Here is a 140705-nt window from a genome sequence, read left to right on the forward strand (position 1 = left end):
GATAAAAAAAAAAAAAACCTTTGAGTTGTGTAATATTAATTTGGCGTCATTATTCTTCAATATACCCATGGTCTTCAATTTGCACCCCAAAGGAGTCAGGATAACGTTTTTTGCGAGCCTTTTTTTGATGATAATTTCTGAAATCTTCTTTATGACCTTCTTGCAGTCACTCCAATTGTGGTAGAGGTTATAGAGAGACATATATGAAGTTAACTCAGGAAAAAGTATGCGGGCAATTTTTACCCATACTTCATCCGGTTCTTCTTGAAATTGTATGGCAAGCTCCACAATACACATGGGAAAAGGTCAGATGAATGGTTTGCTGTGTTATGCATCCAAAACAAAGAAATATTACCATTACACAACCCAGCCACTTGGAGGAGCTGTGTTTCCGACCACGTCTGCCCAATAAGCCTTCAATTCCAAAATAATTAAATCAAATTATAAAGTCAGACAACACAACACACATAAAACAACACAATCAAATGGTGGAGCCAAGCACCATCAGCAGACTCAGCCTTTAATACAAGTTAATCAAATTAATCTATGATTTCATATATACATTACATATCATGTTTTACTGCTCCTCTTATTGTGAAAACTGCCACGCAATAATTCTAATTCTGAGTGTGTTGATACATAACATAACATAACATAACATAACATAACATAACATAACATAACATAACATAACATAGCATAGCATAACATAACTTCTAAGTCTTAGGATGCTCTGGTCTTGGTCTTGACTCTCTGGTTAGGTAATCGTGACTACAATGCTAATAAAAACATTAAAAACGCCGTAAATGCGATCGTGACTATAACGTCCAAAATTAGTAAAACCACAAACATGTCAACAACATCTAAGACTGCTCAAACATTTAAGCCACGAATAGCTGAATTTACAAAATGTATGCCTTTTCTTAATTTTGAAAAATAAATAAATTGGTAAAAAACGCCTCTTTGGGTTGTGATTCTATTTGCAGTGTATTTTTTTCTAATAATACCACTGTAGTAACAATAGTTAAAGCTGTGAAAGTAGAAGGTTTTCTAAATTATTTATTTGGAGGAAGAAAAAAGAAGGGGCTGCATACATAGTGCATGACGAGGTTGAAGTCACAGAAGGCTCCTTTAATGTTAATGGTGGACTAAATCAGCTGTATTATCCTGCAACACACACACACACACACACACACACACACACACACACACACACACACACACACACACACACACACACACTGCATGCAGTGTGCTGGTGGTCGTCCAAGACCACTAACATGCAGAAAACCTCCCTTTAAACCGGTCTCCCGGCCCTTCCTCCCGGTTCATCCCTCAGCTCCTCTCGGTAAAAACGTGACACACATCAGTTGTGTGACAGGTCACGTGACGGCCGGGGAGCGAGGGGAGGGGACCGAGCGGGGGGTGGAGGGCGCAGAAACTGCATCAAGTTTTTTTCTGAATCAGACCGGAAGCTCTGCAAAAAGACTTCAAAATAAAACTCTGCAACGCTATTATAGTTTTCTTTCTTTTTTTTCTTCTTTTTTTAAAACTTACAGTAAGTAAATAACAATTGAGCCTTTCTGTGCAGAGTTTGCATGTTCTCCCTGTGTGTGCAAGATTTGTTTTTTTAACATATATATAAAAAAAGACCTTGTCAAGATTATATTGTTTTTAGATTATTACCACTCGTGGTTTTTTTCATATGCATCAGTATATCCCGTACTCTTTTGTTATAAAAATGAAAATTTCCTCATTTTGTGTCAAATAAAGAATTCTCATATCTTATGCTAAATGCATTTATACTTTTATAGTAGCTTTTCCATCGGTTGAGCATCCCCCCAAAGCTCTTTACACTGTTAATCACATTAACACATTCACACTTGCACTCACACATCAATAGAGGTTGCCATGCAAGTCGTTAGGTGTCTTGCTCAAGGACACTTCTATATGTGTGTAGGGAGGGGCTAAGATAAGACAAGACGAGACAAGACAAGACAAGACAAGACAAGACAAGACAAGACAAGATAAGGCTAATTCCACAGCAGCTCCGCATCGCACAAACATCACCAGAGAATAAAATATGTAAATACAAATAGATCACTTTATATATATAGAAATACAATAGATGGATAGTAGCAGCCATATTTACAGAATTGAGTGTTCTTATAATAGATGGGGGATTGATCCTTCAACCTTCTGATTGAGAGATCACTTTACGAGCCTCTCCTCTATGTCAGACCTCATTGATGGGGAGTGTTTCATAAAAGCCCTTCGGGCTTCTTTCCTCCTCCGACAGGTTTTACTTCTTACCGGTCCGTGTTTTTTTATTCTGAAACTCCCAACCGGAAGTGGTTGCCGGCGGTGTCCGCATTGACGGTGGCTCGGTCCTGCTCGCCTGCATTCCTCCTCTCCAAAGCCTGGCTGATAGAGACAGAAAGAAAGAGGAAGGGGGGGGGCGAAAAAACACAGATTATTATTCACAACCGTGTCGGGTTTTTTTTTTTTTTTTTTTACTTTTTAATTTTTATGAAGCTCGGAGCGGCCTCACCGCGGACACATCCGGCCGCAGCACGGACCGACCTCTCTTCCCCCTCCCACCCCCTCTCCAGTCCATCCAGCCCGCTCCACGGGACCCACAACACCGAGGAAAGAAAGGCGTGTTTTGCGCTTTAATTCCCCCACACTGACGCCGGGACTCTGCGCTGATGTGTGCGCGTAGGTCATCCATCGAAAAGCAGCTTTGGTGAGGCAGCCTGGGGGAATCTCTCCCCCTTTTTATTTTAATGAGGATTTGCAAGATGGCTGATGACAGCTACCCCTAACAAGGACAGAACCGCGACGGCCCCTTTAAGATGGTATATTTTTGTATTTTCTACTAGTTAAACGGACGAGCTGCTCTTTTTGCTTTTTCATAAAAAAAATTTTACATTTTTTTTTTTTTTTAAGTAATGAGTGGCGAAAGGATTTATTATATCTACACCTGTGTGGAAAATGGAGAGGTGACGTCTGATTTTATTTAATCGAGATAAGGAAGTGGATAAATATGTTGTTGGCTAAAGGCTGAAGGCCACACGAAGACCAAAGTTTTTTTGTTCTTTTTTTTTTCTTTTTAATGAGAATCTAAAGCTTGGGAGGAGAAAAAAAACCCATCCTTTTGTGTGTGTGTGTGTGTGTGGAGAGAGATATTTGATAGATGAGTCGGAGGTGGGGGGGAAGTAAAAGGCTCAGCCAGCAGCCAACATTCCTGCGGATCCCGAAAAGCCTTTGTTTTGTGCGCAGGAGCCGGACTCGACCATTAAAACGATTAACTATGCAGTAAACAGCCTCCCGATATGATGGCCCGGCGATGATTTGCCGTTTAATGAGATTATAAGGCCCTTTGTTGTCGACAGGGAGCCGGGGGGGGAGAGAAGCCGAGGCCTTGTGTACAGATATGCGGAGCTGCGTGCCACATCCGAGGCTTCGCGCACAAACGTCGCTTTTATGCGAAATCAGAGGGCCGGAGGTTCGCGTTCTGTCCGTCTGACCGGTAGAGGAAGAAAAAACGACGTTTCGTATTCCGCCTCCTCTCCGAACGAGCTGGTTTCGCCGCGTGTAATTAAAGCCGCCGGCTCGGATACGTATTTATGACCGAGCGGACAAAAGCGTCGCTGGGATTATTGTTTTTCTTTTCTTTCTTTCTTTCTTTTTTTTTTTTAAAGCGTCCTTGAGGTTCCTGATTAAAACAGATTCAGGTTGAGGTTTTTTTTTCTCCTCCTTTACCTCACAGCTTTCTCTCTTATTGCTGTGTGTGAATAGTAATCAGGGTGTGGACTCCAGGCTAGTCCCCTTTTTCCTCATGCTTTTCATGCTTGGTTTGTTGGTCTGAATTGGTTCACAGTCAATCATAATCCCAAGGCCACAAAACGGATCAAGTGTCTTTTGTTTTTTCCCCCTCTCTCTATATCTCTCTCCCTCTTCTCCTAATGTTCTCCACAGAGATTGATTCACCTCATAGATATTTAATTCTCTGTGCCTTGTTTGCATGTCATGGTTTACCTGTAGCGGACAGGCTTTTTGCTTCCTGTAGGCCTATAAACACACACACAAGCTGTGAAGGCAGGCCCAGTGCGTGAGTGTCATTGAGAGGAAAAGGAAAGCACCCTTTACTGTAATCTGGATAACGTCAGCCCCTGCTGTATGTGTTGAAATCCACCAAGGTGTTGTCATCTTCGCCTGAAGCCTTCTCTGGTCAGTTGTCTGGAATTTGCCTTCATGCTGCAGTAATCAAGCAATACTCATCGTCCGTCAGGGAGACGTGTCTGATCTGGTCACGAGGGGTTGATCAAAACCGGCGGATCTTTCTGGACGACATCGGGTCTGTTTTTATCTTCTTTTTTTATTAGATTTTTTTCTTAAAAAAAACCCTCTCTGAGAGTGTCAGGTTTCCCGCGAGAGACTCAAGAGAGAGCGAGGCCCGGACGACGCGGAGAACAGTTTAGTGTATGCCTGCCTGCACAATGATGGCCTCTGACATGGTTGAGACGTGGAGGAACTGTTTCGAGGAGGAGCTCATCTGCCCCATCTGCCTGCACGTGTTCTCCGACCCCATCCAGCTGCCCTGCAAGCACAACTTCTGCCGGGGCTGCATCAGCGAGGCCTGGGCCAAGGAGTCGTCGCTGGCCCGCTGCCCCGAGTGCAATCACGCTTACGCCCAGAAGCCCAGCCTGGAGAAGAACCACAAACTGTCCAACATCGTGGAGAAGTACAACGCGCTGACGGTGGAGAAGGCCAGCACGCCGGCGCTGCAGTGCATCCTGTGCCGCCGCGGCCCACCGCTGCCCGCCGTGAAGGTGTGCCTGCGCTGCAACGCGCCGTGCTGCCAGTCGCACGTCCAGACGCACCTGCAGCAGCCGTGCTCGGCGCTGGGGCACCTGCTGGTGGAGGCGGAGGCGGTGAAGGCCTGGACCTGCCCGCAGCACGACGAGTACCGCCTCTACCACTGCGAGGCCGAGCAGACGGCGGTGTGCCAGTACTGCTGCTTCGCCCGCTGCCACCCCAGCCACGGCCACGCCGTCACCGACGTGGAGCTGCGGCGCAACGACATCAGGGTAAGTGGCGTCCCGGCCGCACCGACACTCACTCGTCCACTCCTCGTTGGCGCTTAAAGTCGTTCCAACGCCGTGACAGATATTAAACTTCCTGCAGGCGGACGTGGAGTGCCAGTCAATTAATTTAAAAGGAAACTATTGATTCGGGCCGAGCGGGCGGAAAATCAATGTTTGTGAGCATTTTTCTCTTTTCCTTGGTCTTGCGTTACCAAGGAAGGTAGCAAAGCTAATGTCGTTGGGTTCGTCGATCAGAACGGGACGTTCACAGACACTCTGAAGTCACTCATTGTCCGTTGCAGCCCCACTTGAATGAATTTTTCCATTTAGCGGGGATCAATGCGCCGCGGATTAGCGTCTCCATAACTGCATTACAACAAGCCGGCGAGGTCGTCTCTCATCCACCTCGAGCAACCGTCAGCAGTGACGACGGCCACATTCCCACGTCCTTCATTGTCACCTTAAAGAATTCCAGATCGTCTAAATCAAAAGTCCTCCATTTGGGAAGTGGCGGCGACTCCGGGCGTTTCGGAGTTTATCTGGCGTTTCTTCTTGCGGTCGGCTCTCGCCTCCATTCTTATCTGTTGGAATGACAAACAATGCAGCGGAGGGTGGAACAATGAGGGGCCCTCAGTGGGCCTTATCTCCCCAGCACAGGTGCATCCGAGCTCGGGGATCGCCAGTGGTGAGGAGGAGGAGGAAGGGTTGGGGGGGGGGGGGGGGGACAAGGGGAAGCAGGATTAAAGTGATTTGTCACTCGATTCCTCGGTCTACTTGGCTTGTCGTCGTTGGGTTATATTTTAGTTGTTAACCTTGTCTCTTCCGTGGGGGGGGGGGGGTGGACTGCTGGTTGGAACAGCGGTGGGACTGGTTTTCTTCTCACTGCCTTGCAGGCTGGTGGTTCACGCTGTTTCGGTGTCACCCGTGAACTTCCTTCCGGTACGGCTGTGACTCAGCTTTATGTGTGGTTCATCAGTCAGTTCAGGTGCCGGAGACCTTGGCTGAATTCAAAAGCTGAGACGACAAAAAAAAAAAATAAGAACCTTGACGGTTTCAGCATTTTAGGATTGTAATCAGCTGGTGAATAAATAAGTAGACTAAATGAACCCATTCAAATGGTGAGCAGCTCTCATTGAACGATCTGAAAGAGGGAATATATCATAAGTGAGACGCTTTTGGGTTTATGTGATGACTTGAACTGAATCAATATGAGCTCAAATGTTTATTATCTGGATGTATGATACAGAAGCGTGTCAAATTAATTGTTGCCAGTTCATTTTTATTCACAAGCCCTAGTAAAAGAAAATAATTAACATACGATACATGTCACTTTTGCCCGTCTGTCACTTTATATTCATTTAAACTGGCGACGCGACGACAATGTCCTGTTAAGTTTCTATTTCAGTCCACACAAAACAATCTACTCATCAGTTTCACTTGTGTTTTGATTAAATACCACAAGCTCTTTACTGGTAACCATCTTTGAATCTGTGGGATCCATAAACAATATAAAGCTGCAGATAAAGCCCAAAACCACTGAATTAAGCAACAAGCTTCCCCGAATTTAGTTTCAATTGAAAATAGCAGACGGTCTTTCTTTTTCTTTTTTTCGGTATCTTTCCTGTTGGATCCGTGTGAGAAAATATCAGAAAATGAATCTAATAGCAGAGATTTGAGTCAGCCTCTCCGCTCACACCTGCAAATGTTTTTTTTTTTTTTTTTGGCATTCCTCCTCCTGGTAGTGGCTACCCACACATCCTCCATGTTGGCTGTGATTACAATGTGCAGGGTGGGTTTCCCCCCCACCACACACACACACACACTCAACATACCACTCTGCACTCCCCCGTCCTCCCTCCTCTTCCCTGCTGCTCTCCACCTCCATCAGCTCCCATTCACCTCCATCACACCATCACCACCACCACCAGCAGCAGCAGCCGCCGCCCCCGGCCGGTCCTGACCTTCCCTCCGGCCCCCCCACCCCCACCCCCCCGTGCGCCTGCTCGGGTAGCTCTGATGGAAAAGACAGTGTGCTGAAATGACAGCTAAAGACCGCCCCTCTCCCCTCCCCTTAAGGTGTCCCATACATTTAGCTTGTACTAACCCCCTACCCCCCCCCCCCCCACCTTGATGAAGCCTAGGCTCCTTCGACCCTACCCCCCACCCACCCCCACCTCCCACCCCCTCAGCGTCTGCTCCAAGCGAACTCGATCAGTCAGCACAACCAGGTCATCGTCCTGGATCTGTGTGTGTGTGTGTGTGTGTGTGTGTGTGTGTGTGTGTGTGTGTGTGTGTGTGTGTGTGTGTGTGTGTGTGTGTGTGTGTGTGTGTGTGTGTGTGTGTGTGTGTGTGTGTGTGTGTGTGTGTGTGTGTGTGTGTGTGTGTGTGTGTGTGTGTGTGTGTGTGTGTGTGTGTGTGTGTGTGTGTGTGTGTGTGTGTGTGTGTGAGCTATCTAGGGCAGTGATTCCCAGCCATGTGCCGCTGAGGCCCGACAGTATGCAGGTTTTCATTCCTATCAGGCTCCACAGCAGCTGATCACTAACGATAAAATCAGCTGCCGAGGATGAGAAGGGTGGTATGTGAACAAATCTTCAGCTTGAAGGGAGGAGGGGGGGGGTAAAAAAAAAAAAGAAATGTATTATGAACAGCCGGGTGGTCCAGAGAGAAAACGCCTGCGTATACATGTTGACGTTTCAACTCCACAGAGGCTGAATCCCCACGATGGGCTGATTTCTCCTCATGAACCAACCTGCGTTTTTTTTTTTTTTTGGGGTTTTTTTTTTGTTGCTGAATGAAAGGTTTCCACGGCTACCAGATGGGTTGCCAGATAGTTTTGTTTAGATGTTTGTCGGTTTTATGATGGAGAATTTAGCAGCAATCCCCTCGGTGTCCATCGTTCATGAATTTGAGGTCAAGTTCTTGGTAGTGAACCTCACTCTGGTTCGTTTCCCTTTTGAAATGGTAGCTCAATGAATAATGTGAGAGATCGACTTGCTGATTCGTCATTCGAGCCATTTTGGAAGTACAAACGAAACATTGTCGGGTTTTTTTCAACTGCGTGTAAAATTTGAACCGGGTATGATCTTGCTGTAATGCTCGAGGGGGAAGTCTCCCGCGCCACCTCAGATCTGTGGGATTTACTGACTCCAGATCCTGCGCATGAGCCTCTGATCCCACCCACTGGGCTATCCGCTCCAATCAGCTGTCAACGTCAACGTCTCCACAATTACAGCATCTGATAACAACGGAAAAACCAACCGACACAAATACCAAGGGGAATTCCCCCCAAACAATAGAAACCATTACACCTCATTATTAACAATCATGCTATGAGTTATTTAGCCAGTAGGGGACAATGAAAAATGTTTGAATTTACTTTTGGATAATCTTGGTTATTGTATTGGGTGAGGATTGTTGTTTTAATCACACTGAAAGCAGAGACAACCGGTCGGAACAGCGGCCATGTTGACGCAAAGTCTTATCAAGTGACGCGTTTCCGCAGTCCTCTTTCGCCACCTTGGAGGATCAATACAGCCGATCCCAGTCGCGTTTGGGTGAAGGCAGGTCGCGTCGTACCTGGAGGAAACCTGCACATAGAGAAAGAACATGCAAACCCCACCTGGGGACCTCCAGAGTGCCGGTCACTGCGAGCGGCCGACATTAATGGCCATAATCCTCCACAACCGGCAAGTTTTTGTCCTCGTTGGCGATAAAAAACGTTGGACCCTGATCGTCGGCTAGCGATCGGCACGCCATTAAATGTGATGCGCGAGGATTATTCCTATTTCACGTGAACTATTAATGACGAGAAGGATTAGCAGATCTGTGCCGGTGACGTTCCCGCGATCGGACTTGCAGTAAAGGATTGTCCGCGTCGTGTTGGAGGCTTTCATTATTTTTATTTTTTCCTCCTTCTTCTTCTTCTACCCCCTCCATCTTGCCCTCACGCTGAGCCGGATGTGGATCTCAGCGTGGCCTTGAGCCCCCATCCGCTGCTGTTCACATGCCATCATCATCATCATCACCATCATCTTCCTCATCATCTCCAGAAATAACAAGGGCTGTTGCCACAACATTGACACGGCTCATAGAACAGCTTCCTCTGTGTCAATTCTCCTTCCTTTTATTTTTTATTTTTTATTTTTTTGCTTTTTGGGTGGTTGGGCTCGAGCGCAGCACAGAGGAGAGGAGGCGCACTGTGGGGAGCTTTTTATTTCTCTCTGTCTCTCTCTCTCTGTCTCTGTCTCTCTCTCTCTCTGTCTGCCCATTTAGCTATCTCTGCTCGCTGCCCTCGGCTCCCCCAACATTAGTCCTCGCTCACTAATGCATACACAGAATTGCTGTGGGTTGCTATGACGGCGCTCCCTCCCTCCCTCCCTCCCTCCCTCCCTCCCTCCCTCCTCCTCCCCCACAGGGATTGTGTGTTGGATGGAGACTAAATTAGCCAGCTCTCATGTCAGTATGAATCTACCAATGCAGCTTTCTCAGACGTATGTCTGTGCACTATTGTTGATAAATAATAAAAACGACTTCCAATAACACACACACACACACACACAGTTAAATTGTGCTTATGTCCCTTTGAGCTCAGGCGTGTTGCCACCAGGTATGATCTCGGACAGAATGTCCAACGTAAAGCCTAAAGCGGCCTGTAAACATGTCAAACATGGATTATTTAACAAATCTCTTCGGAGTAACGGACACGACCACACTGCAGACTTCAAGCTGAGAAAATAGTGATGCTGCCGTGAAAGCTAGCTGGCTAGCTCGTAGCCACGCGGTCAGGGTGGCTGGGTAAAAACATGCATAAGGCAACAATAATAGGAGACGTTTTATGGGGGACATTTCACTGAATATTACACCATAAGGTTACATTAAAATTGTCTTTTTGTTGAGATTCTTGTCATTTCCAGGTTATAATTGTTTGGTTTTGTGAAAATATTCAGAATTTCTTCACGTATACTTTGCGCCAAAAAAAAAAAGCCATTAAAATATGCATTTAAAGGTTATCATGTCACCATTTCACCAGTCTCACCCGCTCGACATGAAATTGAGTTGAATATGAGCCCTGAACGAATGTGTTTGCTCAGAGAGATTTAATTTCTCTGTACTTGACACGCGCTCCTGCAGTTGCCAATACACAGTCGAATCACCGTTGGGCACAAGCCTTTTGCCCAATTTGCTTCGCTCTCGTCGTCGTTCGTCTCGAAGAATCTCCTCGTTCGACTTTGCTCCTCCGCAGTAAAGCTGCTTGCCGCTGAGCTGATTAGCTCCTCGACTGAGCGGTGGATGTCAAGCTTCATATATCAGGTGTAATTGTGTCGGAGCACAAGAACAAATAAGCACACAGATCCCACGCTGGCAGCCGTCTTCCAGCAACCCCTTACGTCCTTTTTGGACTTTTGTTTATTTAGCCCGTTCTCATTCCTCTCTCTCGCAGCAAAACCTGTTGAGGCAGCAGGAGCGCTTGGAGGAACGGGTGCAGGAGATCGAGGAGCAGCTCTGCAAACTCGACTCTGACAAGTGTGTCGTGGAGGTACGTGGTGTGTGTGTGTCCCGAAGCGTCGCGTGCCCTCGGGAGTGTGGCGCAGACTGACATGCAGCCCGGGTTTCATCACAGGACAGGGTGTGCGAGCTGAAGGAGGAGGTGCGCCTGCAGTACCAGCGGATGCACCAGCTCCTGGAGGAGGATCTGGGCCGGACGCTGGAGGCCCTGGACCGGGCCCAGGCCCGCTTCTGCCAGGAGAACGCGGCGCAGGTCCTGGCCCTGGGGGAGCAGCGGCACGAGGCGCAGAAGCTGCTGAGCTCCATCAACACGGCCTTCGGTAAAGCCGAGGAGCTGGGCTTCATGAAAAACACCAAGCCGGTCAAGATCCTCACCGACAGGTGAGGCGACTCGAAGCACCAGTGGCAAGTTTGTGACTTGCCCGCCGACGTTGTTCACCTCGGAGTTTGCTCGGTTCGCAGGTCCCAGGCGTGCGTCGGCAGCAGTCTCCCGCCGTACAAGGTCGGGAATCTGAACTCCAAACTGTTCCTCTCCGAGATCTCCAAAAGAGAGAAGAGCTTGAAGAGGACACTGGAAGGTGAGAGGTGACACTCGCCCGCAAGTCGCGGCCCGTCGGGATGTGCGTTTTGTTGAAATTAACATTAACGTTTTGTTGTCGCCCGCCAGCTCCCCTCACGCCCCCCTCCACCTTCCTGCAGTCCGTCCCCGCGTACCCCAGCGGTCAGAGCTCCGCCTCCGGAGCCGAGAAACGAAAACATTCCACCGCCTTCCCGGAGGGGAACGGGGCCGCGGGGAAAACCGCCGCTCCGGGCTTCAAAGACTCCTCGTCCTCCTCGTCCTCCTCGTCCTCCTCGTCGTTGGCCAAGCAGCCCTACCTGGGCGGCGGCTCGGCCCCCGGGGAGGGCCAGTCCACCAATCAGCAGCCCCTCGGCCCGTGCGGCCCGCCCCACATCAGCGAGGGCGGCGGCGCGGGCGGCGGGGGCGGCCCGCTCGCCAACCACCACTCGGGCTCCGTGTTCGGCTCCTCGCACTTCCCGCCCGGCGGCAGCGGCGCGTCGCACTCCGCCCAGCAGGCCGTGCTGCCGCAGTACGGCGGGCGCAAGATCCTGGTGTGCACGATGGATAACTGCTACTGCTCCGGGGTGCCCTCGGTGTCGGGCCACCGCGGCCACCCGCCGTACCCGCGCTCGGGCTCCTTCCCCTGGGTCAGCGCCCAGGACTACCCCCCTCCCCCCGGCCTGGCGTCCGGGGGTCCGTCCATGCAGGGCCTGGCAGTGAGGGACTGGATAGACGCCTCGCAGACGCACAGACACGCAGATTTCTACGGGCTGTACGGACAGCCCTCCACAAAGCACTACGTCACCAGTTAACAGAGCTGGCGCACGCGCACACACACACACACACACACACACACACACACACACACACACACACACACACACACACACACACACACACACACACACGCATAGACAGGCACTGAAATAGCACATCTTTACCGTCTTATTAACCGGAGAAACACGCAACGCAGTTATAATCCACATACCCGAAAATAAATGTTTATATCCGCACACACACAGATCTGATACATGCACACATTCGGGGGCAGGGTCAATCTCTTAGTGTTTTTCTTTCCACCCTTTCTTTGCTTTTTCGCTCAGTGTTTTCATGTAGTGTATTATACGTAAAACGCGTAGACGGCCACTGCGGCCCGGCTCGGCATTTCCACACAGGAGGAAATTAAAGCGAGGCCTGAATAGAAGATGGTGAGATGCATCTTTTTATTTATAGACTAGGAAGCAGACTGATAGAAAAATGACTTTTATTTTTCTTTTTTTTTTTTAAATAACAAAATGTCCTCATGCTTCTTCAAGGCTTTGCTCTCACTAAAAGGGAAAACTGGATAAAACGGAGAAGTGTTTCTCTGATATAATCGCACCCTTCAGTCGTACTGAGGTCAATTGCCTTATGTTTATTAGCGTCATCATTTCTTTCTCCGCATAGCTGACTGTGTCCGGTCCGTTGGAACGGGGGGCCCGCGGTCCCTCGGTGTCTCTCGTCATTGTTTCTTCATGGCCAATTCTTCCTTTCTTTGCTGAGTTCAGGGACGGATCATACAGCTTGAACACAAAACGCTCTTCCATGGAACTCCCACAATGCACTTGTGGACGCCTTGCTACGCCTGGACTACAGATGCTGACCCACAAAGGGACAATAGAGCTGTGTCCGAGGGGCCAGGTGATGTTTCTAAACCCCCCCCAACCTCTTCGTAGAGTTTGGTCCTTTTTTTTCCCCCCCACAGAGGGACAGAGAATCTCACACAGGCTGTTTCCATTTAGTTTAAGACTTTGTGCTGTTTGGTACATGTGACGCTTCCACGCTCGTCAGGAGAGACTCTTGATTGCTGGAGACTGGACAGACCAAACCAATCGAGCATCTGGCTGATGTGAGGATGCTGTAATTGTACTTCCTGCAGGGCAAAGATGTCACTTCCTCAATAAGCACACGAGCTTCTTGGCTTCCTGTTGGCAGCTTAAAAGCATGCAAGGAAGAGGGTGGGTTTTTGTTTTTTTTTTGTTTTGGGTTTTTTTTTCTAAAGCTACTCAAAAGATGAACAATGTTGTAGACGAAAACTGTTTGCTGTTTTGAAATGAGTTTATGAAAGAAAAGAGCGGGAGGAACTTTTTTCATGAACTTTTTCTAAAAAGACCGGACTGCTAGATGTAAGCAATGGTTCATCATCCTTAAAAAAAAACGGAGCTGTTACAACAGCCACCATAAAAAAAACTAAACAAAAACAAAATGACCAAAAAAAAAACAAAAGTATCTTTTTTTGTAAATATTTTGTGAAATGGAAAAATTACAGACATGAATTTGGAGAAGGGTTCCAAATAAACAATTTAAACCGGTCTCTGCTCTCAGCTTTGTGTGTGCATGTGTGCAAATGTCATCACGTATCTATTTTAACCTGCATGGAAATTAAGAAATGTGGCCTCAAGCATCCATGTCCTATATCGGTTCCATACGAGTTACAGTATCCCTGTGAGCTGATCTTAACTGAAAATGGACGAAAGGCAGAGAAACCAAGTTATCACGCGTGTCTTTGAGTTTGTAACGTGAGGCTAAAATTCCTGGATTAAACACCCCCTGAATCCAGACTGTGGTTATCAGGATGATTCTCCATCTCAGATTAAAAACATTTAAACCGGGCGGCAATTGGCAATTGTCAACAATTGGCCCTAAAATGCATGTTTTGGGACTGTGGGAGGAGAACGTGCAGACTCAAACCCAGGACGGTTCCGCGAGGCCCGCAAGTATTGTGTATCCCCTTCAAAATGTGTCTACAAATACAGCAGTTTGGCCTCAAAGTCTATTAAAACAATGCCAACTCACTATTGTAACTCCCCTGGAACAGTATGGACAGGATTGCTCTGATGAATGCAACATAATTCTTTAACTCTCATTTGCAGGCAGCCGATGAAAACATTTCCATAAGTTATTCCAACTTCAGCTCTTTTCACATTATTCACTCCTGTTTTTTTTTTTAATACTTTTTTTTTTCATAATCAAGTTTCATCATGTCTCTAAAAGTACTTCATCTTTAAAACAGCTGCTCCGTCCACTCCGCACCGTTCCAGAGCAGATGAATATGCAATAAGCGAACTCCGAGGCCGCTCGTGAAATGGGTCAGCTGCAAAACGTTTAGTTCCTCTAAACCAGGAATAAATTCAAATTCAAGCTGATCTCCACCAAATGAGGCTTCACCGTGGCGAAAAACAACGGCGGCAGACGGAGACGCCGGGGACTGCGAGTCCCAGTGGAGTGACCCGGGTCACGACGACAAACGGCAGATTAAGAGCGAGGCCGTTAGGAACGCTTCAAACCAGAAGTTTGCTCTTATCAATCCGCACTCAAGGAAAGAATGCAAAACTTCTTAAATGACACGTAAAGGGGAGGATCAAGCCGCCGAGACAAGGACTCGCACACAGTTTGAACAGGAGAGTGTGTGGGGGCGGCGGCCTGCAGAGAGAAAACAGGATGCGGAGTGCGAGTCTTGAGATGACTCGTCAGCCGGGGGAGACAAAGTGTGTGTTTGTGTGTGTGTGTGTGTGTTCCCCTCAGCCAGATTAAGCCGTTGCATTACTGCTTTCCCCGACCCAGCACTTTGAGCCTCAATCCCGTTGATCCACCAACCAGCGCGGTGGACAGGAGGGAGCTCGACTCCAGGTTTAACTCACCTGAGGGAACTTTGTCTTCGCTGGATTGTGGTTTATAATCCAGCTGGTAGTTTTACTAAACTGCTCTAAACACACCTTACACCTGGTTCCAGGTTTAGTAGTTATTAAAGCTCATTATTGTAATATTGTGTTAAGTCTCAAACATTAGTCTCAAAGGGTTAGGGTTGTTTTAACCAGGAGTGTGTGGGACCTGGGTTTGAGACAAGAAGGACACCCGGCATAAAGTGAAGCCAAGCTTCTTCTCACATTCGGTTTTTCAGTCCGTTTCATGACGAACGGACTCTCGTCTAACTGGCCTCCACGTCTTTCCTGGACTGTCTCTCTAAACGCCTTCACATCTCTGGTTGTGACTCTCGGCGCAAAAAAAAAAAAAAAAAAAAAAGATCACATTTTCCACAGCGCTTTGTTGGGGTTAAATGCGATGCGGAGTGGAGGACTCACGAGCGAGGGACGTTCTGTCCGTGTGAGAAGAGAAGGAGATCGAACAATGGAAATCTTTGTGAGACAAGAAGAAGAGGCCGTCTGCGAGCCTCCCAGGGCCTCTGAATCAGCCCCATAGAACACCGAGGAATATAAAGCACACGGCATTCTGTCCCTGCAGCAGGAACACAGTGGTTGACATGTAACACCACTAAACACACTCTTCTGCTTTTATTTATGATGAGAGTTGGACTCAGTGAGGGATAAGAAGAAGCCTGGACATGACAACCACACACACACAATATATTCAAATCACTGTACAAAACATACATTGTATCCTAAATTTAGAAGTACAGATTCTTCTGGCATTTAACTAATTTACTTCAGCAAAAGTTCATTAAGTAAAATACGCTGAAATGTACTTAATCTATCAAAGGTCACTCATGAAAATAAATCTTAATCCCAGAGGGATAAAATCATATTTTAAGACTTTAAAGTGAGAATAAACACCACTTTGTGTCATTTATATGGTGTAAGTCATTTAACATCCCTGAGTTGGTTGATATAGATAGATAGATAGATAGATAGATAGATAGATCACCACCTGCCTGTCAGAATAAACTTAATTTGATTTCAGATCCCATCCTTTATCCAGGAACAGGAAGATACAGATCTGTGCTCTGGCAGCGCTGATGGAAACCAGGCGGTCTGTAACTGACAGGAGCTCTGCAGATCTGTATTAATAAGCTGGATTCGCTGATTAACACCCACTGATTAAACATTTACAAAGTCCGGCTTGTCAGCTTTTTCCCCCCGCTGCATTTTGACATCTTCCACAGCTTATATAAGCCAACAGTGCTCCATTCATCATTTACAAGTGTTTTTTTTTCTTTTTTCTTGACAGTAGTTTTAGATTTTCTGGAGTTTTTGTAACCGATCAGGAGCAAAATTCTATTTGACAGGTATATTGATATCAAAAGTGACTACATCCCCTATAAGGCAATTCTTGAGTAATTTGTTAAAGAAATCAATATTTTCGTAGACATTTTCATCATTTGCTCGGTGGTTTGTGTGGCTGGATTGAGGCCTCTTGCGGGCTGGCTTTGGCTAACAGGCCTTATGTTTGAACCCCCCCCCCCCAGGCTTCATTGAATAGGGGCTTTGTTTAGGGGGGGATTTGATCTGTTAAGTGAAGTAACTTCTGCCACACTCACTTAGGATGTCCTATTTAAGGCTGTGATTTTACACACCGTAGTTTTTCCCAGCACATTATAGCACTGAATTAACCAGCCCTCCCCCCCCCTCCCTCCGTCCATCCTGTCCTCCCCCCTCCAGCTGCCGTGGAACACAAGAGGCTCATCTGCTGTCACGAGCAGCTGACTCCAGCTGGTTATGTGACCCCGAGAGCCTGGAAACATTTGTGATGGTGCATCGACTTCCTCAAACATTTTTTTATTTTTATTTTTTTCCCTTCTTCCTCCTCATCTCTCTTTTTATTCACATACAATATCTTCAGTTCTGGACAGATTACATTCAAGAATATCAAAAAGGAAACGCCAAAATAAAAGTGTGACTTCCCTCGCTAGCCCAGAGAGCACACGGAAATGCGCGGGGACGTACAGTACGTAAACCTCTGTTAAAAATCTGCCGGCATATATTAGATATGCAGACATTATAGACTACAAAGTACATGTGGCGGTAACAAATACTCTATAACATGTGCATAACTCAACATATGAACAACGGGGCCGAGCTATTTACAGTTGATCGATACATGGAGCCATTTGATCTTGCGTGATTTTCTTTACACGATCACACGTGTAGTGTTAACCTTTAGCGGGCAGTGCCGGAGCCATTGTCCAGCAACATCCTTGAAATCTCACACACGCACGCACACACACACACGCACACACAAGCAGTTTAAAAAGCACTTCTACGCTCTAGTTCACCACCATAAATAAAACAATTACAAAAATATACCTCACTTCAAACAGAGCCATAGCAGGAAAAGCGCTTACAGCCATCGTGGAATGGTTAAAGAGAGAGAGAGAAAAAAACCCCAAAAACAACACATGATAAAGAGTCAGGAGATGGAGATGGTAAATCAGAGGTTTGGTTTCCGGGGCCGAGCCTGGCGGACATGTTGGGACTCTGGTGGCGGCTGCAAGTTTGACGGGAAGGTTTGAGGTCGCGACGGGCTGCGGGGCCGAGGCTGTGACTGGGGCGAGGCGGCGATGCTGACGCGGGCGTGTGGTGGAGAAGGGTTGATTTCCTGGCATGGCTTCCCTTTGAAGGCGGACGACCTTTCCCTCTATCGAGGCCGACGGGGGCTGATGTGTTGATGTTAGTAAACATCACACAGAAGGAATGAAGGGGGTTAAAAAAAAAAAAATGACTCCAAGTCCACGTTGGATTAGTAGTGTTTACATTCACAGGCTCGTCCCATTGTACTAAGACTCAGGAGGTGTGTGTGTGTGTGTGTGTGTGTGTGTGTGTGTGTGTGTGTGTGTGTGTGTGTGTGTGCTACTGCTCCTCCTGAGATGCAGAAAACTAGAAGCGGAGCTACTTTTTCTTGGAGTTGACGCTCTTGCAGACCCAGTTCATTCCCTCCTGTCGTGGATTGAAGAGGAAGACGAAACACGGTGAGCGAGGGGGGAGGGGGGGGACAAAAGACCACGGAGTATAAGAGAGACGCCCCGGCTCGCCCGCTCACCTGGATCCCCTCGCCCGTGAGGGCGGAGCAGGACTGGATCTGCCACATGCGGTCCCGGATGGTGTGCAGGTTGAGGCCCTCGGCGATCTCGGAGGCCGGGGCGGCGGTCAGCAGGTCCTGTTTGTTTGCGAATATCAGCACGGGAACGCCGCTCAGCTTCTCCTCATCCAGCAGCTCGGCCAGCTCCTGCAACGCAAACACACATGGAAACACAGGAACAAAGAGACACTGCGAATACACAGCAATAATAACCCCAGAAGCTAAACAATCTTCTTTTAAATAGAGTAAATAAACACTATACGTTTTGACGCTGGCTGGACGTGTGGGAGGAAGCTACTGTATGTCAGTGACGTGGATCATCACGCCCCAGTTTGAACAAATATAAAAGCATTCAGTAAAGACGAGGAGGTGGAAGATGTTTTGTATTAATTGCGTGTCGTACATACCTGACCCGTTTCCTCAAACCTTTTTCTGTCGGCGCTGTCGATGACGTAAATCTGAAAACAAGATGCCAGTTTGATTTTTAATTATCTGCACAAACCTACCCGACAACCTCAGCTTTTAATCAATCGATTAAACAGGAAATCAAACATATCCACGTAAAGCATTGACTAATCACTTTGAGTGTTCAGACACTTTGGGGAAACACTATTTTCAAGACTTTAGAATACCAAACTGTGATTATGTGAGATATAAAACAATATTACATTCATTATGAGGAAAAAAGTCCAAAAGTGTATAAAACAAAGAGTTGATCCAGCACAAGCAGATTCAAGCAGAGTTCCGTTGCTGTGAATTAAACTCTACTCACCAGCACATCAGTGTTTTCAAAGTAGTTTCTCCAGTACGGCCGGATCTTCCTCTGACCTCCAATGTCCCAAACATTTAGTTTGAATCCCTGAGACTGGACACTCTTTATGTTGAAACCCTTCAAATGAATAGAAATCATCAAGACTGGTTAAGTAACGGGTGCAAATCCTGGTCCTGTGAACAAATACATATATTCTTGGTGAAGCGCTTTCATGTACAAGCTCCTCTAACAGTGAGGCTGTGCATATAACTTCATATAACCCTACGTTCTCATAATCTGTGTCGCCCTCGCTTTCATTTACTGTCCAGTTTTTGTGCGATGGATAATGATAATGATATGACGCCACATACATTTGGATATTTGATCGTTAAATTGGTGAGTGTTGGAACATGTAAAAGTGGCTGACTTACTATTGGTCATGTATTACATGTCTATATTTATTTATACGAGACTCTTCTCTTCACTTTGAAGGATTAAATCACTGCCAGCAAATAAATATATGTATACATATACATTGATAGTCTTATGTGTATATATTTTTTTACTGTATGTTGAATAGTTATTAACTATTTATCATACTTATAGCACACCTTAGTTTGCAATAAATGTCGGCTTCATTATCGTGTGTTTTGTGTTTGATCAGAGTGTCTCACCTGTGTGGGGGTGATGTGGCTGATGTCCTCAGAGGCCAACTGTTTGAGGAGGGTGGTCTTCCCTCCGTTATCCAGACCCAGCAGCAGTATCCTCACCTCCTGGTCCGGTGTGCTCTTTAGCTTACGTAGGATGGACAGCAATCCCTGGAAGGAGATGGGAGGAACATCCGTGTGTGTGTGTGTGTGTGTGTTATCTCCATCAGGGTAGAAAAAAACAAACAAACTCCAATCGCCCTCCACAGACTCCTCACTAACAGGCCGTGTGTGAGTGCCTCTCTACTCCCTCATTGTCGGGCTCTGATGGGGATGAAACAGCGCTTCCATCGCGGTACCAGGACACGAGGGCACATACAGGTACAGTGTTGTGAGCGTCGAGTCGCAGCATTTTGTTTGTTTTATTCTGACAGAGTTTTTTGGGGTTTTTCTCAGTTCCCGGGAGCTCGGCATTGCTAACGTGCTAAGCTAATCTCCCCGATGACTGAACGAAGCAACAAGGCAGCTTTTTGTGTTTTTTTTTATCAACAAGTTACGGCCAGCGGGAATTATGAAACTGTAGATGAATACGATCCGGGGTAGTGAATGCGGTTGCAATGTCGGTGTTTGTTAGTCTTTCTTAGTTATAAGCTAATTAGTGCGATAAATAAGACTCACCATCTTGTTGCCTTCTCTCCTGGAGACGCCGCCGAGGGTTACTAAGGGGGGTGACGTCAGACGCACAGTCACGCACAACGGTCCAACTCATGCTGCGTTCAGGTTCTCTCAACAAAATGGGAAAAGTTAACGTCATATTTATAAATATATTCATAGAACAAAAACAACAACAACAAAAAAACACACATGGAAATGTAGAACAATGACAGCCAGATGGACAGCAACCAAATAATTACTAAAACGACTACAATGAATATAAAACAACCACGTATATGTATATATCTATGTATAAAGATTGTAAAAACCAAAGACATCTACAAAACAGTGTAAATTAACAACAAAGGGAAATAAAACATGAAGTGTCTACAGTGTCCACAAGTTTCTCAAAAGTCATCACTAAGACAAGCAAACTATCTCTAAGGTATTCAAAATACCACAACAACAATTTGTGAAATGCAGAGATAAAATATTAGGGGGGGGGGAGAAACACCCCCAATTGATTAGTTATTGTTTACATATTTCCGATTTAAATTAGCTACCATGAACGCAACACGAAAACCAAATATGGAGGACTGGTTTGGTTTAGCAACATGCTAGATGTTGCGAAATGATTCGTTTTTCTGGACTACCGTTGGTAAAACACATCATTGCACTTCAATTATTCCAGCAAAAGACCCAGAATATACCGGTGAAACGACGAAGTGACCGACGTCTGGTTTGGTTCTCGCCGGTTTGCACGCAGGGAGCTGCCCCGGCCTGTGATTGGAGGAGGACATGCCACGTGCCCTTTTTTTTTTTTTTTTTTTTTTTTACTATGCCACATGAGCGCCTCTGGTCACCTGTCAGGTTGTCCCCGCGCAGCGCTCGGACAGTCTCTTTAAGGTACGTTTAACCGTGTCGGTCGTTGTAAGTCTCCGCATGTGAGAGTCTGCGTGTGTGTGTGCCGGTGCTGCGGTCCCTGCTCCGCCGCCGCGTTTCCTGGCTCTCAGCCCGGGAGTAACTCGACCGAGTTGCGGGGGTTGCATCAGTCGCTCCCGTGGGCTGACATGTTTGCATCCAGCGCGGAGGTCGGTGGTCTCCCAACAGGACGCTTCTGCAGCTCCACGTTCATCCGTGTGGGACCCTCACGTGCTCGTTTGAACACAATGGCTGCAGGATTACTGCACGTAACTTCATCCAGATGAATTGTTCTGCTGGAGGTGCTCTGGCTGGCAGATCCAGTTTGCCTGGGCTGTCAGTCACTGGAGGAACGTTGAGAGTACAACATGTCACAGTTTAGTGGAGTGAGCCTGGTTTACCTTTTGAAAACAAACCAGTTTCAGAATTTACCCCAGCTAGCATGGTCTTGTAATGCTCGTGTGCACCACTAGATGGTGTGTTGAGTGTTTTCCCACGAATAATAAACACAGTTATCACTGAGGATTTTAGCTATTGCTAGATTCATAATAACTGCAAATGGACCACAAAGGACTGATGAAATCTGCTTTATTTGACAAATTATTTTTGACTTTATTCATTCTAGTTCTTCCTCTTGCTCTTTGGTCATCAGAGATTTTAACAGTGACACTAGTTATACATGTATAGAGTATAGAATCTATGCGATAAGCATGTTCTTGTCATTTAATTACCGAACACTACCAATGAATTACCGCTTCACGACAAGCGCTAACATGTTCGACGTGAGACACTGGTGATCAAACTAATCTAAGTATCAATCCGCAGATGGGTTCAAGACCCTACGCCATCAGACACTGGCACATCTTAACTGTAATCGAGTTTTCAGTGTCATGACTTACATTTTACATAGTGAAACACAACAGGTTATTATTTCATACAGGCAGAGAAGCAGTTGATTTCAACGTCTTTAATGCGAGTGGAGAAGGAAAATTGCACGGTAGACAGTTATTGTACCAGAACCTGCCCGGCTTGTAGTTTAGTATGAAACCAACATGTCTCAACTTGAGGTATGATGACAAAAAATTTGCTTCTGGGCAAAGTTCTTTGAAATACTGATTTTAAAGGGGTTTTTAAAAAGAAGAGAAAGAAAAGGTTATTTTTTTTTTGTGCCTAATTTCCAGATGTTTTGGATCATGTTGTAGTCATGTTGGTTCAATGCATCTCAATGAAACAATAAATCTGTCAAACTATGAGAGGTGAATACTGTCAGTTTGTTTGTGATTACAATTTATCAATTGTGATCTTGGTTTTTTTATTTTATTGAGTTCCACATTTGAGAAGATCGCTCTGCCTTTGGGCAAATAGTTGTATTTCCCCACCATTAAAACTGACTTGAGCCATAATGGATGGGATATTAAAAAGGGCTGATTTATTTACGTATTGATCGGTGGATTTCATGCTTGTTGGGTGTAAAAAGACAAACTATGTGTAAAAGGCATCGTAAACTCCCATGACCAGACGACTCACTGGGCCTACAGAAAACAGTCTCGTGGCTTCTCCCATTATACAGATTGCATTATGTATGTAAGCATCAAAAATGTTTAGAACGACCTGCAGGAGTCAAAACAACCAGTTTCAGATGCACATTGGGACACAAAATGAGCATTTAGGCTTACATGTCAACATTGGGCGATAAATTGAAAACATAATCATTAAAAACGAGACTCTTGTTTCGGGGCAAAATTACAAGGATTTGTTGAAAAATGCATGTTTAAAGCATTCCTCACACTCGCTGCTGCAGGCCTTTAACCTACTTTCTGAACAAACAGCTTCAGAAATAATCCAGTTCCAACCAGGCCGGAGCCGTCGGGGACCGGCGATACGGAGGGCCTCGTCGACAGTTAACCTTCGCCTTCTGAAAACAAGAGTCAATAATTTGTAGCGTTGGAAGATGTTCAATGGGACAAATTGGGCTGCGGTCAGCATGTTGTGGCTGCTCTGGTTGGTTCATCAGACTCGGAGCGCCGCAGCTGCAAAAACCCAGAACGACCACCTGCGGAACCATTTACCAGGAGGTGGTCGATGATTTCTAGTGCAACTTTGGGCCTTGAGATGTATTTTTTTTTTTCTATTATTTTTGAGGTGAGGATTGAGAGCTTGTGTTTTTGTTTCCATCCAAGTGCCGTTTTGCAACCACCTGGTTTCACTCCAGCGAGCTGTCCGACCACAGCTGTGTGTTTATCTCGGCAAATATTCGCAATCAGTAAGAAAACGACCGGAGGATTTTCTTCAACATAAACTGTCAACTGATTGCATTTTTCAGTCAGTTCTGTCCGTCCGCCATTACAGCACAATCGACTGTGTGGAAAGGAGGAGTGTAGAGATAGTCTGGCCCCGTCTGACCCACAGAAATAAATGTCAATGTTATATCAGCTCAAACAAGAAGTCTGTCTATAAAGTCCTCGTCAATTATTAACCCGCTCAGTTTCTTTTTTTTTTTTTCCCTCAAAGCATAATTCTCATCTATTTCCTTCCAGGTTTCAGCCACAGCTGCTGAAGACTTTTTTTTTTTTTTTTTTTTTTTTAATGCATTAAGCCGATTCTACTGTTTTTAAAACGCCACGATGTCTCTGAAGTCATTCGACATCGACGCGCCCCGATGGGATCAGACGACGTTCGTGGGTCGGCTGAAGCACTTCTTCAACGTCACCGACTGGAGAACGGCGCTCCTCCCCGACTCGCGCCTCGACGAAGCCAAAGCCTTAGTGGACAGCTGCAGGTAAGAGAATCACCAGGGAGGACGGCGTCTTCAACCGTTTATTGTAATTCCCCAAACTATTAGTCACAAAAAAAGTGTCCCATAAAGAGAAAAAATTCTAAGTCGCTTTAATCAGAGGACACAAAAAAAAAATGGTGTCAGTGTTTTAATAAGTAGACAGCTGTTCTATGTGACAACATTTTCTAAGCCCAGAATAGAGGAAATACAGTATTTCACATCATATCCAGCTACACTTCAACCAATAGTTAACTGGGACCTTGGGATTTCTTTAAATCATTAAAAAGGCCCGGAGTTAGTGTCACATTAAAGAAAACATGCTGGCCTTGGGGACAGATGTTTACTGGCCTGAATAAACCTTGTAACATCAACATGTCTTGTTTTTTTCTGACTTCAATCATAAAATCTTTTTTTTTTCCTGCCAAATTCCTCACAAGTGTGAACGAATAAGTGAATGAATGCTTCATTTCGCAAATATTTGACATTCAGTTTAGAGTGCTTAAACGTTTCATTTTTACAATTTCTGTAACCGAAATGGGTATAGGCTGAAGTCGAGGCATATTTTTGCCTATTCGTTATTCCAGGACACCAGTGATACACTGATTTTTTTTTTGCCTATATTTGTGTGAGCTTAAACCCCAAATCTTTCAGCGTGTTCCTGCAGGTGTGTGATGGTATGAACCAGCCTCCCCTTGGCGCGTACGCTGAGTGTTTGCTTTGGCGTCCCGCAGGGCAGGCTCCATCCCTCCCGGCACCACAGAGGAGCAGCTCCACTTCGCCAAGAAGCTGTACGACTCGGCCTTCCACCCGGACACCGGCGACCGCATGAACATCATCGGGCGCATGTCGTTCCAGGTCCCCGGTGGCATGGCCATCACCGGCTGCATGCTGCAGTTCTACAGGTTAGCGGCAAAGCGACGAACAAAAGTTTCACCGGCAGGATGCTGTGGCGGGTTTTTTTTTTGTCGGGTTTTCAAGCCTGCTTGTCTGTAGGACAGTTCCTGCGGTGGTGTTCTGGCAGTGGGTCAATCAGTCCTTCAACGCTCTGGTCAACTACACCAACCGGAACGCGGCCTCTCCCATCACTCCCAAGTACGAGCTTACCAGTACATTTCAGTTCATGTATTAGTTTCAACCAATCAGGTAATAAACCGTTATTAGTTGCAGTTATCTGACGCTTGATGCCACTGTTCCGTCCTTCCAGGCAGATTGGCGTGGCCTACTTCACCGCCACCAGCACTGCGTTAGCCACAGCCGTCGGACTTAACCTTTACACAAAGGTACGCTTAGGAATTCATACAATCTGCCAGGGCAATGAACCAAACTTGGATCGACCACTTTTGAGATCCTTTTTTTTTTTTTGTTAATTTTTAAATGTACATCTTTGTTTGTTCCAGAAAGCTCCTCCGCTCGTGGCTCGCTGGGTCCCTTTTGCAGCCGTGGCGGCGGCGAACTGTGTGAACATTCCCATGATGAGGCAGCAGTGAGTCGTCCGCTATACGTTTCTGTCTGATTCCCTTACGTGTTCAGAAACAAGGAGGTTGTTCAGTGATGTCAGGTGAAGTGGAGTTTCCCCACAGGGACTGTTTTTAGGCCGATTTCAGCCTGCAGATCTTCACGCTTCAATTTAAATCTTTTTTTTTTTAAATTTACATCCAGCCCTTTGAATAGACCTCCTATTTTAATAGTATTCTTCCACCCTTGTTACTTTGACAGTGAGCTCAACATAGTTCAACATTTTCAGTTCTGCTTGATTTGTGTTTTCAGGGAAATTCTGAACGGCATCTCCGTCACCGATGAAAATGGCAACAAACTGGGACACTCGAAGGTCGGCTCACCGCCAACACGTTGTCATCAGGCATACTTTTCTCCCTTTTGTCGGATGAAAGTATATTCTTTTTTTTTGGTTCTTGAATCTCCAGAAAGCAGCAGCGAAAGGAATCACTCAGGTGGTCATTTCTCGGATCACCATGGCCGCACCAGGAATGAGTATGAAAAGAAGCGTTCATAAACCACTTTCTCTGCATATTTGATAAGATTTCCATGTAATGATCCTCTGCTACTCTTCCTCTTTCTCCGTATTTAGTTGTTCTCCCTATCATCATGCAAAGGCTGGAAAAATACAAGTTCATGCAGGTCAGACTTTTCTCTTCATTGACCCGCTGAACATGCAGGACTGGGAAATGTGTGCGTCCGTCCTCAAGTCTTCTCACGTCTCGTTGCAGAGAATCACGTTTCTCCACGGGCCGATTCAAGTCATGATGGTGGGAGTGTTGTAAGTACAGAGGGTCACAGGGTCGGGATGCATTTTAATATCCCCCCAGAGGATTTCATTGTTAACTTTTGTTCTTTTTTTTTTTAAATCTTTTCTTTTCACAGTTTGGTCTTCATGGTGCCTGCGGCCTGCTCCCTCTTTCCTCAGAGATGGTAATGAAACTTTTTGTTACATGCATCCAGATCAAATGAGCTCATTTTTATCAGTCTGATGGGGCTCAAGTGCAGATAGGAAAGCACAGTCGTAAGGTTTCAAAGTGAAGACTTTGCCTGACAAAATAATCATGTTGCAAAATAAGTTTTGCAACATGATTGTTTGAGTTCTTGAAATGTGATTTATTATGTGCAACTGTGTTGTTCATTGAAGTTACATTTAGAAGCCTGGGAAGAAAAAACAAGCAAAAACACTTCAAAGTTCTGGAATTTATCAATTGGGTTGGCAAAGGTTTTCATACTTTTTCACATTGAGTATTATCAAGGCTCCTGATAAGTAAAAAGAACTTGTCTATAATCAGGTATTTAAACAAGGCTGCACAAATGAAGCAGAAGTGCGTCGCCGCGGAAATACTGGGACGTTTCCCAGAGGCCCTGAGGCAGGGGTGTCAAACGTACGAGCCAGAAACCATGAGAGAGTCCAGTCCAGCACCTGGGAGGAGTTTGTAAAGGTTCAAAATGACAGCAACAAAACATACTGACTGGAATTTTCCAATTTAAAAACTGCTGTTACTTATCCACATACTAATGAATTTTGTGTTTTAGTCACGCACAGCATTTAAACAGAGATCAGTGAAATCTACCTTACTACTTATGAAGTGTCGCTTTATTAAATTGAACACACGGCACACAAGTAAAGTTAAATCACACTCAGAAAATGCTGCAACACAGTTGATTAAGGCCACGAAACTGTATATTCAGGGAAAGTTGTGTATGCTTTTAATGAATCCTGAACCAGTTGCTACATTTTCATCCATTCATCCTCTGTGAGGCTTTATCCAGCTGAGAGGCGCACAAGGTTTTGGAGCCGATCCCAGCTGACTGCACAAGCGCAAACACCGAGGGACAGACAGTGAAATGCACTCATTCACACTTACGGGAATTCGCGAAGGTCGATAATTAACCTCGCACACATGTTTGTTTGGACCGTGCGGAGGAAACCCCGGCGTGCACAGAGAAGGGCCTCTGAGCCAGGAGCGGGAGGTCCGTGGTGGTCCAACCGACATTTTCACTCCCGCTAATATTTTCCTTCGGTTGGAGCTCGGGACTGTTTGTTCGCCCCGAAGCGTTCTGCACGCGCACACAAGCTCGGCTCACCGTGTTCCTCTCCCTCCTTTTCTCCCGCAGCTCCATCGCGGTGTCCAAGCTGGAGCCGGAGCTCCGGGACTCCATCAGGTCTCAGTACGGAGACAAAGTGCAACAAGTCTACTTCAACAAAGGCCTCTGAGGCCCCCCCCCCCCCCCCCTCCCGGCCAGGCCTGATTCGTGTTTTCTACTCGACACTCAATCCCGAATACGGATGTTTTTTTCTTTCATGCAGCCTTTCTTAATCTTTTGATAGTCGCATTGATTCGTTTCATTTTGAAACTTTTAAATCTCACCGCAGGACGTCGGATCGATCATGTCAGTCTGGGAAAAACTCCCGACAGTAAAGTTGACGCGCTCTCTGTGCTCCTGTTGGGGAACCAAATGATTTCATCTCAGGAACATCATGTTGCTTTGCCAGATTAAATCTGTGAGTTCGTTTTTCTCCGTTTTTCTTGCCTCCTGTTGTTTTGTTTCTGTGTTTTGTGGGGGGGGGTTGGGGGATAAAAAGTGGCTTTCATTCTGCCAAACCTCCTCACAGTCTGTGCCTTTTTACAAAGCAGCAGGAACAGCGACTCTGCTGCACTTCGCACATCATTTTTCTCTCTTTCAACTGGTATGGCCTGAACTGTGAAACTTAAGTCTCTATGCATGAGAAGAATCTGAAACAGCGATCCAGTACAGTGGAGGCTACTGCCCTCTTCTGCTCAGATGGAGGTAAATGTATGATTTGACCTCCTCTGTATGAGATGGAATTAAAAAAAAAATCTGAATTTGATATACAGTTTTTTGTGGTGGTGTTTTCTTTTGTGATTTCAAAGCTCTTGTTTTGTCTGCTTTTGCTTTTATCACGTTTTTAGTTTTGCTTTTGTAAAAGTTTCACTAATAGCACTGACATTAATTAATATCTGTAGCATACAAACACATTTGGAGCAACTTGAATCATTTACAACTACAGAAAAAGCATGCTGCCTCCCAGAGAAAGCCATACTGTGACCAAATATCTTCTACAAGAAGGACATGGAAGAATGAGCACAAAATGAATGTATCAACGTTGATAAAGTTGATGCTCTCGCCTTAAATGTATTCCAATATTTAGAATTCCTATCGGGCGTAAATAATTGTTAAAGTGACCTTGTTGCTGGACGAGAGCGGTTGGAAACGATGTAGATGGATAAAACCAGCAGATGGCGGTAGTGAGACTTTATGAACGCAAACTGCCATTAAACCCAGAAAAAGAAGACATTTTTTGTAAAAAAAAAAAAAAAATTTCAGGGCCAAAACAAATAGGAATAACTGGTATATTTTCAACCTTTTTATACCAACATATAACCCACTGGTTGAAATGGACTGAACCACACAATAATTCCCAAGGATTATTTTAAGTACACAAATTGTGTGCAGACAGTTAAATTCATATTGGAATTTTGTGTGTTAAACTTAACCAAAGCTTTATTATTCCTTTGAAAAAGAATTGACTATATATTTTATATTTAGAGAAAATGATGTGTTTAATCTCAGTTTATCACAGATGCAAGGTGAGGAGCAACATCAGCTTATTCTTGTTTTGGGCCTTAGTAGCATGCGGTAATTAGAATGAGACAATGAGATTCAAACATCTTTTTCTTCTTTTAACCATACGTTGTAAAACAATGTTTTTTCGGTCCATTTTAAAGTTATAGAGCACATTTTTATTAGACATAAATTACATTTAGTTGTGTTGTTTTTGAAAGGCTGACTCCATAGAGTCAGCATTAAAATAAACTCCAGACTTTATCTTAATGGTTGCATTTTTATTCTAAGCAGAGAAAAATGACAAGACGTCTGTTGTCTTGACCGAAACAATGCTTTTTTGGAAATCTTGTGCCACATTTGTTAAGAACACGCATTTGTGGGATGAGCAGAAGAGTTGAATATTTGGGATCCACAGCTCTTCTTGCTTTTGGCTCCTGTTTTTGATATTCTGGTACACATGGCCTCCCAGTTGCCCTGACCTCAATTCCATTGAGCACCTGTGGCATGAGCCTGGGCGTACTGTTTGTTCTGCATTGACCCACGCAACCACGTGGCTGACTTACGACAAATGCCGTTTGAAGAATGGGATGTCATCCCGCAGCGTCCCACTCTGTGTGACGCGGCCGAACCACAATAAGGACGAGGTGGGAGGCTGCTGTGGCTGTTTATGGTTCTCCCTCACGCTACTGAGGCTTCTGTTTGTTCAATGAATAAACTGTTAAATTGCCTAAATGGCTCGTTTCTGCAGACTTCAATCATCCAATATAGCAAACAAGAGGAATCAGCAAAGAACAGCGGCCTGTGGCGGAGAACGTTTGGGAAGTTTAATTTAATGGGTGCAGTCCCACATCAGCTCAGCCCACTAATGCATGTGCCGTATAAATGTGGCTCCACTGGGAAAGAAAAACAAGCAGGCCTTTCAGCGGAATAAGAAACTTTAGCAAGAGTCATTGTTTCAACAAAGAAATAATCTGACAAACTCAAATTAAAATGTTTTTTTTCTAAGTTGACCGGAAATGAAATGAAATCTGACGATTTTATGATTGTTGTTGTTGCTGCTGGTTGGGTAGTATATAATACCTCTGGCATTTTGAATGTGTTTCTTAAATTGTTTTTTAAAATTTTTTATTAACATTTCATTCTATTATCACACTATCATATTTTAGTGATATTGGTCCTCATATTGGGATGTTCTCGTTAAACAATATTTGTCTATTAAGCACTAATTTAATATAAATTCTTGAAATGAAAATTCTTCTTCTTCTTCTTCTTCTTCTTTTCTTCTTCTTCTGCTTCTTCTTCTTCTTCTACGGGTAGCGTTTAGTACATCTGACATTTTTAATACGTTTCTTAGATTGTGTTTTTTATATGTAATTAGAGATATTTTGATTTCATTATCTCCGCCACATATTAATGATATGAATATACTTCATATTACGTTCATTTTAAGCAATATTTGCTTTTTACAAGTTTAACGGGATCCTACTCACTGGATCCTAACTTTACTTATATAGTCAATCTATTAATTTCCTTCTTTTGCCCCCTAAGTTAAAGTTTGACTCATATATCTGATTTTTGTTTTAAATGTCTCTATCTTCCATTTTTTTTTTCTTTCTTGAGTTCACTTATCTTCGTGAAAAAAAAATGTGTGGTGGGAGTGTTTATTTAAAATTCTTGCTTGATCACTTTCATCGGGTTTTTCATATCTGCGTATTAAAACGTGGAGATTTTTTGCCCGATATTAAGCCACATCTGTCCGGACAGATGCGACGCAGCGCTCCGGCTCTTTGCAGCCCGGGGGCCACAGCGCCCCCTGCCGGTCAACGTCAACACCGCCGGGGGGAGGAGTCGCTCCGGTCGCTTTATAAAACCGCCTCGACCCCCCGAAACAAAAACAGTGCGGACAGACGAGCAGACTGTCAGACAGACAGACAGACGGACGAGCGGACATCCAGCTGCTGACAGGGGACAGACGGCACGCCGACATCACCGCCTCAACTCACCGGGAACACCGGAGCTGTAGCGGCCGCTGCTCTTGACGCCCGTAGCGGTTTTAAAAAAGCTCCGTTACCCAGCGGAGAGGGGAGGGACGTGGACCTCCACCGCGACGCATCTGCGTAGCTCGCGGCCACCGAGAGGCAGATCAACAGAGAGAGAGAGAGAGAGAGCGAGAAAACAAAACAAACCCACACCGCGTCCACCAAAATGCCGTTTTCCGTTAACGGCGTCCTGTGCACGCTCGCGCTGCTGCTGCTGTGGCGAGCGGAGGAGCTCGCGGAGGCGTGCAGCTGCGCTCCGGTTCACCCGCAACAGGCTTTCTGCAACGCCGACGTAGGTGAGTACAGCTGCTGCTGCTGCTGTTGTTGTGTTTGTTGTTGTTTTGTTGTTGTTGTTGTTGTTGTTTACCCGTGCTGCACCAGCCTCCGGACAGCAGCCGCCCTGCACGCCTCAGACGCGGCTTGAATGGGCTGAGTTGAACCGCTGGAGCGGCTGGAGGAAGGAGGTGTTGCTCTTCAAGGCCATGGCCCAGACAGTTTGCAACGCACACGCAGGAGCCCCATGTCGTATATTTATTTATTTGTTTATATATTTTTTTTATTTTCGCCCTGTCACGTTGACAACGACGGAAGTCTTAAATGACCACAAATTGAATAGATTAATACAAACGGGGTTCCTGAGGACAAATAATCCAAAATTCTTACATAAAGTCCCCGTGAGATTAATTTTAATATTTCAATATGCAGCTGTCGTGAAGTCACTTGCTGCCTGATCGCATCCCAGCCAAGTGAATAAATGAAGGGATCTGAAAAAGTGTCTGTGACAGGATGTGGTGAGGTGAGCCAGGTGGGAGATTCTTGTCTTGTATGTTTCACACATCGATCTTCTGCATTGGTGCACTAATAGAGACATGTTGTTTTTTTTTGTTTTTTACCATTTTGCAAATTAATAATATTTGCTGTAGTAGTGTAAAGGCACTTTAGATTGATTGAGAGCCTGAGGTGGATGATGGACCCCCCCACAGTATTTGGGAATTGATTGGAAACCCTACTAAACTAAACGTGCCTTCCCAGCTCTCGGGCTGAGTTTGTGTGTAACCATCAGGCTCTCACCCTCGGTGGCTCCGGCTTTGGCAGGGCAACGTGGCAGCAGAGAGGGAAAAGAGACAAGGAGGGAGCGAGCTGAGAGGGGGTAGTGGTGGGGGACAAGGGATGGAGAAAGTGAGGAGAGGTTTCTGGGATGGAGGTGTGGTGGTGGTGGAGGAGGAAAGGGGGTTTGAATCTTAACCACAGAATATGTCACACCACGAGCTTTCCTCCACACATTTTTTTTTTTTTTCAAATGTCCATTCCTGTCCAGTTTCTTCCTGCGCGGGGTGGTGCTGGGAGGAATTACAGGAATGTTTCTGGGGTTTTCCCCAACTTTTCGCCGGTGCAGAGCAAGGACACACACACACACACACACACACACACACACACACACACACACACACACACACACACACACACACACACACACACACACACACTCTCGCAGGTCAAATAGACAGCTAACTGAAGGGCCGGCTGACACGCTTGGTTCGACGTGCACACACTGGCTACAGATGACATCTGGCTGACAGTTCAGGGTGTGTTTTGGGAGGGAAACGCAATAAAAATCACAGCACAAGTGAAACTATGCTTGGTATCCATGAGAATGCGTTGGCTGTCCTTTTATTTTTCCTCTCCTTGCGTTTGACAACCTTCACACACATCCCTAAATGCACAAGACGGAGATGATAACAGACATAAGAAACAAGATTTGAAGGGGGTTTCATGGGCGCACAAGGAGCAGAGAGAGACAATGGAGTCTCCTCGAATGTGGACGTGGGCGACAACAAAGGTGACCCTGTCGAGAGTTCTGTGGTCTGACAATGGATATTTGTTTGGCAGGGACAGAATCTTCACTCTGGACACTCAGCCGCCTGTTGATAAATATACTGTCCGGGTCTGAGCCAGCAGTGTGTGTGTGTCACCTTGTGTTTTTCATGTGGGGTGACGCTCCAGGTCAGACCACAAGCCATAAAAATGGCGCGGCGTCATGCGCCTTGCCGCACAATCTGCACACGCAATGCCCACGGACAAAGACAAACATCCTCTTTCCATATAAATCGGCTCACCCGCAAAAGGGGAACTTCCCCGTAGCCCTGCCCCGTCGGGCAGTTGGCGGTCTGGCACATCAGAGTCACCCTGCAGGAAGGCCGTAGAGTTGACAACAACACTTTATATATATATATATATATATATATATATATATATAATGTCTTCATTCATGGAAAGAAATGCATATTTGCTTCCCCTGGCACAATATTTGCTCGCATGAATCGGGCCCCATTTACGAGACTTAACTTTCTCAAGTGAAAACGGCAAAACGACGCGTTTTGACTTGAAACATCGAAACACTGCAGTGTAAACAGGGGCACCCCAAGCCTGTACGCCAGGTCTAATGAGGAATTAAAAGATTGAATAATAGACAGAGGGTCCAGAAGTTCACTAACTTCAAATCAAACTTTAAAAACTTCTTAGAGAATTCAAAATATTTTGCAGTGAAAAGGCACTGCTGTGACTCACCCTTGTGGAATTACTGAATTTTACATAGTGCACCTTAAGAGGCACATATTTTCTCCTATAGAGTTCGTGCACACAGAACTAGGAGGGGAACAAACGGCATGTATTGGATGAACTGATGTGTGTGTATATAAAGCTTTTTATCAGCTTTAAGTAAATGAGTTCAGCATTATCAGCAAGTTATCACATGGAAAAGTTATTTAAGGCCAAATTTGGTAAGTCCCGTAAGAGTTGGTTGATTCATTTGATTCCATTTTCATAAGCAGCAATCTGAAATTGCCAGATCAGTTGTGAGGCTGTTCTTTATTTCATTATTTATTTATTTTGCGTCTGTTTTCCTCTCTTTAGAGCCGTTGGTTGGATACAATTAAATATTCCAAAAAAATCTATATTAATATATTGACGAGAATTACTACTTTTTTAGTCGGCCACTTTAGTTAAATGTGATTGAAAAATGTCCTACAATAAGACTGATTAGCAGTAAGGAGGGGCTCTTAACATCAGATAATCATGCATATCATTCAAAAGCAACTAAAGCCATGATGTCATGTTAATGTAATTGCAATAATCAGATCTGATAACTTTAGAAATGTCATTGAGGGTGTTTTTTTGTTTTTTTTTGTATTATATTTTGCATAAAATTCTTCTCTTCGCCTCAGAAGTGCCGCTTCCTCGACTTTTTGCTGGTGCACGTCCCGTTTGTTGACGTTATCTTTAACTTTCACTACTTCTGCCTTCTTTTAACACGTGCAGCAATATTTACAGAAGACATTAAAATATTTGGGAAAACTCAATGTGTGATAAATCTGATTTATTATAAACTCATACCTCCTGAGATCCGCTGAAGCCTCGAGTGTTATTGTGTTTACATAATCGCTTGGTGATGCCACTTTATTGAAGTCTTCTTCATACAGATGTTGGCAGAAGTGACAGGTGGTGGTTGAATTGTGTCTGAGGGTGTTTGTTCTTTTTTGTTTGCTTGTTTTTGTTTGTTTATTGTCTCTCCGTTGAAATGGCGGGCTAAAAAGAAGAGGAGCCAACCACACCAAGAAAGTTGGGAATGATTTGGTGGTCACTGGAGAGTGAACAAAGAAATGGATCGTCATGCGGTGGAATGAATGGGGGGGGCACTTAGTGTGTGTGTGTGTGTGTGTGTGTGTGTGTGTGTGTGTGTGTGTGGGGTTTGCATGGAAAACATTGCGTAGTGCTACTGATATGCATGTATAAGTCATTAAGCGTCGTCCTGGCCGAGATGCTGGGGGAGCATTGGAAATGTGGGTCAGCTGGTGGTTTAAGGGGTGGTAGGGGGTGGGGGGTGCCTGTCTGCTGGCTGCTGATTGACTCCTGCTGATCCCACGACTTCAGGATCAACCTGCGGTGAGAAGCAGCCGCCTGCAGGCTCCCGGTGGCCGTGCTGCTTTGGCGTCACGCTGTGTTGTCTGCCGCCTTAGACTGCACAGGATGATTTGGTCTGGCTTTATTGCAGTGGGGGTGGGGGGGGGTCTGCATCGCCGAGGTACAGACGGATACGCTCCCGTAATGGCAATCTATTGTGAATAACAGGGTAATTTCCCCTCGGTGTTGTGTCCTGCTGCTGATTCTTAGCTCATTAGTCTGTGGCTCAGAATGAGGTCAGGAAATGAGAGCGGAAAAACTGTGAAGAATGCATTAGTGAGAGCCAGCCAGGTATACTGGGGTGTGTGTGTGTGTGTGTGCGTACACCAATGCACACTAATACACACTCTAGCTGGCTGCTGCTTCACATTTGCATAAGCGTCAGAGTTCAGTGAAAAGTACGGGCGTTTGGACGAAGCTCTGCCTCTGACGGACAGTGACGACCCTGCGAAGACATTTATTAACACTGATAAATTGTTTAAAAAGAAAACAAATATGATGTAAGGTATCGTCGTCTGAAAAGTGTAAACCGTGCTCTTAAATTGCGGCTCTTCATCAGTCTTGTAACTTAAATGTGTTTTGGGTTTTTTTGACTCCTTCCACCCTGACTTGATGTTCAAGCTGTGATGGGGACAAAATGGGACCTGCAACCAAGTGTTTTATTGCTGTTTAGAAACCCGAAGGTGAATCTGACAGTTGTGTTGACGTTGAGAGATGAAGACGATCATCACGGCCCTGGGGAAGCAGTTCTAAAGCTGCACTCGCTTGTTGAGCATCGATGAAAAAAAAGTTGTGCCCAGTGTGGGGAAAATAATCCCAAACTTTATTGCAGGATTGTCCTTTTTTTAATTAATTTTTTTATGGTCAGTGCTGCTCACTGGGTTGGTCATACTGAGTCGACAGTCTCCAAGACAATTACTATTTGGTAGACATTATGTCGACACCAAAATGCTTAAAAATGACATAAATATTCATGCAACAATGGGAGCAGGTTTATAATTATTATTAGTGTTTTATTTTATATCCCCACACACACTGTATTCAAGCAGGCAGAGCCGACAGAACTAAATGTGGGGCCGAAACGCAGGCCTGAAATAGTCGGGATGAAGCAAACCAATAAACGCTGGGTGAAAACGGAACCGCATGATGATAACTAAAAACACATGCTGAGCTAATAAAAATCAAGCAGACTTCAGCCCACAGGTCACTTTCACACCTGTGAGAGCCGAACCAGGGTGTGCATGTGCCGTGCACGACAATGGGGAATGTGATACATGGGATATTTATTTGGAGTGGGGAGCCCCCCCCCCCCCCCTCTCTCTCGCCTCGCAGCTGAAACATCCCCAGTTTGAGGCTGGTTTTCTTCTAAGGTTTTCTCTGGGCTTCCTGCCCGCAGGCCAAATGATGCGTTTGAGGGCAGTTCGTGACTCTTAATTGCCCGAAGGTGTGAATACAAGGGTCTGTCGATGGCCATCTTGGATCCACGCTGGCTTTCGCACAGTCTCTCCTCAACTGTCTGTCCTCTTCGTCTTGGTCACACATGAGCAATACATCATCGGCAGTATCGCTCCGTTTGCTACTTGCGCTCTAAAAATGTCACATGTATTGAAAACGGAAGGTGCCATCCTTTTTAAAAGTGGCAGCTGTGAAAACGCCTTATCTCCGCTACAGACCTATTATGACTTCGTCTGTTATACACGGCTGTGGCAGTCTGCAGAGAGACTCTGCTGACGACCACTAAAACGACAAACCGAGGCCCGGTTCACACAGGAACTATCTGTGAGTTAGTCCTTTTAGAACAAATGACATGTTCAGACGGCAACGATTCAACGGCTGCCAAACGCACAAGAACAAATGTTAAACATGCTGTAGAAAGAAGAGCATTATGTCATTGGAGATTGCAGTCATTGCAAGCAACGACCTTCTCGTGTTTATATGTCATGATTACTCATGTTTTAATGGAAACGCTTCCAGTGCAGTGATGCAAAACGTTCCAGATAAAAACTCAAAAAGCTCACATGCTTTTTCACACAAACCTCATTCATTTACACAAGTTTCTGTTATTGTAAACAAAATATATATTTTAAGCACATAGTCTAAGTGGTCCAACTGACATCTCTAACTGTCTCTATTCAATAATGATGGAAGAAGAAATTCCCTTATTCGTGACATGTGCACAGTGGTAGAGTCGCATTTCTATTCTGCATTTAACTCAGTAAGTAGGTGGGGATATTTACCGAACCTTTTAGAATCGGCTTCGCGCAGATGCTAAAGTAAAGTATCCATTTGAGAGCAGCGAGAGAAAAAGAGGGGGAACAAGAGCGATATCTCACTCCGGGAGCCGCCGTCTCTCATATCTGTGTCTGTTCCAAGCCGTGGACTGCGTCCAAGTGTGTTAAAGCAACAGCAGCCATGTTTATCTGCGTGTCTCCTCTTCCTGCTTATTTTATATCTTCTCCTCCACGGTTACTCATATTTTCCATTCAGAATAAATGCTGTAAGCGTAGCTCAAGCTTGAAGTCAGTCAGGCCATTAAAAGTCCTTCAACACACACACACACACACACGGTCAGAAACAAGCCTGCTCGCCAAGTCGGCTGAACGCTTCACCCTGTGAGGATTTTCTGGTTGTGGTTTGAACAAGAAAGTTTGTATCGTTTATGCGTTTGTATGTTTTGAAAACGGTTACAGAGAATTGCTGAAAATGATGTAACTTTCATGTTTGGCCACTAGTAGGTGCTGTTGTTTGTTTATAGTAAGGAAGGCACACACGCATGCAGCAGAGAACCGTACGCTATGACGGGGACGACTGAGTTGGACTGCTATTCCAAAAAAGTTGTGTTTTTCAGTGGCTCAAAGCGCCGTTGTCGTGTAAACTGACCCAACAAAACCTTTTATTTCTGAAAATCTTGAGCTTTGGCCTTCAGGGTTATCGTTGGAAGTGACTCCCGAGAAGACCTGCAGCCTTTTGCACCATCACGTCATTGTCTTCTACTTCGAGCCTTTAGAAATTCACGTCTGAAATGCTCTTTGAGATAGTTTCTGAAATCCTCCAAAGGTTTTGTGCGCTGAAGCTTTCACCTGGATCCCTCGGGAACATCAAAGTGATATTTTACAGCATGACACGAAAATGAGCAGAGCTAAATACTTTTAAAAGTAACGTCTGCAGCCTAATTCTATTTATTTGATCTGTTTCCGATATATCAAAGCATAAAACCTTGTGTTCCTCGGAAAGTTAAGCTATGTTGTTTGTCACCATTTAAATGGCCAAAAGCAGACTCGACAGTATTTTATTTATTTTTTTTTTTTTGGGGGGGGGGGAGGAGTGTTTTTGAACAATCACATTTTAAGATATTTAGTGTTTTTCAATCTTCTTTATATGAAATGTTCTATTATTTCAATGCTTTGTCAAGTTCCTCAGAAAACAGACGCGTGACCTGTTTTTGACCGTTTAAACCTGTGTCTGTCAATAGATTGAGAGATTAAAAAAAAATGTCTCTGTTTCTACCAGTGATTCGAGCGAAGGTGGTGGGAGAAAGAGAGGTGGATTCTGGGAATGATATCTATGGGAACCCCATCAAGAGGATCCAGTATGAGGTCAAACAGATCAAGGTGAGACTATTGACCCGTTTACGGTTTCAGTCAGTGGGGGGGTTTGAGGACGCGGACATTCACACATGGTTTCTGTTTGTTCCAGATGTTCAAGGGTCCTAATGAGGACATCGAGTCTGTCTTCACTGCTCCGGTATCGGCCGTCTGTGGCGTTACCCTGGACGTCACCGGCAAGAAGGAGTATTTGATCTCAGGTTTGTGTGAAACTTCTAATTAAAGCGGTCTTGGTCAGTTTTCAACCTTTTTTTTAACCTGCTGTTCTTGCCACTGACAGGAAATTACGTTTATCCTTCACTTTACCATAAGTCAGACTGTTTTATGGGATCGAGAAAATGCACATCTCATAAATAACAAAGGGTATACCACAGTATTGAAGCTGTAGTTTCATCCAGTTACTGTGGAAATGAAGGGGGGAAAAAAGTTCTTTTAGACACACTGGTGCTGTTTTGTTTTTTTGTTTTGTTTTACATGTGTCACATCTGTGAGTTCAGTTTTCAAGAAATGAACCGATGTATTGGGGGGGAAAAAAATGTGAAAGAAGATAAACACAGCAACTGAAACATCCAGGAAGAGTTAATCCGGTAGAGACGTGCAGGTATAAACACCGAGCCAGACGAACATTACATTGTAAAAACACCAGTGGGCAATTTTGCATCGTGGAGGAGGAACTGTTTATGTTATTATGTGTAATTATATGCTGATGACTAAACCCTGTGGAGACTGGGAGTGACCTTGTCTGTCTTTTTGATTCTGATAGGTTTTGTGCTTTAGTGGACTTAAAGTCAATGTAATAGTATCGTTTCTTTTGGAAATGTATACATTTATTGCCGCATCGCATCATATATTTTATAATAAAGAGGAATTAGTTTGAAGGCAACGTGGTTATTGTAACGTGTAGCGTCACAAAATGATCACTTCTCACCCTCGTTGAGTTGCAGAGTAACACAACTCAACCCTCTGTTTACCTGTCTGACCACCACTTTCCTGATTTCTAACTCACTGGGCTCAGTATTTCTTTTTCTTTTTCTTTTTTTTTCAGCTGCAGCAGGAAAAATACTTTTACCAAAACAAGCACCCTAAATGTTTTCACTTAAGTGAAACTTTCAGCTAATTCGAAATGGCTTAAAATACTGTTATTTAACTTTCTCGAAAACTAGAGATGGTATACTATTTTTAACATAATATCAATCCAGCTCTTCTGGAACCACCTCTGATTTTCTCCAGACCCTCACAAGTTACTCAAGACATTACCATCTCTCTTCCTGCTGCGACATGTTTTGAAATTCCTTTGTATAAATTTTGTTTTCTGGCTTTTTCTTTTTGGGCTCCATTGCGTCCCGTCAGTTAAATATGGCAGCGTAAGTGAAGACATCCCAGTGAGACGCGGCACAGCGAGGCTCATGATGTCATCCATGCTCTGGTTTCCCCATCACGGGCAAAGATGCACGCACAAGCACCCGCTGCCTAATTACATAGAGTTGTACGAGGAGGAACTGCTGAAGGCAGCGTTTCCTCTCCTGACCCCCCCCCCCCCCCCCCCCCCCCCCCCCAAACCTCCTCCCCTTCTTTCCTGGGCTGGAGCTGTGGGAAAGAGAGTTAACTTTCTGTTGAGCGGGGCATCTTTTTTGTATTTTTTTTTTTTTTTTACAATGATTCATCCTTTCTCCTCAGTTTGGAAGGGTTAAGTGCTGGAAGGGCCGCGTCGAGATGTGAGTCAGTCCCTCCTGCGACGACACGGTGTTGAAGGCTTGGACATGTCAAGAGCTGCTCCGCAGACAGATAGCGGAGCGTGCCGGGCGCAGCCTCAGCACATCTTGTACACTCAGCCTGACACATCGCCTTGTTTTGACTCGTGGCGCTCGTGCGTGAAACAGAAATACAAGTTGTAGTTTTGTTTTTTTTAAGGGCAGTTGATTTGTGTTGACGCCTGCAGGCACCAAGTCTGCAGCGTAAAAGATTCAATCGGTTCTACCTGTGACGTTCTTATCCGATGTACAGTTTGTCTCGACCTTTTGTCCAATGGGGGCGTCCATACCATCTCGTTTTGTCTGAGATTTTGCAGATTTTTTTTTCATTCTGAAGCCGTATATCGCTCTCGCTTCAGGCAAAGCCGAGGCCGGCGGGCAGATGCACGTGACCCTGTGCGATTACATCATGCCCTGGGACTCCTTGAGCGCCACCCAGAAGAAGAGCCTCAGCCAGCGCTACCAGATGGGCTGCGACTGCAAGGTAAGGCAGCAGTTTCACGGTGGTTTATCTCCAAACCCAGAGGGGGAAAAACAACAACATGTAAAAAAAGAAAGAAAGCAGCTGTTAGTCATTCGCTGCCGTTTGGACATAACAGATGAAACGAGATGGAACATGAACCACAACAAGAAACAACAGTGCAGCGACTTTAGAATGGTTTGAGTTATCAGTCCATCACTTGTACGTGTTTTATCCAACGTGCCACTGCAGGGAGCCTCTCTCAGTATTTTTCATTGTTCAGAAAGTCCTGAATGGACAACCGCTTTTTGATTTTCAATTAACAACACCAAGCCTTTGGATCGGGGGGGGGGTCAAACGACGACATGCAGCCGAATTTCATCTTGAGAGGGCCGGACCAGTAAAATAGAGCCATAATACCGTTTTACTTTGTGGCACAGAGTATATGTAATGAAAATATCTAGATTGTCACAAACTCTCGCCGACGTCTCACTCTTGAGCTTTTTCCGCTATACTGAAGAAAATTGTTTGTTTTCCTAAACCTTAACTATGAATACAAAACTCTTGAGGCGTTATCCCCAGTCAGGGGCTGAAGCGTGAGAAGGTTTCCAAACGAACGCTGACGACGTTTTTCAATATCAGAAAGTACACAAGCAACAGTCGATCAGTGGCGCAATCTCGAGATCGAAGTGAAGCTTTTCCAAACGAGGAAAGTTTTTTGTTTTTTTTCCCACTTCTTTAGAAAAATCCAAACCTTGACTGGTGTGTGTGTGTGTGTGTGTCCCTGCAGATCGTGCGCTGTCCCTCTCTGCCCTGCGACATCTCTGCTCCCGAGGAGTGCCTGTGGACGGACCTGATGATCGAGAAGCAGGTGCACGGGCGCCTGGCCAACCACTACGCCTGCGTGAAGCGGGCGGACGGCTCGTGCTCCTGGTACCGCGGCGTCGCGCCCCCCAAGAAGGAGTTCCTGGACACCGAGGACCCTTAGCCGCGTTGCACGTGCGACCCGCCCACTGCACAGCCTGACGGAGATAAATGTAAACAGTTTGTTAGAAATTCTTAGAAGGCATCATCAGGCAAAGAGGGGATTTTGATAATCACAAAAAAAAAAAAAAAGGTCAAAGTTAATATGACTGAAATTACCTGCAGGTCTGAAAACGGCCTTCAGCCTCTCGCCCTGTTCGTGATTCGTGAGCGCAGAGGTTGTTTTCAGACTCGGCGTCGCTATAAAAAAAAACAACCAACACATTAAATAGCGTCACGAGACATAGACTGGTCGAGTGATGATGTAACTTCCTCCTGAGGCTGGCGTCAGGAGGACATAGATCCTCAGTGAGACGGAGCTCGTCTCGCCCCACAAAGCTCTGCCCTTCCGCCAATCGCTCCCCAAAAACGCTCAAGACGATTATTCGCTGGCCCGCCGTGTTCCTACTTTTATTACCTCATTCTCCATTTGATTCCAAAGCCAAATTCCAGGTTGCCTTTTATTTTAGCTTATTTTCTCTTCTTCCTCGTTTTCCCCTCCGTTAAATGTCTTTCCCGTCTCCTCTGCTGGGAGCCGCTCAGCCACCGGTGTGACGTCGCACGCCCACAAACGTGTTTAACTGTATAAAAGAAAAAATAGACCGCGATTGATCTGGCGTGGCTGATGATCTGTCCTGATTTCACCGAGTGGGAGTCGTTTTGCCGATTAACCTCCCGGGAGCCCTGCGACCGTCGCAGGCCTCACTGGACCAGTCTATGCTGCGTGAAGACGATCGTTCTAAATTCAAAAACCTCGAACCCCACCAGATTCCTGCCTCCCCTCTTTCCTCTTCTAGAGCTTCACACCCCCCACTTTCTTTCTCGCTATGTAGCTGTACAGTACCTATGCATATACTTCTGTTGTTACTTGATTATTATTTACTGCGTTAGGACTAGATTTGCACTTTTTGAGGATGAGTTCCAGTTAAGACAAGAGCCCGAATACTCTGACGTGACAGTTGCTATCGACAGATCCACCTCAGGTGCAGATTTCGCCCATTTTCAGTGCTTTTGGTGATCCATATTCACAGACGCAAACAATTTTTTTTCTTTTTTTTGCTGTCATCACAGATAAAATAGTCCTTGCAGAGAGAGGGGAAAAAAAAACCCCAAAAAACAATGGACGTGAGAGGATTACAAAGGGATCGTTTTGCAGATTTTCTGTGCGGAAGCAACAAAAAAGAGCTCGTGGGACGTTATTTCCGCGTCTTTGTGTTATCTGTTGATCGTAAATGCAAACAGCAGTTTGATTTGCCGATATATTCTCGCAGACGGTTCACTTCTTGAGTAGAAAGGTCTTCACGCGCTTAATGTTAGCTTTTGACTCATCTTTACTGCTCCTTCCAGTTATTAATGAAAGCTTTATCGCTGTCCTAGAAAGCAAGTTACTCAAAGTTTACAGTGCTGTTTTATACACCTCAAGCTACATTAACAAAAAAATATATATATGATGGATTATTAAAAGCATAATTTAAAAGTAAACTCTTTCCAGTTTCCATTTACTTTGTATTTTTTCCAGTGTTATTATTATACCTGTCAAGATGTTTTGTGTGTTTTTCGCGGTCATTGTCTACGATGTCTTTAGCTGTAGTGTCGAGTTGAGAAGGTCCTCTTCTCCGCGCTGGAGTAACGTGAGAGTGAGAGTGATTTGATCCTTTTTCGGAGAGAGGTGTAGAAACGAGAAATGGGTATCTTTTTGTGTGAATAGAGGACTGTGCATGTGTTTGATGCTTTGTGTAAGTCCTGGCGAAGGACTAAATATTCAGTATTATCAATAAAAAAACACACAAAAAAAAACACCACAAGTTTGAAAGCTGGTTGCCTTTGTGTTGTCATTTCTCCTTTGTCTTTAAGTGTTTGTTTGTGTTGGAACTCTTGGATCTTTTTTTTTCTAATTCTGATGGCCATGCGTGTTTGGTGTCAAGTATTGGTTTGTTGATGCGTGTTGACGTATTTCAGAGGTTATTTTGTGCATGTTGATGTGGATTTGAATCCCGGTGTCACACCTTTTTTTTTTTTTTCCGCATTGACGTTCATATGACTTCCAGACAAGACGTCCATGCAATGTGCAGGAAGTTCATACACAAAACTTTAAAGGAGTCATATCACACAACTTTTCAACACTTTCACATGGATCCTATTTGTCCAAAAACATTGTCTTCAAAGTTTATTTTTGCCCCAAATCCAGCTTGTTCTTGATTTTCAGCCAGTTGAATATTCGATCATTTGAGCCGCGTTCAGAACCTGCTGGGTTTCGGGGAGCTGGACTGGCTCCGCTCCACATGCCCATCTTGGGAAGAGGAGGAAGTGCTTCCTCTCCTCATGCTATGTAGTATTGTTTACATTCTATCTGTCACTAGTTATGGAGAAACATTCAACCTAACCAATATGAACCAGGATGTGGCCCAGAAGGAGAAGCTCCTGAAGAAGTTGTGCCTCTGGTGCTGCAACAGGACATTTCAGAATGGTTAGTGAAACATAGTGTGTCTCAATATGTTGAATAGCCTGAATATTTTCTTTACAAAGAAATGTGCTGTTTGAACAGCAAATAAATAACTATTTGGACCAGCCTGAGTAACTATGACCATATCTAACTGTGCACGTCACACTGAGATCCTCTACTAATGATCATAATTAGTAGCAGATAGGAGAATATCCTGAGCCCCCATTTAATCATAGAAATAAATTTTAAAAAATCGCCTGGATTTTACATGGAAATATAGAGTATTTTGCATTGCTGCACAACTTTGAGAATAAAACTTGTGTAATACAGACGAGAAAGACGCCGACATGTGAAGTTGAGCCTCCTCAGAGACGTTGGGATGTGAGGCACTCGGATCGGCCCTCATCAAACTGCTGTGAATTGCCAGCGGAGGCTGTCGGTGTGCGAAGGATTCATTTAAGATTTAAGAAGTGCGTTTGGAGTCGTGCGGCTGCGCCCTGAGAAAGGCAGCTCCAAGCGGTGGTCGACTCGAGTAGGAAAATATTTGAGAAATGTGCAGGCAGAGCCCAGATTGGACGGTTTTGTCATCTCTGTTCATTCTCTCCACGGTCATTTCAAACAGGGTTGTAATAATCACTCAGCCTCTGGGGGGGAGGTTCGTGACTCTTTTCTGTCACTTCCCTTAAAATATAAATGTAATTTTCCACCGAAATCCTCTTTGGTAATGTGAAGTAGGAGGGAGGCATATTGCCGCAACCTCTGCTGATTGCTCAACGGTGATGGAGAGTCACAGGTTTGTGTGTTTTATCAGTGTGTCAAGGCACATTGTTGGTGTTTCTCATGAACATATAGGAAGAAATCATGACATCCATCAACTTTAAAACCAAGATAAACTGGGTCATGAACGATGATCTGAAGGTGTTTTTCATGAATTATGAGAAGTGGAAAAAGTGATGTGGGCAATAATTAAGAAACGTCGTAGCATTAATGGTCTAAAACAACCTTATTTCAGTAGCTTTGTTAGTTATTGATAACATTACTTTTAGGTTCACTCAGATTAGGGAAGGTTTCACTTCCTCGAGAAGAAAAATACATTTGAAAGTGGAATCTGAATGTAAGAATTTCCCACTGGCAAAATGGGAACTTCTTGAGTATTCCTAGAAGCTAAAGGAGTTAAGTCCCTAAATACATCGTAATTTGTGCACTTGCATGTGTTTCTTACATGTATAGCATAGATAGACAGCATTTCCCAATGATTATACTCCTTATGAGATCAATCTGACAGCTATTGAACAAGGAAAGTGGGAAGTTTCCAAGAATTGCCAATAATGTGAGTGCATCCAATACAATGGTATTTGTGTATTTACTTGAGTGATACATTTTTTGGATATGTTAGAGGCAAAGTGTACTGATAATATTGAGTTTCAATGCACCGTTACATGTATCGGAATTTCTTCCACTTCCAGGTGGGAAGCACTCGTGTGAATGCCATGGAACTGGGAACTTTCCCCTGTGAAGATGGGAAGTTCTGAGAGCTCCCGGTTGCTATAAATCATCAATGAGATGGCACACAATTGTATTTTTTATCAGATTATTAGAATGTATTTCACTGTAGCCACCAGAATCAGCAGAAGCAATGTATGAGGATAATATTGATTTACATGCGTCATTAAATGCACAGGTGATGCTGATATCTGTTACTTTGCAAGTAACTTAGTAATTAAGACAAACATCAGTGTTGTGGTTTTTTTTTTAGTAGATTTCTTTTGGGACAAAATCTGGGCTGAAAAGTATTCAAGACATCTGGAGAGGTAAAGCTCACATATATGAGGTAATATAGATGATGTTTTATTTTATTGTCATATATAATTGGCTTTGATCTGGATGTTTGCCTGGAGATCATTTTTGATATCAGTGTGACTTCATACACCTTTTCTGTGGTATTGTCAACAGCGTGTTTAAGAAAATGCACTTTGAGAGCAGCCATTTCTGCTTCATATTCCTCATTAAAATCATTAAACACATGCAGCACAGTGTATCCGCTGAACGATCGCAAAATCGGACTTCACATAAATGAAACTGAAGGCAAGTTTGGCTTCTCTAAGTCTTAAGAAACAATTATAATGCCATAAAGTGTTCAAATATCATTTCATTTTGAAGGTGCAGTCAGCTCCGAGGTGTTCCTGTAGCTGGGATGCCCCCCAGTGGCATGTAGAAGACATAGCAAGAAGATTAATTAATTTAACACTTACTTCATATTCAAATAAAAATAAAATATACAAAGCTAAGGAATAATACAAGCAGTGTTAATGTGAGGGTTAATGATATATTATTTTGTGACGAACAAAGCAAACCTATAGCAAAATAAAAAAATTATGTAAAAGTGACCATCAAATACTTTCCTTGTTATTTTCTTCTTGTAATGAACATAAGGAGCAGATATTACTTCAAGTGCAGTGGTTTAGTTGCATCATCCTGGATCCATGGAGCCAAACTGAGCAGTAAACTCACATTAATAAATCCACAGAGTGACTGTGGCTTTAAAAAAAAACAAAAAAAAAACCCCAAAAAGACATGTATTCTCACTATTTACCCCAAGATAACGAACAACGTCAGAGCTGTGAGATGCTACAATCGTGAATCATGACAGCAGCTGACAGTGAGAGGGAGGGGAAAAAAAACAACTACTTTGTGCAAATGTCAACAACTTGTGGTTGTGAGTTTGCAAGCATAGTGCAAGGTTGCATCAGAGCACCTCTGCTCAGTTATGGTCCATAACCGTTTGCTGGGGAACTCATATTGCTAGTAGGTTTCACCTGCATTCTTTTTTCTTTTTCTTTTTTCTTTTTTTTAAGTGATTTAACAAAAGAGCAGCCGCCTCCTAATCAAATATGGATTCATAAAAAGCATTCTAATCTCAACCTGAAGGAAAAAAGGGTTGCCAAGGAACGGAATTGCTTTTAAGATGTGCTTCAGCCACTGTAACATAATGAGGGTCAGCATGAGTGTGTGTGTGGGCACAATTCAAGAGGATTCAGTCTTCCTGCTCTTACAATCCCCTTTTCTTTTTTTTTATTTCTCTATTGTGTCTATGAAAGATGAAAGCAGCAGAACCTGCACAGAAAACACTCAGGGTGGTGGAAGAATTTCCACTCAGTGATGATCGCTTCGCTGTTTTGTTAAAGCAGGATTTTATTTTTTTTACCCACCATGCCGTTTGAATGCTGCATGTTTCATTTGAAGTCCAGGTGATCATCCAGTCTCTCACGCATATAAAGGTTTTACTGCACAACATTGCAAATGAGTCAAACACTCAAAAGTACAACAGGTTAAACAAGCTTTGACATTTACTTTCACTCTATTCTGAAATGAATAAAGGTCCCATGAGTAATATTTGTTTTTAAGTAAATCAATTTCACCTGTAATATTTAGCAAAATGAAACAAAGCAACAATCTAGAGGTCATTTTGAAGACACTTTTGTGATGCGCTGTCTAAATGTCAGTAAGTTTCCATGTGTTCATCCTGTTCAGTTCTGAAATACAAAGTTTAAAATAACATCGTGAGTGTTACATAGAGCCTCTTGTGTTTTTCTTGCTAAATTGAGAATTGTAGATACCCAGACAACAAAGTTGATATTGTTATGATTCATGCCATTACTGAAAAACAAACCCACAGAAACACAATAAAGGAAATTGGATGAATGTATTTTAAAACACAAGATGATTTTTTTTCGGCTTGATCGTGATAAAGACTGGAAGCACTGACATGCAAACACAACATTTGGATTTATAACTTTAAAAAGATTTCATTCACTCTTCATCTGCTGCAGAATATTTTGGTCCAGTTGTTTAATATAAAAATAATTTCTTGAAGTTACTCACCTTATATGAGTTACTACAACACATCTGTCAAACAGTTTCACTCATCTGTAGTTCTCATAGGAACCAAAAACAATAACCTCGTTGGCAGATAATCCTAAAATTACTCACAAAATGGAATATTTGAGCCAAAATACTTCATATTTTGCAGTGCAGTTGTATTTGTTCATATCATTATTGTTTTAAATATCAACATTTCTCAATCTAATTCAAATATGCTGTGTTATACTTCCTCTCAAATGCAATATTTAAAAGTGAGATTAATCTTTCACTTTAGCATATTTCTTGGTCCAAACAGAGCTGCACCCTAGTAATTAAGGTAATATTGAATGTTAAAGCATCATTTTGGTCTTATTTTTAAGTAACCATTCTAAACTGTCAGCAGTCTGTGGTTTTGTGTTTGATGAGCCAAGTAAAAGTTTATTCATAAGGCACATTCAAAAATTCTGCTCTTTGACCAAAGTGCAGCACATTTGTAATACAATAAAACTGATATATAAAAACTTCTAATAATAAAAAATTATGTATCAACAAAAAAATACATAAATAAATACAATAAACATGAAAAGGTTCAGAGCATGATAGGGGAGTGTTTTCCAAACATACCATGCAAGCTTTTAAAGACAACTCGTAAAATCCCAAACAGAATTCTATAAATTGACCGGGACCCAGTAGAGGAGGGTTCGTGACATGATACAGCCTGTAGGCGGCGATCTGAAGATTGATCCTGTCGTTACACAGGACGACCGGCATAGGGAAGGTTTTTATCTTTAAATGAAGTCTAGGCTGATAAAAAAAAAAAAAAATCCTTCACTATCTAGTTGATCTGTTTATTGCATTTACATGCTATTATGTTTTTTGTTTTGTTTTTTGTTGCACATCCTTGAGGCAGCGCAACAGAGCCTGAACAGAAGCATGATTTTATCCTTGCAGTGGGAAATATATCTGAAGGTCATCGGTAAAACAATGACAGGCGATGTTGTATTTGATGAATATAGATCCCAGCGGATGTATACAGTATAGTCAGATGGGGGGAAAAAAAAGAGAAGTGGCCCCAGGAGAGACCCTGAGGTCTCTGGATCTAAGAGCAAAGATCCCTAGAAGTCCACATCTGGAATGCTGAGCAGATCATAAATAATCTGAATTCATATGTAATAAGAAAACCATCCTATATGCAGCCTCATGCTGTTGGAATAAACTCTCCAACTTATTTCTTTTGACATTATTTGTTCTGTGAAATGTGTCCGGGGCCGTTTATATGACACCGAGTACTTTCTCTCTGCCGCTCAATGCCTCCTCTGACGCACTGACTTGCAAAGTAGAAACATAAATGTATGTATCCACGTCACGGTGTGAGTCTCGTAAAGGGCCGTGCGTTCTCTGTGAATGCAGAGAACAGGAACTGGAGCTCCGGGAGGAACGTGGATGAGCATATGAGGCATAGAAAGTTCAAGTGGGTGAGGTCAAGTGCTCCAGAAAGAGGGCAGCACTACAGAGAGACGAGCATGAAGAGGAGGTGCAAAAACCATTTACATAAATGACAGAGAAAGAGAAAGAGAGAGAGAGAGAGCGAGAGAGAGAAAAGCATCATGGAGTGACAAGCCAAGGTGTGAAAATCTACAAATTATACACAATCCTTTCGTGTGTCTGTAGAAATGGCTGATGTGGTTTATATTTAGCCAGTGTGAGCCCTGCTACAAAACCTGATGACATTTCTTCACACATTTTCATAATGACTTGTTAGTCTGACATATGTATGAAGTCAGTATAATTAGGTCTGCTGATGCTGCTGCTGCTTCTCCCACATCACTTCTCACATGCCTCCTGTTGGCATCAAGGCTGGCAAACTCCACCGCTGCTACGTTTCTGTTGATACTACAGGCAGATTCATGACTCCGCTGGATATTTATTCAACAGAAACGTCCCTTTTCTGCAAAAGCATCATCTTAGAAAAAGAAAAAAACAAAAATGAACATTGCCTTTAGGGGTACTATCAAGACACTGACAAAGCGTCTGAACATGGAAACACAATATGAAGGAAATGTTGGCGAAATGCATCATTCTGAACAATGAATACTTTGCTTCTTTTTTTTTATTGTGAGCTTCGATGTTGACAGATTGCAAACTGGGCCACAAGAACTCCACACATTGAAACATTTCTTAAAAACACAAGCACAAAAAAAACCCCAAAACTGCTTTCACTCATTCACTACTGATCTATTAATATGTGCCTCTGATATGCAATATGTACGTTTGCTCAGCTCTGACTAACCTAAACTGTGTGTGTGTGTGTGTGTGTGGGTGTAGAACAGGCTGATACGAGGGTGTGTGTGTGTGCGTTGCACATTTGTCATCACTTCCAAGAATACTTGCAACAACTGTTCAAAGTGACACAGCAGTGGGTGTGTGTTGGTGCGTCTATAAACAGGCTCCATATGTGAGCGCGTTAATGCACTTTAATCACTTGTATAAAATATTCAAAGATGCCTGATATAAAGTGTTAGGTGTTTTTTTTCCCCCCTCCTTGTGGAGCGTGTGAATCCAGGAGTGAGGTCAACCCTGAGAGGAGGGTGGAGCAAGGGAGAAAAAGGGAGAGGAGAGAGAGAGAGAGAGAGAGAGAGAGAGGTTTTTTTTTCTTCGTCAGTCTGGTGGATGCGAGGAGGAGAGCAAAAAAAAAAAAAAAAAGAGCTGAAGTCCAGCATATTGAAGGAGCTGAATCCACGGTTCGTTTCAGTGGAGTATGACGCCGACTTCAGAGGGAGTAGGGATGCTGGGGGGAGGATACAGATTTGTTGAAAACTCCTGAGTGCACAGAGCCGCGATGGGGACGGTGAGTGAGCTGTGTGCGTCCAGCTTCCAGGCGTTTCTCTGTCCGACAGTGCGGCCGGGGGCACCTGCTGCATCCACAGGTGAGTGCTTTCAATCCAACACACACACACATATATACATATTCTCCCCTTATACATCAGGAATGTATTGGAACATTATGGGGAAAAAAAACTAAATCTGAGTTCATGAAAGTGATTCAAGAATGAAATGTCATGAAAGTTATTATTCTGTGTGTTTTTGTTTTGGGTTTTTTTTTCTTCTTATAAATTGTGACTGTGATGGACAGTGTGACACATGGTCATGACTGCCGTCAGTGTTCAGTTGCTGTGGAGATTTTCAGGCAGGTTATCAAGACAGAGGGCGCTCTGTACTGTGTGTGTGTGTGTGTGTGTGTGTGTGTGTGTGTGTGTGTGTGTGTGTGTGTGTGTGTGTGTGTGTGTGTGTGTGTGTGTGTGTGTGTGTGTGTGTGTGTGTGTGTGTGTGTGTGTGTGTGTGTGTGTGTGAGTGATGGTGGGCTTGATTCGAGAACATGACGCACTCCCATCGCGGTCTGGTCCAGGATCCTCCTCTCCAGTGGGTGCTGGAGTGACATAATCTCCGTGGCTGCCCACTGCTCCTCCTCGGTGCAGGTGCCTTCACACTGTGTCACTCCGCTCATTCCAAAGCCATTATTACACAATCAGAGCAGCTCAGCGCACTCACACAGGTTACTTCCATTTCCTGAACACTTTTATTCTTCAATGCCCTTTCCTTAAGTGTGGACTTTCTGCTTTATTTCTTTATTTATAGCCGAGCGCTTTGGCCTTGAGGCCTCTCGAACCGACGCGATTTCACAGATAAACCATTTAACTGTGAAGCACATGTACTCAAGAGTTCTTCATTGTAGCTCCCTCTGACAAGTACTTCATATCACGCTGTCATAATTATTCGCCACGGCCAGATTGTTGTGCTGATTCCCATTATACATGGTGATTTAATTATTTCCTTGCCCAGATCCCAGTCCCTTCTCCTCCTCTTGGCAGTGACTTTTAACATTTGGATGAACTTTTTAAACAGAAACAAGTTCGTGTCATTTTACTAATTGATGTTTCTGTAACAGTAAACTTTGCACATTTGGGAAATATTGTCTAATACTAGATAAAACTGTTTGTGGTGTAATTTACAAGTATGTAATTTTGCTTGTACTTTTGCACACTTTTGGCTTTGTGTGTGTGTGGGTATAGGTCGATAGATCGATAGATAGATAGATAGATAGATAGATAGATAGATAGATAGATAGATAGATAGATAGATAGATAGATAGATAGATAGATAGATAGATAGATAGATAGATAGATAGATAGATAGATAGATAGATAGATGATCAATCAATCACTGTATTCATCCCCAAGGGGCAATATTAAATGCTTTTCTGTGTGTTAATTACTTGACACACACTAAAGAGGGAGCTGTTTGATTTAAGGAGGGTTTACAACACACCACCACCACCCTGTCTGTTCAAGTAGTTAAACTTTTACAAGCAGATGGAGGAGCTCCCTCCATCTGGGTATTTCAGTTTTATTATCAATAAGGAAACAACGTCTTCTTAAATCATGGCTTTCAACTTGTTGGGGTCTTTTGGTGGTTTTCTGGTTTGTCTAAAGCTTCAGTTTTCATTAAATTCTGCCTATATGGATCGTTTTGGGGTCCATTCATGACGAGACAGTCTCTTCCTCTGTTCAGAAATGACAATGTGGACAATCCACAGATCTCACAGACCTACTTTCTGATAAAAGAAGCAGCCCATCTCACAAGAAAGCGTGCGAGGAGCCTTTAAACTGTTAAACTGCGGCAGCCCTTCCTTAGCCCGTCTCAACATATCCTGTTTTCGGCGTGTCCTAACTCCGAATAAAGCACCGATTCAAGCGCACAGCTGCAATCCTCTGCCCTCCTTTCCTCTATCCTCCTCTACACCCTCTCCTCTCCCTTCCTTTTTTCGCCCATACAAGCCGTGCATATCTGTTATCAAACCTGCTTCCTCAGGTTTCTCACCCGTGTGGTTCAATAAGTGTGTCCTGTACAGCAGGTGGAGACTGTTTTTTTAAAATGTCTATTTAAGTGCTGCATCCTTTTCCTGTTTGAATGTGGAAAACATTAAGTCACTTCACAGCCTTTCAGCATGTTGTACCCACAGAAAACCTTATATCAGGTGGAACACTGAAAACTAAAAAGGATTTTTCTTGTTGTACAGATCCACCCACACATACACAGACATGCAGCTTTTGAGAAACGTAAGCGTCGACAAATAATCGGATGCTAAAACACATAAATAGCTCAATAAGTTCCCCAAAGTAAATGTAAAACGAGGCTCCACACGGTGCAGCAGTGGTTCAACCGTCCTCCCTTCCAGCAAGAAAATCCCCGGTACAAATCTGGAATTGGTTCTTTTCAGTGTTGCAAACTTGCAATTTGGCGTAAACTTCCAGCTTGTGTGAACCACACAGCATTTACTGCATCCATACGCTTCACAAAACAGTGTCCAAGTCCTCTAAACAAGTTGCTATAGTCACATAGTTAATGAGCATGAATGTTTGAAGTACCTAGTATAGTCCAAACATTTGCTGACGTTAAAAAAGATGTCACAAGAACTGCCAAATGAGTGACACACACACACACACACACACAATAACTCAAAACAATATGTCTTGACAGCTGCAGACGAGAGCTTCTCCTGGGGAAGCGCCAGAATCACACGGTGAAAAACTGTCGAGAGGCATTTCTGATGTGTGACTGGCCCGTCAGCTGGTGGATTAAACTGGTGGAAAAATGAAGCAGCAGAAACATCCGGGCGACTTCCCAGAGTGAGAAAACAAGTGTTGGAAGAGAATGTCAATAGTGAGCGAGAGGGCGTCATCAGTGAAGCTCGCCCCGAGACTCTCCCGACTCGCCTCGTCGTGAGAGTCTCTCTGGGATGAGTTCACGTTGGCTTCGGGGACCTTGCTGTGTGGCGTTTGCATGTTGTCCCTGAGTGTGTGTGTAGATTTTCTTCCTCCCACAGTCTAATGCAGTTGAGACTCTGAATTGCTGCTAGAGTGTGTGTGTGACTGTTTATCCCTGTGTGCTTGGCTCCAGCATCCGGCGACCCTAAGTTGAATAAAAGAGGGATGGATTGTGTCTTTAGAGGAGTCTTACCAGGGGCTTACTGATTTAAGAATATTAACGGGGCTCAGTGGCACAAACCCAGAAGCCTGAAGGTTCAGAGAGCCCCAGAATGAAAGAAATCAACCATCTGGAGAAAGAAATGGATGATTGAAAAACACAAAGACATGTTTTGAAACCAATGAAAGAAACAACTGTACGAATTGTAAAGCGCCGATCTACAAAGTGATGCTGAAGTACAACAAGAGATACAAAAGAAACCATATGAACGTAAAAACTAAGAGGCAAAAGGGAAAGACAAAACTATTAGAAAGAAACACAACAAGTACTGCAAACACACATGAAACAACCACAAAGGCAAATTGAACATTCAAAGGAAAAATAGATAATAACAGAGACACAAACCTTTAACAGACAGATAATTGTGACACAAAGGCTCATGAAAAAACTAATGTACATGTTTGTACCCATGAATTTGTTGTCAAAACCAACTGTAATATTAAAATCTTACGCCTGTTGTGTAATAGCGTAAGATAATCCTTTTATTTGTCTCACAATGGGGAAATATTATGCCTTTCTCTAGCAGCAGGTGGACAAGTCATAAAATCACAGCAAAAGAATGCAAACAATGAATAATAAGTCTGAAAAACAATAACAGTATATTGACGAGATAATAAGCGTGCCATAATTGACATCCTTGCACAGAATAAATGAATAAACAAATAAATTAATTAACAAAAAAGTACATTGGGGGAGTTACTGAGAACACCACTTTGGACTTTTGCTGGAGTCTTACTTTTACAACGTAAACAGCTTCACGTGTCTCATCGATTGATCGATTGGTCGATTGAGTGACGTCCGGATGTCGGTCTCTGATTGGCTGTTACAGTCTTAGTCCCGCCCCCTCCACGCCCCCTTCCATCAACCGGCCGCAGCGCCGCAGTCAGTCAGTTGTCATCGACTACCTTCTGCTCTAACGGTAACAGACCGACACAGACACGCTCACTTAAACCTCTAAAAGTCACATAAAAGTCGTCATTTCAGACCTTTTATTGTGCGAGGCGGTGTTGAGCAACGGCGCCGGGATGGTTTTGAAGTCGGAGGACGGAGTTGGTAAGTTTCCTCACTCGGTTTAAAAGGCTAACCAGGTTAGCTCGGAGACTAACTAGCAACACCAGGATGAGTCAATCGATAGTCGAGTGTGGACGTTTTAAAAGAGGTCGTATTGGCGTTTCTTTGGTGAATATAAGTTATTCAAGGCGACTTGTTTCCACTTTCCTTCCCACAAAGCGAGCGCAACAAGTGTGATTAGTTAAAGCTCTTTGGTGCTCTTTATTAACTAGCACAAGGGATCTATTATTGTTACTGTGGATTGAGGCCAGAATTCTTTTTTTTTTTTGGGGGGGGGGGGGGGGGGGGTTGTGCTTATTGTGCATCGCTGGTGTGTCTATAAATACAGTCAATGCACCCATTTACAGGCTGCAAATGAATGGATTGCCCTGAAAAAACACTTGGACCCTTACGTGTGGCCATAGAGCTGGACACTGGTAACCCAGGGGAGGAGGGAGTGACATGTCGTGATCATAACGTGGTTTTAACACACTAATCCACATCTGCACGGTTGTTTCTTCTGACCTTATGAGCCGTTTATACAGGATGGACTCTTTAAAGTATATGGCTGCATTTACACAACGAACCAAACAAAGTAAAAGATCACAAATTGGCTGCATTAATTTCTGATCTGGGCGCGCGTGAGTGTGAGTGTGAGTGTGAGTGTGAGTGTGAGTGTGAGTGTGAGTGTGAGTGTGTGTGTGTGTGTGCGTGTGTGTCCAATTGGCTCAAGTGAGCCTGAACTGGATTCAGTGATATGGAAAATGGATGGATCTGGATTTTTTTAGTGTGACTCTATCACGCAGGACTACTTTTTCCTGATTTGTGATCCTTTTCTTCATTATTTTAGCATGTTTATGTCTGTCACAATTACTGAAATACTCATAGAAATGATATATTTATATTGCCACAATTCTTATTGGCTTAAAATATATACCCCACTCTTACAATGCCCCCACTTTATACATCTTAATGTTTTTCTTTGATATTTGCTATTACTTCTTTACTTATTGCCGGCCCCAAGGCTATCCTTTTAAAAGATTTACTCCCATCACTCTGCTGGGCTGGTTATCCTCTCAGCCAAGGAAGCCTGAATGACAATCAGCTCCTTGTGAACACTGAAATAAACATTTATTGTCCCGTGAACACTGTCAGACACTGTAACTCAAAGCAGGGATTTTTTTTTTTTCTTTCCTCTTGTCATAACCAAAGGTCCTTGCCTCAGGTCCTGAGTCATGTTGTTCAACACATGTGATGAACTGAGACAGAATTATGCTCTTTTTTTTCTTTCTTTTTCTACAGAGCTGATGTTTACTGAAATGTGGTTTTGAGTGCATTTATGAGTTCCGACTAAAGTTTTTTCCAACCTCGTGTCTGCACCCTGCCTGATCTTTCACTGTGTATTGTTTTCAAGACAAATGGTAGAATACCCCCCCCACACACTTCCTACTCTCTGGGTCCACATGGGGGAGCCTGTGTTTGATGCCCCGCTTATTAATGGAGGGAGGGAGGAGTTAAGATGGACAGAAGGAATAGCGGAAGGAGGGGGTGGGAGTGGGAGTGGGTGGGGGGAGTTGGGGGGGGGGTGCTCAAGGGTTTCCCCCTCATACACACACACACACACACACACACACACACAAATACACACACTCAAGCACATTTGTCCTGATGGTCATTTAGCTGACGGACGGCTCGCCTCCTCTGCTCTCGCCGGGATAAATGCCTGAGGATTAGGGAGGCGGGGAGGCTGGACTCCAGGACCCGTGGATTGGGGATTGGGATTGTAAAAATCGGTCAAGGCTTCTTTATTTCTGTGCCGTTGGAAACTTAAAAGACTGGACTGCAAAGAAATGGGAGCAATTTGACAGCGTCTGGGACAGATCTGTGGGTTTCTGGAGCTGCAGTACAGTCGGAGTGAGAATCAAAACGCCGCCACTGGTTCTTACAGAGACCTCGGCAGACGGGAACTTTCTCTGGGTATGAATCTCAGCACTGTGACGAAAACGTGTAGGTGTGCAGTGCGTCATATCTTCTGCATCAGGACTTTTTTGTCTCAGTGTGCGTGTGTGTGTGTGTGTTGCCACATCTTCCTTTGAAACCCCATGAGAGCCAGGAACCAAAGTAGAACATGTGGTAACGGCAGGTTGATTTATATCGCCTTGTTTTGGGTATTTTTTTTTGCATTCATCGTTTCATCCTCAGAAGGAGGTTGAGTTGCACAGCTTGCAAAGTAATGAGTGGAAGTAGGTGTACGAAGAGAGAACTTTGGGCATGTTGATTGTCATTGCGGTTCGGAGGTGTCCCATTACTCACCAACACAAACACACACTGGATGACCTGCAGACAAGGTGGAGCAGCTGCTTTAAAAGAAGTGTGTTGATATTGATGTCAGAATACGTGTGTTTCTTCTTTGCTTCAGCAAAAAAAAAAAAAAATGAGACGAGATATTCAATAGGCGTTAATAACGTTTGCTCTTATTTCCTCTCTTAATGAGCCCGTCGAGAGAGGAAGTGAGTCCGGTGCCAGTTTCGCTGCTCACAATACTGCGTTATACTCGTTTATAATAACAGGCCATCTGTCCTACATACTCCTCTCTCTGGGTGAGGAACTGATGAGTCTGTGCATCGCTCTGTGGGTGTATGCACTATTTAAATTCTCAGGGTTCCCAAGGTGCCACCTTACAGAGTTGCTCCCATAAAAAAAAACAACAAAACAGTCAAATCAAAGGATCAAACAAAGGCTTTGGGATTCTTCAGCTTGGTACAGACGCCTACAAACCCTACTGCACCATCTTCTGTACCCCTTTATCCAACATTTGGTCTGGGTCTGTTTGTTCTAGCATAGTATTTTAATGATTCTCACCTGTTGCAAAACTTTGCACAAATTTTCACTTGACACCTCGTCACGTAAACGGGGCTTTCGTCACTCCCACTCTTTTATTATTGAGACTGACGAAACGGCAGCAGCACAGCCGGACTGCGTCCTTTCAAAACCGCTCATTTCTCGGCGTAAATTGCTCTCGTTCTTCCTCTTTTTTTTTTTTTTTTTTCCCTTCCAGTCAGAGCAACAACCCAAAAAAGAAATAATAATGGCAGAGCAGAAGCTTCATTATGTGGTGGCCAAAAGAGGAAATGCATTTTGAAATGAAGAGTTCAGAGGTGCGATGTCGTCAGTAAACATGATGTGTAGATAAGCTGCAGAAACAAACACACACAAAAAAAGGTTTTCTAAAGTAAAAGCGACGTCAGTTAACGCCCGATGAGCATTTTCCTTATCATTCCTCTACAGATAGCATGTGAATTTCTTTTCTATCAGAGGACACACATGGTGCTCTTGTACACTTGAAGAAGACACTTGACAAGTGGTCTGATAGGATTTACCAGTTTTTCTTTAGTGGACGTTTCCTTCCTGCAAATGCTGCTGTAGTACGAGACACTTTGCGCTGCGCAGGACTCTGGAAATGGTCATTTACAATCCCAGCGATATTGTTACTCTTCAATTTTCCGTTGACTCCACCAGTCCACATTCTCCTGGGACTTGGTCGTTTTGGCCATGAGAGTCACCTGTCGTAGCAATTCAACCTCGTCGTCTGTCCAAATGTCCTTGGGCTCGCCATCGTTTAGGTTTAGAGTTGTGTTTAAACAAAAGCGAAACGCTTTTTAGACGAAAACACAAAAACAATGCGTTTTCGCTTGACACGTTGTCGTGTAAATGAGGCTCGCGTCCTGTTAAATATAAAAACAATATATAAACTGTATGACAGCTGACTACATCGAGTTATGTCTCATTCCTCTCTCCAGAAGACTTTAGCCTCTCAGAATCGGGTTTTATTTATCATGAAGTTGACATTACTGACAGGGAAATGGAGACGGGTCACGAAAACTACAGCAGAGGAACAACAAAGCCTGTTTTGATTTGTACAAAATGAGTCTGATCTTATTTAACCTGTCAAATAAACCATTGTTCCTTCTCACTTAATTCTTGGTTGTTGCAGCCCGCCGTCCTCACGTTTCATACATCTGTTTAAGGCAACAGCTTTTGCGGGAGTCACTCGATGGATTAAAGATTGCGTTGCCATAGTGACCCGCTGCAGAGGGACTCTCAAGTCTCAAGGACTGTGTGTGACTTGTCTGCGTGCGCGTGCAGTGTTTCTGTTGCAGCAGGACATGCGATTTGATCTCTGCGTCCCGTCTGTCCTTCTGACCTCAGTGCCCGATGACCTCAGTCCGGAGGAGCGACAGGAGCTGGAGAGCATCCGCCGCAGAAAACAAGAGCTGCTGCAGGACATACAAGTGAGAACACACTAAACATCACGCCACTTTGAGCCATATCGCGGAAAAATGTGGAACCGAGGCGTGTATAACAGCCCACGTTACCACGAATAAACAAAAATGCCTCCCAAATTACATTTTCTCACATCGGTAGCTTTATACTTCACTCAGTCCATGACACTTTTTTTATGATACTTTCACTGAAATATCTCAATCCTTTTTCTGTTTTGTTTGATTCTTTATCATGTTAATAGTTAAAATAATAATAAAAAAAAAAAAATCTGGAATCCCAAAATATTAGAATATTTCATGATATGTGATAAGACATTCATATTTTTGTATTTGTCCTCCTCCTAAGTCCGCTGGTCACATCATTGTGAGCTTGAGCTCATTTCCACACATTCTTCTGCTCATTCGCTCTCCCACTTCACGTCTGTCTCGTCTTGTTTTCACTCCTCTCGAGGACAGAATCCACTTTGAGCCGGGCAGCTCTGGACGGGAGTCTTTTTCTGTCCTCACTGTGAACCATGTGGTTGTCTGGATTCCCCGGCATTACATTTTCTTTTCTTTTTTTTCTTTCTTCTTCTTTCTTCACCAACTTGTTTGGATTATTTCGGGCCAGAGACTAGCAAGAATTTGCTTTGATCTTTTTCCTCATTGTTTCAGCGCCACATTGTATTTCTTTCTCCCTTGAGACGACTTGGACCTTCACGTCTAGACCAGTGTGCCTCGGGATGTGTGCGTGCGTGGGGGGGGGGGGGGGGCAAATAACCACCGGAGCGTTACTGTACACGCATAAGACAGATGATCCTCTTTGTGTGCATTGTCCACTTTCATATATATGTGCGAGAGGCTTTGAACTCGCTGTCTGGATGCCTGGAGGGGACGGGTTAACCCCCAGTTCAGCCCCCCGCCCCCATACACCCTTAAATAAATTAGCAAGGTTGTCTGTGTCAACTATTTGGATGACTTTGTTTGGTTGGAGATGTGCTGGATCTGACCCATGATAGATTCATTAAAGAAAAAAAAAAGTCGGAGAATTTTCTGAAATCAAAGTATGAATTTTTTAAAATAGATTCATATGAGCTGTTCGTCAGCTGATTCCCCTGTTGGCTACGTGGTGGAAAGCCACAACAGTCCCACAAAAGGCTACGAGCACAACAGTTCTGGATACCGTTGTGTCGCTAAAGCACATCTGGGTTGGTGACGCAGTCGGTGTAAAGTACTGACGCATGTCTTCCAGTGTGCAACAACATCCACTAACCTAATACACGTCCTCGGGGTATCCACATTGAACAGACTCAAATTTCCGCAAATATTTACCTATGCAAATATTTACTAAGAATAGACTCTGAGAAGACGACGTATCTGGCTCTACTGCCACGGGCCTACCAGATCCTGTTGGGGGAAATTCTGTGTTTATTGATCAGTTACCAAAAGTTTTATCTTTAAGAATACAGGAGGGGTGTGTCAATTTACTGGGTGGGGCCAATACACAGTTACACAGAAACTCATAATGATATAGAACGAAACTGCATGAAATTAATCCGAAAAGAAAAAGAAATTGTGAATTTACAAAGATTGTGAGTTCAAAACTATTCCGGTTGGATTTCTCTCCTGACGAGACTATTTAATTTCTCTCGGTCTGGTGTGCTGGTGAAGTAACTTTAATCCCTTTTAAAGGAAGATGAATGCAGCAGTGGGACCAGGCCGAAGGTATTTCCCACCTCGATGCATCCATCACGTTAAAACTGAGAGCCTAAAATGGGATTATCTTGACGTCGTCAAGCGCTTTTGGTTGCTGTAACATGTGTTTGAACCCCGGTCTGTTGTCCTCCGGTCTGTGAAGTGGACGCGGACAACACAAAGCAACACGGGGCCTCCGGGCAGCGACGCCCCCGCTGATTGATGGAGTTTATTACCGAGGTCGACTCATTTCACCGTTTCTCCCCTCTAAGCCCGGCCCCGTCCTGCCCCCCAGGGGGCTGTCGGGTAATGAGCCATGAAATATTTCCAGTAATGGAGACAGAGGACGCGGTCGGTTTTAATGGAGGGCTGTAACCATGGAAACGCACGGAGGAATCTTTATTTACCTTCCTGTGGAGGTAGCTCCGTTTTCACACTGGTGCCCCCCCCCCCTCACAGAGTTGGAACGCCGCTCTAATCTGAGGCCTCGCCCGCTCGCGTCCCTCCTCTATAATTATCTCAGTGCATTATCTTTTCTGCCGGGCTCAGTGTTTCTCCATCTGTTTCCCCTCCGCGGTTCTTCCCTCCCATAACCTCTGCCACTCCGCTTAAGCCAGTCAGATTCTTTGATCCTGCAGGCTCCCGTCTCCCAAAACGGTGTGACACTTCAAGCAGGCCGGAGAGGAGGGGGGGGGGGGGGGGGGGAGCGGGCTGGTAAATCTGGGTCAGCATGGGGGGGGGGGGTGCAGTGGTGGGTTCAGACCCCGGAACAGGTGCTACGGGTCCCAGAGAGGATTTTCTGCGGAGGGCGGCTGTTGCCTGTAACTCCTGCAGTGAGAGTGGATCGTGTGCGCTCCGTCAGGGTTTTTAATGGGCCATCTCGCAGTGAGAAGGGTTTGTCCGGAGGTGGTGGTCAGCGAGGAGCGGCTGGAACCGAAAAAAGCAGGCGTGACTCATCTCGGACAGAGATCAAAGCATTTCCAGAGGGTTGTATGAAAGGTCACATATATCACACCAACACACTTCAACATCACATGCTTTACTCTTCGTTTGCAGCTTCTGTGCACAAAAGTAATGTTTTTTTTTCTTTTCTTTTCCCCTCTTTGTTTTTCCTCCATTGTCCCGCTCCTTCCTCATCTTATCGTCACAGCGGCTGAAGGATGAGATAGCGGAGGTGACCTGCGAGATTGAAAACCTGGGCCTTACTGAAGAGAGGTGAAGTATCTCTCAACTGCCATGTTTGTGTCTGTGCGTAGGCAGCGGCACTGAACTCGGTGTTTGTTTTTTTAGTGGAGCTGCGTTCCGCCAAACGAACAAGTCAGCCTGCTGGGATTGTTTGCATCACTGATTCAAATGTATTATATTTTTTGAACAATGACACAAAAGATATTCACTGGGGAAAGTTTTAGCAGACAAGGTCAACTCAGTGTGTCCTCGAAGATTATGTAACAAAAAAAAAACAGCGAAAGGCTGAAGTGAAAGTGTTTCAATGATGATTTAATGTTGTTGGTGTATTTGTGTTGTTTTACTTTTATTTTTCATTTGTCCAGGAAAAGTATGCAGCGGAATAAACAGATGGCCATGGGCCGAAAAAAGTTTAATATGGATCCTACGAAGGTAAATAAACACGCGTCGCAACGTAAGTCGCCTGTAAAATAAGACATGGATCCGAAAACGATCTACAACTGTGTTTACCTGGTCCGACTGTTGAGTTAGTACACCAGTGTTGTTGAGTGTGATGCTCAGCGTGGGTGATGCTTGCTGACTTCATCCTTCAGGGGATTCGCTTCCTGATCGACAGCTCGCTGCTGAAAAACACCAGCGACGACATCGCCCAGTTCCTCTACAAGGGAGAGGGGCTCAACAAGACGGCCATCGGAGACTACCTGGGGGAGAGGCAAGTGACACTTGTGAGGCCCCGCCCCCTCGGCTCTTTGTCGAAAAACAACGATCGCCCCACTGTAATGAAGATGTCCAAAAAAACAAAAAAGAAGAAGAAAAGTTTAGATACTGCCTTTAATTTCTAGATTTTCTAATGTGACCGTTTCCTTTTTGGACTGGCTGAAATGCTTGAGGAGCAATATTTACCTTTTTTTTTGGAAGAAGAAGAATTTGAATATTACATTGGTTTCAGGAGTTCAGGAGTCGTATTCTGCCTACATATAATCTGATTTTCCTTCTGTTCACTGCGTCGTGCAGAGACGACTTCAACATCGAGGTCCTCCACGCCTTCCTGGAGCTGCACGAGTTCACCGACCTGAACCTGGTCCAGGCCCTCAGGCAGTTCCTGTGGAGCTTCAGGCTGCCCGGCGAGGCTCAGAAGATCGACCGCATGATGGAGGCGTTCGCCCAGCGCTACTGCCACTGCAACCCAGGAGTGTTCCAGAGCACAGGTACACCGACCAGGGGTCCAAATGAAGCCGATAAACTGGCGGGCGAGGCCCGAGCGGACAGATGACTTTCAGTCCGTCGACTCTCTCCGTCTTCAGACACCTGCTACGTGCTGTCGTTTGCCGTGATAATGCTGAACACCAGCCTGCACAACCCCAACGTGAAGGACAAACCGTCCGTTCAGAGGTTCACGGCGATGAACCGGGGAATCAACGACGGGGGGGGACCTGCCGGAGGACCTGCTCAGGGTGAGAGGAGTTCACCCCGCTAGAATCACGTCGGAGCCAGATCAGTGTCATGAGCGACGACGACTCACACCACGTATTCCCAACCCCTGCAGAACCTGTACGACAGCATCAAGAACGAGCCCTTCAAAATCCCGGAGGATGACGGGAACGACCTCACACACACCTTCTTCAACCCCGACAGAGAAGGCTGGCTGCTCAAACTCGGTACGTGGGCTCGCGTGAGGGCGGCTGGTGGCTCGCGGGGGGTCGTGGGTAGACGGGTCGTCCACCAGACCATGAACATCGTCACATGTCAACAAGATAGCAAGTAAAGTTGCACCGTAAACACTGTATGTTGACTGTGATAGGTATTGTGGTTCAAGCTATTGTCCACCATTTGGAGCCTGACTGCCCCCTGGTGGACCGGCTCTGTAATAACACCTTCAACATGCTTTCTTCTGTTGTTGACTTTCTTTTTGTTTTTGTTTTTCATGTTTTTGACTCCAGGAGGTATGTACCCCTAAACTCCCCCCACCTGATTAACGCACTGCTTCTAAGCTGCCCCCCCCCACCCCCCCCAACTTTACCTCCGACCTGCCTCTGGCTGTGTCTGTTCAGTGCCGTTGAAAAAAAAAAAAAAAAAAAAAGCCACATCGTTCATGTTATATCTGAATTCACCCTCTGCTGTTCGCTGCTGTGTCCTGATGTGAAAAACATTCCCGTTTCACATCTGCTTCTAACCGCTGACCCGCCGCGTCTTAACCTCGGCTTCTGCAGACAGGTTCATTGAACCTGCCGATCTGTCTTGTGCTGATTTGTGGCCGTCCCGAGTCCCCCATTTTGACTTGCGTTTTCCCGAGGCGGCGGCGGAAGCTCACCTGTGATCTGTCCTCAGGGGGACGAGTGAAGACCTGGAAGAGGCGCTGGTTCATCCTCACAGATAACTGCCTCTACTACTTTGAATACACCACCGTAAGGAAGACACATCTGCTCAACGCTGCATGCACGCCCGGAGAAGTTATACTTAGAGGTCAGACGCTGTAATTTATTTCCTCCCTCTGCGCACAAGGACAAGGAGCCCAGAGGGATTATTCCACTGGAAAATCTGAGCATCCGAGAAGTGGAGGACTCGAAGAAACCGGTGAGCGGCTCATCTTTCTCTATTGGTCGTGTTCGAGAGAACAACAACAAACAGTCACAAATAGGATTTGTCTAATAGGCTACGTCTAATAATCTAATTTCTTAATCATTAATATCTACCTGTTTGTTTCCGCTTTAAATCAAATGGTCTCGGCTGCTGGACGATGCAGAGTTTAGTCAAAATATAAAATGTGAAGTTGAAAGGGTCGCGGTGGGGATGTTTAGTGTTCTCAGCACAACAAGCAGGTGTTTCCACCTGGAGATGTGACGGGGGTTTTACCAAATCAGGCTCACCACTGCCCCCTACTGGACAAAAGTGTCAATACATCAGCTGATAGGAAGTTTTTCTGTTGAAATATACTGATCAGATTCACACCAGTGGAAAAACGAACACATCTGAGACTAAAGATAAAAACTTGCATAAAGCCACAAACACAACTTTAATGTTTAAAAGTTTGGGAAGTGAATCAAAATGTCACTTTTGTTGCATAGCTTTTTGCTTAAAGCCAGTTTCCAATGCCTTCTTTGAATTGGTCGTCTGTTTTTTTAAAGCCACCTTTATTCACGTCGACCTTAAAAAGTGCCTCAATTGGTGCTTTTGGACGCTCGAACCCCCCGACTCATCCCTTCTTCCCCCCCCCCCCCCCCCCCGTCTTCCCAGAACTGCTTCGAGCTCTTCATCCCCAACCACAAAGATCAGGTGATCAAAGCCTGCAAGACGGAGGCGGACGGCCGCGTCGTCGAGGGCAACCACACGTTCTACAGGATCTCCGCCCCCACCGCGGAGGAGAAGGACGAGTGGATCAACAGCATGAAGTGAGTTGTCGGCGCACCCGTTTGGCGATTCGCACCACCGGGCCGAAATCTCACCTCCCGCGTCTCTCCTCCGACCCGCAGAGCGGCCATCAGCAAGGACCCGTTCTACGAGATGCTGGCGGCTCGAAAGAAGAAGGTCTCCTCCTTGCAGGGGCTGTAGGACGGGACCCGGAGGCGTGGAGCTCCGGTCTGCACGGAGGGACACTTGGACCGGCTTTTAAACTCACCCTTCAAAGTTTCTGCAGGTTTGACGTCAAGATTCTCTCGAGATCCGGTTTCTCAGTTCGACGTGTGAAGACGTCCACACAGGACGAGACGGGAGTTCTTGCTCGGCGTCAAACGGGAGGATTTCGGAGGCCGTGTTTCTGACGCCTTCACACTTTTCGGAATCGACCGGAACCAAGCAGGTCAAGATGTCTCCACGTCCTCCAGCGGCGTCTCCCGTGGAGGTTTTAAAACTTTAAAACAACGCCGTGCAAACAGTTTCAGGGTAAAGTGACAAAACATCTCATTGTGTGAAAAGATTTGACCCTCAACCATAAAATGCGAACTTGCTGTGCGAGTAATTCTAAATAATCCCTCGTAGTAATTGGCCGAACATTTTGCATGAGGAAAGTGTCTTTGCTGAAACTTTTGCTCAGTACTGTCCAGACACCGGTTTGTATGTGGCCCTTTTTTTTTTTCTTTTACAGCGTAAAAAATATCTGAACATCTTGCACTAAAACTCCATCCAGTTTGTTTTCAGGATTCACCTCCTCCAATGTTCAGTTCATTCTTGTATCGTTTTCTCCCGAGCCCGTTTTCTTTCAGCCGTTTTAAGAAAATGAAGGTATCTGCATAGTTAAATATTTATTTATCCAGATTTTCTGTAATTTATTGGTTTTGTCTCATTAAAAAGTTTGAAAGCTTCTTTTTTCTTTGGGTTTCGTCTGTCCGACGACACCGGGGAGTTTGGCTGGAGATGAATTTGTCGAGTCTTCCTTTTTTTTTTTTTTTTTAGAAAGAAACCCGTTATGAAGCTTAGCTGTTTGGAAACAGTTCAGAGACGTGTCGAGCTTTCAAAACCAAGAAAATGTAAACAGGTCTGATGATAAACCCGTTTTTTTTTTTTTACCGGGAGGTTTTAAGCGCCGGTTGTAAAATGTGTGTGTGTGTGAGGTTTTCACTGGGTGTTGCTATGAAAACAATGAGTCACTCTGGCACGGCGTTATCAAAGCCATCAAGTGAACCTGATCTTATCTACGCCCCATGTTTTCACACCACTTTCAGCCACATGACGTTTTGACCTGCTGGAGGCCGTCCCGACTTCACACTGGTCCGGATCAAACCGGGGGAAATGTGAACACGCCTTTAGTGTCGCGACAACAAAACCCCACCAGCTGGAAACGGCTTGACAACAACCGTGACACCTTTGGTTGGCATCATCGCTTTTCTCACAGCAGATTAAAATAAATCCCCCCCCCAAAAAAACAATCGAGAAACTCACTTCTTTAATTTACAAAGTCAACAACAACAACAACGGCCCGTGGAGCTGGAGACACACGTCCAGCCGATCCTCCGGGGGACTGTAAGCGCTTCTCTCCCGCTTCACGGCCTTCGGTCCATCCCAGACTCACGCATGCAAACACGTAGCAGTGGAGGTTATTCGTTTTTGAAGTGCTTGTAGTCGGTAATGCTACAAAACCAGAGGTCCAGTGTGATGAAACACGAAACAGTATGACGAGAAGAGGCTTTTTCCGGTTTTCACCGCGTACTTCCGCTTCCGCTCCCCCTTGAAGCCGGTGAGTCGGTCCTGGTGACGCCGGAGACGACGTAGAGTCCCGGCGCGCCGCTCGCACCCCGGCTGCAGCGAGGCGACCCCCCCCACCACCACCACCACCACCCCCCCCTCCTCTCTGAGACCTCAACCTGAGACGAGCGCCTCCTTCCTGCAAGGGGAGACACAGAGGAACACGGGGGGTTAAAATACGTCACTGCCCTGGGAAAGGGGGGGAATCGTCTGTCATTCCAGAGGCCCTTTGAAAATTCCACATCTTTGCTTTTTAAAAAAAACAACTTGTCAAGGTCTAATCTAAGTCTTCTCTCTAAGTAGGAATCAGCCTCGCCACTAGAGGGCGGCCATGTCCCAGGCGAGATGGTCGGCGTGCGCTGTCCTGTCTGACCTCCCTCAGTCTGTCCTCAAACAATAGTTGGTCCTGATAAGAGCTTTTCTTCTGCTCTGTAACTGGCAGAGCTTCTTGTTTTTTTTTTCCGGTCAGAGGACAGACGTGACGAGGTCAGCAGATCCTGGAAGGGCATGACAAACTGCCCCCGTCAGCTACGGGACAACATTTCAAACTGATTCACAGAAACTTTTGTTTTTTCCCCCCCCTCAGGTACTTCTACACTAATTTTTTTCTATGTAAATTCCGATTATATCCTCTAGTATGAAATATCTGATACTGTTATTGATTCTAATGGATTTTAAGCTTGAACTATTTCATTGTAGATCAAAGATATATGAATGTTTCTGCTATAAGTTATGAAATGCATTAACTTTCCCAGTACTCTCCATTTCTTTCATTTCAATAAACAAAACACATCTAAAGTAATTTGATTAATTTAACTTCATAATTGGCTCTTGCTTGATTTAACTGCAGTATGAAGGCTAAGCTTTGTTTGTACTGATAAGTGATGGTTGGAACATCTATTTAGACAATATTTCTTTTCAAGTGGCCTTAATGTGGTTTAATTGACATAATGGTGAGACATAATGACTGTAGGGTTAATTCTTACTCTTGTTGCTTTATTTCCTGGTTAATCACAGAGAAATCATTGAAAATAATAAGTTACACTACTTATTTCAGCACAATTATAAACTATTTAATAAAAAATATTCAAGAGAATTAGCACCTTTTGCCACCACTGCCCCAAATTCATGATCTCATTCTGTCTAGTTTTGTCAGGTTTTTCCCTCATTTTTAAATGAACCGATTAACCCTTCACTGTCCGCTCACTTGAATATTTCAAATTGACTGTTTTCACCCTTGAAGGATTTCGTGGCTTCATTGTTCTGTAAAATCCTGGACGTCAATATAAATCAAAACACCAACAAAAGCCACATTTATGAGGGTTTAAAAGATGACCCTTCCGGAGTTAAACGCCGTCCGTTAACATTCTGAAGTAACAGGAATCAGGCGCTTCTGCTCGAGTTCGACAGTTCAACTCTGCTGAACTCACATGTTTCCTTCTTCAATTTAATCTGATTATGTGACTTATGGTCTTGGTTTCACTCCGACTCCACTGCACAAAATGAAACTTTTACTTAAATAAAAACCTCTAAATGGCATTTAAAAAAAAAGCTTTCAAACTCCTGTTTCCTGATCCTGTCGCCACATCATGGGTCTCAAACGTGCAAGTGAATTATTGAATGATGGAATATTTGCACGCCTGTGAATTCTAGCTACAAATACAGAAACTTTCTATATCAATGTTTTATTTCATATCTGAAAACAAGCTTGTCCGTTCAACCGTTATGGATCTTAGCTGTGTAAATAAACATTATGACGCCGAGATGTCGCCCTGAGAAGATAAAAGGGTTGAAGCGCTTCACTGATGCAGAGAATCTGGAATCTCCCGATGTGTGATGGCTCCTTTTTGAAGAAGCAGGTTCATGTGAGGATCAATGCTCCGCTGGTTTTCACAGCAGTTGTCGCGGTTTTACAGATTTCTATCTCCACGCCAGCGTATCTGCGAGGACTGGGTGTCCGGCTCAGGCCCTACTTTCACCCAAAGTCTTGCCTTGCAGGCTGAGCATTTGTCATCGAGCCGGTAAGACGAGGATTTCCAGTTTGTTTGTTTTTTTTTTCCAACAATTTTCCCCAACAATGGAGCTAAATATGTTGAAGTCACTTTTCATGGTGCCTGGATATAGAACGGGTCCCTCGAGGGCAAAGGGACGCTCTATTGTCAGCCGCTTCTTTCTGGCAGCGGTTCACTCCCGGCGTTTCGGGCGGCGATAAGACGCCACCCACTTACCGTCATCAGCCTGTGACACTTCCTCTTCTCAGAAACTTCAGTTTTGTTTGCTTGTTTGTTTATTTTAAGAACACAAAAAGCAGCTCGGAGACGTTTGTCACGCGAGCATCTCCTCTCTGCAATGGGTTTTATTTTCACTTCAATCCCCCCCCCCCCCCCCCACCGCTCAGCAGGCCGGCGAGGCTGCGCCTGCACCTTCAGCAAGCCCAGACAGGATTCTCACCCCCACCCCCCCACGACCACAGCTTCAAACCATCACCATAACACGGCGCTGACTCACCCCCGACGGCAGTGAATCAGCCGACTCGCCGTCCCGGCTCTCGCTGGGCTGGCTGGGGGCTGCTGGGAAGACGAGAGCCGGGACCTGCGATTTGGGACTCGCCACAATGACTGCAGACATTTTCGCTGAAGCCACAGCCGGCTTCACCCTGGGCGAACGTGTGTGTGTTTGCACAAAATGTTCCAGGTTGGATTTTGTGAACTTGGCAAAAATTATTATTTTTTTAAATACTCAAGATGATAACCCGAATAAAAACCAAGTTTGCGGGGATGGCGTGGGATTCATCGTGGCTTCAGGAATGCACATCTTACCGAATTGTGAATTATTTTTCTTTATGAGTGACGCTTCAGCAGATCAATATCTCTCATGTGGGATCCAGTTTCTGCATTTCGAATATAAATAAAAACTAAATCTCGAAGAATAAAATCTAACATTTGCACATTTTTAGCTCCATTTTTGGTCTCCACCAGCTAATCCTTAAGGTTCGAATTATTCTAATAAAAAACTAATTTGAGGCTGTTTTTTGTAAGAAAAAAATAAAGAAATTCGATATTTAATGTTTATTTTTTAGCCTTTCATTGTGATCAACCCGCTGATTTAAACCGTCGATTTGGATAAAACAGCATCTTTAAATCTAATGCTAAATCGCGAAATCTAACGTTTCCAGCAAACGCTGGTCAACAGTGTTCACTAAGTTCAGATATTTTAAAGAACAAACGACTGCAAATGATTTAGAAAGCCTAAAGTAGAATATGCTACTTCAGCGAAGGCGCTCAAAATCAAACCAATCAAAGTTGGGAGATAACTTTTTAACTCATTTCAGTCAAGTATTGACTTTTCTTTCGAAATGCGTCTTGTTCGTTCAGTGTGTGTGTGTGTGTGTGTGTGTGTGTGTGTGTGTGTGTGTGTGTGTGTGTGTGTGTGTGTGTACCTGGATGCACCTCAGAAGAAGTTCTTGATGAGCGGGGTGACGAGTTTGACCCACAGCTTGACGTGGCGGTCGGGCCGCTCGAACGTGGAGCCGGACACTTCAGTGGAGCGCCGGTACAGCATCTCCTGCTCCTGCGGTTTAACATCACAGGTGCGTTTAGTTGAAACGGTCGGCCAACACCGTCGCCTCGGCGGCGTGGAAAAAAAGCTTGAAAAGGAAAAGTGGGCGGGACCTCCTGCAGCTGGCTCTGCAGCTCCTCGTTCTCGGTGACGATGGCGATCTGGGCCTCCAGGTCGCGGTGAACTGAGCGGTAACCGAAGTTAGGGGAGCCAATGAGAGTGAGGCACGGCCGGTCCTGCCCGTGGAGGTAATACCACAGACCTGCAGGGGAGGAAAAGTGGCGTGAGCCTAGCGGCGAGGTGATGCGGAGACTTCTGTTGATCCAAAACCACAACTAAAACGTAGCATGTGCAGAAATCCCCCAGCGTGGATCCAAAACCACCCAAACATGGAGCATCAGTGAGTGAGTGAGTGAGTGAGTGAGTGAGTGAGTGAGTGAGTGAGTGAGTGAGTGAGTGAGTGAGTGAGTGAGCATCCTCATCCCGAGGCTACGGCGCAGTGACTGTACGCGCCGCCGTCTCTCACGCTACATACCGCCGCGACCACAAGAGCAACAGCAGAGAGCAGGCCGACAGCGAGAGCGATGTTTTGAAGGATTTTCACTCGCTCCAGTGAAACTTGTCTGGACGGAGAGTCCTGGCTTTCATCAAAAAGACGTCACGTAAGCGTTTTTGTTTTTTTTTTTTAACTGGAGGAAAAGTTCTAGTTGGAGCGAAACCATGAAACCCTGAAAAAAAATCTGTCAAAACGTTCCTTCAGGACTTCAACATTTCACTGACTTTATGTCAACATGTTAGTTTTATACTGCAACCACTACCAAACCACACAGACGGAACCCATTTTATGATTTTCAAGCCTCGATTAAGTCTTTTTCTCATCACCTCAACGTTTGTTTTTTTGTTCTAATAACGTTAAGCTTCCAGTTACTCTACACTCACCCCACAAAGGAAATGGTCCAGTAGGAAGAACCGAAATTGTCAGAGCTGAACTGTTATGTTGATGTAGATGTTAACCAGGACAGAGAGGTTTTAAGCAGGATTTTTTTTTTTAACGTTATTTTATTGCTATTTTCTCCTATTTTAGCCAGGAGTTGAGTCCTTCTGAAAATGAATTGTGCGGTCCCGGCTTTGCCCACCTTTGGCGTGGAAGGTCCACTGAGGCCGGTGGTACTCGTGCAGGTGGACCCGCTCCTGCTGGCCCAGCCGGCACACCTGGCTGTAGAACTGCCGGGCGATGTGGACGTAGGCCGCCGGGATGGCTCCGGCGACGCCCTTGGCGCCGAAGAAGCCGTTGACCTCCGGGGAGGCGGTGAGGATGCGGTAGCTGGCGCCGGCACCCAGCACCAGCCCCATGTAGGCCCGCGTCAGGTTGAAGTAGCCGGAGGTGAGGAAGACGGTGGAGTCCGGCCCGGCGTCCGTCAGCAGGCGCTGCAGAACCCATGAACCCATCTTTCATATCAGACGCTGCTTTTAGTCCCGCGTACATTTTCATACAGAGAAGCTGTGAAAAAAACTTGGTTTTTACACTGTATTGTGTCTTGTTATGTTGTATTATTAAGCACATTATTAAGTCCTTCATCCCCACTGCTGTTAGACTGTACAACAAGACTGTAAAGTAACATGCAATACTATGTGCAATAACCCCTGCAGCTATGCCACTTTATATAAGTCACCTTGTCTACGTCACTTAATTGACCACTTGTACTAGGACTGAACCTGCACTGCCAACACTGGTATTATATTTTACTATAGTATGTTTATTGTACTTTTATTCTACATTTTGCCCCCCCCCCCCCCAACACACACACATCATAGTTTAATTTCCTTGTATTTTATCTTACTGTATACTTTGCTCCCCTTAGAACTTATTATACTTTATTATAGTCTGTGATTTATATCTTATAAAAAATTTATATTTTTGGCCCTTATAGTTCTTGATAGTCATTGTATATAAGATACCTCTATTCTTATCTAACTGTTTGCACATTTCTTGTCTTTCCTACTCATGAGTGTCCTAAAGAGCAGAATGTAACAAGTACATTTCTCCATTGTGAGATCAATAAAGGCTTATCTTATCTTATCTTTGTGGTTTTTATCTGTGAAATGTGCTAAATAAATAAAAATCTATTACTATTGACTGTAATCTGACCAAATTTGGGAAAAGATTTAGAATAATAATCCTCACTCCTTTCTAGCTTTCTTGTTCGGTCTAAAAAATCGAATCTAAAATTGGTTATGAATCTGGTATATAACAATCTTCAGCTTGTATTTGTTGTTTTCTCATCATATCACATATAATTTAGCACAAGACTAAGACGGCACGACCCCGAAAATGTTCAGAATATTAAAGGTCAAAACCTCCAATGCGGTGGGATCCAGCTCACCTGTGTGACCTCCTCGTCCACCCGGATGCCCAGAGGCTTCATCTGCACCAGGGGGAACACCCACGTGTCCTCCTCCCCCTCGCTCAGGCCCTCGTCCTCGGAGTCCTCCATCCGGTTCAGCAGCTGCTGCCTGGCCTGCGCCGTGTTCACCACCTCCATGATCCTCTCCCTCGCCGCCGCCGAATAGTCCTGCCGGTTGCCTGGCGGCGGTGGAGACGGGTCAGACTGACCTCTTGGGTCGGAACCAGATGATCTCGCGACATAAAACATTATGATAAGATCGGGAGAAGTTAAAATACTGTTGGACAAAACGTCCGTACTGTTAATAATGTTGCTCAAGTCACTATTTACGACGGGTGATCCTGATTTTTTTTTTTTTTTTGTATTAGACGAGGAAAATAACTCCTGCATTTAATAACAACAGACATATTAGCTGCGCCGTCAACGTTGTGTGAGTCAGTCTAACGGGAGATCAACCGCTTACGTCCTGCTCAAGTGAGTTTTTCCCTGTAACGTTAGTCATTACTGAAGTCTGGTATTTTCATGTGCAGCCACACCAACGCATGTGCACGACTCATTTTGAACCATTTCAATGTTCAGGGTGACTGAATCATGTTCTCCAGTAAACAGGAGATGAGTGAAAGAGTAACGTTTCAGGAAAAAATTAATGCTTCAGCTCATGCCAACAGCAGTTTTAAAACTGTTTCCAGGTGTGAGAAAAGCAAATAGCAAATCCCATCCACTTTGAATGGGAAATAGTTTGCAGTTTTTTTGTGGTTTTCCTCAGAAACGGTTTGCCAGATCCTTAACGGAAGTCGTAGAACACCAGTTATGAATGTTTCCATATATTTTGAGGTCCATTGTCCCAAAATCCGGTAAAAAGAAAAAGGGCAGGTGCCCAGGATAGTTATATTTACGCCTTGGTTCTGAAAGAGGCAGGCAAACAGAACACACAATTATAGGAGAGTAATCTATTACTACACTGGTACTGAGAGTAAAAGTGAAACAAATCAACCCAAGTGTTTGTGGAGATGAGTTCTGTCTTTGTTGCTTTTTGTCACAAAACTTCATATACGTTGTTTTTAAAAGGTCATAAATGAATTGCGAATGACGTAATAACCATGACTGAAAATAGAATATTGATTATTTAGTCATACAATTCTATTGCTGCGACTGCTTAAACTACTTCAAAACCACTGAAATCTTTGAACATGCAGTGAGATTTAGATTGAGGTTGTGAGAGTGTTCGGAAATGTCATCGTTAGAAATGAGCTTGAGGGTTGCCAAGTTTAGGAAATATTAAAAAAAAAAAATTCTTGTGTTGAATTTCAACCACGAGAAGAACTGACAAACTGACAAACGAGGATTACAGGAATAGCTCACTCTGAATAGACAAAGCAAATTCATTTGTGACAGTTACTGTGACACATTTCACCTTACAAGTCAAGTGTCAAGTGTACCGATTATACTAATTTAGCGTTTGGGAATGTATTGTGTATTTTAATAGACGCGAACGTTTCACAATAATTATCAATCATCACCTCCTGCCTGCAGAGAAACTTCTATATCTTCTTCGTCGTCATGAGGAATAATTGACGAAACTCATTCATCCTGAATTTCGTGTGTGTGTGTGTGTGTGTGTGTGTGTGTGTGTGTGTGTGTGTGTGTGTGTGTGTGTGTGTGTGTGTGTGTGTGTGTGTGTGTGTGTGTGTGTGTGTGTGTGTGTGTGTGTGTGTGTGTGTGTGTGTGTGTGTGTGTGTGTGTGTGTGTGTGTGTGTGTGTGTGTGTGTGTGTGTGTGTGTGTGTCAGTTCCCACCACATATCTCCTTCCAGCAACACTGTGACATCATAACTCTATTCCTGGTGTTGGTTTCCACGGCGATCCGCTCCGGCAGACATGATGTCATTCATCCCTCAAACTAACATCCTGGCAGCCTGCGCCCTGGTTACGGACACCCAGCTGTGTGTGTGTGTGTGTGTGTGTGTGTGTGTGTGTGTGTGTGTGTGTGTGTGTGTGTGTGTGTGTGTGTGTGTGTGTGTGTGTGTGTGTGTGTGTGTGTGTGTGTGTGTGTGTGTGTGTGTGTGTGTGTAGATGAAACCCTGTCAAGTTCACATCCGGCTGCATGGCGTTGCTGACCACAAGAGTTCTCTGCCTCGCTCTCTCTCTCTCTCTCCCTCTCCCTCTCTCCCTCTCTGCTCAGCAGCGATGTGCCATTCTAAGCTTTCAAGCCCCATTAAAGAAATCCATCGCATCGCTGGGAACCCGGGCGCCGTGAGCGGGCGGGCGTGCGTGCGGTGTCGCCAACGCTGTCACAACACGGCGCTCTGTGTGCCCACAGCGGCGGCTCGGGTTGCTCACCTCTGTAGGGGTGCACCATGCCCTCCAGCATGCTGACCGAGTCGTCGGGCTGCAGCTGCAGCGACACGTCGCCCACGGCCTCCACCAGGTCGGAGAAGAAGTCGGCCACCTCGCCGCAGTTCTCCAGCAGCACGTAGCGGTCCTGTCTGTTGGTGAAGTACGAGTCGCTCAGGTTGGCCCTGCGGGAACGACAACACGGTGACCATTCAAGTAAACGTTTTTTTTTTTTTTTTAAGTGTGGTTGTAGGTTCCTTCTGGTTTGGGTACATCTAGAAGAGAGTAAAGCAACCAATGTAAGCAAAAAGCAGGAAATAAGATTTTTTAATGCACATCAGCTGCGAGAAATCCTACCCAATAATAACCTTCAAAGCCTCGTAATAAATGATCTTCGTGTGATTTCTTATATTCTGTTATGAGGAGGTACAAAGAGGAAAGAGGCAGGTGAAGCAGGTGAGGTCCATACATCAGTGGTGAATACTTATATTATTACTTCATTTGTTGTATTTCGTCTCATAAACAGCTTTATCAGGAGACGATCCGGAGAAAACAAATCAGTTTTACATGGAGACGGATGTTTAGTTGCCGTCTGTTTTAAAAAGAAAGAAGTTTTTTTTTTTCTCCATACAACCCCGGCGCCCAACTTTAACGATGCTGTTCACATAGTACATGTGTGTTTGGTATCACATGTCGTGTTCCAGAAAAACACGACGAAACAGGTGAGCCAGGTAAGACATTGATTTCTTGCCAGGTGAGGTGAACACGTGAAAAGTGGTGAAGCCACACCGTGCCAACAGGTACCTCTCGGTGTGGCAGCGCGCCGAGCAACAGATGACGTCTCATTCGTCGACGGCCACATCTGCAAAATCATTCTGACTCGTAAGATACGCAAAAGAAGACAAAAGCCTGTTCACATTTCAGGCAAAAGCGAAAGTCGCACGGTGAGTCACGATGACACAGCAACGTAGTGACAACTAATTATTTATGTCTCGGGAGATTCCTGTTCTTCCTCTCTACCGGAGGGAACACTGTGACAGAAACCTCCGCCGCAAAGGCTTCTGGGAGTCACCTCAGCTAATTTAACGAAAAAGACTTAATTAAATTTTTTTTAAAGTTTTTTAGTTTAGCCATTTTGGGTAAAATAGCTGAATTTAGTGCTGTACGTGCGAGCAGTCGTAAGGACATGATTCTAAAGTCTTGTTATGGAAGTGTTAAAAAAAACTAGAACTACACTCGGTAGAGCGCGCACCTTCGCCTTGCATTAGTTTGCAGAAGCGTTCTTTTATTTTATTAATTTTATTCTGAAACGTTTCGCCGTTAACGTCCCAAAATGTAATCGAATGTGTAGTTTTTGCAAAAAAGTTGGTAAAATACACACATATATACATACAAACCAATAAATAAATAAATAAATAAAATAAAATACACGCAAGCGAAAAACACAACATACATTCTCAGCCAAATTCATTGGTCGCCCAACTTTCACTGGCAAAACTAATGATGTTAAAATATATTGTTTTACTCACATTTGGAGGCGATTGAGTTACAAATGGCCTGTTTAGGTGGACTATACTGTTTGTATATTAAAATTAATCGAAGGAAGAGGGACTTGAAGTAATCTAATCTGGAGAATATGAATGCGTGAAGGACTTTTACTCGTTTAAAAAAAATTGTTTTACATACATCAAGATTGCATTTTGACATTCAAACAGCCCCAAAAAATCCATTCTAAAAGGGGAAATTAACACGACTGGAGTTGCACACCGGCTTTGTGTTTTAACATCCCAACAAACTGTCGGCAGATTAATAATAAAGCGGCTCCATCGGCCCGGTAACCTGCGAGCTTGTGCAATGGGTTGCTGCTGCCAACGTGGGGAAATAAAATGAGACCGGAGCGTGTTGGGATGTCTTCTGGTTTCAGGAACGTTGGCTTTGGAGCGTCGCCTGATTTCTGCGTGTTTTTCCTTGCCAAGGTCAAAATGTGTGTAGAGAACATTTCCGAGCAGCGGTGGCTAACGGCGAGGCCTTTCGAAGCTGGAAGAGCTTTGTGAAAAAGAAAAAAATAATAATAAAAAAATGCACCGAGATGACATAATGGAGTCAGAAGACGAGAGTAGGGAGGATTTCAACCCTTTGACCAAGTTGTTTAACAACAACAACAACAAAAAACCACCACCGAGTTCATTCCCAGCTTAAAAACATCAAATTCATGCATGTGGATAAAGATTTAAGTGCGTCACCAAACAAACAGGTGTCATCACTCCAAGTCTTCACCAGTGAGGATGACATTCCTGTGACCCTGCTGACCCGTCCAGTCTGTGCCCGACCTTCACTCAGTCAGCCTGGACGCGCTCCAGCCCCTCGAAACATTAAATTAAAGAAAGTGGTGTGGAAGACAAATGGACGAAGCACTTTGTTATTTCCCACCTCAGCAAACACAAACAAAGGAGCTCAAAAGGATTAAATTGCAGCTCTTGAAGCCTCTTTTTTCTCTCTTTGGACTGGAAACATCAGAGGGGAAACCTGGGGATTTCTATCCCGGACCGCAGATGTGTTTACTAGTCCCTATTGTTTGCTTCACGTGGGTTTTTTTTTCTCTCTCTCTCTCTCTCTTTGTTCACTCTTTCCACAAGCCATCGATTAAGGTCGTTGTGACATTGTGTGTGCCGGAGTGAAATGGAGTGGAAACCACAGCGGCTCGGTGCCTGCTGGCTCCGCGGCGCAGCCACTCATCACTACTTATCCCCGTGTGCCGTATGCAAAATGTGCAACATTTCCCAGCAAACACTTTGCTTTGGAAAGCATTACGCAAACCGAGGGGAGGAGGGGAGGAGGGGAGGAGGGGAGGAGGGGAGGAGGGGGGGAGGAGGAGGGGAGTCTCGTTGGACTTCAGCTTGAACCCAAGCGAAGCCGCCTGGGCGTCGACGTACCCGCTGATGATGACGCTGTCGTCGAACAGGTAGACCTTGATGTGCTGCACGCCGATGGTCTCGTTGAAGCGCTGCGGCACCAGCAGCCGCAGGAGGCCCCTCAGGTCGGGCGTGTGGTACAGAGACACCCGCATCTGAGACGCGTAGCGCCGCAGCAGGGGCAGCAGCATGGTCCTGGAGTTCACCTGCCCTGCACCGACAAAGACAAAAAACAAAAAAAACACAAACACGGTCAAGTGAGGTCGAGGAGCGGCTCGCCCCGGCAAAGGAGACGTCGCCCACCTCTCGATCCGCGGGTGTAGTCCAGCAGCACGGAGACCTTCAGGTCAGGGGAGCAGCTGCTTTCCTGTGAGCGCTGGAGAGCTTCCTCCATACAGTCCACCTTAACACAACAACAACAACAAAAACTATTTGTGCAGAACTTCAGAAACTTTGTGATAGAATTGTAGGCTGATGTGATACAACACTAGTTAAAACAGCCTTTCGGTGCAGTATTTAATCGGATTTTACAAACGTCCTCGTTTTAACGTCAATGACGACGATTCAGAGCTGGCTTAAGGTTTTAAATGGGTGTAAATGGGTTAATACTTATGAGATATTTTAATCTCTGACTAAAACCTATTCTGAGAAGGTGAATCATGACCTGTCTGTCACTTATGAAGTGTGTATCCACTAAAATATGATTTAAGAAGCCCTAAAAATGGCTTAAAATGTGTATCGAGCGTTTTTCATTTTGTACTTGAGTGCATTTCAGAGGAAACAAGTTCGATCTAGTACTTTGGATCTGTACAGAATTTAAATAAAACCTCTATGTTTTGACATCTCAGCATGATTATGTTTATAACTTTAATCATGTCCTAAAGGGTTTTTCCCACAAACATCTCTTCTCAAAAATAAGCAGCATTCATCGCTAATGAACAAACAACAACAATGTGAGAAAGAGAGGATTCCCTTTGTCAACTTTATTAATGTAATCGAATATCTTTGGAGGGTTTTTGGCTGTTAAAGGAAAAAAAATAAAAAAAATAAAAAAAATATTAGGTTGTGTTGAATCCAAATTCAGCATTTTATTTCCTTTGGTCTAAAAGCCAAAATGAGTCACTCAGATAATATTGCAACACACTTTTGTTTTTTTTTTGTTTTTTAATTCCTTGAAGCTCCTTCGATGGAAACATTTGCAGCTTTCTCTTGTTTCCTCTCCCGGGAAACCCAAATGGCGCCAAGTTTTGGCCCGCTGCTCAGACAAAACAAGCCGTTTGGGGAATTCACCTCGAGTTCAGGGAACATCCGATTGGGCAACACGAGACTTGCGACCGTTTACTGTCATTTTCGAAAGCAAATAGAAGTCGGACAATATTTGACGGATTAGGCAACAATGAAAACAGTCGGCTGTCCTCATTTAATCCCTCTCATATCGATGCGACCGTATTGAGAAACCTGGCGGACAAGTCGACGCGTCCAGGTGACGGACTGATTAATGCTGCTTGGTCTTCGTTTCCTCGACGCTTCTTCTTCTTCTTCTTCTCCTGCTGTTGTTTGTACCCATTTGAGTAAAAGAGCATCAGTGCAGACTGTGGTTTGCTTTGGGTTAACGTTGTTATGCAAGGCTTTCCAAGCACGAAAGAACACACGCCAGCACTGGCCTCTCTCTAACCGTAAACCCCGGCATGTCGGGGTCACTCCTCGGAGCTGGCCCTGCTGGTGCATTTGCACTTTTTTTTTTTTTTTTTTTTGCCCAGACCACACTGCGGCCGTCTCGGAGGAGAACTCTGACTCATAGTTTCTGGCATCTCTGACCAGTTGTTTGGCACGCGCCCCATCGCCGGGACGCCATTGTTCTCACCTGCTCCAGAGCTGCGAGAGAGAGAGAGAGAGAGAGAGAGAGAGAGAGAGAGAGACAGAGAGAGAGAGAGAGAATCTGCAACCGAGCCACACACAAACATGACTTTTCTCACCAGCTCCTGCTCCAGCTGACCCGTTCCCAGATACAGCGAGGCCATCACCACTCGCCTCTGTGCCGTCTTGATGCGTGCCTGAGAAGAAAGGAGGAAAAAACAAACAAACAAACAAACTAAAAAAAGATTCACAAGAAGGAATGCTGTGTAGAAAAATGTAGGTGGGTGTTTGGCACAGATGGAAGCAGATTCCTAACTATGACAAGATAAGAGATTCATAGAAGTCACTCTTTGAGACATGAGTCACATGAACAAGGAACAAAAACTGATGTTCTAATGGCGCTTTTCCAGTAGTTCCGACTCGGCAGCAGCTGATTTTCAAATGTGACAAACTACCAATGCTGTACTCTTGAATGGGAATGCGGTTAAACAGCAGCTCATTTCCCTTCATCGAGTTCCCGCTGAATCCTCCGGTCGGCCACCAGACAAAGGAACGTCCGTGAGCGTTCTTGTTGTGATCGGGGCTTTTAAAAAAGGCTTTCAAAAGGTTTTAATGCTAGAACTCGTAGAAATCAAGAAGTTGAATCTGATAATGACATGGATTCCTTATCAAAGTGGTGTTGTCGTGTCGTTAAAACGTCTTGAAACCTCGTCGTCCCATGTCGATTAGAGACGATGCAAGTTGATTTATGGAGCACCATTCAGACTTGAGGTGCACGAAATCCAGTATTTATTCTCCTTTTCATGCCTTTCGTCTTTACTTTTTCAAGTAAAAGCTTTGTTGAAATAAATTAAATAAGTAAGAGCTATTGAAAAAAACTAACAAATAATGTTCTCAGGGATCATTTTAAAGAAGCGACATCTATAGCTGGCAACCCGGCCCTCTTTATGCATCTTCCTTATTAATAATATTACAAAAAAATTAAATTGTTTTTGCCACCTGTTAAATAACCATGAATATTAACTTTCTGTTTTGGCAGCTTCACCAGTCACTCATGTTGACTAACAAAAGCATCCAAAAGAAAAAACTTGGCAAACAAACACATTCAAACCGACAACACACGCAGAGCAATACAATTAAAAGGGCAATTACATAACACACACCAGTAAACACGAGAACCCGGAAACCAATTTAATAAAAGTGATTAGAAATAGGGAACTAAAACACACATAAGTATTTCATCCGGTTAAGTCTTGACCGACTGTGTGAAGTGGGGGACAATGGCTCAAATCAGAGTTGAGTCAGAAAAAGCATCAAACATAAAAATAGACCAATTGTAGATTATTGATTACCAATACAAAAAAAACCCAAAACTGTCACGTTAACTACTTCTCACGTTGCTGCCGCACCTACAAATGTATTGAGAGGATCCAAACACATTCACAAACACACAACGTAGCCTGGTAGTAACTTGAATAAGAGCCTGAACAACAGAGTCTCAGCCGGCTGGAACTGAAAAACAAAAAGCATTCAGGTGAAGCCTTGTTGTCTCGCGGCGTTACGAGAAGTGAAAATTAAACCGTGACCCACGCCCGTTCCTCCCATTTCTTGTAACTGCCTGAACAATACAACATTCTTTTATTTTAGTTTTATTACCCCTCAGTTAGATCAGTGTTTCTGACCACCATGCAATCAAATCAGCAGGTTTAACAAAGGTTATAAAATATAAACTAAGAGCAGGTAGTTCACAGTTTCAAGTGGGGTTTTTTTTGTCTGTTTGAGAGAAGCTCATTGCAGCAGCAGCATCCCTTATGAAATGCAGCAGATTCCTGGTTCTTTGTCAGAGGAAATACAAAAGGATTCCAACTGCAGGTGTGTAAATGTGTGCGAAGTTGACCGTTTTAACTCAAACTGCTAAAAGTGTTAAATGGCGCCTGAACAAGGACCTCTGGATGCTGCAGTGAAACATCCATGTAAACCGGGATAAGCTGCCTGTTTCAATAAGATCGTCTGCTGCCGCGTGCCGCCCGAAACTCACGTGTCGCAGAGTACACAGAGTTTTCTAAGAAAATACTCGTCAGGTACTGTCACTGGATTTGCTGACTCATCGCTGAAACGCCGCTCGTCTTTACAGCCGCAGCGATAATCTTCAATTAAGTTCCACCTGCTCATGTCAGCTTTGTGCCGCCGATGGCGTCGCATAATATACATGCAAACCTCGAATTCACATCCTGAGCCGCGGCTTTAGGTGGCTGCAGCAGTATTTCTTTTTAATCTGATAAGCATCCTGTTCACACAAAGTTTTCACAGAGCAAAACCGCAATTTTTTCCCTCCCTGTCGGGTCTGAAATAAAAAACAAAAAAACAACTGAAATGCTTATGTCACAACTCCACCTCTTCCTTTTTTTTCTTCTTGTTTTTTTAATTCATTTTTTTTTCCTGCTTTGTTATTCCCACCATGTTGGAAACAAACTTTGTTTATATTCGTTCATAACCTACATGCAGGAACCGCTCCAACCCACAACAGAACAAACGACAGGGGTGTGCACACGCAGAAGCGACTGAGCTGGCGACTTTCACAACCATTTTTCACATTCTCTTCTAATTTGTCGGCTATAAAATACCAAAATAGTAGAACTTTATCGTCTGTCGAGACAAACGTTCCAACTTTATGAATATTTTTCGTGCCTTTATCCGTTTTATTCAGCGCCATCAGAAACACACGGCGATACCGAGATGACTGCTCATTAAATATTATTGAAAGTTGAAGGGTATTTAAGTGAGAGTTGCAGAATTCATTCATTGCATGCCGCATGCAGGTGTGTGTGTGTGTGTGGGTGTGTGTGTGTGTCTCTCTCTTCTTAATGTCACGTTGTATGTAACTGTTGATTGACGAGGACGACCTGTGACATTCAAGGAGACTATAGACTGGATATCAATATCACAAGATCAAGGAGGCAGACTTTAATGCCGTTTTAATGTTTTGGCTTCTGTGAAAAACATTCTTTGGATAACTTAAGTTTAAAATACCTTTTACATTTTGCACTCATGCATGTTTTCTACTAAAATCACTAAGGAATCGGTTGGTTTTCTTTTTCGATCTATTGTTGAGTCACTTTGATTTTACTTCTCTCTTTTCTTAATGCAAAGTGAAGCTTTGTTTTGTTGAACAATTTTCATTCCTTTGGCAGAACCGCTCCATGCATTTCCTCTCTATTTTCTGAACCTTCTGTATTTGTTGTTTTTAAAAAAGACACATTTGTCCCCACTTTACCTCCTCTTCACATGACTGACTTGCACCATTCCACGATTATTTTTAACAAGAGTATGCAACACCGGCTATATAAATCTTGAGGCCACATGAGCTGGAGCCCAGCCGGAAAACTTGTGCTGCTTTTTCTTTAATGTGCTTTCCTGGGTTGTAAACGGTGTTTTTGGACACCTTGTGTTTGTAAAGTCTGATATTTTTGGGGGGGGTTCAAGTCATCACATTAATAAGATTTCACACTACGATGTCATATATTTGATTGATTAATACGGGGAAATGCTTGAAAATAAGAAAATACAGCTAAAGGAGGTTCATCCTAAGAAATAAACTCCCTAAAACAACAGTGTCACGGACCTTCATGGTCTGGTAGAACTGGTCCGGTGAGGTCAGAATGTGGACGTGGGTCCCCGGCACTCTGAAGGCCGGGACGTGATCGGCCATCCATCGGAAGTTGGTGCAGAGGCCGTCTGCGCCCTGGGCCCCGGCGGACCCCGTGGGCCTGGAGACACGACGGGGGGCCGGGTCGGTTTCGGCCAGCAGGGGCGCCAACAGCAGCACGGAGGAGCTGTGGGTGAGACGGGAAGAGCGTTCCACGTTAAAACACAGACATCTTCCTGTGGCACGTCAGAAGGAAGGAAAAACGGCCGAACAACTTAAAAAGAAATTAAATGAAGCTATAAACTGATGACAACCCAGAAAGCAACCACAGCAAATGGGGCCGAAAAACACAGGACTCGTCTCGTGCTTCAGATCTGATGCACGGAGACAACCATCAACGAGAAGAAAACAAGTGAGGACTTCCCCGTTTGTGAGCCAAGTCTTACCATAAACGCACAACTTTAGTCCCAGTGGCCATAAAAAGGCTCCACGGAATCACCGCTTATCTGTTATCAGAGTCCAATTGACGAAAGTTATCAGATGAACACGTCCAGTCCGGTGGATGAGCTTGCAGAACGCAGTTCAACTGACCCCCCCCCCCAAGTCGTCACGGTTCTCCGTCAGTCATGAAAAGATAAGGCCGAACACTTCTGAAGAAATGTGATGGCTGTTCATTTCAGGACTGAATTGTGTCATCATAGATAACCAACCGGCCAGAGTTACTGAAAACTGTAATTTATCAGCAATTGCCGTTACAAGTTATGTCTTTGGGCTGAATTTTGTAACTTTTAACTGTCTGTAAATAAAGATATCCCGTTATCAGGTCCTGTAAAGTAATTCTGAGATTCAACAGACAGGCAAGTGCTCATAAAAGGGAAGATACTGTTTATCTTAACCGACAATGTAGCACGGGGAGAGTGGACACATGGATGGAGACAAAAACAGACTGAAAAACTGTATTTAAACGTAGAACATAAACAAGCACCTATTCATTTCCATTCTGACGTTTGAAAAAAATTATTAATAAAAAAATTATTAATAAAACATTTAATTAACGGGGTTGATTTAGGCCCAAATATGCTTCTTTTATGAATTGGTTGGTATACATCCTATATGATGGCGTGGTTGTTCATTAAAACTGCACGTTGTGGTTTCAGCAAGTACATTTATAATATATCGCCTTCTTTGGTTTTTTCACTGGTCGTACATGAACTATACAACTCTGCCGCCACAGGCCATGTATCTTCCAGCGTGGGTTTTTAACCGGGTGCAGAAGGGATCAGCTGAAACAAACTCTCACTTGAATAATGACTTATTACACGACTACTATAACGGCGTAGCTATGTTTGCTGTGTGAGGCTCAACCTTATAAATACAACGAATAAAAGAAGACATTTACGTCTATGTGACTCATCGATATTTCAAGCACACGACGACCCAAAAAAAACAACATTCCTTTGTCTGAGAGATGAAAGGCGCTGAACTGAATGCTGCTGTACTAAAATAATTGCAATTATTTCTATGAATGGCTCTGACGATGATTCACAAAGCAAACAGGGTGACAGGCTTTTTTTTTTCTAAATTGTATTCAATTGAACAAACTAATCTCACTCTAAAGCAGCTTTAATATCAACATCAATTATCGCGTAAATGACAAAAGTTTGCAAAAGTAGAGATAAACTGAATGTGACGCCCGGCAATTACTTCTAATTAATTTACAATCATCAGGGGCTCCGTTTCAACGCTGCCGTCAACATTTCTGAACCCGAGCCGGTGGGATCGGTGCCAGTTCAGTCACAATAGCCTCCGAGTGGTCCGACAGCGTTGCTGGTTGACGCTAGGTTTGGCGTCCTCTTCCAGGAGATTGGGACCATCAGGTCAGGCCAGTTCTTCCAGGAGAAATTTAAAAAAAATATTGTGATATCTTTAACACGGTGTCATGTACAAACACGTACGTGAGTAAAACAACTGTCTGCACCCTGAGATAAAAGGAAGAAAAAAAAAAAACACCACAGCCGGAAATATCTTGACTAAAAAGGCCAAGAGTGGATGAAAGTGTTCAGACAAAGGGTTTCCAGTTAACTGCAGCTCTTCTATTCCAGTAGTTCCTCCTCATCAAAAAGACAAAAAAAAAATCAAGATTATTCTTTCATTTCAATAGCTTTCTTATGATTCATGGCAACATGAAGAGAAAATGACTATTAACAGAAGCTTCCACATACAGTTGAGGAAGTGCTCAGAGGCATAAAAAAAAATCTGTACTTTTAATCAGAAAACAAGAAATTCAACACCATGATCTGAATTAAGAAACGCGTCACCTGAAAATGACGACTCTGGGACTTTTCTCCCAGTTGTCATTGATATTGACTCCGAAGAGAACTTTTGAAACAACATTGGACTCATTTCAACGTTCTTGATGAAGGACTTTACCGGGCAGCTCCGTCGTCTTCCATGGATTGGGAAAGTCTGATCACAATAAGTAGGGCCACAATCATTTCATTGTTTCTACCATTAGGGACCATGACGTAAATGACTTTATTTACCAGATGCTACAGTTTGATTTATAATTTGACTGCACGACACGTACAAGAATAGCATGGTCATGCTGGTATGGCATCAGAAGATGAAGAAAGGAGGTGGACTGAATAGCGACATTCTTTTATGCACAAAAGACAACTGAGAATGTGTCTTTACTTTCATCTTCAGGGGAACTATCAAACGGGTTTGGGAGATGCTCAAGCATTGCACTGATGGTCGAGTTGTTCTCTGCTGTTTTTCTGCCGGTTGGTAAGCAGCTGCGAGACGCAGCGAGGCGGCTGTTCTTCAATTTCCGACACAGCGGGAAGATCAACACAGGCTATCTTTGGTTTTTGCGAGACTGTGACGACAGCCGTCTGTGAAGCTCTCACGAACTGCGACATGAGCGCACCGCTTTTAAGACGTTAATGAAAAGTACGGACCATTTGCTCATGTTTCACGTGGGACGGCCCAAAAATCACAGTGTGCACTCAACCTAATGGCTTAAAGTGCTTTGAAACTGCTTTAATAAAAAAAAAAAAAAAAAAAAAAAAAGTGATGAAGACATGCTGAGTAAGTCAATTCACAATTTGCATGTCAATTCAGAGGATTGACAAACTGAGCCAAGAAAAAGTGGACTTTTATTTCAGGGTGGGGACGTCCAACATCCCACAAGCAAAAACCAGCCCCAAGGTGAATCAATACGAAGGAAACGCTAACTAATAGCAGTGATTATTGTTTTTAATCTGTTCACTGGGAATCTTATTGTTTTCGTGTGACGAGCAGACATAACTCGACAACTCCGACTGAGCTGAGAAATTATTGAACAGTGAGAGTTTGCAAAGCAGCATAGCGTCCCTATTGGTCCGAGGAGATCATCAGCTTTGCCAAATGAACCTCAAAGTGAACCCCACAAAATTCAAAGCCAAAGTATGTAGGAGCTGCAAATGGAAGACATGGTTTTTGGACATTTCACTGTCATTGGAAATCCACTTTTTTTTCTTTTCTTTTTTTTTAAACAGAAAGAAGATTCATTGTACAGTTTTTATTCTGATTCCCCTAAATGTACTTCTTTAAAACATTAAACTAAAGCAAATAGAGACATTTCAAACTATAGCAATTAATCATTTCTTTCCATCAGCGACATATCAAACAGGAAGTTGATGCCTGGATATACCAGGAAATTCATAGGTGACAGTTTGTTTGTTTTTTGGGGATCAGTTTCACAGAGAATGTATTAACATTAATTGCCAAGGTTCACACAAGACAGGTCACTGAAACCAGTTCTTTTATTATCACATTTTCCTGTTATGACAAATCACAAATGTGGCAGTGAAGAGGTCCATTGTCTGGCCCTGATGAGGACGACAGTGATGTAATGATGCACATTCTACATAGAGACAGCTTGGCAGAGGATCAGCCGCGAAGAACGTCAGCATGAAAGTGATGCTACGTACAGTGGAACATGAAAACTCACCAGTATAAGTAAATGTATGTGAATATTGTCTCTTCCACCCCGAGTATCACAAAAATGAAATCAAATGTTTGCTGTTCTCGGCTCATAACATACAAAGATAATGGATCCCAGAAAAAAAAAACAATGCATATGATTTAATGAAATATTCCTATATTTTGGATGCTGTGTATCTTATTTTAATGAAATAACGCAAAGAACAAAAGAAAATAGACTTGAAATGTAGTACATTTAAAATGTATTTTTTCCCCCAATTGAACATAATTACATCGTTTAGGATATATCTAGATAAAACTGCCTTTTCAGCCACTTATTCAACTATAGATGTGTGTCCATGCTCGGGCTTAAATGCAACAAAAGCAGCAAAATAAATAATTGTGTCAAAAGAATATTACCAAAGTCCACGTGACTAAGACCGGAAGTAAAATATGAAGACGCACAATACAAACAACTCAAAACAGTACTCATGTAAATGTGCTCAGTTGCATTGCTCCGGTTGCTGATTTGCAAGAAAAGTGCGTCTGATGGGTGTCGAGTTTCCGCCCCAGTAAAGTGATAAACAGCGTCACAGCAGAGACAGAGAGCTTGATGGACAGTCAGTCTTCCACTCTGGGAAACTTTCCTTCAAGGTTAGCTGAAGTTGAGTTGTTGACGTTGGAAGCAGCACCGAGCCAAAGTTTACTCAATCTAAGGGTGGACTGCCTGAACCGAGACTGTGAATTAGTAAACTTAAACCTGACAGGCTACACTTTGGTGTTTCGGTTAAAGATTTCGGGCCGATGTTTAAATAATCGGCATCAAAACACGCCTGTCCGATTATGGAAGCAGGGTTAGCATAGTACAGGCGGAGCAGACAGAAGCTCCAGAGACGGAGGTCTTAATCCCGATGTCAGCGTCTGAACCGGGCATCCACAGCTCTTACCCTCCGGTCCTCTCCCGTGCACGGAACAGCCGGTCTGATATGCGGGTGAAAACCCCGGCGATGGCCGGTGAGTACATGGAGTGCACCAGCCTCCTCCAGGACATGGGAGCCGCCATTGCTGCAGCGCTGCGCGTTTGAAAAAAACTTTATTGACAGAAAGCGTCCATTCAGGGACACAATGTACTTTGTGCAGTGAGGTGAGTCAGACGGGGACAGCAAGGACTGCAAGATGTCAGGAGGTAATTATTACTAACAAACAACAAATAGTATTAGTATCGACGTTTGTTGACTGTATTTTACTTGTTATGATTTTTCTTTTAATTCAGTTAAATATGTAAAATGCCCCCTACTGACCAAATATGCAAACTGCTTTAAAAGTTCTGTCTGCTCCTAAAAAAAGTCTTCCTTATTGTATTTCTCTTTGTCCAGTTTAGGGATGTTGTCGTGGTAAGCAGTCCTGGCTCAAAGCGAGAACATTCCTGTTTTGTTTTTTGTTTTCTTGTTTTTTTGTTTTATCCTGTGTGTGCATTGGGTATTGTCCGGATTCTTAAGTTTTCGTAAACAGTTCCAGCACATGTGTTTGAAGTTCAGTGGTGACTCCAAATTGTCTGTAGGTGCCACTATGAGTCATGGGCTGGTGACTTGCCTTCACCCATAGCCAGCTGTGATCAACTCCAGCCTCCTGCAACCCTAGATTGGACATAGTGGTTTAAAAAATATACGAGGGTTGACGCCAATCCCAGCTGGCGGGGTAAGTAAAATTTGATTCACCAAAATGCAACCTAAAGTGTGTTTGCTTGTTTCACTCATGACTTGACAATAGAATAATCATTTTGTCAACCTGTTTATTGTTTTTGTTTGGCTCATGTTGTTGAAATCATTAGAGTCATTACCACAAACTAAAAAAATATATAAAGAAGTGAAAAACATATTTCCTCTCCAAATAATTATCGAATGGCACTGATATAGTTGATATGTTATGTAAACTCAATTTACCATACAAGCTTCTCACAAACCAATGCCTCACCATGAAATAATCATGTTATATGCACATGCATCTCAAAGAAATGTAAATTGGAATGTAAACATTCTATATAGTTTTTTATAGATGTGTCACAGTGGCATTCACATACAGTATCATTCTTGAACTTTGGCTACCAGATTACTGGTCATGTTTGTTTTGGTTTTGCACTTAATGTTGAATTTGTGAGGTGTGACTCCAGCTGTCAACCAGATAACAGATATTAGGTCATGCAGCACATAAGTGTGTGCTTGCGCCAGAAAGTGACTTTGATTAGAACGAGATTCTTATCCATTGTAGCCACACCTTGAGGATGATTATCAACACGGTTGGCGGTATGAGATGCACATTAATCAGTTATAAGTGGGTGTGATTATAATAACACTATGCACTGATACTCTGTTCCATCTTTGTTCACCAGCTTCCATGTATAGGCTCTGTTTTAAAAGGAGGAATACCAGCAATCTTGTAGATCATGTAGAGGCTCTGCAGGCTGAACCAGGATCAGATGGCATTCCTGTAAATGGTGTGTATATGTTGATACATAGTATACTGTGCTGGTCAATGATTATAATTACAACAGGCATGTAGTAAAGTTCAAAGAATGATAATAAGCTTATGTAGATACTTGTTACATGATAATTGTAGAGCTGGTATAACATGTTTTTAGTTACTTGCTGCACTTTCTTGCATTAATTCATCATAACAGACTCCCTCGGTCAGGCCTGGTTTACGAATGTGCACATACGTAGCTGTGCTTTTGTTGCCGGACTTTTGAATGGAAAAGAGCAATTCAGGTCAGGCTCAGCAGCAGAGCGACAGGGCTGTTTGTTGCTCAAGAGCACTTACAGTAACTCAGAGGCTTCCTGACACAACCTGATGGCCCGAGGGACCTTATCTTTAAACATTAGCTGGCTTGTAGTACTGCAAGTTAGATGTTAATCATAATCTGTCATACGGAGGAAGGGAGTGGAGACTCGATCGAAAGGGCCGGGCTTGTGATGCCAAAATACTTAAACAGTTTTAAGGTACGGACTTTGGCAGGGATGTGGACTAACTAGCTGAAGAAGCCAAAAAGGAAATGAGCAACATTACACTCGCACGCAGGTAAAATACTAAAAGTAGAGATCTTATCTAAAACAATGCATATGCAAATTAAATGTATTACTGTAGTTTTTGCACTATGGATGAAATAACATCTGAACTGGAACACATTTTGCAGAAATTTCGAATTTTCACAGCATCTAAAATGTGTTTCTGTTATTTATCGATTTAAATAAAAAGCAAATAAAAACTTATTAAACAACTAATGTATTATAAAATCTGATGCATCTGTTTTGACCCAGTTCACTGTGATAACTTTCCTGTAAAAAGTCAAGAAGAATCTGAAAATCTTCTCTCCTCTGTGTAGATTCATTTTCCATAAGTTTGAATCAGTTAAAGAACATGTTAACATCCCATAAATGCAATACCTATATATTACTCAGAAAACTGCATTGCACTCCAAAAGAGCTTCCTTTTTCATCTAACTCCAACTTTTTTGTAGCTTTTTTTGAAACTAGTCGATGGAGTATTATGGTTTGATAATAATCTAATACATTTTCATTTAACCATCACAATTTATTTAATAACTTATCAATAAAGCTGGATGATAGGCTTACAAAGGGCATTATAAAGGGGGGAAAGTATGAAAAGTAGACCACAGAAGAGCAAGAAAAAGGACAGAATTTGCCTCTAAATGCTGTGTCATAAATATGAATCGGTCACAGAATGAGATTTTCTCCCCTCGTCGTGCCAGATGTGCAGCTCTTAACTTCTTCACCTTGTCGAGAAGGGAACCCAGCAGTACCAGGAAACATCCCGGAAAAAGGTCACGCTGGAAATTATTGGCAATCTGCCAACGCGCGAGCGCGCGCACGACCCGCGTCTCGGTTCTTTTTCGGAGCCGGGCGCGTGCGATGCGCCGCGCGCGTGCGCGCGTGTGTTTACTGGAAGGCGAAGTGAACGGAGGGGGGGCGGAGCTTTACACGAACACGACGGGCTTTTTTACTCACAACCTCCAGTAACCTTCCTCCGCTCATTGACGGACGGGATCTCGCCGCCAGCATTCCTCCGCTCCGGGAAGGAACCCCCCTCTCCTCCTCCTCCTCCTCCCAAACACACGTTTTTTGGATATCTCTATTTCGGTTTTTGGATTTTAATGCCTGAGTTAATCATCCATCTAGCACTACTTTCGGGTAGTTTGCATATATTTTCCCTTGGCGACGAGCGCCTGCGGTGCGGGGCTGAGCATATCCGCAAGGTAAGTTCAGCCCGGGGGAGGGAAAAAAAAGCGGCGGCTGCTGCTGCTGCTGCTGCTGCTGCTGCGGGCGCACGGTGCGCCGGTGGACACCGGGTGCACGGCGGGGTGTTCCAGGCTGCCGGGCGGACTGGCTCCGCGGTGTTCTCGGGCAGCACTTCTAGGAATAGTAGCGGTTGTGGACTGTTATGGCGCCTCCTCCTCTCCCCCCAGCCCTCGTCCCCGCGCTGTCCGGTAAAAGCCCGACTTTAATTCCCGTTCAGGAGCAGAGCCGAGCCACATACGGACGGGACACCTTTATTTTCTTCTGCCCCCCCCCCCCCCCACCACCCCTCTCTCTCTCCACGTGAAACCGGAGACCGGGGCCTCCGGTGAGGGAATAAAGAGTTATTTTGTGAACGGAAAAAAAGAAAAAAAAGAGGGGGAACGGGAGGAGAACGCGCGCCGGACTCGTTCACAGTGACCCCGATTCAGAAATCCCGTGTTGCGGTGCGCCCGATCGAAGACAATTGAAACCAATCAGGATCCAGTTTCTGTCTGGCTGCACGGTGCAGCAGCTGCAGCCTCGGTACACATGCAGTTAAACTATATATATATATATTTAAAACGCGCCTCGTCTTGCCATATGCATGTGTTATACAGTCGCCATAACTGCGTTTTATGGGGGCGGACTGAGCGCTCCAGGGTGGCAAAGTGGTCATTCATTTGTGTTGCTGCTGCTTTTTTTTTTTTTTTTTTTTTTTCCATTTCATCAGTCCACATATTATAAATAGTCATTCCTAATCCGTGTCCCTTGTTCCTCTTGCAGCTGTGTTTAGGTGCCCTTTACCAGCCCCTCTCTGGATGCATCAGACTCCTCTACCCCGGGGCCCTGGACCCGGTGTGTGACCCCGCCGCCCTCACCCTGTTCCCCTTCTCCTCTCCCGTCTCCGTTTGGCCCAGACAACCCCCCTCCGCCTGCCCCTCCCAGCGCACCGGGCCTGGGCCCCCTGCCTCTCCACCAGCAGGCAGAGGCGGGGGGCCATGGCGCCATGGTAGCCTTTGGCGGACGCAGCCCCGTCGCCATGAGCGCCGTGCCCCCTCCTCCAGAGGGCCGGGTTCAGGGGTCCAGTTATACCCCGCATCACTACAAGCCCTTCAGCTCGCATGAACACTACCAGCAGGTCAGTCGGCCCGAGCGTTCACAGAAAGAGCTTTGTCCCGGCGCGGGGTGAAAAGGTAAACACGCCGTAACGTCCCGTTTCCTGTCTTGTTTCAGGTGATGCGTGCGCTGCGCAAGCTCCAGGAGAGTGGCTTCTACTGGGGGGCCGTTGGGGGCAGAGAGGCCAGCTCCCACTTGCGCTCGGAACCTCCGGGCACTTTCTTGATCCGCGATTCCTCGGACCACCATTACTTCTTCACCCTGTCGGTCCAGACGGTGCGAGGGACCAAGAACCTGCGCATCCACAGCGAGGGGGGGGGCTTCTTCCTGCAGCCGGACCCCCAAAACACCCAGGAGCCCCCGCAGTTCGACTGCGTGCTGAAACTCATCGCCCACTACATGGGGAAAGGGCCCGCGGACGCGGGCAGGACCAGGGAGGGGGCGAGCGGGAGCGGTCCGGGAGAGGCCAAAATGAAGGGGCGCAACGTTTATCTGATCCACACCAGCGGAGAGAAGATCCCCCTGGAGCTGCGGAGACCCCTGTTGACGTCGCTCTCGTCCCTGCAGCACATGTGCAGGCGGACGCTGAACAGCCGCGGCCTGGTCGGGTCGGAGCGGACCGAGCAGCTGCCGCACACGCTCAGAGACTTCCTGGAGGAGTACGACGCTCCGATATGACTGACGGGCTCCCAGCGTAAGGTTCAGCGGCGTGTGGGGGGGCCCCGGGTGTGTGTGTGTGTGTGTGTGTGTTGCGAGAGGAACCGTGCCACCCGAGACCTGACGCGGGCCGAGTCGCAGGGGGTGGTCAGCTTCTCGAATCAGAATCGCCTGGAGTCGTATATGGGTGACCAACCAGTACCTCGTCCGTCCGTCCTGCCCCGCGGAAAAACTGACCACTAGGGCGAGTGGCAGATGAAGCCAGAGGTCAAAGGTCAAGGTGTCCCGCGACCGACTCCCGACGCAGAGCAGTGCCTCGTAGAAGATTAACCCACACCGGTGTTGATCGACGACCCCCTCCCCCCGGCCGGTGAGCTCGGCGGGGGGGTTTAATGTGCTTAAGGAGAGAAACCTTCTCAGTCAGCATGACATTTACGACACTTTGGAAACCCGGGACAGAGAAAAAAAGAGCTGAAAAGGCCGAGAGGGAGAGAGAGAGAAGGAGGAGTTATGGTCTGAATGCAAAGTCCAATTGAGGGGCCCGATGCTGAGGATGCACACTGTTTGTTTGTGTGTGTGTTGTGGTGGTGCACACATTTCCATTTGCTGCTTCCCGCAAATGTTGCCTCATGGGGGTGGGGGGGGGGGGGTAGGCACGCTAGCTCGCTGCACACACACACACACACACATGCAGGTATAGGCCCACATGAAGGTTTTTCTCTGCGCGGGACAGAAAGTACATTACGGAGCGTTTTCTCCTCCTCCTTGTTTGTTTCTTGTTTCGCCTCCGTCGTTTCAGAGAGAGACGCATGTGTGCTCCGACTGTGACAGAAAACAGACTGCTGTTGCCTAGACAAAAGCTTGTTACTGAGACAAAAGCCTTGGCGAGGGACCAAACAAAACAGCAGAACTTATTTTTATCCCGACTGGCTGGAAAAATGTCAGCGACACTGTAAAGCTCCTTGGGGGGGGGGGGGGGGGGGACGATGATGATCCCAGTGTGAGGAGGGAGGTAGGAAGAAGAGCGGGAAATGGGATTAGGAAAAGGGAAACTGAAGAGAAGGGGAGGAGGAGGAGGAGGAGGAGGGTGGGGGGGGGGGGGTGATGCTGAGGGGAGACGAGAAAGGGGAGGAGACATACCGGTATACAGCTAAACAAAAACATTGATTTGATTGACTTGGAGGAAATGATGGAGCTCAACAGGATGCTGCTGCAGCAAATATACCAGCCTGTGCAAAAAAAAAGAAAAAGAAAGTTCAAACTTCGTCTTAATTCTGCTTTTTAGAGCATCATCTCCCATCTTTTTGCTTGAGTGTGAGTTTGAGTGTGTGTCTTTCAGCCCTCCCTCCCGCTTTTCTCACGCCACCATCCATGAAGGAGATAAAAGATGAAACGAGCTGTTATGTGTTGGCGAATTCAGTGCCTGTGACGTTAGAAAAAGGTTTTTTTGTCGTGCCTCGCCACCTTCCACCGTCACCTCTGGATCGGGAGCAGACTTCTAAGCTTTCTCCCTCTCTTGTCTCTGAATGTCGAGGGAAACACGAGACGTCCCTTCAGTGATGCTCAGAAAGGAGAAAAAAGAAAAAAAAAGCCTTTTGTAAAAAAAAAAACGAGACTTGGATTTGGTCGAAAACTTCTCTGTGTTGGAGCTCATGATTACCTGTGATCCATATTGGAGCGGTGGTCTTTTTCGCCTCGCAGGTTGTCAGTGAGCTCGAGTGGCCACGTGAGACGAAGCCCACCAAACGACTGTCTGTTTTTTTGCTTTTGTGTTTTTTTTGTTTTTTTTTTCCTTTGTTCAAATCTGGGTCTTCCTTTTTCTCCTCACATCAACACCAAGTCTTTACATGTGCCGCACCAGTGGACCACGTGTATGTGAATTATTTGTCTTTTATAAAGACTCTCCTGCAAAAGGCTGGCCACTAGTCTGGCAAAAATACAAGCTGTAGTATCTGAAATGACAAAGCATTACAAAAAAAAAAAAAGAAGAAGAAAAAAAAAAGATAATAAATGGAACGGAACGTTGCACATATTTATATTTCTAAAATATTTCAATAATTTATATTAAAGAGCACTATTTTTACAAAAGTCAAAGCATTTGCCCTGTGTGTCACTTCACTGTGTCTTTGACTCCATCACTCCTCTCTCTCTCTCGCTCTCACTCTCTCTCTCTCTCTCTCAACTTGAGTCAATATTGACTCAATAAACGCTTAACTTACCGTCATGTATTGTAAAACAGTCTCTATTCCAGCGATTCCTGGCATTGTAATGTCATTATTTACCTACAAATAGGATTTCCTAATTAAACAAAGCCGTGTTTATACAGTCGGCTGGCTTTTGAAGGAGCCGCTGCCCGGCTGCGACGAGCAAGCGGGCGTGAGGACGGCGAGCAGTCGTCACAGAACCTACTGCAATCCTCACTTCTCATTTTCTGCACCGGAGCATTGTGGGTAAATTCCATAGGCATCAGAGAATGTGTAGGAAAGGGTGGGGGTGTGTGTGTGTGTGGGGGGGGGGGGGGGGGCAGTGCTGATGTACACGCCACACAGAAACAAAGGGATTCCCAGAAACACAGTGTTTGGGTCAACACGCACGCATGCACACACACTGATACACACACTTTGACACAGCAGTTACTGTGTAGAAAGCTCACTTTGGGCTGGACTTAACTGGAAAGGAATGCATCTGGGTTTTATACATCCTGCCTGAGGGGCTGAGAGAGGATGGTGCCCTCTTGGGAGTGTATGTGTGTGTGTATGTAGGTGTGTGTGTGTGTGTGTGTGAGGTCAAATAGGTGAAAGGGTCCACGTGGAGGAGATTTACGACGGTCTGTGGTTCCAGTGTGCACGGCGTGTGTGCGTGTAAGTGGTTGGTCAGGCTTGATTGCTGTTGGTAAATTTAAGCAGGAGCTGTTGTTTCTTCATTTCTACATCACACGTGCACACGCACGCTCACACACACACACACACACACGGTTCCCATTCCCTGCATACCTTGTGCTGTGTCTGAGGCTGGCTTCCAGGAAAGAGGCACTTTAATTGAGTTGAGTTTTTACGGCTTGCCTGGTGTTAGTGTGTGTATGAGAAGGAGCGAATGAGGTGTCTGTGTGAGTGTGTGTGTGTGTGTGTGTCTGTGGAAGTGTGTGTTTGTGTTTGTACCATAGACAGGTCTTGGAGAGGAAAAGATTAAATAGTAAGCAAAACGATGCTGAAGGAGCACTGAGTTCAGGTTAAAATAAAAACATGAGCGGAGGTGGCAAAAATAAACACAGGTACAAATGCTTGTGGGGTGAAGAAAGAAAAAAAAAAGTACTGATTCAGCTTCTGTAGTCAAGTAAAAAGTCAGCAGCCATCCGCTCTGAAATGTACTTGGGACACACTTAGAGGCACTTTAAAATGTGTTTCTGTGCTTTAAAGTGAAACTTTTCTCTTGAATAAATGTCATATGCTTAACTTTCTGTCACTTTCAGTCCTTGTTACGTAGGAGGCGTCACCGTTACTCTGAGGTCACGTCACAAAACACACCGAAACACACGCCAAAGTGTCGTTAAACCCATTTTGAAAATTCCTCTCAGATACCAATCCACCTTGTTTAATAGGGATGGAAAATGTGATATTGCTGTTAAACTATCAAAATGAGTGGAGTAACGACACTTATAGTCAATAACCGAGGATTTGTGGTTCCCCCCCGCTGAACATCAGGGTTGTGTTAAGGTGTAGAAATCACATATATTGTACAAATACTGCAGAAAGATGGATTCTGCAGACACTTAGAATCTAGTCAACGAAGCATTTTTTTTCCCCAGTCCGACTGTGAACCGCCGAATTGTGTTGTGAAACTTCGTTGCTAACAATACACACATACGTAGCCTATTACCTCAATTACGACACAAACGCACACCCACTCATTTGAAACGCTAACTTGAGCAACCTATTTTCAAGACGTGAGTAAAATAAACACAGTTTTATGAAGGTCATGGATCAAACGGTCAAGTAAAGTGCAAGATACTTAAAAGAAAGCCTTGTTTAGTTCAGTAACTAAACATCGGTAAGTCCCGCCTCTGAAGATCTGAGTTGTGTTGTGAAACTTTGTCGCTGACAATACACACATACATAGCTCATGATCTTTATTACCACACAGACAGACACATCTCTGGAGGCGGGCCAACCCAAGAAACTTCTGTGGGAACAAGAGGATCACTTTTAATAACAGTTTTTAGAGCTTACCTCAATTCAGGTAATTACTGTGATTCCAAAAACTGGGTTCCATGGTTTCTTATTTTGCGATGACACTTGCAGGAAAAATGTGTGCACGCTTGTGTGTGTGTGTGTGTCTGAAGGACACTATTTGTTTATGGGAGGGAAAACTGAGTGGGCACCGGCAGACAAAAATGACGTCGGTCGAGAGACAAACAGAAATGAGTTAGCCCGTTTCCCAAAATTCAACCAGAAAGATCCAGTTTTGCACACAAACACATTGTCTAAATAAGCCAGCTCAGCTCGCTGTGACTCATTTTATGTTCCCCCGTAGTTGCCTAGTGAGCGGGGCTGGAATATCTTGCCCGTGTCCTTCGCTCGGCTCATGAATCTCACACACTCACAGAAAGTCTTTCCACCGTGATTCATTTTTGTCGGGTTATGACTTGCTGTGTCCAGCTCAACGGTTGTCAACAGCGTCCCGGCCAAGCACAACGGAGTTTGTTTTGACAATGAAAACATTGACACTATCGAAACATAAATATTCCTCTTCGGCATGGGTTTTCTACAAGGAGTGCATGAGGATATTTTACAAGTGAGAATAATGATGTTCCAGCAGTCTGAAATATAAGTGCTTTTGTACTTAATTTATTTCATCTTTGGACTCTGGCCAATGTCAGCCGTGTCAAGGATACAAGGTGGAAAAAATATTAAAGGGTTAGGAATATGCCCTGCAACAAGCAGTCTGCAGTGGTCTTCCAGGAAGGGCCTCCGGTTTGATGATTATTTCTTCCAGGAAGGCTTTTTGTTGGCTGATCGGTGCTTATAGGAAAGATGTTTGGTTGGCCCATCAGCACAAGTATTGTCACAGCCGCTTCTGATAAAGCCAGACCAGCTTCCAGGAAACCAGAGATTTACCCTCCAGCATTCCATCATTCCTTCAACATCAGCCCGCACAGACAGAGACGGAGAGAAAGAGAGGCAGCAGAAGGGGTATAACAGGGACGCGGATCGATAAAAACCATATGGGGGAAGCGTCCACGCAAGTGAACGCGTTCAAAAAGCCGTGGCTGCATGCATGTGTCTGAGTGTTTGCACACGCCCGTGAAGACCTGACTCTTGTTCACGGACGAGCTCATTGTGACAAACCGAGACACACACACACACACTCACACACATAAAACCGCAATATTGTCCTGGGCTGAGTATCCACCCCTCAGCCCTTTATACACACACACACTCTCCCCCTCTGCGCAGCCTTTGAACCTGATTGTGACTAACTTTATTTTCACGTAAATGGTCGGTGGGAATGTTTTACCGTAACACCTGGACAGATTAGCACATGGGCGTGCCGGTGCGGTTACTGGCCGCGGAGAACAAATAAAAACCGACAGGGGTGACCTGAACAGAGCACAAAGCTGTTTGCTGGAAGGCATGTTGTAATACAGTTGCATTGTTTAATTTGGGAGGATTTTCAGCATGTGTGTGTGTGTGTGTGTGTGTGTGTGTGTGTGTGTGTGTGTGTGTGTGTGTGTGTGTGTGTGTGTGTGTGTGTGTGTGTGTGTGTGTGTGTGTGTGTGTGTGTGTGTGTGCGTGTGTGTGCTAATTCGGATGCCAAATGGCTTACTGTAACAGCGTGAACTCAGACCAAACCCACCGACAATCTCAGGTGTCACCGTGTCCCTCCTGCCAGCAGACAGGACTGCATAATATTTAAACATGAGGCCGGTAACAGACACACATACACACACACACACACACACACACAAAAATACACACACACACACACACACACACACGAGTTCAACCACTACCACATGCACATACATATGTGGTGAGTAAGGGGCTCTTAGTCATGAATGGATAGCAACGCCTGTGCGCTACCAATACCCTGCAGGAAACACTTGTTGAGCTTGAAATGCATACATTTTAACTTTTAAGATTTGTTCATGGGGGGGGGGACAGAAAAGACGGATGAGGGAGAAAGATAGTAATTAGAAAAACCAAGAACATCTATAACACACACAAGGACCTCCAGGGTAAAACATACAAATGATATGATCCAGAGTGGAAAACCCAAAATGAAAAAAAAGAAATACATTCACTTTCATACAATTTAGACAAGTGATGCTAAAAACAAAAAACTTTATTGAAAGTCCCCATTTGTATCTTGATCTCCAATTTGGAGAGGTTCGGGTCTTCAGTCTATCACAGTGTAAACACAGAAACAGTCAATTCAGATTCATCAATTAACCTCAAATGAGCTTTTGGGCTGTGACAGGAATCCTGAGTGCCCCAAGAAAACCCACAACACAAAGGGAGAGCACGCAAACTTGGAAACTCAGACAAAGCCCAACCCCTACGCCTTTGTAAGGCCGACATTATTATTCATCCTGGAAGGTTTCCTTACAGCGTTTTTTTCACTGCCAACTGACACACAGGATGCCCTGAACAGACGATGGCAACCAGCCATAAGAACACAGTTTTGAAATGAGAATGACTAAAACTATGTCAAATGGAAAATAATTACGGTAAGATTGATTGAATTTGAACTTGTTCTGGAGAGGAGGAGCCTCCTGCAGACACAGGCGAGGCGCCGTCACAATGTGCAGTTTAATAGACAATCAGAAATCAAAACTCACAACAGAAGTAGAATCAACTCAGAGTCCTGAGAAATCGAAGTTAACAACCACAGCAGGAGCTAGGAACCACATGCAAAGAATAGAAATAAACTACTAAACTTACACGCGGGTACTAACACAGCGTTCCAGATGGGTAACATAGATGGACTGACAAACACACAAAGGGCAGTCGTAGACTTATATTTCCACAAGGACGGGGGCAAAATGAGACACGAGTGTGACATGACGGGCGTGGCGTCGAGCAAGGGGAGGAGCTTAAGTCCCACAGACACACGCCAGAAGGAGGCTGAATGTACACAGGTGTGACAGATGTTCACTTGAAGCTATGTGGAGAGTCGCTGAGACAAATGGAAGTCAGTAAAAAAGGAAACACGGTGTAGAGGACAAAACATGTCCCGGCAAGCGGCGGCAAAAAAAAGTATCCGCCACTAATGAAGAGGGGCATTCACCGCAACTAAACAGGTGTTTACTGGAAGCCTTCCCTTGAGTACGGTAAGTTCGTGCACGCCCACATTGTGTTGTAATACCATTCGGGGACGTTGTACTGTCTCACATTTTGCTTCCAGCATATGTACTCCCGGCTAAGCTGTAATAACTACTTACATAATCCTTATCCTGAGCCTGTCCTTAGCTTAACCCAGAGCTTAGTGTAACTTTGAAACAAACATCATTTCCTCTAAATAATGACATACTTTCCTTACAATAAGCTAATATTTGTGAATTTTGTCCCCACAATGGTAAACAGTTGAGAGTCTGTCAACAGGCTTTTGTGCCAACAACACTATAAAGTGCACGTACGCACACACACACACACACACACACACACAGGGCCCATTTATGTCAACATTGCAATTGAATGAACTGACATCTGTAGGAAATGTTAGTGGGAGAAAGTTGGACCCTGTCCTCACTCAGTTGTATAATAAAAAAAAAAGAAGTGAGAAACACCAAAAGTCTCTGCAGCTTTCACTCTTTCTTTATCATTTCTCTCTCCATTTTGGTTTCCACGATTGCGGAGGAAATCATTAAAGGTCTATTCCCCTCCGCGAAGCTGCACTCCCGGTGCCAGCTGGAATATCACCGTGAGAGGAAATCTTGGGTTCTTGGGATGAGTTAAGACCAAAACAACTTTCTGGGGTTTGTTTCAAATTATAGCCTAGATTTTATAGGGTTTTCACTGCAAATTACACTCGGCAGGAGCCTTCAATCCAAACAGGGGATTCTGAATATGGACGGTGGCACTTTCCTGCCAATGGTTGACAGGCTCTTCTGTTTTGTCTTTTTTTTATTGGATTTAACAGATCCTGACTCTGAGCCCCGTGAATTGAGACCATTCAGGCCTTGGCCCGACCACAGCACGCATCTCACCCAACTGAAAACACTGCTCAGGCGTTTGTGTGTATGGGCCTGCACTTGATTTCACCTTGTGAGAAAAACTCACACATCAAAGCCCAATAACCATCGCTTTAATTTGAATAGCCCTTTTTAAATGCAGAAGAGACGTGCAAACACAAACACACACATAAATACTCTCTCCAAACACCCCCCCCCCTCCCCCCTCCATAATGTGAAGGACCACATTTGTTCCTGAAAGAGGGGAATGTGGGGGTCTGTGTGTGTGTGTGTGTGTGTGTGTGTGTGTGTGTGTGTGTGTGTGTGTGTGTGTGTGTGAACGCAGGAGCCAATCGCAGCGCAGCGTAGCCGCTGAGCCCCCCAAGTACTGCTGGTTTATAGGGCTCAGCTTCAGAGAAGTCACATGACTTCCCAGAGCGAACGAGCGAGGGAGAGAAGGGAGAGAGGGAACGGTGGGAAGGGAGGATGAAGAAACAGAGGAGAAGTGAAAAGAGGGTCAGGAGGGTGGCGGGCTCGCTGTGAGGGGTGAAGTGTGGGTCTGGGCTGAAGGAGCTGTTCTCGGAAGTGGAATTGCACAGGCTGGTCGGGGTCTATAATTACAGCTGAATGAACAGAATGAGAAATGACTGAGGGAGATGAATGAAGGACAAGATGAATGGGTGCACACAGGCGATAGCGGTTGCCGTTGATTGCTGCAGTGGGTGATCTTGATGGTCTGGTTAACCCTGCCTCGTACTGTCACACAACAGCCATCTTTGCCACAATGCAGAAAAGCTAAATATCTTCCCCGGCGAGTGACGTCAAACTGGCAGATAACATGTGCACCGAGGATTCCCTGAATGTAAAACCATAATGGTTTTAGATTTTAGAGGGAGTACTCAAGGGATTTAAAAAATCCTCCGTATGATTTTTTTTTTTTTTTTTTTTTTTGTCAAAGCCTGTTTATTGGTTACTATAATCCCCCAGACTTCACTGTAAATGGGTTTTCTTTGGGACTATTTGGGTGTAGAAAGGGCTTCCAATAAAAACTGCTCGCTGCAAGTTCCGTGGAAACACGCGGTGAAGTTTGAGTCTTTTCAAATGTCATTTTTCAACCACAAACTGAATTCCTCCCCTCCTCCGTACAATAGAGGTGGAGCCGGGGGGGACTTCTCAGCGCTTAGCAAATACAACCAGAGAATAAACAATACAGCCAAAAGCATGTGGGCGCCCTTTAGCATTGTTTGCCATTGAGCAGACATTTCTTTTGCTTCAGCGTGCAATAATATTGTCCACGCAGCTTTGTGGCAACAGTCTTGAGGGAGGTTTCAACACAGCCCTCCCCACTTCATCTTGTCGGAGATTCCTCCCAGACTAGATCTGTTCTTGTTCCTGTTCTACACACTTGGGATTCACTGTAAGCCGGATTATGGCGTGGCGTCAACAATTCAGCCAAAATCCTCAATATGAAGAAAGTTGTGTTGATCAGCACGTGTGCCAGAGTTACCATGTGGGTCAAAGGTCAGGTAACGTGTACGCAAATGGGACGCGCCATAACTGACTACCGGTACGTCTACAAACTTCGTCACAACGATTGATCCGCCTCTGCTGAGGCTCAGCGTGAGCCACTGGCAAACTTCTACATGTTGCTGTACATTTAGCGCCGGCAACCCAAATAAAGAACTTTTTAGACTTGCGGTACAGAGTCATAGCCTATTGTAATGTGTGAGAAAACTGAATTAACTTCAGTGCTAATTGAATCAAAGTGTGATATGATAATAAGCCCTTTTTCTTCTCTCATAGCAAGAAGATGATGGTTAAAATCAAAACTGAGGACTTTCAGGGTGGAGTTTGCATGTTTTGTCTGCGTTTGGGAACAAGAATTCCTCGGGAAAACCCCCCCCCCCCCCCCCCCCCCCCCCCCTCCGGCAGACTTGTTACTACTGGTATCTCTTAATTGGCTGTAGGCGTGAATGTGATTGTGACTCTCTCTGTGGTGAGCTGCCCACGATGTAACCTGCCTTTCACCCGATATGCTGGGAATGTCCCTGGTCTATGTCCCAAACAAGAACAGCAGATAAAATTGGATCAGCATCCGTCGTTCAAGATGTATGTTTAACCATCTCATATTAAACCATAGGGCTTTTTCCCCACTAAAAGTTTGAAAAGTTGTTGCTAAGTGGGAGGAAAGAAAGAGTGAACTGACCCTTTATGGAGCTGAAAAACAAGCACGGAGGCCTTCCCCCGTTTGGTTTCGAAAAACGAGAGGAATCTACACCATCATGCCTCCTGAGGTCTCTCACACCAGCCGATCTGTGTGCGAATCGCTCGTGTTGTGGGTACATGAATTTGTTTACAGAGCCACACTGTGGGTACTCCCCCCTCGTTTGAGCCCGGGGGGGCGGAATAAACGTAACACAGAATTACGAGGGTGAAGATTCGGTTAAAGTTACGGTAATGGTGACGTGTTGGAAGGTTACTCGAGTGCTGGATTTGAGTCTCTAGGAAAAGAGTGAAAACCACCGCGGTGTCCTCTGAAGTGATGGAAACACATCTGAGTGTGTGAGAGACAGAAGTAAAGCGGCTCCACATGGCCCATGACATATGAAATGTGAAACAGATGTCGCTCTTATTTCACAGGCGCTGATGTCGACACCTTTACATTGCAGCGTGGGTGCGTGCGTGTGTGTGTGCGTGTGTGTGTGTGTGTGTGTGTGTGTGTGTGTGTGTGGGTGTGCGTGTGTGTGTGTGTGTGTGTGTGTGTGTGTGTGTGTGTGTGTGTGTGTGTGTGTGTGTGTGTGTGTGTGTGTGTGTGCGTGTGTGTGCGTGTGTGTGTGCGTGTGTGTGTGTGAACCAGCCTGACTCAAGAGAAGGTTTCCCATAAACACCTGCTTTGTTCCGGTTAATATCTTGTCACTGGTGAAGAAATGGTGGCCTCAGTGAAAGAGGAGAGAGAAAGAGGGAAAGAGGATGGGTGGTGAGGAGGGGGGGGGGGTGTCACCTCCATTCCCCTCTGCCCGTGAAAGAGAAGAGCTCGTGTGGGATGAACACATTCGTTTATTCATTCGGCCCGTCTATTTTCAGCCCAGTGGGTTTATGGTTATTGGAAAGGCGTTGCCGTCTCGCTCCTTCCCAGAAGGAGTCAATATTTCTCCCTCTCCTTCATTTCTCCCTCTCTGCCTGTTTTTTTTCTTTTTTCTTTTTTTTTTTTTTCTCTAATTCAATATTTTCTCCAAAACATCACTCCAACCTCGGCGCACGGGCAAGGAATGCAGGAAGGCATGCGGGAGAAACAAAACACACGCAAAGACACGGAGCGCACACACTCACACACATTCAAAAATGTGAGGTTCGAGCAGTGCCAGCAGTGATCCGGTAAAGCCCCCCCCCCCCAACTCAACTCAGGACGTCTGTCTCCCACGTTCCTCATCTCATCACACTCCTCCATTGCTCCTCTGCATCTGCATCTCTGTGTGTTCAGGGCTCTTGTGGGGCTCTCGAGACTAACTGTGGCCTCTTTATGATGCCGATGTTTGCTAATGACTTTTAATGAAGACTTGTTATGGATCATAAAAGCGGCTCTATTACCGGCAAACCTTAACTACAGCCCGGTGCGGTCCTGATAACACACACTGGGACTTTTATCGAGTTATTAACATCGGGGAAGACGGCGGGCACGCGAGTGGGAAGTGTGCGTGGAGGGAGGGCGGGCAAACGGCGCATCTCGCGCAGATCCAGCCTTGGCATTTTGTAGGGTAAGCAGCTAAAGTGGGTGTGAGGGTGAGGAGGGAGTTGTTTTCTCATGAGTGCACCTCCCTCATAGTCGAGCTCAGGCCATGTGGAGAAATTCCCACAAGGCCTCACCTCCAAATATTGACTTGCTCTCGGGGACATGCGTTATCACCCACAAAGAGAGAGAACAATCCTTGTGATTGTGTGTGTGTGTGCTCATGGTGGCTTTCGCCACCTTTAAAGGTCTCTACAATATATGATGTATGATGAGTGTCAAGTTAGATTTAGCTCGGTGGCTCAGGGATCAGGGTCAGGCTAAAAAAATAAAAAAAGAAGCCAGTCAGTGACCCTTGAAGAATCTAGAGGTGTCATCGTTATTTCACACCATTCGTATCTACAAAACAAAGTACACACACTCTGCACACTGAAATAGACACACACTTTGCTTCAGATTGCCTCGCCATGAGTCCTGCAAAGATGATATTTATTCTTATTCTTATTCTTATTCTTATTCTTATTCTTATTCTTATTCTTATTCTTATTCTTATTCTTATTCTTATTCTTATTCTTATTCTTATTCTTATTCTCAAGATGCAACTATTCCAAATATGTTCTGATTTGAAATAACTGCCGAATGTTGAGGGAAATGATTAGTCTATAGACATAATAAAATAACATCTCAACCACTACAATACATTGTCGGCATTTCTTAATCTTAAGTTTTCATTGTTCCATTTTTGTTTGGACTATGTTGAAAAGAAAAAGTGTACGTATATTTTCCCAAATGCAATTCAGACCTTTAATTTTAAAGTCTTTATTGGGAACATCTCATCGATTACTCCCTGGATTTCAGGATCAGAATCATTATCGTATTCACAGATTACAACGACTTGTTGTTTTATTACAGTGGCAATTCAGGAACGCTGACAGTGACGATCTTTACAGAGATCCCCAACTTGGCAATACCTCATTTCAGAAAGAAAGGTGGGTGGAATGTAGTAAAAAAAAAAAAAAAAAAAAAAAAAATAATAATATATATATATATATATATATATATATATATATATATATATATATATATATATATATATATATATATATAATATATATATAAACTCAGACACAGTAAATCAGATAGATAGATAGATAGAGAGATCGAGGTCCATGCTTGTTTGAACGGTGACTTTCTTTAGCAGGTGGCGCCACCTTCAGGTCGGACTCGCTCACTGCACGCCGGCGCACCGACATGCACCGTAATCCATTCCTTCCTCTCTCCGTGAACGAGTACCGGTCCAAAGTTCAAATTCCCCGGAGCAGATGACAAACAGGCTTCCACCATGTCCCTGAGCGCGGCTCCGTGCAGGACTCTCTCCACGTTCCTCGGCTTGAGGAAGACGATCCGCCTGCGACATGCTGCAGCGGCGGCGCGCGACTCCGGCACGAGAGGCTACTACGGGCAGTCCCGACCGGGAGAGGCGACCCGCGGCCGGGTGGTGGACCTCCGCAGCGACACGGTGACCAAGCCCAGCCTGGAGATGCGCAGAGCCATGTTGGAGTGTGAGGTGGGGGATGATGTGATGGGGGAAGACCCGACGGTGAACGGTGAGAACCAGCGATGGCAGGGGAAAAAAAAAAAAAAAAAAAAAAAATAGTAATAATGACTTTAAATGATCGGTTTTTTTTAAATCAAATGTATAATGTGACTGAGCACACAGTCTTCAGGACATGCCACTTCATAACAATAACTATATGCCATCAAGCAGAGGCTATAGTTCCCTCGTCACATTATGCATTGTATATATATATATATATATATATATACATCTGTATTTCTTTTGTAACTTTAGTCACAGATTGGGGGGGAATAGGGACCCGGGATTGACTTTTGAGTGATTGCGGTGCATCACACACTCACATTGACACTTTGAGGCAATTTCAGAATCATCAGTAAACCACAAATGAATAGTTTGGGATTGTGTGAGAAAATTAATGCAGACACTAGCCCACCACGACACCAGCATGAGGCTGTTCTCCTCTTTTATCGAAGGACAGTATCATCCTACCATCTGCAAAACATCCCTTTTTAGCCCATGAGTTTATGAGCAACGTGCTTTATGTTCACTTCACAATCTTTACAACAAAATGATGTCCTCTGCCCTTTGACCCCAGAGAGATACACCTTTTTCTCATAACGTGCTTCCATTGATTTCCACAGAATTGCAGACGCTCGCTGCGGATATCTTTGGAATGGAGGCGGCCCTGTTTGTTCCCACTGGAACCATGAGCAATCTCATTGCAGGTGAGCGATACGTTGATCGCACAGAGCCGGGATCAGGTTGTACGGGTCCGGGGTTGGTTTTTAAACGTGCAGAACATTTCGCCGTGCAGTGATGGTGCACTGCCGGGAGCGAGGCGACGAGATGATCGTGGGTGACATGTGTCACATACACATCTACGAGCAGGGAGGCAGCGCCCAGGTGAGCAGGCCGCAATGGAAAAACGTGACGCTCGGCCCTTCCTACATTTTCACGTTGGGAGAAATTTACATTTATTGTGTTGACACAGCTGGCTGGGGTCCATTCCACCACAGTGACAACCCTTCCCGATGGGACATTTGACTTGGAGCAGCTGGAGTCGAAGATTCGCCATGGTTACCCGGACGCCCACTACCCGCGGACACGCCTCATATGTGTGGAAAACACACACAATGTACAGGGAGGCCGTGTGCTGCCTCTGAGCTTCCTGCAGGAGGTGTGAACGCATAGTGACATTGGATATTCATTATATTAATTTAAAGGCAAACTGTCCAGACAAAGTTTCAAAATAACTTGACAAGAAAAAAACATACTGTAATACAGCACATACTGTATCGACATCTATCACATAATGCACCTCTCATGAAAAGAGCAATAAAAACAAAGGACCCAGCATTCTCGCATAAAAGCAATGTATTTGTGTCTCTCAGGTCCGCGCTCTGGCGGATCGATATGGTCTGGCTGTTCACATGGACGGAGCCAGGGTGATGAACGCTGCCGTGGCCCTCGGGGTGCCCCCCTCCACCATCCTGCAGCACACACACACCGTCAGTGTGTGCCTCTCTAAGGTGGGTCTAATAAACGTAAAACTCTCTCAGAAGACCTAAAGAAGAACATACTAACAAACTGACAGTGTGTAAAATGATTGATTTTTGGTCTTCATCAGGGCTTGGGTTCCCCTGTCGGTACCATGCTGGCTGGGCCTCGGGACTTCATAGCCCAGGCGGTCCGGTGTCGTAAAGCTCTGGGTGGAGGGATGCGACAAGTTGGGATACTGGCAGCAGCTGGAAAAATATCATTACAGGAAATGGTAGGGAGGCTGGAAAAAGATCATCAAAATGCCAAAACCTTTGCTCAAGGTCAGTCGCTCATTCCTCAGTTTACGGAGATGCAGTCACTGGTTATTATAGTTAATCTTCCTGAAATGTTCTTTTCTCTCAGCTGTGAAAGACTGCGACCCTTCTCTGTTTGCGCTGGACATTGCTGCTGTGGAGACAAACATCCTACGTTTTCGTCTGCGGGATCCCAGTCTGACTCCCGCCGAGTTCTGCGCCCGCATGGGTCAGGTTGATGAGGAGGAGGAAGCCACCCTGGGGCAGGGTGTCAGTGTTCTTATGTACCCCCATTTTGGAAACTCGGTCAGGGCTGTGTGGCATCTTGATATATCTCCTGAAGACACCCAGCTAGCAATAGGAAAACTGAAGTATGTAGCTTCTAAGCACATGAAAGAAAGAAATGTCAAAGCTCAGTGAAAAGGTGTGGTTCAATAGTGAATGATCAGTAGTTATACAACATGATCTAAAACAGAGGAAAGCCTCAATGAACAAAACACAGTTTTTGTGTTGCCAGATTTGTACTTTTAGTTTAGTTCAGATCATTTTTATTGAAATTCACATTTAATAAAACTAATTACTAAAACTCTGTCTCTTGTCAAATGTATTCCAGGATTTTGGAGTCTATTGTTATTATCCTTGTTATTATTGAGAGCGAGTAAATAGTGCAGTAAACATCACAGTTTACCAATGTTCCGCTCTTCTTTATTTAAAGGGATTTTAGATTTGACAAGAACTGTTTTGTTTTGAGGATGTTCACCTATTTGGCCACAAGATGGCACTATTCCATCGCAAATTGTACGTGTACCCCATTAGGCATAATACGGAGAACAGTATTTTGTTTTTTCCGTAAAGTGTGAAATCCTTACAGGACAGTTCTTGGTTGCCAAAAGGCAAAGAAAATATAAAGCTGGCAGCGGTGGGATTCGAACCCACGCCATCGAAATGACTGGAGCCTAAATCCAGCGCCTTAGACCACTCGGCCACGCTACCGTGCATCCACCACGTGATGGACGTCGTGATTTATAGGCCTAGTTGTATATTTTTTTCTTTGTTTTGTTGATATATATTTTTGGCAGTGAACAAAGAATGACTTGATCGCGAGGAGGCGACAATACCATTGCGGCATCAACAACAGCGAGCTTCCCTGTTTAGCATACCTGGCTAACCGGACGTGGTTGGTTCTGTTTCCATGGTTACCGTGCAACGTGTTGACGTGTCATCCACTAAACTCGAGATGACGCTAGCTCAATCAAGCGGTTATAACGTGTTGTTTACATGTGATACAGCAATAATCCCCTTTGTTTACTGTTGTTTTTTGATATTAATGATTATTTTTCGCATTCTTTTACCACTCTTTTACTACTGCCCTTATCTCATATTATTTTATCATATACATAATATATTATTATACAGCATTATTAAAATAGAGATTAAAACCGGCTGACAAATAGTGAAATCATGAACAATGACACGAACAGTCAGTGAAGTAAGTAAAACGAGGTTTACGAATACAATTCATAACTATAAAACTAAAAAAGCATTTGTTTTTAAATAATGCAAAGCTGATTTCACTTAAAGGTTAATTATATTTACATTTAAAACAATGTAATAAACGTTACATTACGGGGTAAGCGACAAACTATGAACTTACAAGTTGGAGGCCTCAGCCCTGCTCATGTTCGTTATATCCACCGTTGAAAACAGTAACAAACACCAAAAGCCTCTTAATTCCTTCAGAATAACCCGTTGTTAATATTTACTTTAAAATTTTTAGGGGAAAAAAAGCACACGAAAAAAAAAAAATCCTCAGACTAAAAAGAAAGAGAGGGTTGCTCTGGACCCCTCTCAGCATGTCTGACCACCAAACAACTACCAATGTATATGAGCCCCTGCTGCCCACGCACCACTCATATGAGCACGTGCTCAGTCACAGGTGCTGCACTCCTACAACAGTGTTGTTTCTGTTCTCGACCGCCAGGCTGCAGACGTTGATTCTGTCAAATAATTTGACATCTACACAAGAGAAGATGTCCAACCCAATATTCATATTCATGTCGCACTCAAAAAAGAAAACGCTGAGGCTTCATCAATTGTGAAAAGTAGAAATTCACACCAAAGCAGGTTTTTAAGATCATTCACACTCAAAATAGCCTTATGTGGATGTGAAACGTGGACTCATAACACTAAACTTACAAAATGTATAATGGGTTTCAAAATGGGCTGCAAAAGACGACATCTTGAAATAACTTGGAAACAACAATGAGGAAAATCCACAACAATTCAAAATACATTTCAGGATATGAGCCACTTGTAGAGGTTACATGCACAAATAAGTTGCAATGGTTTGGCCACATTACAAGAAGCACACAGTCTTACATGGTTGAGTGAGAGGATGCTTGAGGAAGACCAATCGTATCTTGTTTAACTAATATCAAGAAATTAACTGGAATTTGCCAGTTAAGAGAGACTATTTGACAAGAACAGACAGCCAAATAGTGAGCCTCATGAAAACATGTCAATACAATTAAACAACATTGTTATATCACACATATGAACCAAATTGGTACGAATCCATGCTTGAAAAGTCAATCTTGAAAATAGTGCATAGATAATGTTCATACTCATAGATATTTACTGCAAGTTTTTGTAGCTTGTTCACCTCATAGGCTATACTAATAATACCTCACTATATTTTACCTTAATTGTGACCGTTTGTTTATTACAGACTACATCAACAAGATAACCAGTTCTTCAAATTCCTTGGGGAAATAACAATCACTTGTTTCTAGTGCTACAGTACATCACAAGTCATAGAACACCATGTTCATAATGAAAGAATTGGGCATGAAAGAACGCCACAGAACCCTGGAAACATCACAGAAGTCATTGTGGTTCATTCCAGTTTGTCATAAAACTGTGATACAGAAAGCAGCATGGACATGATCAGTAAAACTACTTGTGCATTTATTTTCTCTTTCTGGTTTTACAGAATAACATGACATTTCATGCAAGACTGGAATAAAGCTCGATCTAATGGTAACAGGTTTTATGTGTGAGTCAGTTAATAAAAATCAAACCACTTTTGCAAGTTGCAAAAACAACATGAAATGATTTGGCGACCACGTTGAAATGTGATCTCGAGATTTAGGCTGACCAGTTGTCCTCTTTTTCACTTTTCACAGCCACTGGACACTTATATAACCATGCAAATGTGTGATTGTCACTGTTTTATTAAGGGAGTATTATATGCGCATTTGAACTAACTGTTATTTAGTACAGATTATTATTTGAATATTGTTGGTCGAGACATTATTTTTTTAGAGGCTGGCTTGTGAGTGGCTCTTCTACCCTGACCGAGGGAGAGAACATCTTCTCAGTCTTGTATACAGCCTTTTTTTTTTTTTTTTTTTTTTTTTTTTACAAAAACAGTATAAATAATTGAAATAAACAAAACCAAGTCAAAAGTAAGCAATAACAAATAATGTGCCCAAAGAGATATGTCGCGTCTTGGGCTCTGTCCCGTTTCCCAGTTCGCCTGAACGCATCACTGAAAATCCGCTCTTGCGTTGTCCGACTGTGAGTGCGTTCGATTTCCTACAGCCGTGAATGCAGCCGGAGGCGGGGTTAGTGAGCTACGTGCAGAAGAAGCTCCGCGTCGTGGTGGACTGAAACAAGTACATCACACACCACCCCCGTACACCACCCCTACTGCCAGGCACGTCCCCGGACCGTCAGGACACACCGGAGAACCGGAGTCGAGTCAGTCCGCCCCGTCCGCTCGGTCGCTGGAGGCGTGCTTTCCCGAAGCTACTTAAACTCCAAACTGGAGCTGCAGAGACACGGAAGAGGACCGGATACTCTTGTCAACTTTCAGCCATCCATTGGTGCATCCGATTACCAGGTTGGTTACGTTTATTGTTATTGTTGCATTATTAAACAGGAAAGATGTCCGCGAAGTATTTGTGCACGGTTTTAATGCTGCACACTGATATCATTTGGAGCCCTCATGGCTGCTGCTGCAGCTTTGTGCTTCACAATGTGGGGGGTGACATTGCACCAGCAGGGAATATTCCTACATTCCTCTCTGTCAACTAGCTGATCCTTTTAAAAACTCCCAAACGCAGCTTCTTTCTGTTTCAGTCAAACAGATCGTTTGCTTGTATTCCCTCAGTAACACCAGATAATCAGATCATGCTCAGGCCGTTTACTTCAATGTGCATTATGGTGTGTGTGTGTTTATCAAGTCCCAAGACTGGAATTACTATGTTGTTGTTCTTGTGTGCAGCCACTTCGAAGAGGATTCCCCCACACACAGGTCACATTGTACACTGCAGCCATCATGCAGGATTGTTGTGATCACGTACTCTAATGGCCGCCTGAGTCTCTGCTCCACAGTCATTCACTGCTCTCTCTGCCTTCTCTCCTGTCAAATCCACACCAGGCAACATGGAGGACGAACTCATGTTCCGCATGGAGGAGGACGGCAGTGCCACCAGACCCCCAGTCCAGAGAAATGCCCTCAAACACCGGGCATCCTCCCTCAGTGACGCCAACCCCAGCGAGGACGATGACGACGATGACGACCACTTCATTGCTCCCCTTCTTGACGACTCTGCCAAAGAAGTCTGCCACTATTTGAAAAGCTTGGTGTACACGCGACAGCTGTCAAACTCTCTCCCCAAGAGCAACTTTGTGTACAGGGTGAGCCTCTGCCTCTGTGACTGCATGATGCAAAGCCTCGACAAGAGAGACAAGAGAGAAATGTTGTTATGAAGTGCTGGAATCAGATCAGATCTGCTTGTGTATCAGCTCAGCAAGCTGGCCTCTGCAAATTTCTGTGAGAACAGGCCTTTACCGTATAAGGAAAGGTGGCCTCTGCATGTCTGCACAGACTCATCGGTATCTGTGTTATTTATGTGCATGTGTGCTTGTGTATTCTATACGTGTTTACTCAAGCGGTTAGTTGGCCAATCGTATGAACGCTGAGATGAGGACAGGAAGTGTCGGCGAGTGGCTTTCACCTCAAGTGAATGTAAACATGTCCGTCACTTGCACTGTGCAGATCAGCAGCATAAAGTGCACACCAGTCAGCAGCTTTCTGTTTCTTTGTTTGTTTCTTTGTTTGTTTGTGAATGTGGTTTGGAGTATTTATGAAAACTAATGTTTGTTTGTTTTGTTGTGTAATAATGCTGCTTAAGTTGTTTGCTGATGGAAAGCCGTCCGTTTTTCTTCACCTTTCTGCATAGAGCGAGACAGAAACCCAGGCAGAACCTCGCTCGTACAAGGTTTTGTCTGAACGTGCACGGGTATGTTTCAGATCTGGCTGCATTGATTTCCCTCTTCACCCGTCGTCGCCCTCTTCACTCTCTAGTCTGCTTCCCGTTTTGGGATTTCCCTTCACGTTTGACCTATCTCATTTCCGTAGACAACACACCCTCCCCGCATGCTCACTTCCTTCTTGATTAGGTCTTTTGTTTATAAAGGAATTGTTCTTTCTACCATATTGATATCCTGGAGTCTATAATATTTCTACTGCTTCTTTAAACCAAGTTTAGAAAGATGACAGTATATCTACCGATAAACTTTTTTTTTGGCAACCGGCCATGTTTTGGAGCAATTTGATCCTGAAGTCAGCAGACTGTAAAGTCTCTGATAGCACGTCAGAGTCCCAGCAGCTGGATGAGGCCGGACGCACCGTCTGCCCTCCATCTTCAGACGCGATGCTCGCTTCTCGTGTAAATGCTACACTCTAAATATATACTCGTCCAGCATTCCGGCAGTGATGTACGAGGGAGACGTGCTGCTTGCTGGGTAGGGCCCGTCGGGGATTGGTTTACCCGCCATCCGATTTGGATTACTACAGAGTCTCGATTAAAGGCCCGGAGGAGGAATGTTATTATCAGCCACAAGTGCGATTGCAGCAGGAAAGGCATCCGACATAAGAGTCTTTCAGTAATATCATTCCCTCACTTCCAATTTCTATTAATGCACATACTTTCAACACTTCTAATACATTTTGCTATTGAAGGAAATCTCAGCTGAGAAGAAAAGCTAATAAATGAGCCTGTAAAATACTCATATTGTGCCACTTCAACTCTGCATGGAGAAAAAAAAACTTCATCTCTTTCCCCTGTGTGTTGTAGGATTTTAATAATTTCCGATAAAGACAAATAATACGGTTGTTCTGTGTGACAGGCGGCATGGATCCATGCCATTGAAAAGGCCAAAGCCATGCCCGACCCCTGGGCGGAGTTTCACCTGGAGGACATTGTGACTGAACCTTGCATCCGTTACAGGTACAACCGACATTATTATTCTGACAAGTTTGCTTGCTTGACAATGCAAGTCGAGTACATGTCCACATTTGGTAACTTATGCATGTCTCCCCTCTAAACTATTTGTAAATGCAAGAAAATACTAAAAGATAAGAAAACTAGTCATGCTAATTATCGAGTTCAGTGTTATTCTTGGATTCTCTCTCGGCATAAACGCAATGTTTTCCAACTGGCTTACACAGAGATGCTCCAATTCCCAGTTCATGCAAATATCTTAAGGAAATGTTTGCTGGACCATGTACATTGTACACAGAATACTTCAAGTAATATAACAAGTCATATAAGTAATGATTATTATTATTATTGTATTTAGGAGCTAACTCTCATGTCGAGCATTTCTGTAGATATGATGCAATATCTGTGATTTTGGTCATTTTTACACAACTTTGCCAGGTGCATGGTTGTGTAAATATACTTTAGGATTATAGGAAAGTGTTTGACCAACGAGGGGATTCATCAAACAAAGTGTAGCTCCTGTTGTTCTGTCTCTCCGTATGAACTGCAGAGTTGAGCGGTAATTCTCTGTGGCTCTGCCCCTGAAGATACTTTAGATTATTTGAGTGTTTGATAGGTCAGAGTTTCTGTTGACACAGACGGATCTGCCTGTATCGCTCTCGAACACCCGTGGTCTTGGCCGCCGGCCTTTTGTTGCCTTATTGGCTCTTATCTCGGTCAGTGGCGCGGCGCTAATCTTAACTGTTGACAAACATGACTTTTGATGGGCACTGGAACCATGGATGTGCTCTGGCACCATCCTCTGGCATTTATCATCGCATGGAGGGGTTACTGGCTTTATTACAAAAGGCACGGCAGTTCCGTCAACGCCTTTCACAAACTTCTTCAAGGAAAAGGACACGGCGGGACGACTTGAATGGGCAGAGAACAGGAGCTTAATGAATAGCTCTTATATAACACACAGGGTTTGTACTTCTCTACAGTGGGAGGAGGGACTCTCCGGGCTTTGGATTTGCTCTGGTGTTCTCTTTTCGTGTGCTAATTTTACCCACACGTAACCTCACTCCTCCTTGCCCCCCTCGTGGCAGGAACTCGATAGAGTCGTGGTATGAAGTGTTCTCGGGCAGAGAGACGATGAGTTCGATGCTGCAACGGACTGCTGCCGTTTTCTCTCTTTTTTTTCTTTTTTCTTTTTTTTTTTATGGAGACACGAGTGGAAAAGTAGAGCGGGCGGTCTGGCAGCACTCGGGGTTTCTGCTGTGAAGACTTGCAGCTGCAGCGACTGTATTTATTCATTAACTCGGGGCACAAACACACACATTGACCCGGACACCCAATGTGCTTTATGTCACCAGTTTGCAGGAAGGAAATGGTTTGAGAATTAGAGCGACTTTCGTATATTGCACATCTGTTTTTTGTTTTGTACGGAATTCCTACCGATCCCGTCATCATGCGAGTTGAGATAAATAAATGTCATGTTTGCATTTAATCTGTTATCTGGATGCATTGGGATTTATTGACAGGACAGCAGAGGCTTTAGGAAAAATAAAAACCACCCCCCCCCCCCCAAAAAAAAAGGCAGCCAGGTCAAGGTTCGGCAGGCTGGTGTCAGTGATTCACAATGCAACAGGTGGAAAAACCAAAAAGGAAAACAAGTGAGGTTCTCTCAGCATATCGCCGGGTCAAAGGTTGTGCTCTTTGACAAACAAGTGGCCCACAACTGTGTCGCTGCACGTCCGCAAAGCTGCAGCTGACTCCGAAAGTTGAAGCTGAATGTGCCACAACTCCACACTGAGGAGATGATTTAGGTCTTTAATTAATTTATATGCCAGCTTTGCTTTAATGTGTTTAGTTCTCCGATGTGTGGTGCAGTTTGAAACATGTTGGATAACCTTTTGTGTTTTTTTTTTCCTCCCTGTTCTTGGGTCAGTTTTGTCTAGGAACCTCTGTTTCTTCCCACATTCCAAACACATGTTTAAGTGAATTATTGAAAGTAAAAAGTGACTTTCCTGTTGATGCACAGCTAACTAGTGTTGGGAAAGTCCCCACAGCTCCCTGCAAATCTCAGTCAGAATAAAACTTGATAGATGGATGCTTTTGAGGTCATTTGCTGACTATCTAAAATATATCTGGAAGCTGTTCATAAAGCAATTAAACTGCCCATCGTCCACTCTTCTTACATTTCTCTGCAGGTATGATTGAGCCAGAGCTAAACTTTATTTACAACTTCACATTATGTTGACATGAACACAATGTTTCCATCTGTTTTCCACGCCGCCTTGCCCAAGTCGGGGTTGTGGTGTGCAGGATGTACCCTGCGTTTAGTCCAAAGGCCAAAGGCATTTGGAATAAATGCAGAGTACATCCTGGTCAGGTCACCAGGCCCACAGAGGGCAAACAGAGAGAGAGGGAGAGAGGGAGAGAGAGAGAGACATTCACAGCTTCAGACAATCGAGAGTCACAAATTCACCTTTTTGAGTTGAAAACGATTGAAATCTTCACACAAAGTCCACTCAATGCTATAAGGAAATGGTAGACATCGACGAGAACTTGTTAAAGGAATTGACTGTTGTGTTTTTTTCTGTCCGACCAGTGAACATAATTGACGTGGTGCAACGTTTCAACCCGACAGGTACAATGCCGTGACGGGAGAGTGGGTTCAAGACCAGATCCATGTCAAGATGGCTGCACAGGTTTTATTTCTCTCCTTCTACAACCGTCACTGGAGTCTTGTGTCTTATCTCGTTTTGTTTTTTTTCCTCTTACATCTTTCTTCCTGTTTGGTTTCTCACAGCCGTTTGGGAAAGGAGCCATGAGGGAGTGCTTCAGAACGTACGTTTAAATCCGTCTCCATATTCATCACTTGTCATGTCGGTGGTTGTTGCACTCGGGGTTTCCTAACTGAAGCTATAAACAAAACGCAGCCATGTGTCTCACTTAAGATTGCAGCCTGAAGGAGGCGCGGGTCCTCTTCCTTTGCTCCCCATCTTGGGGAGAAGCAGCTGATGGACCTCAGCTCTGTGAAGTCTCCCACGATAAACATGGACATTTATTTTTAACTGCCCTCTTGATTGTGTGGACTCGCTTGATGTTTACTGATTAGGTGGAGAGCGATTTGCACACAATGTTATTGCAGCTCCGTTGTGCTCTGGCTTTAGTGACATTGAACAGTGAAAGGCGATGAAGTGATTGTCAGTGCTTAAAAGACAAGTGGGAAATGTTAAAAAAAAACAAAACAAAGATCTATTCACGTAACCCACACTTTTGCTTTTTTTGCTCCCTATCCCACATAAAGTAGGAAAATAAATAAATCCAAAAATACGTCTTCCTAAAATAGGATTTTTCTGTAATGTGGTATGTTTTCCTGCTGGGACTGGTGAGACCAGTCACACTGGGTATCACTGCCATCATTTTCAGCTGATAACAATTTCTACTTTCTCCAGCCCTAAAGTTTCCATATGTGTATAAATTGAACCGACATATGCCTCCCCTCATTCAGCACTTTTTTTTATTTTTTCCCCAATTTCCAGGAAGAAGTTGTCGAATTTCTCCCACAGCAGCAACTGGAAGTGTGCGTCTAACTATGTGTCCAAGCGTTACATGGAGACGGTGGACAGAGACGTTTACTTCGAGGACGTGAGGCTGCAGATGGAGGCCAAACTGTGGGGGGAGGAGTACAACCGTCACAGACCTCCCAAACAGGTACAGGAGGGAACGTATTGCTATCTGCCGACAGGCCGAGACAGAACCAGAGATAATCCCTCCAACGATCACGGTGCCTGACGACACTGGAGATGTAAACATCTTAATTTTCTGATTTAGTTTTTTGCTTGTCTGCATGACGAGAATTTGCTGATACAAGTTTTTCCACAGTGTTGTACGCAGAGGATACTGATAAGATTTGTGAAAAATGGATTAAATAGATTAAATGCTTTGTTATGCAAAACCTTTGGATGTGCAATACAGACTGTTAATGACACTTGATGTCTGAATTTTCCTTCACATTAAGTCGCACAAGATTCTCAGACATGGAACACCAAAAACGTTTTTACAGCTGGAACCACCATGTTGATGTGTGTTATTCCTTGTTTTTTTTTTGTGTTTTTTTTTAATCTTTTTTATCTTTATATAGGACTGCAATAGCAATATTTATGTATTTTCAGAGAAAATCTGTATCTCTGTGAGCTTAATCCTTCATTGCAAAGCAGGAATATATAAAGTTTTGTAAACTATGCATACAAATTAATTAAATTTGTGTTTGGTAGATGTTTATTTCCCTTTATAAGTTGTGCCTTATATTATAAGAAACATGCATGTCGGTTGTGCTGCAGAGCTTTGCCAGTTTGTTGCATTACTGCAAAATTATCCAAATCCTCTTTGGTAATAAAGAAAATAATTAGAATTCAACAAACGCACATTTTATATTGTCTGTACCTATTTTGATAATAACCATTTACTTTATATTTCCCATTGTTTTCAGAGAAACTAATTACATTTTAGTTTACCTGTTGTTTATGAGTGAAATCCACCCCCCTTTTTTTCCACATCTGCAGTGTGTAAGCTCTACTGAAAGAGTTGCACTGCATCTGCCTGGGAAACCAAAGTTTATTTACATAACCCCGGTTCTCTGTTTCCCATTGTGAAACAAATCCACAAACAAACGCTACAAAAAAAACAAACAAACGCCTAACACCGTTCCATGTTGTGAATCTTTTACAACCACCAGGTGGACATCATGCAGATGTGTGTGGTCGAGATGGCCGACAGACCGGGCAAACCTCTCTTCCACCTGGAGCATTACATCGAGGGCAAGTACATCAAGTACAACTCCAACTCGGGCTTTGTCAGGGACGATAACATCCGACTCACTCCGCAGGTGAGCCGGCGTCCCTCCTCTTCACGTGGCAGAGACCCTCTGAGCCGACAGTGAAGCGTTAACGCTCCCACTTCTGTCCACCAGGCCTTCAGTCACTTCAGTTTCGAGCGGTCGGGCCACCAGCTGATCGTGGTCGACATCCAGGGAGTGGGAGATCTCTACACCGACCCTCAGATCCACACTGAGAAGGGGACCGACTTTGGAGATGGGAATCTAGGTACCCTTGACTTTGACATTCTGTCTGTGTGTGTGTTCTCTGAATGGAAGTTACTGTACGGCCTCCGTCATGATAAGAACTCTGTTCCAGGTGTCCGAGGCATGGCTCTGTTCTTTCACTCCCACCTGTGTAACAAGATCTGCAAGAGCATGGGCCTGACGCCGTTCGACCTTTCTCCAGGGGAGAAGTCTCAGCTGGACTGCACCAACAAACTGCTAGTAATTTCATTTTTTTTTTTTTTTTGTAATATGAGCAATTCAAATTGTCACTCGGGGTCTGACATCGGCAGCAAATCTACCTCATAACGATGCAGCTTGAAACGGTAGACTTCTCTTCCTCAGAAGTCAGCGAAGACGGTGCTGCGGGGCAGTGAAGAGCAGTGCGGATCCCCCCGGGTCCGGACCTTCTCGACGGGCCGGGCTCCTCCGCTGCTGTCGCGCCTGTCGGAAACCTCGTCGGCCGACGACAACGCGAGCGACGCCGACTCCATCCCCTGCTCCCCGCTCACTCTCGGTGGATCTCTCGGCAAGTCGCCTGTTGATGCTCGCATCGCCGACGTGAGAGAAATGACTGCAGAAAAAAACCTGACCTTTTTTTTTTTGGTTCTTCACGTCGTTTTACAGGCTTGTCTTTCACTGGAATGTATGAACACGACAGACTCCACAACAACACGGGTGAACACAAGGTGAGTGACGCAGTGAAAATAAAACACAGACACAAAAGACTATTTATACAAATAGTAAGTCTTCTACTCTAAAAAAGAAGAAAACAAAGGCGATGATAATTAAAATGGTAATAAAAACACGAGCCCTTAAGCATGTTTGTGTTTAATGCAGCCAATTTACATGTGCATCTAAAAAATATGATGTCATGTTAATGAAATATTCAGATATTTCATTTTGTAGCTTTTTGTTTATTTTGTTGTTGTCTCTGCTGGATTCTCGAGTGTCCAGGCTCGTGTACGCTCTCATTTGACTTCTGCTTGTAGGAATCGGAGAGTGGCGGGGACAGCGGCTACCCCAGCGAGCGGAGGAGCGAGGGAGATCCTAATGACCATGTCGATGGGGTAAGAATGAATTTATTTTGAATTTACAGGTCAGTCAGGACCCCCCCCCCAAAAAAAAAGCTTTCCAAGATAGATTTTTGAGGGGTAGACTCATTATTTAAAATGCGTTTGTGAACAGACCGCTGTAATATCCGCTAGTTTTCATGTAAAACTTTTGCAGCTCTTTTAAGTTTGAACTGTGTGTTAAAGTCGGTTGGTTCTCTTGACAGCAGGTTGTATAATGCATGTTGTGTCATCACGTAGGCCAACCATCGCTACCAGAGACATTATTCCGAGTCGGATGACGACAGTGTCAGACGGGTAAACGAACCAAAGAACTGTCAATGTCTTGCTCGCCTCCATCATAATACCGTCCTCCATGGAAACAAATGACATTCCTCTAACACTCCTCGCCCAGATTCTAACACTCCTCGCCCAGATTCCCTTTGTGATTGTCCCGTTTATCGCCCTCGTCACTTCCTCTCATCTTTTCCTCACCTTTTTCTTTAATTCAACTCCACCTGCTCTCTGTTTCCCCTCTCACTAGAGGAAGATGGTAGCTCCTCCAAGAGTTTCTGCAATCCTCACTCATGACATGTCAGGCACTCCTGATCACGAATGGGTGATTATTTGCATGGAGGCTCATGAGCCCAGCTGTGCAGCGCTTTGCAAGCTTTTCTCCGAGGAGCTTTCTCGCTCGTGTTGAATCCCGTGACGATTTGTGCAGTTCATTAAGCCGGCTGCCACTGCTTTGGTTTCCCGTTTTTGCAGCGGAGTGAATACAAACAAAATGCAAAAATACACATAAGAAGAAAGCTCCAGTTGGAATTAAAACACCATCTACCTCCAGTTTACTGCCTCTACTGTCCTGCTCCTGCTTTTTCCCCATAGTAACTTTGTGTGTGTATGTGTGTGTGTGTTTTGTGGTGCAGTTTTTCCTAATTTTTCATGTAATTTTCACTCATTGAAAGACTGGCGAACAGGGGTGTACTCCTTCAGGTTTATTGATATCGCACTGAACACAACCAAAAGGTATCACAGCACTTAACATAATTTAATGTTCAGAGTACGGTGAAGGAATTCAGATAAATCTAGTACGCTGGGTATGACCAGTGACTCGTCCTACCTCCATCCCGTTCTGGATCGACACCCCATCCGTTTTACATTTCATCCCATCAAGCTCACATTTACTGTAAGATTCCTTCTCGCGTCGTAATGTATAATGTCTGTTTGACTTCAGCTGACTGAGGAGAAATGGACTTTCTACCACTCGTCTCGCGCTCACGTCCACCGGCCGTCCTGCGTGGCCACAGAGGTGGAACGACTCAACACACTCCTGCAAAAGAAGATTGGCCAGTCGATCCTCGGAAAGGTGCGACGGCACAACATTTACTCGTGTCAGATCTGTCTTGTATTGACATGGTTTCGTAGGTTTTTTTAAATAAAAATGATTAATTAAACGCGTTTACCCTTCCAGGTCCACCTGGCCATGGTGCGATACCACGAGGCAGGTCGTTTCTGTGAGAAGGACGAGCAGTGGGATCAGGACTCGGCCTTTTTCCACCTGGAGAGAGCCGCCTTGTGCGGCGAGCTGGAGGCCATCGTGGCACTGGGACAGTGCTACATGCAGCTGCCTCATCACATTCTGTCCGACATGGAGCTGGAGGTACGACTGCGGTTCTCTTGCAAGTTCCAGATTTACCAGCTAACGCGCTCGTGCCGTTGACAGGACTGCGCCGGTAACAGGATGAAGGGTTTCAAGTATCTGCTGCAGGCCGCCGAGGCTGGCGACAGGTCATCGATGATCACGGTGGCCAGAGCCTTTGATACTGGGATCAATCTGTCAGCCGAAAGGTCAGTGAACGTTGAATTAAAACTGGAAGAGCGGGTTTAAGCTGACAGGCCTGTCCTGGTCTAACTGGTCATGGTTTTGTGCTGCAATGCTGCTTTGGAGCGTTACAAAGACGGGCCACACCAATATACACATCTACAGGTACTTTAAAGTCACTAATTAAACACTCGACCACGGCGCATTATAAAGCTCGCGGAGGCTCAGAAGTTTACAATGGGAAAGCTTAAAACTGGCAAAGACATGCTGGTGTCTAATGATGTCATTTTTATTTTGTTTCTTTCCCCCGTATTCCACAACTCATGATACTTTCACCCTTCGCCTCTGCAGAAAACAGGACTGGGAAGAAGCGATCCACTGGTACGACACCGTGTTAAACATGACAGACTACGACGAAGGCGGAGAGTTCGACGGAACGCAGGATGAACCTCGCTACCTCCTGCTGGCCCGGGAGGCTGAGATGTACCAAGACGGCGGCCACAACCTCACCGCAGACCCACAGAAAGCGGGTGAGACATTAACGACGCCCATTTCCTTCACTTATTTCCGCCTCAAGTGCTTTGAGTGTTAGTTCAACATTTTAACTTGTAATACACAACGTGCATCTCAACCCTGACATTTCGACAACAGTCGTTTGTGTTGATGGTTTACATCAACTGGAGGATGCCAGGAAGAATACATGAAGTTCTGTCACCTGCAAATCTCAAAAAGAGGTTCAAAATGTAGATGGACAGAAAATTACTGTACTTTTCTGTAATGGGAGTAAAAGTATTTAAGCAACAATTTGTCAAAACTGGAAAGAAAAGTACCAATCTGAACATGAGCATAATTAATAACAATGGAATTCAACGATGAATTAAAATGCATTTTGAAGTAGGATATCAGACTATTTATACACAGACAATTCTTTTCTTTTTTCCCCCCACAATCGGTGAAGAGAATTTGAAAATCTCAGCAGTTTTGTAATGTGTACTGTGTCCTGGGTTTGTGCAGGTGACCTGTTCACAGAAGCAGCAGAAGCAGCGATGGAGGCCATGAAAGGTCGCCTGGCCAATCAGTACTACATGAAAGCAGAAGAGGCCTGGGCGCTGGTGGAGGAGTGAAACATGAACAAAAATATTTAAGCCATTTGAGGACATAGTAGTCAATGTGTGAGGTTGATTTCTACACATTCTGGGTACAACCTTGAATGGTGACCGTTTACATATTTTTAACAGAATTTCTTTTGCTGTTGGCAGTTATTTTGTGTGTGAGCGTGTGTGTGAGCGTGGGCATTGAACTTTCGAAACATTTACATCCCATCTATCCCCAGGTTTCTTTCTCTCTGTGGTTCTAGTCATTCTTACCGTTCTTCCTCTAATTCTCCCATAATCCTCTGTTTTGCGAAGTGAATGTGTGCATGAAACGATAATCAAAATGAGAGAAATGTTTACTTAATTTGCCTCAGAGTTTAACGCACTTGTGTTGCAAGAATGGATGTGAGAAACTAATGTTCAAAAGAGTACATACATTGTAAAATAAAGTGTGCTTTGTATTGATATATATTCCTGTTTTCTTCAAAGAAAGGGCTCTTATATTAAAGGTCTACAATGGAGTCATTTATTCCTCCAGTGAGCGTTTTTCTACAGGTTGGTTGAACAGAACTGGAGCTTCTGGTCCAAGCAGCCTCTATCAAAAATAACCAAAATCGCCCCATTATCTCGGGTCTAATTGACCTAAGAAACAAATGAAATGATCACAAAGTTCTTGAATACCTGTCTAAACATAAGCAAGAGAAAATATTTGACTTAAAGTTGCTGCTCGCTTCACAACAAAACAACGATTTATTCATGCTGGTGGACACAAGCTGAAGGATGGCCACGCCCCACTGCTGACGTCATCCTTCACTGCACACAAGCCAGTGTCTTGGGGAATTCGGCCAATCAGGTGTTCGGGATGGCACAGGCTGATTTGCATCGTATGTTCAATATTGCCACGTCAGGGAGAAGAACACTGAAACAACCAGAGTCGTAACACTTCCTGTGTGAAGATGCTCTGAGTGACGAGTAAAATGTATCTTGTTTTCCAGAATAGTCCCATGGTTTTTGTAATTGCGGACTGTGTCTACTTCTGACTAAAATCAATGCACCTGTCCTTTGAGTTGAGTTGAAAAAAGCCAACAGCACACCAGGCTACAAATTCATCAACAACAGGACCAACAGACTATTATTACATCATCAGCATATTTGATTAGTAATCTGTTATGATGCTGAGTGCAGTCGGTGTGCAGAATAGAGAGGAGGACACAGCTCTGGGGAGACCAGGTGGACTTTTGAAAAACGGGGATGCAAAGTGTACAGTACATTAAAACAATAACTGATGGCAAATAAAAACAATGTCAGTTAAGAAAAGCCCAGCAATTAAAAATGACATTCAAACAAAAATACTGAGCTTGTATCTCTGAGATCCTCAGGATTAGAGGCCCAGTCACCTCCAGTGGCAAGTCTTTTCAAGATTTTGGAACCGCGGGGTCAGACTATCAAGTGATACCAATTCATATCTATTTCATATCTACTCCAAAAGTTTCCACACAACAGCCTGTTGAGTTACGGGTCTGGAGACCCACAATGTGTATTGTAGTACAGTGTCATGACAGTACACATGGTAGAAGCTCATTCAAAATTAATTTGATAGGATACTTAAAGAAAAAAAAAGTTAAATCAACAGGACCTTCGACAGAATGAAATCAAGGCGAAGAAAATGTTTGAAGGTGCTGGCCCAGAATACAAGTTCTGTGTTCCATGCAAGAGGCCACGCCCTCCTTCTCAGGTCCGATTTATCTGCATTCTGATTGGGCTGTTATCGGTCCAATGTCAAAGTAAATGTTTGGTTAGTAGGTCCAACTTGTCCATAGACATACTACATTAATCGGCTGACCAGCTTCCTTGTGTATGCTTTTGTAGTTTAATGGCGTCACCTGGTGGAGATAAATAGGTATGTATTTTATATATGTGTGTTGTCGATAATTCTTTGTATCATGGGTTGTATGTTTGCAAAATGCATGTTTTGCCCGTTCATCCAAGTTAAATATACAGTATGATAAGTATCAACAGTTATTATAGCTCATATACAAATGCCTGTGTTTGATTAAAAAATTAAATGGCCTTGCATGTATCGGTACTAAGGTAGCGTGGCCGAGCGGTCTAAGGCGCTGGATTAAGGCTCCAGTCTCTTCGGGGGCGTGGGTTCGAATCCCACCGCTGCCAGAAACTTTTGATTTTCTCTTTCGTACAAGTGTTCACTTCGAAATATCGACGCAGAACATCCTCCCTTCATCGTGACTACTGAAAGAATCCCATGAATCAAAAAAAAAAAAAAAAGACCAGCGTTTTCGCTGGACTCGCTGTGCATTGTGGGTCCGGGCTCCTCCCCACGTGTCTCTGTGTGATCCGAGTCAACATGGTCCCCTCAGCGGCAGACCTCAGCTGAGACTGTCTCACTTGTCCTGCCTGTGCGTCACGCTGCGGGACTGTCCACACACGGATGAGCGAGCCAGAAGTGTCCGGTGAAGTGTGCAGGTGAGGACTGAGTGCACTCCCGAGTGTCTGCGGTGGACAAACAGACATGGTTAATCGAGGCCCGCTGCCAGGCTCGTCTCTGTTAATTTGGACTGGCAATGCCGAAGCTAGGCTAACTACCAACGGTCAACAGCCTGTTCGCTCGCACCGTCGTTTATTCAGCAGATTTAGAATCTCTCATGTTGCTCAGATTTCTTTTACATGTGTTCATCTTTGCTGCGCTGATAACCTTCATTGGAGCTCAGGTTTCTCTCTCAGTGCGCAAAGGTTAGTCGGCTAGCTATGCTAGCCAGGCTAACGTTGTGAGAAACTAGGAAATTGTTTTAAAAGTACTCGTCTGTGACTTGTGACATGGCCGTCTGACATCGCTGTTTGATGTGTACAACGTACACAGTATTTATTACAGACTGTTTGTCTGTGAAAGTGGGTTTTTTTTCATGTGGATTGCAGAGTCTTACATCATGTGAGTTTTACCTGTGTCAGTGAAAGCATCACTGACAGACTGCATGGCTGCTTTCAACAGCCACATGCCTGTTTTAATGAGTCATTCTCAGTCAAAACACCCTGCAAAGACAGACAATTAAACACACCTCGACTGACCTGCAATGGATTATGAGCTAAATGTGAAGCTGGATCATTTTCCTACTGCACCAACTGCCTGTCAACTGTGTTCTTTTGTTAACAGTCTGGGTGTAGCCACAAGCTTACAGTAGCTGGAACGTGTAGATGACCATTCCAGTAATGTGTGTGTGTGTGTGTGTGTGTGTGTGTGTGTGTGTGTGTGTGTGTGTGTGTGTGTGTGTGTGTGTGTGTGTGTGTGTGTGTGTGTGTGGTTGGATCCCTAGGATCTCTCACCCACCCCAGCTCTGATCACATCAGTATGGCCAGCGGGGATGATGATGACCCCATCATAGAGGAGGTATGAAGAATCCAACCAATAATATAATGACTGTCTTTCACGGCTGAAGCAAGTTTTCTCCATCGTTCTCCAAAAATACACGTTACATGTGGTTCATCTTTGGTTGCGTCAAAGGGAATGCTCAAATTAGCTGCGATCTTTGGATAAAGGTGTATTTACCTAACCTACATGACTTTAAGAGATCTGACTGAAGTTAAAGAGGCCAGGTTGAAATGATGACGAGTGGTAGTGGATTAGTCATTCAAAGGATGCTGGAGGAGTACAGATCCCAGACGATTAATGGATGTATTGAAGATGGAGATGGTTGGTGTAACAGTCGAGGAGACAGAGGATATCAAGCAGAAATATACATCTTTAAAAAAAAAAAATCTGTTTTCTCCTGTGTCATGTTATTTCAAGTCAGTGGTAGAGTTGATTAATGATCAAGAGACACAAAACAACCACGGGGAGATGCACAGAGAACATAAAAACACAAAGTATTATTAAAGACAATGATTCAACAGCATGTCAATTTACTGTTATAATTTATCTTGATAAAAGACGTCACAGTGAGTAAAAGTGGATGGGAAAACTGATCTCAGAATGTAATCATGATAATACAATGTTGTGCTTGAGTTGTGACTTTGTTGGGGAAAAAGACATTTTAATGAGAAAAATGTATTTGTGAATTCATTTTCATGTCTGTTTCAATTTCTTCTAGATTGATGTGTATCTTGCCAAAAGCCTTGCAGAAAAGCTGTATCTCCTCCAGGTGAGACTTTTTTGTTTTCTGCATCTGCTTATATGTCTTTGAAAAACCTTTTTTAAAGTGTCCAAAGAAATCCAGAGATTTGTTTTTCTAAACATTTTAGACAAGCATAACTGGTTAATGTCACTAAAACAAGCAGATTCATCACTGCTGCACTCAAACTTCAAGCTATCTGGCCGCCTTGTGGTGTGATTGAGGTTTTCTCCTTTTTTTGTTGTGTTTCTTGACGCAGTATCCCGTTCGACCGTCCACCATGACCTACGACGACGTCAACCATTTAGCGGCTAAGATAAAGCCCAAGCAGCAGAGGGTACAAAGCCTCCCTCACGTCTTTTACCGTTCTGTTTTAACCCTGAATGTAGATTTATGTTTTGTCCTTTGATGTTGCTTTTCTTGGTAATATTAGCGACGGCCATTTTTCCTTCTGGTTACCCAGGTGGAGCTGGACATGGCCATCAACACAGTGAGTCCAAACTACTGTCGTAGCAAAGGTGAGCAGATCGCTCTGAATGTGGACGGCGCCACGTACGAAGAGAACAACACCTACTCGGCGTACGTACACATTTCTTTACCCTTGAACTGATGTTGAACGTAACTTTTATGGCGTTTCTCGAGTAAGAATTCAGTCTTGATGCATCTACAACGAACCGGTTTTTGACTATATTGTGAAGTTGCTGCTGATTTCACAGTTTTTCTTTTTTTACTTTCCCTCCGCAGCAAAATAATGGACAAGCAGACGTTCTCCTCCATCCAGGCGACCACCAACACCTCCAGATACGCCGCTGCCGTGTTTCGCAAAGGTCTGAGCTGATTTACATCGTCGAGCAGTGTTGTTGTTTTGCCCGACGTGCGGCTGTCGCTATTCAAAGGTCCTTCGCTCTGTTCAGAGTCCTCTCTTTATCTTCCACCGTTCAGCCGTCCCGCCGTGTGTTTACATTGTTAGCTTGATAATGCAGGAGGACCTGCAGGAATGACTTTACGACAAGCATTAACTGTAATTAAAAGGTCCAAGTCTACTGTGACCAGTTTTTGCACTCCTACGTTATCTGGACCATCTGATACAATACGTTGTTTTTTATTTTTTTATTCACTAAACATATTGCGGTCGTCCTGCTCGATGGCGATGATCAGCCACAGCAAAGTAATTCCACTGCTTCACGTCACCAGGTGAGCTTCACATCACGCCTCTGACGGGAATCCTCCAGATGAGGCCCAGCTTCTCTTACCTGGACAAAGCTGACAACAAGACCAGAGAGCGAGAGGCAGCCAATGAAGGTTTGTCTGCTTCAACCTCTTCCGTCCATACGGCTCATGTTCAGGACTGATTTCAAGTCTTCTTGGACGTGGATGGATATTGAGGCTGTGGATTCCTTGTATATAACCAGAATGTTGCGCCTGCAGGTGGAGACTCTTCTCAGGACGAAGCTGAAGAAGAAGCCAAGGCGATCACGGTGAAGACCCTCACAGACGCCCCTCGTGAAAGTGGCTCAACCTGCCTGTCTGAACACACTTCTTCTCCCCGTCCAGGTGAGGTTTGCTCGGCCCGAGTCGGAGCAGGCCCGACAGAGGAGGATCCAGTCGTACGAGTTCCTCCAGAAGAAGCAAGCGGAGGAGCCCTGGGTTCACCTGCACTACCACGGCGTGAAGGTACAGAAGGTGTTACCCGGGCTGAAAGTATCTCTCGTGTAACCCCTTGTCAGAGGCGTCGGTCGTGCTCACGAGTCGTCTTGCGTTTTGACTTCAGGACAGCCGCTCAGAGCATGAAAGGCAGTATCTGTTCTGTCAGTCAGTCGACGCGTCGCAGAACACTGAACTCGTCAAAACTCCAAAGTGAGTATCCTGGAAAGACATTTTTAAACATTCAAATGATCTCGCTGTGTTGCCAACACGGACTTGCAGTCTTTACTTCATCCACCCACTGAAGATGTTACGATGACATTAAACTGTAAAATCGTGACGATGACAGAGTGTCTCCTCCCACCTCCTCAGGGAATACCTCACAATGCTGATGCCTCCTCTTGCAGAAGAGAAAGTGTAAGAGTCCCTCCCTCCTTTTTACCCCAGTGTGTGTTTTCTTGAGGTTTGTCACTCACGCTGCGTTTCTCTTTTAGAATAAAGCCTGTCGGGCCCAGTAACGTTTTCTCCATGGCTCAGCTCCGCACCCTGCCACTGGGAGACCAGATCAAGGCCTTGATGAAGAACGGTGGGTCATCGGCAAAAACTGATCACCCGTCGCACATTAATTCAGTTTCTATTACAATACGTTATATAACATAGACGTCGCGTGTGATGACGTCTGGGTCAAAGCAGGTCTTCTTTTCAACAACTAAAGGCACCAACATTTTTCTGCTTTATTCCAGGATTGTCATACAGATGCATCTAAAATAATTTGATTAAAATTAAGTTCATTTTTTTTCCCCCCCTTTTTTTGCGTGGTAGAAGTCAGAGATTGAACTTGGAATTGAAAAGGGCTCAAATCTTTCTGCTGGCGGGTTCTGACTTTGCGTTCCTGAGCAAGAAAGAGCAGAGAAATGTTTTCTCTGAGGATCAATAAAGCTCTGAAACTTAATTTATGTAGTATGAATGTAGAAATAACTGATGAAATGTTTGATTTTTGATTAAATACAACATTTTTTGTTGTGCATCTTTTATTTATTTCATTTTTTTTTTAGCAGAAATCAGCCTCCGAGTTGAGGCCTTGTCGATATACAAGCTTTTCTGCAGACTTTAGTAGTAATTCTCAACATTTTCTTACTTTTAAACACATTTGATTGTCTCTTTTAATTAAAATGTGCCCCCCCTCCTTTATTCTTTTGTCAAAACCTCTCTGTCCTCAGTCAAGGTAATGCCTTTTGCCAACCTGATGGGCCTTCTCGCTTCGGGCACCGACTCGACCGCAGTACTGCGCTGCATCCAGCAGGTGGCGCTGCTGGTTCAGGGGAACTGGGTTGTGAAAAGGTGAGACTTAAGAATCAGAAATATAATAACCTTACGGAAGTTACGGTATATGGTATGTTTAGCTGAACCAGAACGTTTGAGAGACGACGAGAAAGAAAAATATAACACAGAAGCAATTCATAAAAAAGTTTACAAAAAGTCTTTTCACACACATAACATGAAAATTAAACATGTGAAGCGCTAAGTTTTAATTGTTTTTGTGAAAGTTTTTTTCTTTTTTTAAAGAATAGCAAGAACACATTTTTCTATTTTGAGATGCTAGAAATACAGACAATATAACAAAAATAAAAACTAGAATAATTTGTCAAATCAGCAGTTCCATTGTTTAACTTTTCCTGTGCTGCACCAGTTTTGTTTTGTTTGTTTTTGTTTTGAGTCGTGAGGGATCCCGGTTTGAATCCCGGCAGTGACAGCAGCTCCGACTCGCTGCGTAAACGGCTGAACTGACTTGAACTTTTATGTTAAACGAGCCTAATTTTGTGTTTCTCACACCGACAGTGACGTCTTGTATCCAAAAAACACGTGCAGTCCTCACAGCGGCGTCCCGGCTGAAGTCCTCTGTCGGGGCCGAGACTTTGTGGTGAGCTAAAAAAAAATTTGTATTTTTTTTTTTTACCTTGAACACAGAATCTAAATCTTTGATGCTTCAGGATTTCATCATTATTGTAAATATCTCCTGTTTCTCTCTACATCTAGATGTGGAGATTCACTCTGGAGCGCTCTGTGATGAGGAAGGAGATCACATCCATCATCAAAGTGAGGGCCAAGCAGATTATTGAATGGATGGATGAGAATTTTCCGATGACTTTGCTATTTTAGCAACGATTCTCAAATGCACTAACGGATTTATTTCTGCACACGGTCGAGAGGCTCGTTGCTTTTTAAATTAGTCCCAGTACAGTTGTGATGATCCCCGTTTGTAAATATCGCTACGGCGACGCAGCGTTTCGTGATCTCCGCCGCCGCCGAAGCAGCGCTTTTGTTTCACGGCCGACTTCTCTCTCTCGCTCTCGCTCTATCTCTCTCTCTTCCTCTCAGCTTCCGCCAGAGGACGTGAAGGAGTTCCTGGAGCATGTGGCGGCGCCGCGCATCAACCGCGGCTGGGAGTTCCTGCTGCCGACCGATGGAGACTTTATTAAGAAGCACCAGGACGTCGCCCACAGGCAGAACATGCTGTGGCTCGGCATTCAGAGCAAGTACGTTACATTTTGAACTCCCCACCGAGGTGTTAAAATGCTGCAGAGCGTTTCTTGTGGGCCAAAAGTCATAGTCGCAGTAAAAAAGTGCAGATGTACAAAGTCATCAAGTACAAATAAGTGTTTTCTGCACAAATCATTCATTCTTTTTTCTTTTCTTTTTTTTCCCCCTGAAGGTTGGAAAAAGTGTTTAACTTCTCAAAAGAAGACTTCATGCCAAAGAATTCCCCTCAGCCAGGTGAGATTCCTTCATTAAACGTTTCCGACTCTTTGCTGAGGTGACTCGGCCTTCGCCGCTTGACGCCATGCTGGTTCCAGAGCCCGTCCACGTGAGCGGCGAGCAGCGGCTGAAGGCGGCTCAGCAGCGGGCGCAGGAGAACCGGCCGTCGCTGCAGAAGGACCTCGACGCCAGACGTGCCGAGGGCAGCTGCCACGTCAAGCAGGAGCCCGTCGACGACGACGAGCCGATGGACACCTCCTCCTCCATCATCCCCAACGGCTCGGTGAACGGTTACCCCGGCGCCGCCTCGCCGGGCTTCGACCACACCAACGGTAACGGCGGGGGTCCCGCCTCCGCCGAGCTGCAGGACTTTGTGTTAAAGACTTTCCGGAAGCATTTCGTGGTGACGCTGAACGAGCTGAAGAGGCTGTTCAACCTCCACCTGGCCTCCATGCCGGCGGGACGCAGCGTCTTCTCCTCCATCTCCGACCACATGCTGCAGGACGCCGTGCTGCTCTGCCACTGCAAACAGATCATGGTGCCTGTGAGTGTTCCTCTCCTGAAGCTTCTGCTCTTTCCCTCAGGACCACTTGATGCTTTTCACCTCCATCCATCATTAAAGTTGAAATGATAATTAATTATAACCACAACTAAAGTTTGTACAGTTGCTCAGTGTCCAAAAATTCACTTTCCAGATGAAATCAAATCGGGTTTTTTTTGTGAAATTTTGTAAGATATTCTTAAAATTTGAGTGGAAAAACATGAACTTTTTCATAAAAGTAACAGCCGGCATGTTGAAGGTTCAGTCAACGTTGACTTTTTATCATATGTACTCTCATGGAAGACAAAGGGAAGATGTTCAAAGTTTATTAACTATTATTTTCCCAGTGGCTAATGGTTTATCTTTTTAAAAAAGTTCAACATTTATTATCGCTCATTTTAGAAAGTTTTGTGTACTAAAATATTTTCAGTAGTTTTAAGAGCAAAATCTTGGAAGAGAATGGCACTTTGGGGGGAAAAAGGTGTCAAACCATTGGAATAAAATCACCCAAAACAAGAACGTTTACAAATCAAGAACTGAAACCAAAACGGCATCAATGTATAAAATGATGAACTCAAACCACATTTACTTTCTTTCAGACCGTTTAGTGAAGAAATCGTCTCTAGTTTTCTGCGAGAAACCAGGAACGCAACAGATTTTGAAACGTGCTGCAGCAGGACGTTAAGAGAACATTTCACACATCACTGTGAGCAGAAGGAAGAAGCACATGAAGCAGAGCGACGGAAACTGTGCTAACTTGTAGTGTCGGCGGCTGATTCCATCAGAGGAGCTCAAGATCGTAACACGACGACCTCGCCGCGTTGCTCGAAGGGGATTTCTCTCTCCTATTTCTATCTACTATCGGATTTCTTGCACAGAATAACGGCTTTAACTGTCGTTTTGCTTGTGAGCGCCCGTTAAGGAGTCGGCGCACTGAGGCGGCGCCGCCGCGGCTCTCAGGTTGCTCTTTAGTCCCCGGAGCCACCCGATACCTCCGTCTGTGGCGCTGTTGTGTGTTTCGGCTTGTGTTTCCGATTGTATCCTTAATATAGACCGAAGTGGTCCGTTTTTTTTTCCAACCCGCCGTAGTGGCGTGGTCTGTGCCATCATCTCCCGGCCTAAACGGCCCCCCCCCCCCCTCCCCGCCTTGGTGGAGGCCGTGGGCCAATGCCCGTCTTTGTTATGCAACAGATTATTAGCCTGGAAGCTAAGCTCATTACCGCTCAGCGAGGGGTGAAGCCTCGAGGTTGTTTACAAAACTCTGCTGACTCCAGATCTGCTGGAGTCGTCCTGTCAGTTCCCGTCAACATGATGGCGGCCGGTCATCAGCCAGCGAGGATCCTCGCTGGCCGTGCTGTCCACGGTCAGCGTGGTTATGGCTGCTTGTAATCGTTGATGTCATTGTGAAGTTATTTATTATTATTCATATTTTCAAACACTGCAAAAGTACTTGAAAAACATTAAGTAGAAATGACGTCATTCACTCCACAGAGAAGTGTTTTTTTAATTTTTCAGACGCTTCAAATGTTTGTGGATTCCCCCCCCCCCTTATTTCTCATTTATGAAATAAAGAAAAACACCACCTGTAATAATTAGTCTTTCAGCATTTCTTTCCAATGGTTTACAAAAACTGCGGGGGAAGAAATAACCATTTTATTTACAATGCAAGAAATTTGCATGTTCATAGTCTCTTCATAGTCCGATTTTACATTTACCCTTTGAAATTGAGCCTGATTTTTAAGGCTTCTGCACAAAAGTGATCTGCACTTCTATTCTCAAAATCTGTGGAGTCACTTCTTTGTTTAGATCACATTATATTAGCTTACACTATATTTATCCCTCATTGGGAATATTTACTTGTTTCAGCAGCAAAAAAAGGTAAAAAAAAATAAAAAAGAAGCAGAATATACAATATACCATATGCAGGAAAAGATGGACACTAGGATAAAATATATTCACAATGTACAATAAACCTGTGACTGAAGTACGAATGTGGAAGTGAGTGAGCAAAATAAATATCTAACCATGGAAGTAAAAAACATGTTATTAAAAGGTTGATCCATAAAGGAGGCGTTTGAAGCCGCGCACGTCTTCTGGCCTCATTCTGTTTTCTCTCTCCGTCGTCAGTTTCCTGCTCAGAGCACTGCTGCCTCCGACGAACAGAAAGTGTTTGGCTTGTGGGAAACTGGAGAAGACTTTGACAAGGTAAATAGACTCTAAGCTCCTCTCTAAACACCACAAACCACAGGTCACAGCTTCAAACTACTTTCATCGCCGCTGCACGACTCAGAAGTAGGACACGGCGGCGACGAAACACAAAATGATTCCGCTTTTTTTTTGACCCCCGTGAAACCTGTGAACGTGGTAAATGTATATTCAGAAATACAGACAATAATCAGTTCCAGTGTTAACTGTGAAGCTGTTTCACTCTGAAACAAGCAGACTAATAATAAGGCCATTATATGTCAGATTTCGTCTGCGAAAACCCAAGTGTAGGTCAGAGTGGTGCTCCTCATGCGAGGAATAAGGTGTTGGCTTCTCTGAATAAACAAACAGTGTTGGCTCATGCTTAATGCCAGTATAACTTCGGGAAAGTTTGAACCACGTGTGTAATTATAATATGGCCCACAGCCTTTGTTTTAGCATGTAAAACTATGTAGAGATGCTATAAATCAACTATGATCAACATAAAAAGTGGCTTCTTTTTGTTAAACCTTGTACAGTTTATGCACATTTCCCTGAAAACATGCACGTCGAGTGAATTGATGATGAATCTACTGTATATATAGTGTACATTTGTCTGACATTGGCTGTTAATTGACACGTAGATCCTGGATGTTTCCTGACTTTTTCTTGAAATGTGTTGCCGCAGCACCGCCGGCTGCTGTACGACATCTTCTCCAAGAACTACCGGGTCAGACGGAACGTCATCCAAGCCCGACTGACGCAGGAGCTGGGAGACGTTCCCAAAGCCGAGGTGGACCGGCTCCTCGCTGTGAGTCAACATCCCCCATCCCCTTCCCGTCCGTTGTCCCCCCCCCCACTGATCTAACTTCCGTCGTGCTTTTCAGGAGTGCTGCAGCAGCCACGGAGGGATGTGGTACCTCAAAGGAACGATACAGTCCTGACCCAGAGAGCCCTGCCCCCCGTGGCCACCGCCAGCTAGTCCAACCCTCTGCCAGGTGACCGGCGGGAGGGCAGCGGAGAGATGACAGCCAGACCCATCAGCTCGCCGCCCAGGCCCCCCCCCACCACAACTCTGAGAGGACAGAGCGACGGGCGTATCTGACCTTCGCATGAGGACGAGGCGTCCCCCCCCCCCCCCCCCCCCCGCAAACTCTGGGGGCAAGACTGAACGGAAACAAACATGAAGAAATACCGAGATGTAAACGGTTTATCAGTAGGGCTTTTTTGTCCCATTCCTGCATTTATGACCTGATGTTGGATTACGTTTGAATAGAACTTCCGCCGGACCGCTCTCATTTCTCATCTTCACTCTCATGATCAACACCGCAAAGATAAAGGCCTTGTTACACCATTTCCTTTGACTGCCATTCATTTTAAGACTTCCTTGTTACTGGATATCAAACGGAGGACGATATTTATTAAGCCCTGTGGACAAGGTAAGCTTTAAGGATGTATGGAGGCACTTAAGGAATTTGCCAAACCCGTCAAGTTGTCGTGAGAGAATAAAAAAGGGATGAAATGTATGCAAAGGTATTAACTCATTACGTTTTTGGCAATCACAAACTGCTGCATCAGATGTGGCTTTTCTCCACTTTCTCCCCACATTTCTTCAATCCTTTGAGAAGATCGAGGATCCAATGGTTGATGCTGAGGTTTAGTTTGGGTTTTTTTCTGGGTTGAATGTAGAGGTTTTCTTTTTTTTTTGTTTTTGTTTTTTCCTTTTATGAGAGAAACGTTGGAGTGACTGATTTTGATGAGAGCCAATAAAGTCATGATTTGGATTAAAGTCTTTGTTACGGTTTGCTCATGAATCTCAAAACTTCAGGTGCACAAACACCGGCGGGACGGCCGGTCGTGCCGCCGTCGTCAAACTCCATCCAAAGTGCCTCCGTCTGCCGTGACGTTCAGGACAAACTCCTCCACCGGCTCACAAACGAAACGCTGTGAAGTCCACCGAAATGCTCCTTTCAACACGTCGAGACATTGACTTGTAGAATTAAGAGGAAGCTGTCCTGCAAGCAGGTGTACTTTTTTTTTTCATTGGTTTATTTTTGTTCAATAAACTCTTTAATGTTGACTCGTCTTAAGTTGTCTGTCGTTTTGCAGAGCCGGAGTGGCACGAAGACGGAATATACAGCGATCTCGCTCTATAAACCAATAAAGGCGTCTTTCCCCCTCGTTAATCTCAAACGCACATTCCCAATCGAACCCTGAAAACTTATATTCCTCCACTTTTTTTTACCCACTTGTTTCTTCTTGGCAGTGAGTGTGCTGGTTTTACCATTAACAAGTTTTCTTTTCCTTACTATTGTTTTCTCTTTGTTGTTTGACAATCTTTCGGGGATTCTACAATACTATAGAAGTAAATAATGTGAGTTATTCAGTCTCGTCAGTATGTTTCATGACTATGTCATTTCTTTCTTTTTTGTTTGGTGTCATAAAGACAAACCAGACTCCTCCAGGAGGATTTTCATATTCATGAATTAGCAGTCGACGAGTGTATTTCCCCACATAATATACCAACAGTCATCCATAACTTTACATGAAGCTCACATAAATATTTTACTTTAATACATTTCGTTGCATGTTTTACATGTGAATTCAAAACGATTCTTTAATCTCAAAAAGTGACATGATTGTTATGTGTATTTGTCAATACTGCATGTATTCTAATGTTTTTTTTTCTCCAAAGCTAACAGCAAACATAGACATTTACATTTCCACGATGTCTCTATTAAATCCTACTAAAAGTAGGGTTTTTTTTCTATCATGAATATTCATGTCTTTGCCTCATAATAGGCCCACATTAAGTGAATCTGTCTTTTTTTACTGCCTTTATTGTTTATATAGTTTAAGAATAATCTTTTAAGTTCTGTTTTTTGTTCTTGTTGTTTTTACCGCCGCAGTATTATACGACTAAAAGTCTTCATAAAGTCATATGTTGTTTGATCTTTTATGAAAATCATGTAATATGACTTAAGCAGGTATGAGGATATTTAGATAAATCGGCTACGTTTGTTGACTAAACCAGAAATGACCTTCCTGCCTTTACCGTAATACACGTAAAAAGGCACCTGTTAAGTTTAAATTGGAATTTTAAAAGTCCAAAACATTGTGAGTTGTATCCCCAGGCTCGGGGATTCTGTTCTGTGAGTTTGCATCTTCGTCCTCCGCTCCAAAAACATGCGTTTAGATTCACCTTTTTGACTTTTCAGAATTAGTGAAAACAAAAGATAGACCGAAAAGAAAAAGACAAACGATCTGCTGTTTAATCTTGCTTCATGTTTTATGGTGCAGAGCAACAACACAAGGTCCAGTCATGAAACAGGTGCAAACACATCGTACGCTTTACATACATACATACTGCAGATTATTCAGTAGAATCGAAAAGCGAAGCGCGTCACACTTGCATCGGCGCCATACAGGAGCGATGTAACGTGACAGAGGAGCGTGAATAATGCATGTGCGACTCTAAAGTGCATCTCATTGCGGGTTCACAGACAAATAACAGCGTGTGTGTGTGTGTGTGTGTGTGCGGTTTCCCTTTAACCAGGACGTCAGGCAGCGAACGCAACACAACTGCTGCTGAGAAAAGCTTCTACTCATTAACGACATTATCAAGTACATAAGTTATCACTTTGGTGACCTTCCTCCTACTATGACATTCAATCACAGCCATCTAACATAACATTCCACAGCCAAGTATTATTGATAAGAAAGATATGTTACAATTTTTCTTAAAAAGAAAGAAATCTGTGAATTTAAGCACCTTGAATCACTGGTTTTCACCAATATAACATTGCATACTACATCAGTCAACCGTCATCGGTTACTCTTAAGGGCACAGGCAACACTATGACCAAGAAATGTTCTATTTTGCTTAATAGTTGCAAAGATCAAATGAATTATCAAGTATTTACATAAGAGGGAAGCATAAAAAGCATATCAAGTGGTGCAACTGTTCTTCTTATATCCCGCTTTACTTTCAGGATGGTGACTTGCCTTGCCTTGTTCTAACCTTTTGGGCACTTTGGAGCAACTTTTAAATCTCTGTTAATTATTGCTTTAGTTCCTTCACTGCTTTCAAAGACAAACAGGTTTATCTACTGCAGGGCAGGTAAGATGAAGTGACATTTAGTCTCCATTGCAGTCCACTGCATGACCTTTAAGCGATGTTTTGGTGAAAAATCTCCAACTTCAGCTTCTCTAAAAATCGTTTTTGCTTAATTTCCTACCACAGTCAATTCGACATCGGGGTTTTATGGTGGTTGTGTGAATGTTACAATACTTCCTCTTATCCTCTGTGGAGTTTGTTCACATTGTTTTACTCCATTTTGAAATATTTAAACCCAAAAGACGTTTTATTTGACAAAACGTGAATTTTACCAGCTGTAGATATGAAGCAGCTTGATGCTTGGAAGTTTCTATCATGTTCAATTATTGTTTACTGAGATGAAGACTTTCTGGGTTAGTAGCCCCCCTAGATTGCCTGTTAGAAAGTCTCAGGACTTACTTATTTTAATCTCTGATTTACCAAAACATTACAGTGAGGCCAAACCGAAAAAGCGTCATGTGCAGTTTTTTCAGATCCCCCACAAATACTAGAAAGTGTCTTATTCTAGTTTTCATTCATAAATTTGAAGGATCTCGGTACACAAAGGCCTGAGGGCCGAACCTCTGAGTCCAGAG

At 44.3% G+C, this 140705-nt stretch overlaps 10 protein-coding genes across 15 annotated transcripts; 8 read left to right on the forward strand and 2 right to left on the reverse strand.

Moving 5' to 3' along the window:
• Positions 1–2626: 2626 nt before the first annotated feature.
• Positions 2627–13504, forward strand: trim8b (tripartite motif containing 8b). Its single transcript, XM_080516833.1, has 5 exons — positions 2627–5093; positions 10531–10626; positions 10711–10976; positions 11058–11173; positions 11263–13504. Exons 1-5 carry the CDS (start codon positions 4488–4490, stop codon positions 11964–11966), a joined length of 1788 nt encoding a protein of 595 aa, XP_080372959.1. The 5' UTR covers positions 2627–4487; the 3' UTR covers positions 11967–13504.
• Positions 13505–16729: 3225 nt separating this feature from the next.
• Positions 16730–20200, reverse strand: arl3b (ADP ribosylation factor like GTPase 3b). Its single transcript, XM_080516855.1, has 6 exons — positions 20083–20200; positions 19432–19575; positions 18779–18895; positions 18414–18464; positions 17968–18153; positions 16730–17864 (listed from the first exon to the last, which is right to left on the reverse strand). The coding sequence occupies exons 1-6, from the start codon at positions 20083–20085 to the stop codon at positions 17817–17819; spliced, it is 549 nt and encodes a 182-aa protein (XP_080372981.1). The 5' UTR covers positions 20086–20200; the 3' UTR covers positions 16730–17816.
• A 704-nt stretch (positions 20201–20904) lies between these two features.
• Positions 20905–28032, forward strand: sfxn2 (sideroflexin 2). The gene is made up of 12 exons (XM_080516644.1): positions 20905–20964; positions 23517–23758; positions 24487–24657; positions 24749–24847; positions 24960–25035; positions 25153–25238; positions 25523–25583; positions 25678–25744; positions 25842–25891; positions 25981–26030; positions 26135–26182; positions 27371–28032. The coding sequence occupies exons 2-12, from the start codon at positions 23604–23606 to the stop codon at positions 27468–27470; spliced, it is 963 nt and encodes a 320-aa protein (XP_080372770.1). The 5' UTR covers positions 20905–20964; positions 23517–23603; the 3' UTR covers positions 27471–28032.
• Positions 28033–30750: 2718 nt separating this feature from the next.
• timp2a (TIMP metallopeptidase inhibitor 2a) lies at positions 30751–43484 on the forward strand. The gene is made up of 5 exons (XM_080516611.1): positions 30751–31178; positions 38353–38453; positions 38539–38647; positions 40558–40682; positions 41449–43484. Exons 1-5 carry the CDS (start codon positions 31049–31051, stop codon positions 41644–41646), a joined length of 663 nt encoding a protein of 220 aa, XP_080372737.1. The 5' UTR covers positions 30751–31048; the 3' UTR covers positions 41647–43484.
• Positions 43485–54947: 11463 nt separating this feature from the next.
• LOC308145457 (cytohesin-1-like) lies at positions 54948–66520 on the forward strand. Its single transcript, XM_080516909.1, is given in 13 exon segments — positions 54948–55083; positions 59290–59372; positions 62188–62252; positions 62588–62654; positions 62816–62934; positions 63237–63430; positions 63527–63645; positions 63647–63676; positions 63769–63880; positions 64551–64627; positions 64725–64796; positions 65457–65611; positions 65693–66520. Coding segments are annotated over 13 exon segments (1200 nt in total). The 5' UTR covers positions 54948–55055; the 3' UTR covers positions 65772–66520.
• Positions 66521–67498: 978 nt separating this feature from the next.
• pgs1 (phosphatidylglycerophosphate synthase 1) lies at positions 67499–89144 on the reverse strand. 3 transcript variants are annotated; one of them, XM_080517551.1, is made up of 11 exons: positions 89024–89144; positions 84087–84297; positions 80584–80661; positions 78911–79010; positions 78629–78818; positions 75702–75880; positions 73343–73542; positions 72095–72386; positions 71072–71220; positions 70850–70970; positions 67499–67539 (listed from the first exon to the last, which is right to left on the reverse strand). In XM_080517551.1, the coding sequence occupies exons 1-10, from the start codon at positions 89137–89139 to the stop codon at positions 70851–70853; spliced, it is 1635 nt and encodes a 544-aa protein (XP_080373677.1). In that variant the 5' UTR covers positions 89140–89144; the 3' UTR covers positions 67499–67539; position 70850. The 3 variants fall into 3 exon arrangements, 2 of the variants coding, with proteins under 2 accessions (XP_080373677.1, XP_080373678.1); XM_080517552.1 differs by having other exon boundaries at positions 67508–67539; positions 70840–70970; XR_013937093.1 differs by lacking the exon at positions 67499–67539 and having other exon boundaries at positions 70851–70970; positions 72095–72459.
• A 1330-nt stretch (positions 89145–90474) lies between these two features.
• On the forward strand, positions 90475–95097 carry socs3b (suppressor of cytokine signaling 3b). 2 transcript variants are annotated; one of them, XM_080517405.1, is made up of 3 exons: positions 90475–90570; positions 93152–93506; positions 93602–95097. In XM_080517405.1, exons 2-3 carry the CDS (start codon positions 93375–93377, stop codon positions 94160–94162), a joined length of 693 nt encoding a protein of 230 aa, XP_080373531.1. In that variant the 5' UTR covers positions 90475–90570; positions 93152–93374; the 3' UTR covers positions 94163–95097. The 2 variants fall into 2 exon arrangements, with proteins under 2 accessions (XP_080373531.1, XP_080373530.1); XM_080517404.1 differs by lacking the exon at positions 90475–90570 and adding an exon at positions 92139–92346.
• Positions 95098–107355: 12258 nt separating this feature from the next.
• On the forward strand, positions 107356–109888 carry tha1 (threonine aldolase 1). The gene is made up of 7 exons (XM_080516709.1): positions 107356–107645; positions 108259–108342; positions 108432–108520; positions 108609–108794; positions 109009–109146; positions 109245–109437; positions 109520–109888. Exons 1-7 carry the CDS (start codon positions 107381–107383, stop codon positions 109828–109830), a joined length of 1266 nt encoding a protein of 421 aa, XP_080372835.1. The 5' UTR covers positions 107356–107380; the 3' UTR covers positions 109831–109888.
• A 3220-nt stretch (positions 109889–113108) lies between these two features.
• eef2k (eukaryotic elongation factor 2 kinase) lies at positions 113109–125226 on the forward strand. 2 transcript variants are annotated; one of them, XM_080516692.1, is made up of 20 exons: positions 113109–113314; positions 113855–114114; positions 114660–114719; positions 115609–115709; positions 118336–118396; positions 118498–118535; positions 119234–119405; positions 120430–120579; positions 120664–120796; positions 120887–121014; positions 121138–121321; positions 121420–121481; positions 121785–121862; positions 122106–122162; positions 122389–122463; positions 123082–123213; positions 123319–123507; positions 123571–123695; positions 124021–124199; positions 124684–125226. In XM_080516692.1, the coding sequence occupies exons 2-20, from the start codon at positions 113860–113862 to the stop codon at positions 124791–124793; spliced, it is 2289 nt and encodes a 762-aa protein (XP_080372818.1). In that variant the 5' UTR covers positions 113109–113314; positions 113855–113859; the 3' UTR covers positions 124794–125226. The 2 variants fall into 2 exon arrangements, with proteins under 2 accessions (XP_080372818.1, XP_080372819.1); XM_080516693.1 differs by lacking the exon at positions 122389–122463.
• Positions 125227–127117: 1891 nt separating this feature from the next.
• Positions 127118–138027, forward strand: polr3e (polymerase (RNA) III (DNA directed) polypeptide E). 2 transcript variants are annotated; one of them, XM_080516725.1, is made up of 21 exons: positions 127118–127247; positions 128093–128166; positions 128867–128917; positions 129147–129224; positions 129351–129466; positions 129632–129714; positions 130082–130189; positions 130316–130365; positions 130442–130561; positions 130659–130744; positions 130904–130948; positions 131026–131117; positions 131752–131872; positions 132371–132452; positions 132569–132628; positions 132911–133068; positions 133245–133306; positions 133387–133832; positions 135957–136034; positions 136702–136824; positions 136901–138027. In XM_080516725.1, the coding sequence occupies exons 2-21, from the start codon at positions 128128–128130 to the stop codon at positions 136955–136957; spliced, it is 2055 nt and encodes a 684-aa protein (XP_080372851.1). In that variant the 5' UTR covers positions 127118–127247; positions 128093–128127; the 3' UTR covers positions 136958–138027. The 2 variants fall into 2 exon arrangements, with proteins under 2 accessions (XP_080372851.1, XP_080372852.1); XM_080516726.1 differs by lacking the exon at positions 128093–128166 and having other exon boundaries at positions 127123–127247.
• The last annotated feature ends 2678 nt before the right edge of the window (positions 138028–140705 follow it).

This window comes from Blennius ocellaris, assembly GCF_963422515.1.
Source record: "Blennius ocellaris genome assembly, chromosome: 21".
Lineage (NCBI taxonomy): Eukaryota > Metazoa > Chordata > Actinopteri > Blenniiformes > Blenniidae > Blennius > Blennius ocellaris.

Coding starts and splice junctions, on each gene's coding strand:
- pgs1 (XM_080517551.1), bottom strand. CDS start 89,139: ATGGCGGCTCCCATGTCCTGGAGGAGGCTGGTGCACTCCATGTACTCA. Junction 84,298..89,023: donor GCACGGGAGAGGACCGGAGG/GTAAGAGCTGTG, acceptor TCTCACCCACAG/CTCCTCCGTGCTGCTGTTGG. Junction 72,387..73,342: donor TGGACGAGGAGGTCACACAG/GTGAGCTGGATC, acceptor TGGGTTCTGCAG/CGCCTGCTGACGGACGCCGG.
- tha1 (XM_080516709.1), top strand. CDS start 107,381: ATGTCCCTGAGCGCGGCTCCGTGCAGGACTCTCTCCACGTTCCTCGGC. Junction 108,521..108,608: donor AGCAGGGAGGCAGCGCCCAG/GTGAGCAGGCCG, acceptor GTGTTGACACAG/CTGGCTGGGGTCCATTCCAC. Junction 109,438..109,519: donor TGCCAAAACCTTTGCTCAAG/GTCAGTCGCTCA, acceptor CTTTTCTCTCAG/CTGTGAAAGACTGCGACCCT.
- timp2a (XM_080516611.1), top strand. CDS start 31,049: ATGCCGTTTTCCGTTAACGGCGTCCTGTGCACGCTCGCGCTGCTGCTG. Junction 31,179..38,352: donor TTTCTGCAACGCCGACGTAG/GTGAGTACAGCT, acceptor TGTTTCTACCAG/TGATTCGAGCGAAGGTGGTG. Junction 38,454..38,538: donor ATGAGGTCAAACAGATCAAG/GTGAGACTATTG, acceptor TGTTTGTTCCAG/ATGTTCAAGGGTCCTAATGA.
- eef2k (XM_080516692.1), top strand. CDS start 113,860: ATGGAGGACGAACTCATGTTCCGCATGGAGGAGGACGGCAGTGCCACC. Junction 120,797..120,886: donor CTTTGGAGATGGGAATCTAG/GTACCCTTGACT, acceptor ACTCTGTTCCAG/GTGTCCGAGGCATGGCTCTG. Junction 121,015..121,137: donor ACTGCACCAACAAACTGCTA/GTAATTTCATTT, acceptor TCTCTTCCTCAG/AAGTCAGCGAAGACGGTGCT.
- trim8b (XM_080516833.1), top strand. CDS start 4,488: ATGCCTGCCTGCACAATGATGGCCTCTGACATGGTTGAGACGTGGAGG. Junction 10,627..10,710: donor CTGACAAGTGTGTCGTGGAG/GTACGTGGTGTG, acceptor GTTTCATCACAG/GACAGGGTGTGCGAGCTGAA. Junction 11,174..11,262: donor CTTGAAGAGGACACTGGAAG/GTGAGAGGTGAC, acceptor GTCGCCCGCCAG/CTCCCCTCACGCCCCCCTCC.
- sfxn2 (XM_080516644.1), top strand. CDS start 23,604: ATGTCTCTGAAGTCATTCGACATCGACGCGCCCCGATGGGATCAGACG. Junction 25,239..25,522: donor ATTCCCATGATGAGGCAGCA/GTGAGTCGTCCG, acceptor TTGTGTTTTCAG/GGAAATTCTGAACGGCATCT. Junction 25,584..25,677: donor ACAAACTGGGACACTCGAAG/GTCGGCTCACCG, acceptor TTGAATCTCCAG/AAAGCAGCAGCGAAAGGAAT.
- socs3b (XM_080517405.1), top strand. CDS start 93,375: ATGGTAGCCTTTGGCGGACGCAGCCCCGTCGCCATGAGCGCCGTGCCC. Junction 93,507..93,601: donor CGCATGAACACTACCAGCAG/GTCAGTCGGCCC, acceptor GTCTTGTTTCAG/GTGATGCGTGCGCTGCGCAA.
- polr3e (XM_080516725.1), top strand. CDS start 128,128: ATGGCCAGCGGGGATGATGATGACCCCATCATAGAGGAG. Junction 132,453..132,568: donor GTCGGGGCCGAGACTTTGTG/GTGAGCTAAAAA, acceptor CTCTACATCTAG/ATGTGGAGATTCACTCTGGA. Junction 136,035..136,701: donor CTGGAGAAGACTTTGACAAG/GTAAATAGACTC, acceptor GTGTTGCCGCAG/CACCGCCGGCTGCTGTACGA.
- arl3b (XM_080516855.1), bottom strand. Junction 18,154..18,413: donor GGTTTGAGGAAACGGGTCAG/GTATGTACGACA, acceptor TTTGCGTTGCAG/GAGCTGGCCGAGCTGCTGGA. Junction 17,865..17,967: donor TCACGGGCGAGGGGATCCAG/GTGAGCGGGCGA, acceptor AATCCACGACAG/GAGGGAATGAACTGGGTCTG.